Below are 143,224 nucleotides of genomic sequence, written 5' to 3' on the forward strand. Positions count from 1 at the left end.
TGCCTCTGTTTGTAAGCCTTTGTGCAGTTGTAGGATGTAATCTGCCTGATAAAGTTTAAATCAGTAATTGCTGTACATACAGTACTAGCTATCATGATATTTTAGACAAAGTAGCTTGATACTTATTCACAGGTCAGTACTAGTGTTAGAGAGGACAATGCACAGCTTCTTATTATAAACGTGCAAAAGCTTTTAAAAAGTGCTTGAGATGAGTCAGTCTTTAACCTGGTGAGATGTGTGATTTGGTGGCTTCTGTGACATGGAAATGGCAAAAGAACAAGACCAGAATATTTTAAATTCCCCAGTCCTTCCAGGATGGTCTTGTGGGATCTGTCCCATATGGAGCTGTAAGTTCTCATGAGATGATAGGTGCACAGTGCTGCTTCCTGTTTGCTGATTTCCAGAAGTCAACCCTCCCTCCCCTAGCTAGGTCACTGCAATCTGTTTGCTCCCACTTTGAGGCTAGAAAGTAACTTTTTCCTCATAGTCTGATTTGCAATGAGTTTATAGTTTTTGCTACAAAGAAAACAACCCCCTCCACTAAGGGTGGGATTTTGGGCAATTGGGCATACTTGGAGATCATTTAGTTGTCACATTTGGCAGGTGTTCAGGGTGGGCACTCTGATTTAGGCTCCAGATCCAAAAAGGTAACAAAGTGGGCACCCTACTAGCATTTCCTTACAAGATAAGGAATATGAACCAAAATCCTGGGCATGACACTAGGGGACTACCCCAGGACTCCACAACTTCTAAAAGGGTTGTAGATGCAGGCAAGTGGTCATTTCCAGCAACTTTCCAGCTTTGATATTCTTCCTGCAAGTGGGAGCCTACAAAAGTTGGCACGTGTTCAGTGGGGTGCAAGTGATTGCATGGGGCTGTACTGTGTCTTGAACAATCTCACAAGCCCATTTGACCATTAACTAGTACTCAGGAGTGCTTATCAACTGGACTGTATGCAATGTCAGATGTATAAGCATCTCTACTGAAAGCAGCAGAGGGTGGTAAAGAACAAAGGGAGAGATGTGTGAAAGATGTATACCATCCTGATGAAACACACAGCTTCTTCAGCTCCCTCAAATCTGGCACCAAAACATTTGATTGCAAGTCCAAGAAAACCAAACTTAAGTCTGGCAAGGGTCAGTCCAGAATCTCTTTTCTGCAGTCCTGGCTGTAGCAAAATGCAGAAATGTTTCAATGGAACGCAACAGAAGCCATGCCTGTATCTCTCTTCCATGGAACAATGAGATGAACAGACAAAATGAATTTACACTACAAAAATAACTTTGAAGTTGCTTACTTCAAAATAACAGTTTGAAGTTGAGTGTCTACACGTCCTATTTTGAAGTTAAACTTCAAAGTAGCGCACTATTCCATTCCTGGGAATGGAGTCAGGACTTAGAAATTGGGCTCCCTTACTTCAAAGTTAACTCTGAAGTAAGGGAAAGTGTGTGTAGACTCTCTGCAGGCTACTTCAAAGTTAGTTCCTGATGCAGACACACCTTAGAGGTGGCATTGAAGGAGCAATCACTTTTACAACTGTTCTTTAGAATATATTGTTTTAAAATGCAGCTGAAAATATAGGAGTACACCCCACAAAAAAAAAAAACTTGAAAGCAGCTTTACCCAGTGCTAAATTAGTGATAAGAGGGGTTAGCTTCAAAATAAATGTTTAATGAGGAAACAGATTTGGACCTGTTAAGTTACTTACAAGGCTTTTAAATCAAAAACTCCACTCTTCAAATGCTGCCATTGCACACTTAAGATATATTTCTATTGACATTGACCAGAACCGTACACGAAGTGATTTTTCTACTTCAACAAAAAAATTACATTAAAAGGTCCTTAAGGGTAAACATACACTTGTATACAGAAAAAATGAATATTTCAGAAATGCAGATCATAATTTAATTGTAGCTTCCACTGAGCAAATAATTAACTTCAAATTTATTTCGGAGAATGCAGAATGGGCTTATATTTTAATAAGTATCCCCCTGGAGTGTGTTTCTTACAAAGATCCTGATCATTTACTTTGCATCTGGATTGCATAACGATTAATTCATTCAGATCATATTGAAAGATCAGGACCATAAATTTTGCTTTCATAGGTACAAATGACTTTAAGAAACTGGGCAATATTCTTGTTTTCCCTGTTTTAATTTCCCAACTTTATCACAGAATAGGTAATCCCAGGAACCATGAAAAATCCAGTTCAAAATATTCTGGTTCCAACTACTGAAAATTGGTTTAGAAAAAAATCAACAGATTAATTGGTGGTGGTGTTGCTGTGGGTTCTAGTTCTCCAACTGAAATCAACAAAAATACACAAGTAATAGAGTCTACTGGACTTTCCACTACAACAGGAGTGGAGAAACTCAACTCCTAGGGCCAAATCTGGCCTTTTCCTTAATTTGAGCTGACCTACGGTGTGGAGCACGGGTCTGCAACCCTGCAGCGGAATGTGACTCTTTGAGGACTTCTTTGTGGCTCCCAACACTAGAATTAAAAAGTTTTAAAAAAACCAAACCCCACACCTGATTATTTTTGATAAAGAGTGAACATCTAAAAGCCCAAAAATGAGTAAGTCAGACCTAAACAGCAAATAATACGTGATCTTGAAACACTGACTAACTCCCACTGCACTCCAGAGAGAGAGAGAGAAGGTTTGGGAGTGAAAGTCAAGAAGTGTGTTACAAACCCACACATAAAAGTGTGATGAAATAGTTACACAAGTGACAAGTTAGGGTGATGGGGGAAAGTTTGTGAAAGTCCTGCAGTAAACATGTAGAGTATTACAAATTTTGTGTGTGCTGTTCTTACAAAAAGTATGATTTGACAATATTTATTAAGGACTGTCCTGTAATCATGTGCATTGCAGCTCTTGAATTATTTAGTTTTTTTACTGAATTGGAAAAAATAGCTCCTCTTGCTATTTTGGTTACTGACCCCTCCCTGGAGTAGAAGTTTGGTATAGGCTGGAAGCCGAAAGCATCACCACCCCCCTCGTGGGGTTAGAACTGCTGGCTTGCTCCACTGCAGTGAAGGAACAAGATTGTCTCCCTGTAGCCTGTACTGGCAGGAATACCAACAAACGGGGAGGGAACTGGGATGAGGCCACATGCACTGCTCTCACCCTGCATCAGCCAGGAACTGCAGCAAATGGGACCTGCTGGGGTAGGGCGATATGCACAAGTGCCAGGTTGTGGCCCTCGCCACAGCCAGCACTCCTCACCTCCCAAACCAAAACCAGCATCTTGAGCCCTGGCCCACATCCCAGCCCAAAGTCGGAAACTGCTCCAGCACTCTATCCCAGGCTCTGCATCCCCACCCACATCCCCCTTGTCCAAGGGAAGAACCCCCTCCTACCCCAAAGCTTCTCAGTGTACATCCCTTGCCCATCCATGAGCCTGCTCCCACACTCCAAACTCAGTCCTAGTCCTGAGCTCCTCACGCACCTTGAACTTCTCATTCCTGGTACCACCCTGGAGTGTAGGGAAAGCCCCAAGCTTTCATGCTCTCCTACAAGGCTATGCATGACTGACTTTTGTTGTGGGTCAGTGGTCCCCAATAGATGCCTGCAATACAAAATATTTTGAAATATAATTTGGTAATATAAAACCCTTCACTCTGATCAAGGTCTACCATCCATCCTTAATTCTTGAGTTTATATTGATGTTAGCAGAGGTGATTCTATAGCTTACAACTGCTGCTTAGTGGGATAGTTATGGGTCCTGAAATTTTGTTCAGGGAAAAAAGGTGGGTTCTGGTGTAGCAAGATAGGACAGGTTGGGTGGTGTATTCAACTTCTGCATTATATGATATTGCTAATTGTTATAAGTTTAATGTATGGTGCTTTTCTTAAAAGACCCAACTTTTGGAATTGAGAGAGCATGAAAATTGTAGCTTTCTTAAAACAAAAGCAAAACAAAAAAGTCCATTCCTGCAGTTACAAAGACTCAGCAAAAGGCAAAAAGAAGCACCATCTCATCTCATGACTGCTAAGTCGTGATTTTGGGGGCTCTCACTCGCGGTTGGAGCTGGCGGCGCTGGTCTGACTCCCGGGTTACAATGCTGTTTATTACACCTTTGCCACTTCGGGCTGGAGATTTCGTGACATGACAATCGTCACATCAAAGCTCGAGCTTTAATTGCCGAGGAGCCACGCCTGCAGAGCGGGCTCCCCAGCTGCGAGGTCCGGCGACCCTGCCCAAACACAGCATTGCGTGGCTTCCGCGGTTCCACCGCTCTGAGCTAAGCGAGCACAGAAATGAACTACACACGGCCACCAGCCAGGGAAGCCACTGCGGGTCTCAAGGAGCCCAGAAAGGGCGGGTCAGTTTTTCGGCGCAAACTTTGCCCTATTTCAACATGGCTCCTTCCTCCTCTAAGCCTCCCGGACGCCAAGGGGGCTTTACCCTCGCTCAAGATGGCGGGGGGTTGCCTCACTTCAGCGCTTTTTGCCGTGTTCTAAGCCAGCGCTCAGCGGCGCCCGCTTCTAACATGGCGAGATCCCGACTTCAGCCCTTTACGCTTTTGTCCGATTCCAAGATGGCGACTCCTCCCCCCCCCCCCCCCCCCCCCATAACGTTGCGTTTTCGCAGATTCCCCCCATCCACCTCCCCAAGCCCCTCCCCTGCGCTCGGACTTCTGACCTCACTTCCGCTTGTGCAGCAGCCATTTTGTCTTTCCGTTGCTGCTGCCCGAGCTTCTCCCTCCCTCCTGCCGCCGCTGGCCGGGAAACTCCAGTTCCCCCCCCGGGCCCGGCTCCCTCCGGACCCGCTGCCCGGGGGGCAGCTGCTTTCAGCCTCCTTCTTCCAGGGCACGGCTGGCCAGGCTCCCTCGTACCCGCGGCTCGGCGCCTCTCCTCCCACCCCCCCCAAGTGGCGCATGCTCTACCGGGCCCCCGGCCGCGCGGACACCCCGCCAGCCCCCCGCTGCCTTAGGAGGGGTTGGGCCCCCCTCTGAGTCAGCGGCCAAGGGACCCCCCTGCTCTTAAGGAGACATCCAGGGCCTCCTCCAGGCTGAGTGTCTGAGACGCCCCGCAGCTCCCTAGGAGCTGGGTACGGAGCGGCCCCTATCCCGAGGGAGCGGCCGAGGCCCTCCCCTTCCCCCGCCGAGGACGCGGGGCTGGCTCAGCGGGGGTCCCACCGACCCCGGCACCAACAGCAGCGGGGCCCGCCCCGCCCGGCGGCGCCATGTCCAGCGAGGAGAGCTACCTGGCCATCCTGCGCTACCTGACGAACGAGCGGGAGCCCTACGCGCCCGGTACCGAGGGCAACGCCAAGCGCAAGATCCGCAAGGCGGCCGCCTGCTACGTGGTGCGCGATGGGACCCTCTACTACCAGCGGCGGCAACGGGACCAGCAGCGCTTCGCCGAGCTCGAGGTGGTGCTGCAGGCCGAGCGCCGCGCCCGTCTCATCCGCGCCGCCCACCTCGGCCCGGACGGCGCCCACCGCACCCGTCTGCAGACCTGGCAGGGCCTCTCGCAGCGCTACTGGTGGAGAGGTGAGGCGGGGACCCCGGCCGGGAGAGCGGCGTGGCTCAGCCCCACGCCGAGGAGAGGTCGAGTGGGATCGCGCTGGGAGACATCAGGGCGGGGCCGGGCCGGCAACAGCGCGCCGAGCGCGCTCGGCGACAGTGGGGAGGGGCGGTGAGCCCCGACGGGCTGTCCTCAGCGGCTCTGGTGACCGCCGCACGTGGAGCCCCAGTGGGGGAGGTGGGGTGCGACAGGCAGCTACCTCCGGGAACCAATGTAGGTGGGCGGGGCTCCTCTCGGGAGCTCGCCCGACCTTGCCGGCTGTGCGGACCCCAAGGCTTTTCCGTGCCCAAGTGCTTCAGCGTTCTGGTGACCTGGAGCATCTGTCAGTCGTGGGGCTCAGGGACGGGCTGCACCTTTCTGTTTCTGGGTGCTTGTCAAACAATCAGTAGGGCTGCTGGGTTAGTCCGGAAGGAAGACAAGGCCGTTGCTGAGAAGCGAAACGCATTCTTTGCATTAGAGTTCTCATTCTTAGCCAGTCTTTTCAAGTAATTGCTGTAATGTAACACCATTTTTTCAAAATGGTCTAGGGGTGATCTTGGCAGTCACTAGCCAGTAAGTTTAAGGTTGGAACTATAACAAGGAATAGATTTATCAGAAACGTAGATAACATGATACGTTATGAAGAGTCAAGATTTTGTAAAGGGTGATCATGGGAGGGTGGTCAGCAAATGCAAACAAGGGGAAATCCATTGGTTATAGCATACCTGGACTTTCAGAAGGCTTTTAACAAATGCCCTCACCAAAATCTCTTAAGCAAGCCACACCCTGACTGGTAAGAGGGAAGGAGACAAAGGACAGGCATAAATGATTGGTGCTCACAGTGGAGAGAAGTAATGAGCAGGATCCTCCAAGGAGTTTCACTGGGGTTGGTGATGTTCAACTTATTCATAAATGATCTGGAAAAAAGGGGTCAGTTGTAAGAGTGGCGGAGTTTGCAGACTACAGAATTATTCAAAATAATTAAGTTCAAAGTTGGCTGAGCTCATAAACTAGGTAACTAGATAATAAAATGGTAGAGGAAATTCAGTATGGATAAATGCAAAGGGTAATGCACATTAGAAAGCATAATCCCAATTTAACATACAAAAAGGCGTATGCCACTCAGGAACCAGATCTTGGAGTCATTGTGGTAGTACTCTGAAAACATCTGTTCAGTGTTCAGTAGCAGTCACAAAAGCAACACAGGATTACAAATTATGAAGCAAGGTATAAGACGGAAAATATCATACTGCTTTTAAATGATGTCATGATATGCCCATACTTTGAGTAATGTGTACAGTTCTGGTTGCCCCATCTCAAGAAAGATTTGATGGAACTGGGAAATATACAGAGAAGTGCTACAAAAATGATGAGTGGTGTGGAATAGCTTCAGTAGGAATATTTTAAAAATTAGGAATTATTCATTTTAAAAAGAGAAGACTAAGAGCCTATGAGAGAGAGAGAGAGAGAGAGAGTGTGTGTGTGTGTGTGTAGAGTAACAAATGGTAAGGAGAAAGTGAATGAGGATGTATTACTTTTCCATTTACATAAGAGCCAGCATCACCCAATGAAATTAATAGGCAGCACATTTAAAATACACCTAATGAAATACTTCTCAAAACACTCAAACTGTGGAACTTGTTGCTAGGAGGTGTTGTGAAGGTCAAAAATATAACTGAGTTAAATAACAACATTAAAAAATAATTTATGTATAAATATAATGAGGCATGAAGGTACAATACTTTAGGAAGGTTAAAGTTAGACCTGCAAGGTGTTTTGAGGTCTTGGCAATGCACAGCCATGATCGATTTGAGCATACCTATTGAGCTATTGTTCTGTGGCAGTCAGAAGTCTCGTAGTATAACTCAGAGGAGCAACTTGCTGCCGCTATCAACCATAAGACATAGTAATCAACTGTGAATTCAAGTCCTGCCTTTAGCAGATTTCTGACAGAACTTGCTCCATGTAGTCCTCCTCTGTATTTTGCAGGATATTGTGATGTTCTTCTAAAATTTTGCCTGAAGCAAAGGTGCTGTTATCAAGTAAATTCTCCCAAGCAAAACTTATGAATTTTGTGAACCTTTCTGTAAAGTAAAACACATACTCCACTGCTGATTCTCTTTAGGAGCGGTTCACTGCAATCTCTGATGAAGGATATTCATAATGTTGATTCCCTGGTTAAGAAGGACTTTACTGAAAAACCCACTTTGTTGGAAATGATTAACAGCATATTAACCTGTCTGCAGCAATGGAGAACAGAGCCATAATATTTGGTTAGAGTAGCATGGGCTATCTCTATACTAGACAAGGAAAGTCAATCTCAGATATGCAATTTTAGTTATGCCAGTGTTTCCCAAACGGCATTCCATGGAACCCCGGGGTTCTGCAAAGGGAAAATAAGGTATCCACGAGGATATTCCATTACAACAGCTGACTCCTCGGCAGCTCCACGCCCTGTCACACTGAAACAGTAGAACTAAATTTAATTAGTTTAACAGATAGGAGGGATCTGGCTGTTAAACCAACTGAATTCAGTGCCATTATTTCAGAGGTGGCAGGGCAGGAAGCCTCAGGGAGCCCCTCATTTGCCCCGGTACCTGAGTGGCCACAGCCCTCCATGGGGCATGGCTTAATTCGCCCCTGCCAGCAGAACACCTCCATGCCAGCCTTCCTTCTGCTGGGTGTACGCAGCTGGCTGGCATAGGCTCCGCAGCCAGTGCCACGGATGGGTTAGTCCTGGGAACAGGTTAGGGGCTGAGACCAGTTTGGAGCTGAGAGGGGTTAAGCCTGGGGGTGAGGGTCAGATCTGGGGGCAGAGGGCTGAGGTTGGATAAAGCCTGGAAATAGAGGGCAGGTTTGGGGGCTGAGGAGGGTAGAGCCTGGGAATGGAGTTCTGTAAAATTATTTGGAGTTTGAAAGGGTTCCATGGCCAAACAAAATTGGGAAACACTGAGCTACGCCAACTGCATAGCTCAAATCAATGTGTCTGCTTTTGGCTAACTTGTCTGTACAGGGAAGTTTGACAGGAGAGTTTCCCTCTTCAACCTCCTTTACTCCTCACTGTCGCAAGGAGTGCATGGGTTGACTGCCAACCCCTGTGAGTTCGATTTTTGTGCGCCCAGAGTAGATGCGTGAAATTGAATCCCAGAAGATCGACTGCGTAGATCGATCTTCTTCCATGGTTGCGTAAATAAGCACAGAGTCAGCCAGTACTAATTAAAATATCTTGTAGGTTACCAAGGTGTCTTTGTTTGTTTTTAAATAGCTGGGTTTTTTCTGGCTTTAGAAACTGTGGGCTGAGCTAGCCTGGTGGTGTGGCAACAGAGTAGAGCACTGGTGAAGAGAATGATTTGGGAATGATCTTTGTGATTGATTCATCTTCCTGGTTTAATAGAATGTGACTGTGAAGAGGGGATTCAGTATAGTGATGAGGTATGTTTTTAAGATATGCATGTATTTAGTAACTATTAATACAGGCAGTTATACATCTTAGTCTCCTGATAACACCTGGTTAATGGTAGTCCTATATTCTTAGGAAAGACTGAGGTAAATGGGAGCCAGAAAATGAACACGTAGAAAAATAAGTTGCCTTATTTCTCCCAATAAATACACAATAGTATGGATTTAATACATCAGTAAAATGACAGCCCCTTGTTGTGTGTAATGTAAAACAGATGACTAACATAAACTAATGAAGTTTTAATTAATGCTTTTCTTCAGGTATTCTTAAGCAAGTTAAAGATTACATTAAAGAGTGTAGTAAGTGCCAGGAAAAGCTAGATCGTTCTAGATCCCTGTCAGATCCTTCTGAAATGCTGGAAGAGCTAGGACTGGATACAAGATCTCATGAAGACAGTAACGAAACAGACGATGAATTAAGTAACGCTACATCGGTCCCAGCTGCATCACCAAAACCTGTGAAAAAGAAGCCAATAGCAAAACATGAGCTTGTATTTGTAAGTAGCCATCTTGTATATTTGTAAAATTATATGTTAATTTCACAATCATAGACAAATGATCATTTATCATAGCTCTTGCTGTTGCAGTATGCGCCAATACAAAATTACACTGAATGTTCAAGTGAAATAGAGCAGTGTTTCTCAACCAGGGGTATGTGTATCTTTGAGGGGTGCACTGAGGTCTTCTGGGGGTACATCAATTCATGTAGATATTTGCTTAATTAAATTCAGTACAGTCTAAAAGTTCATCAGGCACTGACTTGTTTCTACTATTTTGTAGGCCGTATGCTGAAATGGAAGTACAATATTTCTGTTGCAGTTCATTTATTTAATAAGAGGTTAGAAAGTCAGCAAGTTGTCAGTGGTAGCCTTCTGTGATATTTTTGCATTCTTTTGTAAGTCATTTTTAAGTGAGGTGTAACTTGATGGTACACAAAACAAATCTGACTCCTGAAAAGGCTACGGTAATCTGGAATGGTTGAGTGGTACTGGTTTCAAGACCTCAGATTGCCCTAGGGCCATGTTTTTCAATCAGTGGTCAGGTATGCAAGAGAAGTCTGTGGATACTTAATTTTTTTTTTTTTTTAAACAGGTACTTTATAAAAAAGGTTGAGAATCACTGGAATAGTGTATTGCAGTGCTTAGAAATTGGATCAAATGAGCCACCAAATAGTTGATTTCTGTTATCCTGCTCTCCATTTTTGTTTCTCAAACGATTGTGTATGTAGGAATTTTTAAAAAAGTTCCACAAGTTCTTGATTTTTATATATTTTTCTATTGTGTTTGTCTGTTTTCACATTGTAACAATATAATTTTAAAAAATATCTTAAAGGAGAGCATTAGAAATTGAAACAACTGAAAGAAACATTGCTTTTAATGTTGATGAGCTTCTTTTCTCCAGAAAAGAAGAAATGTTTAGTGTTCCATAGGAATGCTGAAAAAGATAAATGTAAAGCAGTTCTTTATAATGGGTCTGTTTTATGGCAGGTTGATAGTAAAGGCCTTGTGAAGCAGTCTTCTTCAAAACATTCTCTGTCAGTTTTAAATCAATTGAACCAGCAGAGGCTTTCCAATCAATTCTGTGATGTTACTCTGTTGATTGAAGGAGAAGAGTACAAAGCACATAAATCTGTCTTGGCAGCAAATAGTGAGTACTTCCGGGAGCTTTTCATTGAAAAGGGAGCTGTCTCCAGTCATGAAGCCGTAGTGGATCTTTCAGGTAAATGGGCTCTAATTTCAGAAAGTTTTAAGCCGAAAATGTTAAATAAGGTTTTGTGCATATGGTGTTATGGCATCTGAAGATGCAAGAAGATTGAACATTTTGAGCTCACTTCTTGATTTAGAAATATGGGTTTTTGGATTTTTATGCTAGAAGAAACCGTTGTGATCATATAGTATGGCCTTGTGCATCAGACCATGGACTACCACCCGGTAATGCTTGTGTAGCCTTTGAATAACTATTTTTTTATTCAACTTAGTTCATGCTCTGTATTCGTTCACTGGTTTTGAAAGCAAGTAAATGTTCTATATATTTGCTCAGGCAGAAGAACTCTTGAAGAATATAATGATCAGTTCTATATATATAGACCAGATCAAGTGACCAGGTTCTACAGTTACAAGCAGCAGCAAACCAACCAGAGCATCCAAGTCTCTTGAATCCAGGAGAATATAAATGAAATTTCAAAAACTGTGTTGTCATGACAGATTATTATATGTAGTACATGGGTGAATGCTTGCTATGTTGGTCTGCTAGTACTGGCCTTTTTTCTTCTTTACTCTCCAGTTCCTGTCTTTGTGTAGTTCATATGGATAAATAAATTGACTTTAAGCATAATAGTCCAGAAGCTGCCCAAAGGCAAGTTTCAGTGGTTTTCATAGTTGTGGGTGGAAAAAATATGCATTTAAGTTATTCAGTATGAAATTCTTGAACTATTGTCAGATTTTCTCTCTTCTGTCCTCTTCTTCCCACCCTCCAACATACACATTTTTATCTCACTTGTACACTTTTTCCTTAATGCAAGAGATGCAAGAAGACACCACTTAATTTAGACCCAGGATTTATGTGTTGGAAAGGATTAGCAGAACCATGCTTTATTTAGAAGCAGTTTATTTAAAAAACAAAAAAACTTAGTTGAGAAACTCCATGGTGGTCCTAGTGTATTTGAATCTGCAGGCTTCTATGCTGGGAGAACGCTTCCGCTCGTAAATGCGATACTAACTGCAATGGAATGTAGCTGCTGTAACACTGAGGCACAGAGGCCCATCCAAGTTAAAATATGTCTCTTAAGGACTAGATTGAAACAATTTGATGATCTTTTTGCTATCTGTAATCTCACATTTCTTGTATTATTCCATACAGGATTTTGCAAGACAAGTTTCCTCCCTTTACTGGAATTTGCTTATACCTCAGTGCTAACTTTTGACTTCTGTAGCATGGCAGAAGTTGCCATGCTAGCCAGGCATCTCTTCATGTCAGAGGTCTTGGAAATCTGTGAAAATGTACACAAACAGATGGAAGACAAACAAATCACAGTCTACCAAAAGGGAGATATTCACACTGTAGAATCTACGCAGAGTTTGCCGGAGCAGAATTCAGTTGAGAGACAGCCTGTGGAGAACGTTGAACAGCCGTTACCTACGGAAGTGGTAAATAGTGAAGTAGTGGCACCTGTGAATGGAGCGTCTCTCGATACTGGACAAGGGGATGCATTAGCTTCACAATCTGACTCTCAGACTTCAGAGCCTACAGGAGATATAGCTGATAATCTTTCAGAGCCCACAGTACAGTCTGTTTATACTGGAACAAGTGAGAGTGAAATAAAAATAGCAATTGCAGAGAGCATTGCTAATAGCACCGTTTTGGTCATGCAGTCTGAGCCTCCAGTGACAGATGATATGGAAACCCATTCTCCAACAGAAGTTGAGGCTGCTCAAAATGAGAGTAGCGCAGCAAATGTAGAAGTCACTTCAGAAGAGTCTTTAGAATCACTTAAGCAAAAACGTGGCAGGCTATGTAAGTCAGAGGGAACTCTACTGTCAGAACCCGAAAGCCTCATCGGCAATCAAGATGATACTTATAAAAGCAAACTTCGTCAGCGCTCTGTTAGCGAGGGTGGATATATCAGGTTGCACAGGGGAATAGAGAAGAAGCTGCAGAACAGGAAGACAAACCCGAAATCAGCAATACAGCAGGTAAGAGAAATATTTTACTTAGTACCAAAATCTAGTTTTCAGTGGAAGTAAAGCTTTGTTTTTAAAATAATGAAAACAAAATCACTTCCATTTCTCTTCTAAGCAGCACCTTAGACAGATAAATATAATTGCTAATACAGGTGAATAGGTATTTGCATGGACAATGGGTAAAACTAGAGCTGTGGGAGGCAAACCCTCAGCCTTGCTCCTTCAATCCAGGGCTCCTGTGGAAGCCAAGCCTTACCCTCTTCCCCTTCCCCCTCTGCTCACCGGTACAAGTGGAGGAGGAAATGTGGAAGGCACACAGCCCAGCCTGCCCCAGAAGCATGGATGGTACATGGTCCCAGCCTTTTCTTGAGCATGGGGTGGGGATGGGGAGGACAGCCGTCCCTAGCCCTGGAGAGCAGATGGTGTGGGGGCAACCCCTTTGGTCCTGGCACGTGAGTGGCCCCCAGCACCAGCCTGCTGACCCCAGGAGGGGAAGCACTATGGCCCCAACCCCAGATGGGGGGAGCTGCACTGAATGGGAGGCAGGATCAGGTGTCTTATACCTGCTGCCCATGGATATTTGTGTGAAAACAACCAATATCCAAATTTCTTCCAGGCTGGTGATCTTAGATTTACTAGTGCTCCAACACATAGATGTATCTATCTATGTTCAAAAGATTTAGCTCAATTTGAGCAATTTTTGCGCCTTTCTATGCTGTACTTGAAGGTGTGTGCACTCCTTTAAAGGTATTATAATTGAGATATTTTTAGGTGGGGTGGGTGTGGATGGGCAAACCCTGCTATTAAAATACATCTGACAGTTTTACCAGGAAGTCTCCACATTTTGATGTCTTGAAAATAAATTAGAAGGCAAAAAGTCTTGAGACTTAGTCCCCTCACTGTATAGTTTCTTAAACATGGCCCTAAATCAGAACATTGCCAAACCACCATTAAACTTGCATATTGGGACAGTCATACTTGGATTACATAAGAAAGTGTGTGAAGAACATATAAGGTCGCAAAGTTGAGCACTCGTATTAGGAAGTAACAGTTATTTGGGTATTTGGGCAGCCTTAATTAAGGCCCTTTTTATGTATTATGAAATACTTATCCCTAGTCATATAAGCACAATTGGTTCCCAACTGTCTGCTCGTAGGCAAAAACTCATAAGAGGGACACTAAGTTCCCATTAAAATACATGTAAAAGTCTCTGATTGGTTCCAAGCGCTTGTAATTCAGCGAAGGAGTGGCAGCATGGGGTGCTGCTTTTGAAAGGTAAGTGAACTTTGGGTTGGGAGGGGTTGAAGAGGGTAAAAGGTTGGGGGCAGTTTGGGGCCATGAATGGGACAGAGGGTTAAAATCTGGTGGCAGGTTGGGTCTGTGGGGCAGGCATGGGGGTGTTAAGGCTGCGTCAGACTGGGTCCATGGAGAAGCGGAGTGTTAAGGCTGCAGTGGGTTGCGTCCATGGGGTGGAGTAGGGGGGGTTCCAGGCTGCTGCAGGTTGGGTCTGTGCAGCAGGTGTGGGGGAAGCGGGGGTTAAGGCTGTGGCAGGTTGTGTCTGTGAGGCTGGCAGAGTTTCAGGCTGCAGGGGGTTGGGGCCATGGGGCAAGCGGGGGGGTTAAGACTGCAAAAGGTTGGGTCTGCAGGGCCGGCAGAGTTTCAGGCTGTGGCAGGTTGGGTCTGTGGGGCCAGCGGTGGGGGGCAGGCGGTTAGCCTGCCGCGGTTTGGGTCTGCGGGGTGGGAGGTAAGGCTAATATAAGCAGGGGGGAAGTCACTCGACTAGTGACCAAAAGTAGGCGTATGTGTCCCTTGTTTTAGTGAGTTGAGTACTCTTAAGTAAAGTACTCGTTTAACAAAGGGTGAGTTACAGTTACATCACGACACATTTTTCTTCACATCACCCACTGCCTTTCTTTAAGTGCACAGGATGGATGATTTTCACTGAATTCAATATTCCCTTTAATAAAATTTCCATCTCAAGATCCTGTTTACCACACACAAGCTAACTGCTTCATTGGATACAGAATTATTAATTTCCTTTGGGCTTTTCCACAGAAACCATCACTGTGGTATTTAGACTCCTCACAAACACTAATGGCATTATTCCCATCTATTTTTTGGGAACTAAGGTACAATTAAACTTGTCCCCTAATTTTGAATGCCTTGAGACACTGGGATTTTTTTTTCCAGATTTTTCCCTTTGCAAGCATGGGTCCCATTTACTTCAATTGCCACAGTGAATGCTAAGCTCTTTTGCAAATATGGTCCCATTTGCGTCAAGTTAAGCATCCAGAAAACGACACTGTAAACATGAAGCATTTGGTTTGTGTGACTTACCTAACATGCCTAGAAACTGTGGCCAAAGTAGGAGTAGAATCCAGTTACCTGGGGTGACACTGAATAGTCTTAATCATAAAACCAGCCATCCCCTCTCTTCCTTCATTCCGATGCCACATTCACTTTTCAAGCCCTCAGCTTCTACAACAAATGGGGAGTCATACATAGAACAGTTTCATTCATTACACAGCCCTGATAATGTTTTCTGAGCAGTCTGTCCTGTGCACTGATATGGTTCTTTTTGGGGGGGGGGGGGGGAAAAAAAGGGGGTTTATACACAAGGGAGTCAAATGAAGATTGGGCATGTAACTTGAATTCCAGTATTTCCAAACGTGAATGTTTTAGTTTGGAGCTTTTTAATATACAGTAAGGTCTCAGAGTACGTGAACTCAGTGTGCAACCCTGCTCTTACGCATCTGACCCTGATCCCACCCCCAGGCCTGGTTTAAACCACCTGCAAACAGCTCCGGTTCAAGCTGCCCGCACAGCTCCAGTGCAACACCCCCCCCCCGCCCCCGGCCAGCTCACAAACTAACTGCTTGGCTTTGGCATGACCCCCCTGCCAGCTCACAAGACAAGGACAACCCCACCCCCCGTTCCACCCCCAGCACACGGCTCTGTTGCGACCCCCACCTTGCTAGCTCACAAGCTGCCCACCCCTCATGGTTCCAGTGCGACTCCCTCCACAGCTCACAAGCTGTCCGCCTGCCTGTCCGCCCACCCTGTGTGGCTCCAGTGTGATTTTCCCCCCTTGTCAGCTCACAAGCTGCCTGCCTACCCTGCCCGCGCCCCTGACGGACTTACCTTTCTTCTGCTTCCCCAGGTGCAGAACGTGTTCTGACAGGGAAAAAGCCAGACCCCAACTTGCGCGTAATCCTGGTTTACGCAGGGGTGCGTGGAATGGAACCCTCGCGTACTCTGAGACCTTACTGTACTTCTTTTTGTACACGAGTGCCTAAGTGGTTAAAAAGAGCAAACTGAAAAAATAAATTCCTGAAGATGGAACCATAGTCACTTCCACTTGACTCATCAATAGGATTGAAACCTTAAGATCCACAGCCTAGTCTTCTGCCTCTTGAGGAAGTAGAACAACAGTGGTCTTGGCAGTAGGAGCCTGTTACCTTTCTTGTGCAGCAGCCATACTTCGCCGCTGGGTGTTACAGATACTTCTTGATAGCAGAGGTGTATTAAAACTCAAGATTCCTGGTTGTACAGTGGGGTATTCTGTGATGTTTTTGCCTTTGGTTTCTTCTCTATCTCCCCTATAAACCCTCACAAAACTTATCCATAATACCTTTCTACTCCTTTCCTCTGCAAGGCTCTGCCTGGATGCCTCTCTCTTCCCCTGCCCCCATCTACCACCCTTTGGCATTTGAGTCATGCTCTTTTCCTCTGTCATCTTTACGCTGCTGGGTGGTAGCATGGAGGACGTTTTGCGAGCACAGTGCTGGTGTTATAGGAGCAGTTAAACGGAGCAATTTCAGAAAAAAGTCCTTCAGAATTCTGGAGTATACTCGTGGTTGTCATGGAGATGTGTGTCTGAAGAATGTGAAATACAGATGGAATATTTGAAGAACTGTCAAAGTCGTCTACCCAGAGCAAACTGTGTTTTTCATAGTTCACAATTTGGCCAAATTTGAATGCACTTTTACAGGAACAATGAAAGATACATCTTGGAAACATTATGAATTTTAAAGGCACCCCCCACACACACAAAATACGGAAGTGGTTGTAAGAATATTTTAACAGAGGCATAACTGTATTTTTCTTTTTAACATCATTCTTAGAAACATCAAAAACAGTTAGTCTGAAACTTAGTCTATCTTGAGGCAGAAACATAGCGTGCAAAATTTTAGCCTGAAACTTTTAAATTTGCCAGTTAGAAGCACCTGACCATGAGTTTTACAAGGAAAGTGTTACGGTTACACAGCTGCAGGTGTCATTGCCAGCTCTGCCCATAATAGATATGTTCACAAGAAATCTCTAGGAAAGCTGGAAATACTCCTACCTTAAACAAAATAACCTTATTAAAACCAGTAATTTTGAAAAAAAAAACCTAAATTATTCAAAAATCAAACAATCCAAAGTTAAATTTTTAATACAGGTTGAACCTCCCTGATCTGGCACCCTTGGGATCTGACTGGTTCCAAACCAGGGAATTTCCTGGACATGCAATAGTCGGTGTCGGTCCCTCCACTCCCAACTGCTGGCTTCCCTGGGGTACCGACCCTTCTTGTCTTCAGGGGCCCCAGGGCCAGTGTTCACTCTAGTATTGTCCCTCTGTGGCCAAAATAATTTTCATGTGCACCACAGCATATGCAGATGTGCACCACCAAAATAAACACCTCCTGGCACTCTGCTAATCAGCTGGAAAGCACCTGAATCTCTCTTGTGCAGCTACCCAAATGCACAGCTTACGGAGAACACTGACCAGGGCTCCCCAGTCCTCTCCCCAGGCCAGGGCTCTGCTCCCAGCTACCAACACCTACTGCTCGATTCATCCCTGATCTTGCAGCACTCCTAGCCCCAGGTTTTCCCCCACGAGTGCTGCAGACCCAGAACACCCATTCGGCCTACATCTCTTCTGCCATGGAAGATTGTCCCACTCAGGGTCAATCTTCTGGGGTTTTGTTTCATGCATATGCGAAATGGCGCTTTCCTGGGTCACTGTCAACCCCGGAACTCCTTGTGAGCAGCAAGGATTAAGGAAGGTTTGACAGGAGAAACACTCCCGTCAACCTTATTCTGTGACAACAGCTGTAGCAGTCAACAGCAGACAAGCTGATTTAGCTATGCAATTGGCATAGCTAAAGTTGCGTATCAGCAGTTGACTGCCATGTCTAGAGTAGACATAGCCTAAGTCATTGATGAGGCTGGACCAGAGTGTTGCTGGAGTAGGGAAAGAGAAGTTACTCACCGTAGTAACGATGGTTCTTCGAGATGTGTCCCTGTGGGTGCTCCACGATAGGTGTTGGGCTCGCCCCGGCGCCGCAGATGGGATCTTTCCAGCAGTTTCTGCCGGACCACGCATGCGCCGGCGCGCGCCGCTCCCTTGCGCGCTCCTGGCCACGTGCACGAGCCGGTCCCCGCCAGTTCCTTGACCAACCGCTTCGGATGCTCCTGAAAAACACTAAACAGAGATCCAAAGCGGGGAGGATGGGCGGGTGGTGGAGCACCCACGGGGACACATCTCAAAGAACCATCGTTACTACGGTGAGTAACTTCTCTTTCTTCCTCAAGTGTCCCCGTGAGTGCTCCACGAAAGGTGACTACCCAGCAGTAACCCAAGAAAGGAGGTGGGTAATCGGTTTATGTGCAGCTTGCCCCCGAAAGGACCGCTGTCGAGGGGCGGGTATCCTCTTGGAATACCTGGTGTAGGGCATAATGCTTGGCGAAGATGTCATAGGATGACCAGGTCGCCGCTCTGCAGATGTCTTTTAGCGCGATGCCCTTGAAAAAGGCTGTTGATGCCGCCACCGCCCTGGTGGAGTGAGCCCTAGGCAGGGCCAGTAAAGGGGTTTTCCGAAGTTCGTAGCACATCTTTATGCAGGACACAATGTGCTTCGAGATTCTCTGTGAAGAGAGACCCTCTCCTTTTGACCTGGGAGCGAGAGAAACTAAGAGTCTGTCCGTTTTCCGGAAGGACTTAGTCCTGTCTATGTAGAAGGCCAACGCCCTCCTCACGTCCAGGAGATGCAGGCGTGCCTCCTTGCTGGAGCTGTGAGGCTTCGGGTAAAACGAGGGTAAAACTATAGGCTCGTTAAGGTGGAACTCTGAGGAAACTTTCGGAACAAAGGCTGGGTGCAGCCGTAAGGTTACCACCTCCTTTGAGAATACTGTGCAGGGTGGCGTTGCCATAACTGCTGCGAGCTCACTCACCCTGCGAGCTGACGTGATTGCAAGAAGGAAGGTTGTCTTTATCATAAGGAGACGGAGGGAAACTGTGGCTAAGGGTTCAAACGGTGGTCCTGTTAGCGTGCTGAGCACCAGGTCCAAGCTCCACGATGGTGGAGGCGGTTTCCAAGGGGGGTACAGGTTTACCAGCCCCTTCAGGAACCTGGTAACAATAGGATGGGCAAACACTGTGGGCCCTTCCTCTTCATGCCGAAAAGCCGATATAGCGGTGAGGTGAACCTTCAATGCGGATAGGGAGAGCCCTCCTTTCTTGAGGTCCAGTAAGTATTCTAGTATTACAGGTATAGGCACATCAAGGGGAGCTAATTGCTTGGTAGAACACCATGCAGTGAATCGAGTCCATTTCTGCTTGTAGGTCTTGCTGGTGGAGGTCCTTTGGCTACTCTCCAGGACTTCTTGTACTCCCTCCGTACATATACACTCTAGGGAGCTGAGCCATGGATTAACCATGCTTGTAGGTGCAGGCCTCGGGGGTGTGGGTGCACTATGGACCCCTGGGCCTGCGTGAGCAGGTCCGGCGCCACCAGAAGGGGAAGCGGTGGGTGGTCCGACATGCGCAGAAGCAAGGGGAACCATTGCTGTCGATCCCATGTTGGGACTACTAGGATCATGCGGGCTCTCTCCCTCCTGGCTTTCTGCAAGACCTTGTGGATGAGCACTGTGGGGGGAAACGTGTAAAGCAGAGGGCCCTTCCACGAAATCGCGAACGCGTCCCCCAAGGACCCCCACCCCAGTCCTGCCCTGGAGCAGTTCTGGGGGCACTTCTTGTTGTGTTGAGTGGCAAACAGGTCTATCTGGGGAAGCCCCCATGCGTGAAAGATCGGTCGTAGCAGATCGGAGCAGATCTGCCACTCGTGTGTGAGTGCGAAGCGCCTGCTCAGCTGGTCTGCCTTCACGTTGTGAGTGCCTGGTAAGTACGAGGCTTTCAACGTTATATTGTTGGCGATGCACCAGTTCCACAGCCGGACTGCTTCCGCACATAAGGCACAGGATCGAGCTCTTCCTTGTCGATTTATATAAAACATGGTGGAGGTATTGTCTGTATTGATCCCGACTACTTTGCCTTGTGTGTGGTCTCGAAAGTGTTTGCAGGCGTTGAACACTGCTCTGAGCTCCAGTATATTTATATGCAGTGACACTTCCGTAGGGGACCACAGTCCTTGCGTCACCTTTTCGCCAATGTGTGCTTCCCACCCTATGTGGGAGGCGTCGGTGGTGAGAAAAATAGAGATTTGTGGTTGGTGAAAGGGTACCCCTGTTAGCATGTTCTTCGGGTTTACCCACCATTGTAGGGATCTGCGCACCTCTGTCGTGGGCGACACCACCCTGTGGACGGTGTGGGATGCCGGCTTGTAGACGCTCGCCAGCCAATGTTGCAGATTGCGCATATTCAATCTGGTGTTCTGTACCACGAACGTTGCTGCTGCCATGTTGCCTAGCAGCTGCAAGCACGTTAAAACCGGCGCTGTCGGGCTGTATGTAATGACTTGCACTAGGGAGCCGATGGCGTGAAAGCGAGCGTCGGGTAGATAAACCCTTGATGTGATAGAGTTTATGCATGCCCCTATGAACTCTATGTCTTGTGTGGGGTCGATCTTTGACTGCGCATGGTTGATGACCAGGCCCAGCGAAGAAAACGTGTTTGCTGTTACGCGTATCATGCATAGTACCTCTGCCTTCGAGGCCCCTTTCAGTACGCAGTCGTCCAGATATGGGAATATAAATACCCCCTGTCTGTGCAGGTAGGCTGACACCACTGCCAGGGTCTTGGTAAAGACTCTGGGGGCCGAGGAGAGGCCGAACGGCAGAACTTTGTATTGGAAATGTTCTTTGCCGACCATAAACCGGAGAAAACGTCTGTGTGCCGGGTGGATCGTTATATGAAAATACGCATCTTGTAAGTCGAGGGCTGCAAACCAATCTCCATCGTCCAGTGCCGTGAGTATAGAGGCGACTGTGATCATCCGAAAACGTTGTTTGCGCAAGTACCAGTTGAGGCCTCAAAGATCTAAGATGGGCCTCCAGCCTCCTGTTTTCTTCTCTGTGAGGAAGTATCGTGAATAAAACCCTTTCCCCTGGAGTCGCTCTGGCACTCTTTCCACCGCCCCTATGAGCATAAGGTGGTCCACCTCATGCTTGAGTTTTGCCTCGTGGGATGCATCCCTGAGATGAGGCCTGGGCGGAGGTCTTGGCGGTGGGAGCGACTGAAAGGGGATCACATAACCCGTGGCTATGATCTCCAGTACCCATTTGTCTGTGGTGATCTTTTGCCATTGTGAGTGGAACGGTCAGAGGCGATGATGGAACATGAATTGTGGATGACATTGCGCGATGGTAGTAATAGTGCAGCCCTCGACCTGTCTGTCAAACTTGTTGCCTTTGGGCCTGCCCCGAGGATGCACGGCTCTGTTGGGAACGTCGCCTAGGACTTCTATACTGTTGTTTCTGTTGATGCCGCCCTTGGTCGTAGCCCCATTGGTACTGAGCACGCTGAGGTTGGTACAGGTATCGCCTTTGTTGAGGGTAATACTTTTTCTTTCTGTATGGAGGGGTATAAATACCCAGGGTTCTGAGTGTAGCTCTTGAGTCTTTACTGGAATGAAGGACTGAATCAGTTGACTCTGCAAACAACTTCTGCGTGTCGAAAGGGAGATCGACAATTTTTGCCTGCAGATCCCTTGGGATACCCAATGTCTGAAGCCAGGATTCCCTGCGCATGAGCACTGCCGTGTCCGCTACGTCCAGGGTGATCTGGACTCCTGTCCTCGAAGCTGCATGGCCCTCTTGCACGATGGCCTTCAGCACCGGCTTCTTATCTTCTGGAAGTGAATCCATGAGAGAAGTAAGCCTGGAGTAATTGTCGAAATTGTGGTTCGCTAGATGTGCTGCATAATTTGCCATTCTCAGCAGCAGGGTGGAGGAGGAGTGTACCTTTCTGCCGAATAGCTCTAGCTTCTTGGTATCTCTGTCTGTTCCCCACGCTTTGTACTGGGAAGTCTTTGATCTCTGCTGAGATGATTCTACCACCAGTGAATTTGGTTGTGGGTGACTAAACAGGAACTCCATGCCCTTTGCCGGGACAAAGTATTTCTTATCCGCTCTCTTGTTTATAGGTGGAGCGGAAGCCGGGGTCTGCCACATGGTGGTAGCAGACTCCATGATTGCTTTGTCGAGCGGGATAGCGATTTTGGACGAGGCCGGAGGCCTCAGGTTTTTGAGGAGCTTGTGGTGCTTCTCCTGCACCTCTGCTGTTTGGATGCTTTGCGTGAAAGCCACCCTTTTAAACAGCTCCTGAAACTGTTTGAGGTCGTCCGGGGGGGGGCAACATCCCCGGGGGCCGTAGCCTCGTCGGGGGAGGACAAGGAGGAACCACTAGGGTAGGCCTCCCTCAAACTCTTAGGGTCCTGCTGTCGGTGGTACACCTCTCACTGGAGGCTTGCGAGGGAAAATGTCGGGGTTCCAAAACCAACTCCCCCTGAGACAACTGTGTTTCCGTCCCCGTCCGTGAGTGCCCGTGGGGATACTGGACGGTCGAGGGGGACCTGCCCCTGGGTGTATGCCTGTGGTGTCTATGCCCAGCGTGATAAGGACGACCATGGCAACACAGGCACGGTTCCTGGGATGGAGACCTGGACCACTCTTGAGGTGCATACCCCCGATGTCTGGGAGAGCGAGATCGTCTGGATGACTGAGACAGTGGTGAAACTGGTTTGTGATAGTACTCCAGGGGGTGAAATCCCAGAAAGGGCGAGGGTGGCCCGAGCCAAGGTGACGCTGGTTGGAGGAACGGAGAAGGAGGCTCTGGGTAGGCTGGGGGAGACCCATGTCTCCTGGTTGGTGTTCGCAGCATAAGAGGAGGGCTTGTTGAGAGCAGCCCTGCAGCCCTTCCCAGAGAGAGGCTGCGGGTGCCGGGTTTTTGCTGCTGCCTTTCCCCTCCCCTGCGGGGCTGGCTCCGCCCCTTCCCATGCTGGGGATCTTGGCCCCGCTGTCGGCGCTGCGCTCGGCACGCTTATCTGCGGTGCCACGCGGATGGCCTCCTCTGGTGCCTGCAGGCTGCGTGCCTGTTGACCCTGCACCGTTGGCGCCGCGGGGGTCTGTGCTGCCGGTTCCAGTGCTTGCCTGGCCACCGCTCTGAAGGCTGTGCGTGCCAGCTGCTTAGTAATCGGAGGCTCAGCCTCTGCCACGTGCGCTGCCACGCTGCCGCTTGTTTGTGACTGCGGCTGGGGGCTGTGTGCTACGCCCGTCCCACTCGCTGTGGCCGCCGGCAGGGATCGGGCTGGAGAGAGCTTCCTCCGTTTCTGCGCTGAGGGGGTGAGGGACGCCGCCTTCCTTTTATGGAGCCCTGTGGGTCCCTCCGATTGAGGCCTCTCCGGCACGTCTGGCTGGAGGGCCTTATCAAACAGCAGCATTTTCAGCCGCATTTCTCTATCCTTTCTGGCTCTGGCTGTGAGCTTTGCACAAAAGGAGCATTTCTGGGTAACGTGTGATTCCCCCAGGCACCTAATGCATTGACTATGCCCATCAGAGGCTGGCATAGCTTCGCGGCACGACTCACACTTTTTGAATCCTGCAGAGGACATCGCGGTGAGTCTTTGAGCTGTTAATAGGGTACTTAGCACCTTCTCTGTGCCTGTTCCCCTCTCACGGACCCCAGCCTGCCGCGGCAGGAGGCCTACTGGCCTTCACATCCCCGTGTTGCCTCCATTCCTCCTTCTCTTTTACTAAGAACTTTCTACATATATATATATATATATATATATTTTTTTTTTTTTGCAATAAAGAAACAAACAAACAATCTAACTAAGAACTCTGAAACTCTAACAACTCTAAATACGCTGACTCTGGCCGCAGCCTGAGCGGATTCCGTCTGCAGCCAATGACAGTTAAGAAGGAACTGGCGGGGACCGGATCGCGCACGTGGCCGGGAGCGCACAAGGGAGCGGCGCGCGCCGGCTCATGTGCGGTCCGGCAGAAACTGCTGGAAAGATCCGATCTGCGGCTCCGGGGTGAGCCCGACACCTATCGTGGAGCACCCACGGGGACACGCGAGGAAGAAATCTAGGTTAGGGAGGTTCAACATGTAGGACTGTCAAGTGACCACAGAATTAATAGTTATTAATCACATGATTAAAAATAAAGAATTCATATTATTAAGCAATTTTTTTGTTTTCTGCGTTTTCAAATATATTGTATATAGCTATAGATCTAAGTACTTTTACTGCAGCTATGCTATGCGTGAAGTTGAAGTTGTGTAACTTAGATTAATGGCCCACTGTGGTGTAGAGTAGGCCTATGACTTGACATTTTACTACTGCTGGGTGAGGGGTGAGTAAGAATAATTTCAGGGGATGTTTTGTACATATTACTATCTCTCAACCTGAGAACTTTTCTGTAAGAGTTTTTGGTAAAAATAAACTGATTTGCTTGGCTTTTTTTTTTTTTTTTTAAGAAAAGCAAGCAAAAACCCTGAGAAAGGGAACTTTTTTGAATTAAAAACATAACTTAGGCAACTCAGTTTGTAACAGAGGAGACAGTGGTCATTCGAAGTGGAGGAAGTTGTGTTCTATTACTTAGCTTTCTTAAAACAAAGGATCTGTGTTTTGTAATAATCACTGTTTCAAAGCACAGCTGCATGCATTAACAACTTAGATACTGATCCTACTCTCTGGATGCTACTAAGATGGCACGCAGTTTATGGTAAAACATTGTTTTTAACATATGATCTGCAGTACTGTTGTTTGTGCAGTTTCCTTTTTAAGCGGTTACGAAAAACTTAGTGAAATTTGTTAACACTACAGTACTTACAGTCTAATATTTAGATGTAGTAATATGAAAAATAAAATAGTTATGAAGTTGATGCTTAAAAGCAAGCATAACAGAGCATAGTACATTTTATTCCAAACTATCATTCAAAGGTTTATTTTCCAATTAGGTTGCCATGAAATTAGTGCAAAGAGGAAAGAAGATGAAGCAGCCCAAAAGAGATACCACAGAAAACAATGAAGTGGAAGCTCAGATCAAATGCGCTGAATGTGGGATGGTTTTTCAGAGGCGTTATTCACTTATAATGCACACACTGAAACATGAAAGAGCTAAAGAGTACAAATGCCCGGTAAGTTAGTGGAGTTTTTTGTTTTGTTTCTTTAAAAAAGTTCTTCTGAATTTCTCTTAAAGTTGCTGTTAGCACATATATGTATTTTTGTCTTATGGATTTAGAAAAGTTTGAAAGCTATTGGAAACTGATCCAGTATAAAACTGCTTTTGCCAGTAATTGCCTCTGGTACTGTTTTAATATTTACAACTAATAAATCAAGACTTATCTGGAAGTAAATTGAGAGGTAGTGCATATTTATCATTTTCATAACTGGATATGTTGACTAGCTAATCATATTACTGTGATATGTTTGTTTACAAATGTGAAGCTTTTATGCAAGAGTTTCTTTAAAACACAATAATTCAACAGTTTTGAAATAAAGTAAGAAAATAATGCACAGCGGAACTAACTGTATTTTCTTCCCTAGCTATGTAAAAAAGAGTTCCAGTATGGTGCCTCTCTACGTGCCCACCTTGTTCGACATACCCGAAAAAACGAAGTGAGCGCTGCAACTGCCAGTATAGAAGAGACAGGAGCATCAGCAGTGAAAGGCAGAACTAAACGGGAGTTTATATGTGATATATGTGGAAGAACTCTACCCAAGCTGTATGCTCTGAGAATACATATGCTCAAACACACAGGAGTAAAGCCGCATGCTTGCAAGGTGAAGAAAATACATCCTTTCCTGATGTTTTAGAAATTTTTAATGACTTCTTGATACACTAGTAAAGACCCTGCACTTAACAAGTTAGGTTAACTTACTCACTTCACCGTGCTTGTGTGCACTTAAATATAAATTGAGATTGAAGGGGGATTAGAGGGTCCATAATTTCCTAAATTGTTACATGGAGCACTGGAGTTAATTCCCCACCTCCCAAGAAGTTACCTTGGGATCTTTCATTACAAATGGTCAGAATCTCTGTTTTTATGTTGTATCCAAAGATCCTATCTTCAGCGCACAATACACTGCAACCTTAGGCTGGAAGTTGGCTCTGTGTTGACTTAAATGGAGGAGTGCCCACCCAGTGATTAGCACTAACCTAGAGTTTTGATATGTTGTCTGTTTTGGTATTCTAACCCAGCCTGACTGCTTAGAGGGAACAGCATACCATGGTTACAAACATGTTATATGGTATGATGGTGGTTTGAATGACAGTGTTCTGTACTTATATGGAAAAATGGCTTTTGTCCAATTATGCCTATTGCTACCTCTGCAACAAGAAATAAGGCCAAGTAACCACAATTAAGGACAGCTAAAGCTTTCAGTTAAGGACAGAAAAAACTTTGCAGTTTGTACATGGGATCCAGCTGAAAAGAAGCCATAAGCATGCTTAACTAGGTTTCCCAAATAGTGTACTTTTTAACATTATATTTGAAGAAAAGTTAATTTGAGCTCTGAAAAAATCTATCATAAATTGCAATAATGTCTTGTAAATTTTTATTTCATTTGAACTTAAATACTTTATCACATTGATTTTTTTTTTCTTCATAGGTCTGTGGAAAGGCATTTACTTACAAGCATGGGTTAAAAATGCACCTGGCTCTCCATGAGACACAGAAACAGTTCAAATGTGACTTATGTGAAAAGTCTTTTGTCACAAAACGGAGTCTTCAGGAACATATGAGCATTCACACAGGTAAACAGTGGTCAGGGGTGGGACTAATGAGAACCATGGTATGTTGAAAAATACTTTGGCAAATATAAAACCCATTAACTTTGTGGACTTCCATAGATGGGATCCAAGGAATCTGTAAAAATGTTTTTATTTTCATTGGACTGCTATTCAAGAAAGACCATTTAATTTTAAATTTCCATTTGGACACTAAGACAGAATAATAAAATAACAAATTTATTATTTAGGCCCAGAAAGCGTTAGGTTCTTTATGGACAAAGAATAAAACAGATCCTTGCATTAAACACCCCATCTAAATATAAACATTCTGCTTTTTGTATTTATATGTGTAGCCTTTCTGTATTAGAAGATGATGGAATAGGCTTTACACTTAGTATTTATTCTTTTGAGGGAGAAAACTTCAGTTGAATTCCTTGGCTCTTGCATTTCAGCCATCCCCTAGATTTAATATTTTCATAGATTTATTGCATTAAAATGAACTGCAAAATGATAAGGAACTAGGATTTACCATTTGTATCTGCACTAGTTAGGATGGTATTTTTGTAGAGAGATGTTTTTGTTATGCACACTTGGGTTTTACATTAGTTTCCTCAGTGTTGACTGTGTCATACTATATGCTTATGTTCTGGAAGTTGCATGGCTTTTCAGAATCTGTCTTCATTCCACTGGAGTTATGAGGCTTTTGCTCCAATTTAAATGTTCTCTACTGCCTTACTCACCAGGGAGCCACCATATTTCAAGAGCTGTTTCCTTAACTGCGGAATACAGGATTTGTCTACTATCTTGTCTTGTGAAGTTAATGCGTTCTCAAATATTAGAAACCAAGAGGGAGCTTAAGGGTGACAAAGGAAAGTTATATATGATGATGTAATAGTTTAATGTAAACTTCAGGTATTTTAAGGTAGCTTAACATATTGAAGTTCTGTGCATATTAATTTCCTGGAGTACAGTGTATCAATAATTAAGCATAAAAAATTGTTTGCCTTGACAGTGCAGTTTCAAGTTCCAGAAGACAGAAGGATTTCTATGTCTGTTCTGACCCCATCCTTCTGTCAATCTAATATTCAAGAACAGCCTGATAAAATCTGAGAATTTCATATTAAAGTGGCTGCTCTCTGATTTCTCTATCCAGATCCTCCATTCCTGTATGCTAAACTGTTAATAAAATTGCAGGTGCTGGGTAGAATTTATTTAATCAGTAATTGTGTTTGGTTTTAATGCTGTTCAGAGTTAAGGTAAGAAAAAATGGTAAAGTGTGAGATTGTTGTGTAAACTGTTTTAAGGAACTTCTGATACAGAAGTTTAAATCTTCAAATATGTATAGTAGTATTATCCAAGATTACACCTGCATGTAAAGAATATTCTTAAAAATACCAGTTAGATGCCAAGGGTTAGTGTATATAAACAAGCTTCCCTCTCAGTACACTAATAAAGCTCTGAGTATTTCAGATTAATTCTGTGAAAATTATATACTCGCTTTAAAACACTGCAGCAAGTTGGGGCTCAGATGGCAGACATAGCCTTGTGAATTGTTGTTGTTTTTCGGTTTACAGGAGAATCTAAGTATCTTTGCTCCATTTGTGGAAAGTCGTTTCACAGAGCCTCAGGACTTAGTAAGCACATAAAGAAACACCAGCCAAAGCCTGAAATTCGTGGATATCAGTGTACTCAGTGAGTATAAACTGATCCTTAAGTTCCTAACACTTGCTAATGAGCACGGGTGAACTTTGGCCTCCCATAGGATTGTTGCGGAGGGGAGCAGGGATAAGGTGGTCATTAGGGAAATCTGGGGTGTGTCTAACCCAGTATCCCCTTTGCTGACAGTGGCCAGTGTCAGGCGCCCCAGATGAGGTGGACCAAAGACAAAGATCAAGCAACTTGTCTCCTGCCATCCATCTCCAGCCTCTGACAAACAGAGGCCAGGACACCATTCCTACTCCCTGGCTAATAGCCTTTTATAGACCTAACTTCCATGAATTTATCTAGCTCTTTGTTGAACTCTGTTATAGTCCTAGCCTTCACAGCCGCCTCTGGCAAGGAGTTCCACAGGTTGACTGCGCTGTGTGAAAAAGAGCTTTCTATTATAAGTTTTAAATATGCTATCCGTTAATTTCATTTGGTGTCCTCTAGTTCTTATGTTATGGGAACAAGTAAATAACTTCCCTTTATTTGCCCTCTTCACACCACTTGGGATTTTATATACCTCTATCATATCCCCCCTCAGTCTCTTTCCTCAACTGAAAAGTCCCAGTCTCTTTAACCTCATCTCATTTGGGACCCTTTCCAAACCCATAATAATTTTAGTTGCCCTTTTCTGAACCTTTTCTTATGCCAAAATATCTTTTTTGAGGTGAGGAGACCACATCTGTATGTAGTATTCAAGATGTGGTCCTTCCATAGTTTTAATATAGGGGCAGAGTAAGATATTCTTTCTTATTTTCTATCCCTTTTTTTAATAATTGCTAACCTCCTATTTGCTTTTTTGACTGCTCCTGCACACTGCATGGATGTTTTCAGACAACTATCCATGATAACCGCAAGATCTCTTTCCTGATTAGTTGCAGCTATATTAGCCCCCATCATATTGTATGTATGCTCAGACTTATTTTTTCCAATGTGGAGTACTTTACACTTACCCACATTAAACTTCATTTGCCATTTTGTTGCCCAGTCACTCAGTCTGGTTAGATCTTTTTGAAGTTCTTCACAGTCTGCTTTCTTCTTGACTATTTTGAACAGTTTAGTATCATCCGCAAACTTTACCACCTCACTACTTAACCCTTTCTCTCCAGCGGTTCCCAGCCTTTTCCAGATGGGGACTCATTTTGACAGATCAAGATGACTTGGTGACCGAAGGCAATTCAAAAATATAGGGGGGAGGGGCAAGCAGTGCCATCACTAGCTAATTTTGCGCCTGAGACAAGAATATAAAATTGCACCCCCTCATGTTTATATATTCATAGTAATTTCATAGAAAAAGGGGAAACAAGTTAATAACACTGTTTATTATAGTTGTTTATTTTATTATAGTTGATCTGAGTTGGGGTGGGGGAAAGACCCTCATCAGCAAACAGCTCGAACCCCACACACAGGCTGGGAGGGTCATACTCAGAGCCTGGGGGAGTCACATTCAAGCTGTGGGGGGCAAGGGGAGTCGCACTCGGGTTGAGGGGTTGCAGGAGTCACACTCAGGCAGTGGGGGAGATAAAAACAAAGAATGAAAATTGACAGATCAGCTACATAGAACAGAAGGGGGAGCAAAATGGAGGAAGAGAGTCAGGGTGAAAATTACTTACTGAAAGTAATGGCTTGCCTGGGATGGCTATGAATATCAAAGGTGGAGAAGCTGTCTTTGTAATGCATAATTGCTTCTCTATCTATAGAGAGCTTCTGGATGTGGCAGAGTTAAGGAGCTGCAAATGACTTCTGTAAGAGCCACATGCTGCTCCAAGCTGCTGGCAACCCTTAACAAATTTAATTGTGACCCATGTTTGGGTTCCAACCCACAGGTTGGGAATCCCTACTCTAGATATTTATGAATAACTTGAATAGGATTGGTTCTAGGACTGACCCTTGGGGAACACCACTCGTTGCCCTTCTCCATTCAGAAAAATTACTGTGTATTTTTACCCTTTGTTTCCTGTCTTTTAACCAGTTCATGAAAGGATCTTCCCTCATCCCATGACAGCCTAATTTACACAAGAGCCTTTGGTGAGGCACTTTGTCAAAGGCTTTCTGGAAATCTAAGTATACTATATCTATTGGATCCCCCTTTGCCTGCATGTTTGTTAACATCTTCAAAGAATTCTAATAGATTAGTAACATGATTTTCTTTTACAGAAACCATGTTGACTTTTGCCCAACAAATTATGTTCTTCTATGTGTCTAACGATTTTATTCTTTACTGTGGTTTCAATTAATTTGCTCAATACTGACTTTAGACTTACCAGTCTGTAATTGCCAGAGTCTCCTCTAGAGCCCTTTTTAAATATTGGCATTATGTTAGCTGTCTTCCAGTCCTTGAGTCCAGAAGCTGATTGTAAGGATAGTTTACAAATCACAGTTAATAATTCTGCAATTTCACATTTGAGTTCTTTCAGAACCCTGGGATGAGTGCCATCCAGCCCTGGTGATTTGTTACTGTTAAGTTGTTGGTTTTCTCTCTTTTTGGTTCCAAAATATCCTCTAATGACACTTCAATCCAGGACAGTTGCTCAGATTCATCACCCGCAAAGGACAGTGCAGGTTTGGGAATCTCCCTAACATCCTCAGCCATGAAGACAGAAGCAAAGAAATCATTTAGTCTCTTTGCAATGGCTTTATTGTCCTTGATTGCTCCTTGTGTATTTCAATTGTCCAGGATCCCAATTGGGTTTTTAGCAGGCTTCCTGCTTCCAATGTACTTAAAAACATTTTGCTGTTACTTTTTGAGTTGTTTGGCTAGCTGTTCCTCAAAATCTTCTTCGGCTTTTCTTATTACATTTTTACACTTAATTAGGCAGTGTTTGTTCCTTCCTGTTTATCTCACTAGGACTGGACTTCCACTTTTTAAAAGATGCCTCTTTATCTCTCACTACTTTTTTCACATGGTTGTTAAGCCATGGTGGCTCTTTTTTAGGTCTTTTATGATGCTTTTTAATTTGGGGTATACATTTAAGTTGGGTCTCCATTATGGTGTCCTTGAAAAGTTGCCAGGCAGCTTGCTGGGATTTTACTCTAGTCACTTCACCTTTTAATTTCTGTTTAACTAACATCCTTATTTTTGTGTAATTCTCCTTCTTGAAAGTAAATGCCAGAGTACTGGACTGTTGAGGTGGTGGTGTCACCAGGAATGTTAAATGTTGTTATATTACAATCACTATTCCTGAGCATTCCTGTAATAGTTACCTCCTGGACCAGATGCTATGTTCCATTCAGTACTAAATTGAGAATTGCGTCTCCCCTGGTGGGTTCCTGTACCAGTTACTGCAAGAAGCAGTCATTTTAAGGCATCAAGAAATTTTATCTGTGCATCTTGTCCTGAGATGACATGCACACAGTCAGTATGGGGATAATTGAAGTCCCCTAATATTATTGTTTTTTTATTTTTATAGCCTCTCTAATCTCCCTCAGCATTTCAACATCACTATCACTGTCCTGGTCAGGTGGTCCATAATATATCCCGAGTGTTATATTCTTTTTAGAGCATGACATAACTATCCAGAGTGATTCCATGGAATATTTTCATTCATTTAAGATTTTTACTTCATTTGACTCTACATTATCTTTCACATACAGTGTCACTCTGCCACCTCTACGACCTATTCTGTCCTTCTGATATATTTTATATCCCGGTATGACTGAGTCCCACTGATTGTCCTCATTCCACCAGGTTTCTGTGTTGCCTGTCATGTCAATCTCCTCCTTTAATACAAGGTACTTCAGTTCACCCATCTTATAAGTTAGACTTCTAGCATTTGTGTAGAAGCACTTTAAAAAATTGCCACCGCTTATTTGTGTGCTCTTCCCTGATGTATTGTTAAGTTCTTTTATATGTAAGTGTCTCTTGTCTGATCTGGCGCATATTTTATCATCTCCTCTCCTCTCTTTCTGACTAAAACCTAGAGAATCTCTATCAATGGACTCTCCTCTAAGAGGAGTCTCTGTCTGATCCACGTGCTCCTCCGCACCACTGGGCTTTCCCCCATCTCTTAGTTTAAAAACTGCTGCATGACCTTTTTAATGTTTAGTGCCAGCAGTCTGGATCCACCTTGGTTTAGGTGGAGCCCGTCCTTCCTGTATGGGCTCCCCCTCTCCCAAAAGTGCCCCCAGTTCCTAATGAAACTAAATCCCTCCTCTCTACACCATTGTCTCATCCATGCATTGAGACACTGAGGTTTTGCCTGCCTGCCTGCCTGCCTGGCCCTGTGCGTGGAACAGGAAGCATTTCTGAGAATGCCACCTTAGAGGTCCTGGATTTCAGTCTCTTTCCTAGCAGCCTAAAGTTGGCCTTCGGGATATCTCTCCTACCCCTTCCTATGTGATTGGTACCTAGATGTACCATGACCACCGGCTCCCTCTCAGCACTACACATAAGTTTATCTAGATGCCTTGAGAGATCCGTAACCTTCGCACCAGGCAGGCAAATCACCATACGGTTCTCCTGGTCATCACAAACCCATCTGTGTTTCTACTGATATAAACACCCACTATGAACACCTGCCTCTTCCTAATAACTGGTGGTGTTCTTCGAGTGTCCCCGTGGGTGCTCCACAATAGGTGTCGGGCTCGCCTGGCGCCGCAGATCGGATCTTCCAAGCAGTTTCTGCTGGACCGCGCATGCGCCGGCACGCGCCGCTCCCTTGCGCGTTCCTGGCCACGTGCACGATCCGGTCCCCGCCAGTTCCTCTTAACCGCCGTCGGCTGCAGACGGAATCCGAACCAGGCTAAGGCCAAGTTAGCGTATTCAATGGTTTTAACTGTTTTTTCTTTTAAGTTTTCAAGTTCTTAGGCTACTGCAAGTTAGCCAGTTGTTATTTTTCAAAAAAAACAAAAACAAAAAAAACAAGCGGGACGGCATTCAGTCCAGTCCCAGTAACAAGCAGAACACCGGAGGCCAGGAGCCTAGGGCCATCAGCCCTCCTGCCTTGGCAGGCTATCAGAGAAGGGGAAAAACAGCACAGAGAAGGTGCTAAGTACCCATTAACAACTGAAAGACTCACCAACAATGTCCTCTTCAGGATTTAAGAAATGTGAGTGCTGCCGAGAGAGGCAATGCCAGCGTCTGATGGGCACAGTCTCTGCATAAGGTGCCTGGGGGAGTCCCATGTCACGCAGAAATGCTCCTTCTGTGCAAAACTAACAGCCAGAGCAAGGAAGGACAGGGAGATGCGGCTTAAAATGCTGCTCTTCGACAAGGCCCTCCAGCCAGACGTGCCGGAGCGGCCGCAGCAGGAGGGACCCTCCAGGGCCTTTAAAAGGAAAGCCGCCTCCCTCACCCCATCAGCGCAAAAACGGAGGAAAGCCTCCCCAGCCTGATCCCTGCCGGCAGCAACAGCGAGCGGGACGGGGGGAGCGCGCAGCCCCCAGCCACAGCAACAGCTGATCGGCGGCGGCATGGAGAGCCACGTGGAAGCGGCTCAGCCTCCGATAATCCAACAGCCGCCCCGCACGGCAGGCAGGGCGGCGGCTAAACAAGCGCCGGTACCGGCGGCACCGCAAGCAGCGGCACTGACCCCCAGGGAACCGGCGGTGCAGAGTGCGCAGGCACGCAGCCTGCATGCACCGCCCATGAGAATGACGAGCACGGCGCGGACGGGGCCGAGATCCCCTACACGCCAGGGGGCAGAGTTACCTCCTCAAGGGAAGGGGAAGGCTGCACACAAAACAAGGCACCGCAGCCCCCCTCCAGACAGGGCTGCGGAGTTGCTTTCTTTCAGCCCTCCGCTTATGCTGCAGACTCCAACCAGAAGGCAGGGGTCCCCCCTAGCCTACCCGGAGCCCCCGTCTCCATTTTTACAACCAGCCTCGCCCTGGCTGGGACCACCTTCACCCTTCCTGGGGTTTGAGCCGCTGGAATACTATCCAAAATCGCTCTCTCCAGTGTCCCAGATCTCTCAACGATCTCGCTCCCCCAGACGCAGAGGGTATGCACCAAGGGAGTGTTCTAGGTCACCTTCCCAAGAACAGTGCCTATACTGCCATGGTCGCCCCTATCACGCGGGGCATAGACACCACCGGCAATCTACCAGGGAAAGATCCCCACACACGATCTCGTATCCCCGAGGGCAATCGCGAACGGGGACAGAGACTCAAGTATCTCAGGGGGGACTGGTTATGGAACCCCGAGATTTTCCCTCGCAAGCCTCTAGCGAGAGGGTGTACCATCACCAACAGGAACCGGAAGGGTCCAGAGAGGCGTACACCAGTGGTTCCTCGCTCTCCTCCCTGGACGAGGCTACGGCCCCAGGGGACGTCCATCCTCCGGACGATCTCAAACAGTTTCAAGAGCTGTTTAAGAGGGTGGCCTTCACGCAAGGCATCCAGACAGCAGAGGTGCAAGAGAAACACCATAAGCTCCTCAAAAATCTCAGACCTCCGACCTCCTCCAAAATAGCAATACCGCTTGATGAAGCAATCTTGGAGTCCGCCACTACGATATGGCAGACCCCTGCGACTATTCCGCCTGTCCACAAGAGAGCGGATAAGAAATACTTTGTGCCGGCGAAGGGCATGGAGTTCCTGTTCAGCCACCCACAACCAAATTCCTTGGTGGTGGAGTCGTCGCAACAAAGATCAAAGACATCTCAATTCAGGACAGGGGGAACAGACAAAGATGCCAAGAAGCTAGAGCTGTTCGGCAGAAAGGTCTACTCCTCCTCCACTCTACTGTTGCGAATGGCAAATTATGCAGCGCATTTAGCGAACCATAATTTCGACAACTACACTAGGTTAACCTCCCTCATGGACTCGCTTCCAGAGGACAAGAAACCGGTGCTCAAGGCCATCGTGCAAGAAGGCTACGAGGCCTCGAGGACGGGAGTTCAGATCACCCTGGATGTTGCGGACACAGCAGCACGTTCCACAGCTACGGCAGTGGTGATGCGAAGGGAGTCCTGGCTCCAGACTTCGGGTATACCGAGGGATCTGCAGGCAAAGATAGTCGATCTTCCCTTCGACTCGCAGAAGCTGTTTGCTGAATCAACTGACACGGTCCTTCATTCCAGTAAAGATTCAAGAGCCACACTTACAACCCTGGGGATTTACACCCCTCCATACAGAAAGAAAAAGTACTACCCTCAACAAAGACGGTACCAGTACCAGCAACAGCATCCCCAGTACCACAGGGGTTACGAGCAAGGGCGACATCAACAGCACCAGCAGTACAGAACTCCCAGGCGACGTTCACAACAGAGCCGTGCGTCCTCGGGGCAGGGCCAAAGGCCACAAGTTTTTCACACAGATCCAGGGCTGCGCCCTCACTACCATCGCACAAGGTCATCCAAAGCGGCTATTCCACCATCGCCTCCGGCCATTCTACGACCAGTGGCAAAGGATCACCACAGACAAATGGGTGCTGGAGATCATAGCCACGGGGTACGCCATCCCCTTCCAGTCGCTCCCACCGCCACGACCTCCACCCAGGCCCCACCTCCAGGAGGCCTCCCACGTAGCGAGGCTCAAGCAGGAGGTAGACCATCTCATGCTCATAGGGGCAGTGGAAAGACTGCCGGAGCAACTGCAAGGAAAAGGGTTCTACTCGAGGTACTTCCTCACGGAGAAGACGACAGGAGGCTGGAGGCCCATCTTAGATCTTCAAGGCCTCAACCGGTACCTGCGCAAGCAACGCTTTCGGATGATCACAATCGCCTCCATCCTTACGGCACTGGACGATGGAGATTGGTTTGCAGCCCTCGATTTACAAGATGCATATTTTCACATAACTATCCATCCGGCTCACCGGCGATTCCTCCAGTTCATGGTAGGCAAAGAACATTTTCAATACAAGGTCCTACCGTTTGGCCTCTCCTCGGCCCCCAGAGTCTTCACCAAGACCTTGGCAGTGGTGTCAGCCTACCTGCACAGACAGGGGGTATTTATATTCCCGTATCTGGACGACTGCCTATTCAAAGGGGCGTCGAAGGAGGAGGTACTACGCATGATACGCGTCACAGCGGGCATGTTCTCTTCGCTCGGCCTGGTTATCAATCTGGCAAAATCAAAGATAGACCCCACACAGGACATAGAGTTCATAGGGGCATGCATAAATTCTATCACAGCGAGAGTGTATCTACCAGAGACTCGCTTTCGGGCCATCGGCTCCCTCGTGCAGGTCATCACCTTCAGCCCTACGGTGCCGGTCCTGACGTGCTTACAGCTGCTGAGCCACATGGCAGCGGCGACGTTCGTAGTACAGAACGCCAGGTTACACATGCGCAGCATGCAGCACTGGCTGGCAAGCGTATACAAACCGGCAGCACACACCGTTCACAGGGTGGTGTCGCCCACAGCAGAGGTGCGCAAATCCCTGCAATGGTGGGTAAACCCCAAGAACTTGCTAACAGGGGTACCCTTCCACCAACCACAAATATCGGTTTTTCTTACTACAGATGCCTCCCTCATAGGGTGGGGAGCACACATGGGCGAAGAGGTGACTCAAGGGCTGTGGTCCTCCACGGAGCAGTCACTGCACATAAATATACTGGAGCTCAGAGCAGTGTTCAACGCCTGCAGACACTTTCGAGACCATATACAAGGCAAAGTCATCGGGATCAGTACAGACAATACCTCCACCATGTTTTATATAAATCGGCAAGGAGGAGCTCGGTCCCGTGCCTTATGTGCGGAAGCAGTCCGGTTATGGAACTGGTGCATCGCCAGCAATATTATCTTGAAAGCCTCGTACTTACCAGGCGCTCACAATGTGAAGGCAGACCAGCTGAGCAGGTGTTTTGCACTCACGCACGAGTGGCAGATCCGTCCCAATCTGCTACGACCGATTTTCCACGCATAGGGTTTTCCCCAGATAGACCTGTTTGCCACTCAACACAAGAAGTGCCCACGATTCTGCTCCAGGGCAGGACTGAGACGGGGGGTCCCTGGGGGACACGTTCGCGATCTCGTGGAGGGGCCCCCTGCTTTACGCTTTTCCTCCCACAGTGCTGATCCACAAAGTCTTGCAGAAAGCCAGGAGGGAAGGAGCCCGAATGATCCTGATAGTCCCAACGTGGGATCGACAGCAATGGTTCCCCCTACTCCTGCACATGTCGGACCATCCACCGATGCCTCTTCCGGTGGCGCCGGATCTGCTCACGCAAGCCCAGGGGTCCATAGTGCAGCCGCACCCCCAAGGCCTGCGACTACAAGTGTGGTTAATCCATGGCTCAGCTCCCTAGAGAGCACATGCACGGAGGAAGTGCAGCAAGTCTTAGAAAGTAGCAGGAGGACTTCCACCAGGAAGACCTACAAGCAGAAATGGACTCGCTTCACGGCATGGTGTTCTACCAAACAGCTGGCCCCCCTTTCGGTGCCTATACCTGTAATATTAGAGTATTTACTGGACCTCAAGAGAGGAGGACACTCACTATCCTCGTTAAAGGTCCACCTTGCCACCATTTCGGCGTTCAGACACGAGGAGGAAGGGCACACGGTGTTCGCCCATCCCATGATTACCAGGTTCCTCAAAGGGTTGGTAAACCTATACCCCCCTCGGAAACCGCTTCCACCTTCGTGGAACTTGGACCTGGTGCTTAACGTGCTAACGGGACCACCGTTTGAGCCCTTGGCCACGGTTTCCCTCCGCCTCCTTACGATAAAGACGACCTTTCTTCTCACAATTACGTCAGCTCGCAGGGTGAGCGAGCTTGCGGCAGTTACGGCAACGCCACCCTGCACTGTTTTTTTCCAAGGAGGCGGTAACCATACGGCTGCATCCAGCCTTTGTTCCCAAGGTTTCTTCTGAGTTTCACATTAACGAACCCATCGTTTTACCCTCGTTTTATCCAAAGCCTCATAACTCTAACAAAGGCGCGCCTACACCTCCTGGACGTGAGGAGGGCACTAGCCTTCTATGTAGACAGGACCAAGTCCTTCCGGAAAATGGATAGACTCCTAGTCTCTCTCGCTCCCAAATCGAAAGGAGAAGGTCTCTCTTCGCAGAGAATCTCGAAGCACATCGTATCCTGCATAAAAATGTGCTACGAACTCAAAAAGACTCCTTTACTGCCCACTCCCAGGGCTCATTCCACTAGGGCGGTGGCGGCATCAACAGCCGTTTTCAAGGGCGTTGCGCTAAAAGACATTTGCAGAGCGGCGACCTGGTCATCCTATAACACCTTCGCCAAACATTATGCCCTTCAGAGGGTATTCCAAGAGGATACCCGTCTCTCGACAGCGGTCCTCTCGGGGACAAGCTGCACATAATCCGATTACCCACCTCCTATCTTGGGTTACTGGTGGGTAGTCACCTATTGTGGAGCACCCATGGGGACACTCGAAGAAGAAAGACAGGTTACTCACCGTAGTAACGGTGGTTCTTCGAGATGTGTCCCCGTGGGTGCTCCACTACCCGCCCATCCTCCCCGCTTCGGATCTCTGTTTAGTGTTTTGCAGGAGCATCCGAGGCGGTTGGTCAAGGAACCGGCGGGGACCGGATCGCGCACGTGGCCAGGAGTGCGCAAGGGAGTGGCGCGCGCCGGCGCATGCGCGGTCCGGCAGAAACTGCTTGGAAGATCCGATCTGCGGTGCTGGGCGAGCCCGACACCTATTGTGGAGCACCCACGGGGACACATCTCGAAGAACCACCGTTACTACGGTGAGTAACCTGTCTTTCCCTCCCCCAGAGAGGTATCCTTGGTGTGAGAGGATACTAGAACATCCTTTGCAAGAGGGTCCCAACTATGGAATGATTTCCCTCTGCTCCCATTGACTGCTCTCTTCCCCTGAGCCTTTCATCCTCCTTAACAGCATTGAGGCTGTCAGACTGGAGGTGGGACAGTACTGCAGTGTCCCAGAAATCATCATCATCATATCTCTCTGCCTCCCTTAGCTCCTCCAATTCAGCCAGCCTGGCCTCCAAAGCCCAAACTCAGTCTCTGAGGGTCAGGAGCTCCTTGCACTGAGTGCACACACATGCCACCCGCCCACAGGGCAGGTAATCATACATGTTACACTCAACACAATAAACAGGATAGCCCTCATGCTGCTGCTTGGCTTCTGCCTGCATTTTGTCCTAAGAATAAATTTGATTATATATGGAGCTTTTATTTAAATGTTTGGGATATAGTTTTATAAAGTTTTTTACATCTAAAGGTGGTCAGAAGTAACTAGCACCCTCTACGCACCCACTCAAAACTCCCTCCTGTTACCAAGTGCCCTGGTCACTTACCAGCAGGGTTTATAAAGTCTGGCCTTCCTGATAGTCCCTCCCTCTGGCTACAGCTCAACCAATGAGCAGAGAGTTTTAGATTTCAAATCCTAATTAAGGTTCTCAGCTTCCAACTGCCAGCCTGAGCACAGGGCCTTTCAAACAAACAAACAGCTCATCAGTCAAAACTCCAGACAAACACAAGCCCAGAACCCCCACACAAACCCCCATACACTCCAGACAGTCACTTACCCCAAGGTGCTGTAAATTGCCCCCTCCTTCACCAGGAGAGCCCCTTTCACAACTCCCTCCTGTTCGCAAAAAACACAGCTGCAGGACAGGAGCTGCAGGCCAAGCTCTGCACTGTGGCCAACTCCCAGCCCCAGAAAATGTCTGAAGTCCCTAAGATACATTCCAAGTCTTGAAATTAGCTGTTATTCCTTTTCATCTACAGGAATTACTATGTTAAAATAATTGTTGATACTTGTAAACCTTGTCTACTTCATGAAGTCTTCCAGTCTTTAAAAGTACTAATACAGACAACATGTAAATGATAAAAAAGGTACAGTGGCTTTGTGCCATCTAAATCATAGTCCAGGTTTCTCATTTTTTACAGTTTTACTTCCATAGTTATTTTTGTATCCTTACAACCCTGTGTTATGTGGGTGTCTGAAAACTTGATTGTTATAGGTGTGAAAAAAGTTTCTATGAAGCTCGGGATCTCCGTCAGCATATGAACAAGCATCTTGGTGTGAAGCCATTCCAATGTGAGTTCTGTGGGAAATGTTACAGTTGGAAGAAAGATTGGTATTCTCATGTGAAGTCCCATTCTGTCACTGATCCTTACAGGTGAGTGATAGTTCGCAACTGATGTAAGCTGAACACATGTTGTAGATGCACAGCTCTCGTTAGACCAGTGAGGATCTGTTTTGGAATGACATTGCCAAGAGCTAACATTAGTTACAGTTATGTACCTTTCAGCAACAGATGTTTAAAAAAAACTTCATATGATGATCTTAGTCAAAGAAAAGGATCCTGAATGTTTATGGCTCATGGTCCTAATGGACCACTATATGACACTAAAGGCTGCTTAACAGCTAAGGGAGCGGGAAAAGGTGTGCGATCTTGGGGGGGAGATTTCAATCTGAGTGATATGCTGGCGTTTGCCAGTTTAAGGCATCTTTAAAATTTCTAAAACTGGGAAAGGACAAGTTCCCAATTCAACAAATGTTGCTTCTAACATGGGGTGGGGATTGTATATTAGACCTCATCTTGACCGAAAAAGGTATTTATCACAAAACTGAAAATTAGAGGTTGCTGAGTGATATAAGTGATCATGACTGGATTACGTTTCTTACATGCAAACAGAGTGAAGTCCAAGCCAATATTTTACACTTACACAGAGAGAGAGAGAGAATGAGAATCTCATTCTGCTTTACAAGAGTTCGTTTCATAAAGCTGAAAACTATGATTCAAAGCATCCAGGAGACAGTGTTTTTGCCCGCAAAGCAGCAATTCCAGAATTGAGAAAGCAACATTTGTCTGCTTAAAATAAACCTACTGTGATCTAGGCTATGTCTAGATTGCTGAGAAAGACAGGGATGTCAGCAGAACACTCCCAATGCTGCAGACTTCTGCTGAGACACTTCCAGTCTCCCAACAGAAGCCAGTAATTTAGATGTAGCTTCACAGTGGAAGTGAAAGCAGCCAGTGTGCATATCTGCATGTTCTCTCTCTCCCCGGCCCTGGTGTAAGAAGGCTAGCTTTCTCTCTGCTATGGAATTGTTACTCTTGGGGAGAAAGCCTTTCATATCTGATTTGACTTATTGTTTTCACTTTTGTGAAAATGGCTCTTTTAAAGTACCCTGTGTGTTCATTTACTTGCTTGGACTTCATTCTGTTTACATACAACAAAAGTAGTCAAGCCATGGTCATTTGCATCATTAAGCAACCATGCAATTTCATCTGTGATCAATATATAGAGAGGAGGAGGAGGCTTGGAAAGGTTAAATGTAGTGACGCATCTGGTTGCATTTACCATCTGGGACATGACTGATTTATATGTAGGCTTGGAAAGATTTTTTTTAAAATCAGAAGTTAACAGTTTTTTTTTTTTCGATTGGTTTGGTATGCATGTCATTAGAATGATAATGTTATCAGTATGTGTGGATACTGATGACACAAAAAAAATTAATTTTCTGCAGTACACACTCAAACTGGCAAAATATTCTGTTGATGGTAATCAAGATTTACAGATAAACAAAGTTTAAAAAAAAAAGTGAGATCTTACTCGTGTCAAAATCCAGCGATACAGACTTTTGAATTGGACTTGTTACAAATTGACCAGTGAATTAATAGTATAAACAGATGTGATTTGTTTCAGAATATTTAAATTGAATATTTTGACCTGTCATGTTGATGGTTTATGAAGCTTAAACTGTTTGATAACCCTCCCTTAATTCCTCACAATGGTGAACGTTTAAATAGATAAAAATCTAAAACAATGCTGTGGCCTGGTCTACATGTAAAAATTTGATCAGTGAAGCGGTGTTACCCAGGATTGTTGAGTTAAAACTTGTTCCCTGACCACAGTAGTTAGATTGATTTAATCCCCACCATAGACACAGAGAGGTCTATGGATGGATTCTTCTGTCTACTTAGGCTGCGTCTACACTACAAGCTAAAATCGCCTTCATTAAAATTGATTTTTTTAATGCTGGGTTTTATGAATTTGATTTCGAGCATCCTCACCTTCCTACAGGCTCCCCACAAAATCAACTTATTGCTGCCCACACGCAAGTCACCCAAATCGACTGATGCAGCAGTGTATTGTGGGAACCTATCCCACAGTTCACTGAGCCCTGGAGCATTTTGGGTATTTTCACTGGTGCAGAATGGGGAAAAATATGCCCCACAAGTGGCTATGGGTATCTGACAACATCTTCCTACATTTCATTTCCCTCATTCCCCTGCTGTATTAACCAAACGTCCCTTTTTTCCAGGCGGAGTCTGGCTTGCCTGTACAAGAGATGTGCTTTTTATAAGACAGGAGAGAGGAGTGGTAGTAAAACATTTAGGAAAGGTTAGAAAAAAAAAATTCGGGTTTCCCAACAGACAGGTTTTCAAAACAGAATCCAAAAGCACTGGAGTACATGCTTGATGTTAAGTGGGAAGGAAGGGTCACATAAACCAAGGGCACTCTTAACATCAGCAGGGCCAAAAGCCACTGTGGGCCCAAGGGAAAGACTTGGATCTGGATTTAGACCTCTTGGCAAAGATGATCCTCAGAACAAGAAATGTATGTGTAATTAGACATGGGTATTACACTGAAAATGCAATGGATCATTAAATCAGTTATGGTTCCTTTGGTCGCCTGCCGAAACTCTAGGGCAGGACCCACCGCCTGCCCTGTTACCAGCGGGCCCAGGCTTGGATCTGGGCTTAGGCCTCCTGGCAGAGGAGATCCTCTGAACATGAATTTTCATCCTTGCATCCACTCCAAAATCTGGAAATGTATGTGTAAGTAGTAGACACGGGTGTTACACTGAAAATGCAATGGATCATCAAATCAGTTACGGCTCGGTTGGTCGCTGCAAGCCTTACTTCAAGAACTGTGGTAATTGTAGAGCCACAACATTGCCTTCAGTGGCCTTTCAGTCAAGTCCTTACACAAATTTGGTCTCAAAAGACAGTCACCCTACTGACAAAGTTTTCTCTTCTGTTGACTGAAAAGGCCTCCAGGTGCCCCAGGGGACACCCTGTCCACAGTAATCAGTGCTCTATGGCGCCTGCCTCCGGTCCGTCTTAAAGTTGCTGGGAACCCAGGAAATCTTGTGTCAAGAGCCACCACCTGCCCCTATGTCCAGTGGGCCCAGAGGAGAGTCTTGGCTCTGTATTTAGACCTCCTGACAAACAAGATCCTCAGAGAAATAATTTGCGCCCTTGCACCCAATCCATAATCTAGAAACGTACATCTAAGTTACACTACGTGTCCATGTGATTAACTTTTGATGGCACTTCCTGTGCCTGTGGGAAACCATGGGTTAATTACGGAGGAGTCTGACAAACGACTGCCCCGTTGGACTGAGTACACTTTAAATCCTTTAATGATGATCTACTGGAAGACAAGTCTGGTCCCACCCCCCTGCCTCTGGGCATGTAATGCTCTTAAACCAGCCCCTGAATATTAGGTGCCAAGGGAGACTTTTCCCCAGTAGCTGCCAGCACCTGAATATCTCAGCTGCTGGAGACTTCCCCCTTGTGACTGGCAGCCCTCAAAAATCTTTGCTGCTGAGGGAGACTTGCCCCAGATGGCTGCAAGACCCCCCCCCCCCGCCCCCGATAGCTACTAATGTATCAATATCTTAGCCATCGAGGGAGACTTACCCCGGGCAGCTCCAGGACACTCACCATGCATAAGCTGCCTGGCAGCATGTCCAGTGCATCCTTTTATTGGTTCAGGGTCAAGTCACGTGATGCAGCTGGGCGGGGGGAAAGTTCCAGACTGCGTGTTGCCTCTGGGGGAGGAAAGGGAGGGGATGTTGTGGGGCAGGACAAAATGTAAAGTGCTGAAAAGAAGTTTCTTGTCTTATCATACAAGCACGACCCCCACCTACACACTAGCTGCCACGTGGTGCGGGGAGGAGGGCAGCTAGCAGGGGTATCCACAGACCGCACAGCAGCACTGATAGCAAAGAAAGAGAAGATTTTTCAGCCTTTCATACAACCATGACATCACAGCCATGGGCTTCCAGGTGCCGAATTGAAATGGTCTTCTTTTTGCCTAATTCCTGTGCACCTGACAGCAGTGGAAATTATAGATGCCAGAGTGGGGAACTCTGGGGCATATACAGGACATCTCTGGAGGCTAATGACGTGGCGCTTCCTCACTACCCTTCATTCAGAATTTTAGATTCAACCTGACTGCTACAACTGTTTATATATATATGTAGAGAGAGTTTCTTTATATTAACAATGTACAAATAAAACCGTTTGACGTACCCAGTACTTCCAGATTCAAATGCCATCTACAAATAGCATTGAGAAGATTCTGTAGGTATGAAGAGAAGATGGGCAATACAGCAAACTTCATTACTTGGGGTCCCATACCTCTGCGCTCACATCTTCACCGTCCTCCAGCCATGCCTGCATAGTATGGCTATGTCTAGATGGTGCCCTAACCTTGAAATAGGCTATTTCAAAATATCCCTCAACTCGTACAATGAGGTTCACAGGGATGCTGCAATGGTGCGCCCCTTATCTTGAAAACTGTGAGACAGAGGGCACATTGCATAGATATGGACAGCTATTTCTGGATCATTTTGTATCCTGAAATAGAGCCCACCACCTAGATATAGCCTCTGTGTTCTCCAGGATGACAATATGAGCTACAAGTAATAATGCATGTAATACTTCATGGGGATTAAGTATGTCTTGGGCAAAGTGAGAAGTGTTTGGCTATTAATCTGTATACTTTTGCATGTGTAAAATGGTGCGTGGCAGTTTGCATCCGTTGTTAAGAAAGCATGTGGTTGTAGTCTCATGGCATAATATTTTAAAATCTGAAACTTTTCTCTTACATTGAAGCCTCAAAACCTAACACCTTTATAAAACTGGCATTCCTTTAAACTTCCTTATTCCAGTTTAGAGACATTTTAAAAGCTTAAGGTAAAGTAGGCATAGAATTGATAGTTTCAAGCATGTTTTCTGTATCTAACAGGTGTTCTTTTCGCATTTTAGATGTAATGTGTGTGGCAAAGAATTCTATGAGAAAGCTTTGTATAGAAGACATGTAAAGAAAGCCACACATGGGAAGAAAGGGAGAGCCAAGCAAAATCTGGAACGTGTGTGTGAGCACTGTGGAAGAAAATTTACCCAACTGCGAGAATACAGAAGACACATGAACAATCATGAAGGTACACAGAAAATAAATTATTTTGTCCTTTCTATAAAAAGACTAGTATTCTAAAAATATGTTAGGGTCCGCATGAGTGTTGAGCCATCAGTAAGTAGTTCTAGATCATCTAGTCAGCAGAAGGTGGCTTTACATTCATCCTCTTTAACATATGTCTAGCAGCTTCTAAAAGTAGACCTTAGAATCCTTCTAAAACCTTCCAGCACCTATCATGCAGACAGAAAAGATGTGTTCTCAGTATTCTTATTGAAGGATTGTAATAAAAACACATTTTCAGAAGCCTCTGTGAGACTCCGTTAGTTTTGTTTATGTGGCAAGGAGTCAATATTGTGCCACAATTATGAAAATATTCAACTGTGACTGCTTCCCTGCCAAAAAAAAAAAAAAATGATCAAGAGTATGAGAGATTGTAAACTCCCAAAAATACTGTTTCCTTTTTGTGGACTGAAATCTGTCAGTTCATTAGTTTATAGTGGAGACTAAAACCTTTAAGCATATTTGGGAAAATAACACAGTTTTATACAGTTCCAATATAGGTGTAAGCATTTCATAAGTAAGGTTAGACATGCCTGGGAATAACTGACTAATCTATATACTTCTGTATACAAGTTGCTATCTGGAGGGGAAATGCAGAATGGGAGACATGGATGTAAGAGGGAGACTCTGCACCTCAGCACTCTAAGGACACGTGCGCACGCACACACACACACACACAGTATAGAAGTCTTTTCAGCTACTATATAAAGCATTCAAAATATGCAAATTTACTTAATTTCTCCTTTTGCTCTGCTATGACTAGCAATTGTGTTTCATGATTACCTATTAAAACAGTAGTTTTCTACTTTTTTTAACTGCAAGTTCCTAAAATATTTTAAATGCATGTGTGGACCCCTTCGGAAATCTTAGACATAGACTGTGGATCTCTAGGGGTCCACTGACCATAGGTTCTATGGTAACAACTACCATTTGCTGACTCTTTAGGCATACTGTATGGACCCGCAGGTGTACCTCCCCCAGGCGATAGGCTGAAAACTACTGTATTAGAATGTTGTCTGTTCTGGCTGCAATTTCTCATTTTTATTTACACATATACATAAAAGTTATTTTTTTTTCCAGGTGTTAAGCCTTTTGAATGTCTGACTTGCGGAGTAGCCTGGGCTGATGCACGTTCCTTGAAACGTCATGTGAGGACGCATACCGGAGAACGACCGTATGTCTGTCCTGTGTGCAATGAAGCTTACATAGATGCCAGGACGCTACGGAAGCATATGACCAAGTTTCACAGGGATTATGTACCTTGCAAAATTATGCTGGAAAAGGATACCCTGCAATTTCATAACCAGGGGACACAGGTGGAACATGCCATCAGTATTTTAACAGCGGACATGCAAGAACAAGAAGCAGAGATTAGCATTGGCAGTGAGGAGATTGAGACTGTGGTAGTGACTGGAGAAACAATTGAAGCTATTGGAGCTGTGGCAGCTACTGAGGAATGTACATCAGTATCCACCCTTTCTGACCAAAGCATCATGCAGGTGGTGAATTATGTATTGGCACAACAGCAAGGACAGAAAATAGCTGAAGTTTCACAAGCCATTGAAACTGTAAAAGTTGAAGTGGCCCACATTTCAGAAACAGAGTGAACAACATTTCTGATGGAGAGAGCAAGAAGGGTGTACAGTATTGTCATGCAAAAACCTAAGTATTAACTGTGAGTATTTGAGGCTTACAGTAATACTGACTTTCAGATATTGAATCTTCGCTATTGAGTGTCTTGGCTGTAGAATGGTATCGCACAATGTTTTGCAGGGTTGGGGGCAAAGTAAAATTGCAGATACTTTGGTGGAGAGCAAGAATTGAAAGACTGATATCTACACCAGTCATCAATTAGTACAGAAAGGTCTAAAATAAAACATTTCCCATATAATGGCATGAAGTGTCATGTTGTAAATTTTTATAAACTTTTACAATGAAGCTGTGCTAGAACTGTTCAGCTGTTTCAGTAACAATTTTGCTTTTGTATTAATATGTATATTATCAGGGTCCGTGAATGAAGTTCAAATGATAGGTTCTGTCCTTTTTTCTTTCACTCCCCAAATCGGGATGTTGGACTGCTGTGGACTGCGTGTTGCCTTGTGAGGGGCTACAAACCTGTTATGGGATCTTTGGCCTTTTGGAAGACTTGCTAACTGTGTATAAAGCTACAAAGTGTGCTCCAGGAATTTTTCAAAATTAATTTAAACTCCTCAGGACTGTGGCAGGTCAGTGCACTCAAGGATCCTGTAAGCCATTGTGAAATGATTTGCCTAACCATGTAACTGCAACCAGATTTACTTGGTGAGGTCCATTGGGGTCTGGGGAAGAATTGCTGTTACTGGGGAGCAGTTTCTAATAGCATAATGGGATCAATAGGGCTACTGGTGTAAGTAACTGCTCTTCAGTGAAAATAAAGCAGGTTAGTCTGGCCATATATGTGCAACCCTGTGTAATTTATTTTGCTAATTGTTTAGTTGTGCAAGCAAAGCTTTATACTGCTTCGTTGTATTTACCCATGGCAGGCAAACTAATGATGGATGTAGAAATCATTTAATTTTGTATTAAATTTATGTGGAAATTTCCACATGCAGAAAGATGAGTGTAATTGGGTGCAATTCTTTGTGAATGGGATACTGTAGAAATCATCTGGTTTTACAACTACAGAATCACTGAGAATTGGCCTGGAGTATGGTGGGACTTAGTAATTCAAAAACAAAACAGGCAAGGTAGCATTAAGACTGAATAATGTGAACATCATATCATGTTAAAAACTAAATTTGTGAAAACATGCTGGAAATCACCAAAGGCACCACAACTCCATGGAAACACATTTAAGGCAGTGAATGAAGTTAAGTCGCATCTTTGTGGAGGAACTGCTATTTCTGTAGGTTGTGTTAAAATGTAGAAATATTTGCCCTAATATTAAAGAAATCCTTTGCAATGAAGTTACTCATATCTTGTTCAGTGACTGTATAATTCCCCTGGCTTTTGCCGTCTCTCACTCTCTCCCCCAAACTTCACTAATTTTTCATGTTTAATAAAATCATTGCATCATGGCCTTACTCACTCTTCTGTATGAAGTGAGACCTTCCAATCCACTTTTGTGTGTATTAAAGAAACACACTTGTTTAGTATATTTTGAAATTGTCTTTCAGTAAGATACAGCTCTACCATGAAACCAACTGAAGTATAGCAATGAGAGAGAGACAGGGTCATCTAATCAATACACACAACAAAAGAAAAATGAATGACTTAAGTACATGAGGATAACTGAAACCACCTTAGAACTAGTATCCTTTTATTAGTTTCAGCCTGTGATGTTATAATCTACTCTCATTCTGTAACATGCATAATTCAGGCACTTAAACACAGGATGTATATGTAGTTTTGAGTTCATATTCTGACAGCATAACAGCTTGTACTGCGAAAGTATTCACTGGGCACAAGACCACTGGTACCTGTTAGATACACTTAAGAAACTGTAATACAACAATTTTCTTGTGCCATTCTATGAAACTGGCTCATACACATTAACAAAATGTGGGGTGGAGTCCCTGACAAGGTGTCTAGCTCATCTGAGTTAATGTTTTTGTATGTGTTTCATCACTTAGTTGTAAGATCTCAATTTAGTAGGCTGTAAAGCAGACCGTTTCTGTGTATTTTGCATACATATGGCTAAGCTACTGTTGAAAACATTTACCTTTTAAAAAAGCAATAACTTACTAATGACATTGAGCTTCTGCCTTGGGCCCGAACTGAGTGGTAGGTTACAAATGTAGATCAAAAGATCAAAATGTATTCTGGAAGAACCAAAAATGATGGTGATTTCATGTTATTCACCCACATTTTGCAACCCCTTATTATTGTGCTAGTCTCTAAAAATTGCAATGGAGTAAAACTGCACAAAACACACACTTGAAAAAATACTGCTAATTGTATTTTCTGCAACACTCGTATACTCAAGTACTCGGGAGAGATCAGTCCATCATAATATGAACTAAAAACCAGAGGTAAGTGTTAACAGTTCTTATAGCCATTGTGTATAAGAACTTAAAGCCCATTTTAATACAGTTAGGTAAATTTCCAAATTTTTTCAGTAATATTAATTTAGGCATAAGTATATATTGATAAAGTTGTGAGGAAACGTGTTCTGGACAACTATTTGTAAATATTGTTTAGAAAGTCAATTGTATATTCACTGTGCTACCTTACGACACAGTACTTGCTAGCACTTTCATTAATCCTTGAGTACTTACATTTATCCACCTCTTTGGAGACAAAGGAATTTGTTGAATTTAAAACAAGTGTAATGCTTTCAATAAGAATGAAAATGTTTTAATTGGCTTTATGACCTGCCATTCAATGAAATTACAAAAATGTTTCATAGACAAAAAAAAAATTAAGAATATGAAAGTTAGAGGCTATGGCAGCTCTTCCTTATAACACAGTTGTGCCTTATTTTTTCAGAATGGCATACGGTAATTAGGGAGTATCATTTAGCCTTGCTTCTCCTGAATTTGTGAGGTTGCCTTTATTATCTTCTTTTAAATACACCTCTTAAATTACTAGTTTGAGAGGTTATCACCCTACCACAATTTGTGAAGTCAGGCCATAAACATGAGCATGTAAGAGTATTGAAGCTAGATATTTTGTCTGTAATAACTCATGAGAAACTCAGTCCATTTTTGAAGTGTTCCTACTAAATTCCTGGATATAGTGAATTAAACATCTTTGGTTTGTACATTTGGTTGTTTTTTGTGTTAGATGTATACAGTTCTGGTTATTTGTCACTAAATAATTGATCTTTGCCATTAATTCTTTTAAACAACTTTCTTTTCACAAAGAGTGCAACCCAGAATTTTATTATTTTGTGGCTTTTTTTATTCTGTGACTACAGAATTCATGTTTAATTGTAAACTACAGAAGGGCCTCAGATACTGTATTGCAGCGAAATACAGGCAAATGGCAGTTTTTGACTCTCTTCTTCTCTGCCTGTCCTCGACTGCACTGCGACAGGACTTCTCAAATTGCGCTACTCCTCCCTGATTACTTTTCTTCACTGGGCACAGTCTTGGGCAAGGTTCTCCCAAGTGTCGACACTGGTGCTGCACTTTCATGTGTGTCTTCAGTGTGTCCTTATCTCACTTACGCTGGCCCCCCAACATTCCTCTGTCCTTCCTCCAATTCAGAAAACAATCTGTTTTGGGAAGCGCTGATCAGCCATCCGAACCACGTGACCAGTCCAACAAAGTTGTTGATGAATGATAATGGTTTCAATGCTGATCATGGTCGCCTCTTCCAGGATGCTAGTAGTGTTCATGTGCCTATCCTCCCCAGAGATATTTAGGATTCTCCTGAGGCAGCATTGATGATATTGTTGAAGTACCTTCAAATGATGCTTGTATGTTGTCCAGGTTTCACATGCATATAGTAGTGTTGGCGTAACCACTGCACAGTATACAAGGAGCTTAGTCTTGGGAGGAGGGTCCTGGTTCTCGAAGACCATTTGTTTCAGGCAGGTGAAAGCGGAGCTTGCATGGCTGAGATGGTGCTGGATTTCCACATCAATGTTCACTTTAGCAGAAAGATCACTTCCAAGGTCTGGGAGTTGCTCCACTTTTTCCAGCTGTTCTCCATTGACTTCAATAAAAGGTGCATGAGTAGTCCAGTTGGTGGAGCACTGTGGTCTTTCTGTTGTTCAGTGTGAGGCCCAGATTCTCATTATGTTTCAGCAAAGGCACTGAAGATGATCTGAAGGGCTGTGCAAGAGAGAGGAACAACCATGTTGTCATCCACATACTGGAGCTCCATGATTGAGTTCGTGGAAGTGTTGCTTTTAGTCTGCCATCTTCTGTGATTGATTGAAAAGCTTCCCAAGCATTCTATAGGCAATCTTTACACCATCTGGAAGCTTGCCATTAATGAAGTGGAGGGTCATGGCAATAAAGACACAAAACAGTGGTGGGGCAATAACACAGCCTTGCTTGACACCTATTTTGACCTCAAAGGTGACGCTTTGGGCTCTGTTGTTGCTCAGTACTGTGGCAGACATGTTGTCGTGAAGCAGCCTTAAAATGCTAATGAATTTTTTGGGGTTTTGGAGAAGACTACCTTTGAGTGGATGGTCCACAGGGCACTACAACTGATTGAGTTGAATGCTTTGGTCAGGTCGATGAAATTCATATATGACTGGGTTGCGCTCTCAACATTTTTCTTGCAGTTGCTGGGCACTGAAGATTGTCTGCTGTTTCTTGGAATGGTCAGAAGCCGCACTGGGACTCTTGGAAGATTTCTTCTGAGAGTGGCAGGAGTCAGTTTGCAAGGATTGGAGCTAAGATTTTTCCCTGCTGTTGGTTGGAGGTAGATGCCATGGCAGTTTCCACAGTCCGACTTGTCGCCCTTCTCGGAAAGGCTAACTATCAGTGTCTCTGAAATCTTGTGGTATCTGTTCCCTATCCAGACCTGGGCAAGCAGGAGGTGGAGCTGTTTGTAAATCTCTGGCCCACCTTCCTCAAAGACTTCGGTGGGCATTCCATCTAGTCCAGTTGACTTGTTGCATTTCATTGCTTTGATGGCAGCTTGGACCGCACTCAGTGTGGGAAGTGTTCCAAGATCATCGCTAGGTGGTTGCTGAGGGATTTGGTAAAGGGATTCTAAGACCATGGTGGAGGGGTGGTTCAAGAGCTCATTATAGTGCTCCCTCCAACAAGAAGCAATGGCTTCATTGTCTTTCAAGAGCTGGGTACCATCCTTTGATCACAGGGTTTGATTCCATGGTTTCTGGGTCCATAAACAGTTTTGTTAGCACTGTAGAAACCTCTTGTATTGTCTGTGAAATGCTGAAATTCTCATGCCTTCTCAGTCCACCACTTTTTCCAGAGTCCTTGTTTTACATTGCACTTCTACCTTGGAATGCGCTTGTCTTTTTGTGTCATGCAATTGATGTCACTTTGCGAGGCTCTAAAAGCCTTCCTTATTTGCCTCAATCAAGCGTTCAGTTCCCACATTGTTCTCATCAAACTAGGTGCTTCCTGGTCTGGTAGCTAGTGTTTTCTCCACAAGCTCCAATGATGGCATTTTTCAATTGACACCTGTTTTTTTCCACATCTTCAAGGGTGTACTGCTAGCAGCTTCCTTTGGAGAATTATCTGGAAGTCACTTGGTCTGATGGATCCTTCAAGCCTGTACACTGATCTTTTGTCAGATGTCTTTCTTCTGACTTCTCCGTTTGGTGACAATCCTCATTGCCATTGCGGATTGAATAAGGCAGTGATCAGTCCAGTCATCATCAGCACTGGTCATTGCACGTGTGAGAAGGACATCGCACTGATCTCAAGCATATACAACAGTCTGAGGTGCCGATGCTTTGATCAAGAATGTTGCCCTGAGGTCTTAAGTTTGTTTTTCTGGTGGAACAGGGTGTTTGTGATGACTAGTTCATGTTCCACACATGTTGTAAGGAGGAGCACTCCATTGGAGTTGCTTGTGCTGACTACTCCTTTCCCAATGGTTGTCTGACAGAGATCTGTCTCTTCTGACCCTGGCATTGAAATCCCCAAGAGAATAATTTTGTCGTCTTTGGGTATGTTTTTCAGGACCGTCTCTGGTTGGATGTAGAACTTCTCCTTCACATCTTCTATATCTGGAGTTGGTGTGTAAGCACTGATGACAGTTGCCTGTTTGGTTTTTGGCAAGCCTGAACCAGAGTTATGAGATGCTCATTGGTGCCAAAAGGGACTTCATGTAGAATCTTTGTTAGTTTGTTTTTTATGGCAAATCCTATTCCATGAATTTGTTTTTCTACTTTTGGGGCTCCTTTCCACAAAATGTGTACCCTCCGCTGCCGCCTTAGCTGTTCTTCTGGTCTGTGTGCTTCTGCCAGGGCAGCGATATTGATGTTCAATCATGGCAGCTCACGTATGTGAAGGGCCAGAGGTCTTTTTCTGGTCACTCACTGTCTGGGTTGTCTAGTAGTCTGAATATTCCACATTCCAACGTTAAATGTTCAATTTCAACCGCATGGAGGTGAACCCACTGGATGTGGTTATCCAGTCAGGGGGACTGAGGTTGACTGTTTTTATGGCACCTTTAAAGCCCCCCTCAACATGTGAGGTGAGCAAAGTAGATCCTAAATAGGGCTGCTCAATCACGGATGCAGCAGCTGAATTGTTCTACCACCTCAGTACTTGAAACGGAATGACTGATACATACATCCCCTACCTTCCTGCTCGTTCATGACTAAAAGCTTTGATTGCACAGTCCTGCTCCCCTCGCCATTTCCCAGTTGCTGTAGGACCTAAGTTTAGGAGAGTAGTACAGAGGAAGAAGCCTGTGCCAGACTTCTAATGTGGGGTGACTGTTGGACTGCAGCCACCACAAGAACCTGAGTGTTCTAACCATCAAGAACAAAGGGCATGGGAGTCTCCTGTCCGCTACAGCTGTTGTAGCATTGCCTTTCCTATCCTCTGCCTGTTCTGCTGTTGAGGACTTTTAGAATAATTCTTTGTCTGGAGCCTCCCCCCTTGATCTTGCTGCCATGAGTGACCCTGCTGGGAGTACAAGATTCCCTGTAGCATCACACTCAAGTTCACTGGAACACACAAACCCACTCACCATGACAAGGGTGGTATCAAATATGAACCACAGGATAACCCTATCTACAGAATTTAGGGAAGGGAGGAGAGTTCTTCACACATGGTTGGCTGGCTACTATCTGCTGAGGAATTTGCTAGATAAGGGATTTTCAATGAAAGGGGTCTTTCTAGGAAAGCACAGCTAGCTAGACCAAATTTGAGTAAATGTGAATTTCAACTTGTTAAAGGGGGGGGGTGTCTCTTTTTATATATTGTAGGGGGGGAGCATAATTCAAAAGTTGAGAACCCTTCTTTACATAATTTTGCTCCAGTAAAGAATAAAATTGCAAGGCACATAGAAGAGCACGAATTGTTGGGCAAAAGTCAGCATGGTTTCTGCAGAGGGAAGTTGTGTCTAACTAATCTACTAGAATTCTTTGAAGGGGTTAATAAACATGCGGACAAGGGGCACCCAGTGGACATAATATACCTAGATTTCCAGAAAGCCTTTGACACAGTCCCACACCAAAGGCTTTTATGTAAATTAGGCAGTTATGGGATAGGAGGAAAGATCCTTTCATGGATCGGGAATTGGTTAAAAGACAGAAAACAAAGGGTGGGAATAAATGGTAAATTTTCACAATGGAGGGGGGTAACTAGTGGTGTTCCCCAGGGGTCAGTCCTGGGACCGATCCTGTTCAACTTGTTCATCAATGATCTAGAAGATGAGGTAAGCAGTGAGGTGGCAAAGCTTGCAGATGACACCAAGTTGTTCAGGACAGTCAAAACCAAAAAGGATTGTGAAGAACTACAAAAAGATCTCAGCAAACTGAGTGATTGGGCAGCAAAATGGCAAATGAAATTTAATGTGGGTAAGTGTAAGGTAATGCACATTGGGAAAAAGAACCCAAATTACACATACATCATGATGGGGTCAAATTTAACTACGACAGATCAGGAAAGGGATCTTGGAGTTATAGTGGATAGTTCTCTGAAGACATCCACGCAGTGTGCAGCGGCAGTTAGTAAAGCAAATAGGATGTTAGTAATTATTAAAAAAGGGATAGATAAGATGACAAAAGATATCATACTTCCCCTATATAAAACTATGGTATGCCCACATCTTGAGTACTGCATGCAGACATGGTCTCCTCACCTCAAAAAAGATATATTGGCATTAGAAAAGGTTCAGAAAAGGGTGACTAAGATGATTGGGGTTTGGGAATGGGTCCCATATGGGGAGAGGCTAGAGAGACTGGGACTTTTCAGTCTGGAAAAGAGGTGATTGAGGGGCAGTATGATAGAGGTATATAAAATCATAAATGGTGTGGAGAAAGTGAATATAGAAAAATTATTTACTTTTTCCCATAATACAAGAACTAGGGGACACCAAATGAAATTGATGGGTACTAGGTTCAAAACTAACAGCGCACAGTCAACCTGTGGAACTCCTTGCCAGAGGAGGCTGTGAAGGCCAGGACTCTTTTTGGGTTTAAAAAAGAGCTCAATAAATTTTTGTAGGTTAGGTCCATAAATGGCTATTAGCCAGGGGTAAAGCATGGTGCCCTAGCCTTCAGTACAAGGGCAGGAGATAAATCACTTGATCATTGTCTTCTGTTCTCCTTCTCTGGGGCACCTGGCATTGGCCACTGTCAGCAGACAGGATACTGGGCTGGATGGACCTTTGGTCTGACCCAGTATGGCCATTCTTATGTTCTTAGGGAAGTGAAGGGCTTGGGGCCTAGCAAATTCATGGTCCATTTTGGTAAATTTCAGTTTGCTTTAAAATATTAAATGTCATGGTTTGCCTTGCCTGTGAAATGAAAATCTCTCTGAATCTAGCACTCCCCTCATGGATTGCTCTAAGGGCCCCGAACTGTCAGACAAAGCAGTGGGATGTAGCCCTCTCTTTAGAGTTGTCTCTTCCTATTATCGCAAAACAAGAAAGGTTAGTTTCACAGAGAGGTAGCATAGCACAGTAAAGCTTGTCCCACGCTGGTTAGGACCCAACACATCCCAAACATGACTTTGTTGGACAAGGGGAGGTCCTAGCCACTGGCTCCTAAGCCCTCCCTGCTATATCCCAGCCGCCCCTGCACTTGATGAACTACTTGCCCAGCTGCAGAACCTTGGCCCCATACCACCACTGGGCAGCCACTTCCTACCCCACCACACTGCAGAGTTGCCATGGTACTCTGCCCCTCTGCACTTAGGCTTCTGGGCCAGGGGGCATTCATGGCTGGACCAGAGTGCCAGTTTTCAGAGGTGCAACCTGTAGGAAGAATAGGGCAAGTTGGGGGAGAGAAACTTCTGCCATGAAGAGAAGGATTTGGGGACATTTGTATGAAGGGACAAGAAAATCCTAGTAGGTACAGTTATGTTTGCCTTGTGAAGTACACACCACCTTGCTTTTTTTTTAGGACTCCTAGTTAGAGCTATTACCCAAAGGCTAAATCATAATCCTCTATGCTCAAGTCATGCCTATGGTGCAATGCTTTCGCTAATGGGGACACAAGCAACATTTTTGTTTAAGTGTAAGCCACAAGGCAGACCAGGTAAGAATCTGAGCTATGCATGCCAAGAGTTTGAGGGACAGGTGAAGAGAAATGAGAAGGTGGGAATTGAGGAAGGAGCAGAAGGAAGTTCAGAGATAAGCAGAACTGTGCTGAAGAAAAGCTTTTGGATAAAGTGTAACTGGAAAGAGGCTTCCAACGATCAACAAAGAGTCTTGCTTCCCATGTTCTGAGAAACAGGATTTTATATACATTCTTTGTACATGAATAGCATTGTACCAGCCCAAGCCCCTCTCCTGCCCCCCTCCCCACCACCCAAAAAACACAAACCTGTCACTCTCTCAAGACAACACACAAGACCCCAAATATAGGCTAACCCAGTCAGATCAAAAAGTAATCATCAAAAATGTAGCAACTCTATGCACGTTTACATTGCATGAGCAGGAGAATTATTCTAGACAAGTAGAACTGAACTAAATCTATTCAGAGGATAAAGTAGCTGGGTGCAATTTAAGCATCCCCTTGTCTCCATTTCAGTTAACAAGTTTGTCCCTAACTTCAATGAGGGGTAGAAGGCAAGAGAAGTTTGGAAGCTTTTTTTTTTTCTTTTTTTTTTTTGAAGTCCTTACAGTCAGCCTTCAAACACTTTTATAAAACAATTTTTGCTATGAAAAAGTATACTTTTTATGTTACATTTATAACAAAGCTTAAAGAAAATAAGATACATGTATTCAATTGCATCAGATGTCAAATGAAAGACTACACAATACAAAAATTTTAGAATTTACAAACTCAAGAGTCTAAGTGGTCAGTGCTTTTCTAACAACCTATAAAGATGCACTTTAGTGTCTCCTCCAGCTACACTCAGCGTGAGCATATGGAAAGCAATTGAGGGGAAAAGCAGTTAAGGTGGATTCTGTTTACGAATACTGAAGAATAGCTAAGTTTACCAGCAATTGCAAACTTGAAGGATGACTACTAGCAGACACTATCAGGTATTTAGGCTCCAACAATACATGTATTTAGATTTTTTTTTTGTTTTTTTTTTTTAAAGACAAATGGTTTCAGGTATTGAAATCTAAATGAAAATAGTTTAAACAATTTAGACAACCCCCACCATGTTTGAAAACCTAATATTAGAGCACTGAAGTAGTATGTGAGATCCTGACAATGAAGCTCATAAATGTCATTGCTCACAGCAGGTGCAATAACTTAATTCTATCTAGTGAAGTGAAATTTGTTAGAACTATTAAATATCAGTAATGAAGGCAACAAAATATATTTTAAACTCGATGTTCTTCGAAGCCACCAACATTTTAGAATTTAGAATATTCAGAAATGTCAAAATAATGGACGTGCTTCTTACACTTAGAAGTACAAACATTGTTACTGAATTTTTGGTGTGGCTTACATTACTTTTAGGCATAATAAAGGAAGATATTTAAACCAAATAACGTTTAAATACATTACGTATTTCATCTTTTTGGTGGTGGCTTTTCAATATAATCACTTTAGTATGGGCTTGGTCATTTAATTCACAAGGAAATACTAACAAAACTACTTATACTACTGATGGAGGAGCACACTGGAAATACTGATTTACCTTTATAGTAAATATTTTTAGAGACCATATTTAGTATATGGTTAAGACCCCTTCCTTCGGATGAGCTGTCTAGACCACAGACTATCACACACTTTATATAAAGTTTTTCAAAGGAAGCTTAGCGCTAAAGCTACCATAGCCACTCAGAGCAACACCATCCCCACTTTGTGAAGAACAAAAAAGTGACCAGAGGGGAACTTGGGCTGTTAAGATTTCTACTGACTATATTTATGTTGAAATTAGCAATTCAGTAACACTTCCAGCACAAGGCCCTGCTCCCTCTCTACAGCAGTGATCCACAGGATCCTCATGTTCAATCTGCTATAAGAGGGGGCTAGAAGCCAGAGCACAGTAACATCCAACATTAACCTGATTAAAGAGACAGTAACCTTTTTTGTCCATCTTAGTGTTTTAGTTGCCATGACCCCAAAAAATTTAAGAAGTAACACTTCCAATTTCTTTCTTTATTTGTAACCTTTTGGAACTAATCACACAGAACTACAAAATTAGCAAATGCTTTGAAATCTGTATACAAAACATAAATTACCTCTAATTTCAAACTCAGTTATTGTTCCACTCAATCCTTAGAAAAAGTGGCTCCAGAAGTAAGTCTCAGAACATTCTTAAAAAAGGAAACTGTTCCTTTAATATCACACCCAGCCCTCCCCCATTGCCCAAATCTCAACAGATGTTTAGTCATCCTCAGGGACATTTCCAAGATGAGATTTTATGTTCCGTTCCCATAGCTTCTGGTTATCAGAAAACCCATGTTTTCCTTTGTTGAAAGAATTTGGTCCTGCTGAGGTTGGTGTATCTCTGAAAGAAAGTTAGATGTGGACATTAGTTAATAAAACAACTAGTAAGGAGAACTGGATATGAGACTTGAGTTTTTCAGCTTTACTTTGCTATTTCACATCCACCGTGTACCAGGCATGACGAAAAATTACAAGTGATGGAATCACTTTTCAGGGGCTTACAAGAAATTAGTTTAGCTCTCAGTTTGGTTTCCAGTGTAAAGATGTCAGTCACCACAAGTAGCAATGTTGTGAGCTGTACCCAGAACTGACCCCTCCAAAAGCAGCCTGACACACCAAACCAGGGAGGAAAAGGTACAGGGAGGTATAAGCTACACTGTGAAATATGGGGGAGTGGGGGGTTGTCACCTAAGGATGAATTTAAAACAAAAAACAAAAAACCACACACACACAGGATCCAGGCCTGTCAATTATGCATTTTTCAATAGTACACCTCAAACATCCTTAAATAATGTTAAACCACTTTAGAAGTCTGAATCTCAAACTCAGTCCTCATCTGAAGGTGCAACTCAAGTCGTCCCTAATATTTATACTGAAGCCTAACTTGGCCCTCACTCACTCTCAAAGTTGCTGTAGGCAGAAAAATACACAAGTCTAACAAAACATTATAAACGCATATTATTCTAAGAGTTACTTAACTCCTCCCTATAAGCAGAAAATGTGTTATGCAGGAGTCTTAACTATAGCATACCAAACTAATTCTTATGAGGCTATATCTGAAAAAAAACCCTCAGGTTCAACACAAACCCCTTTCTCCATGTGAAAAGAGTTCAAGTCATGTACAGACTACCCCAGGTGGGAATACATTCAGTAAGTCCCCAACTTACACTGTTAATTCATTCTGAAGGTCACAATGTAAATTGAAAACCACTAAATCGGGGAAGGCTTGGGGGGCGGGGCGGGCGCTGGAGCCCTGGGAGGGAGCAGGGGGGTTAAGCCTGGGGTGGATTAGGGCTGCAGGAGGGTGTGGGTGGGCATGTGGTTGGGATGGGGGTTGGAGCTGGGGCCACAGGGGTGGTGGGTAGGGAGGCTGGAGTTAGACCCCTGGGCGCAGGTTGAAGCCGGAGCCCTGTGTTCCAGGGGGTATGAGCTGGGGCCACTGGGGGGGGGGGGTTAGCTGGAGGGGGGAGAGCCTCCTGCACCGGCTAACAGCTGGAGCCCCCATGTGTGCTGGCAGCCCAGCATGTGCTGGGGGGGGGGAAGCTTTGAGCTGGGCAGAGGAAGGACTGAATGGGGTGAACTGGGGCAGGGGTGGGTTGAGCTGGCAGGGGGGTTAAGAGTCGCTGTGCATGCTGCCCCGGGTGGCTGACAGCTGCAGCCCCACATGCTGGGGTCGGGGGGAGGTGAGCTGCAGCCATAGGGGGGAGGGGCTGAATGGGGGTGCACTGGGGTGGGAGGTTTGGAGCCCTGTGTGCACTGAGCCAGCCACATGAGTTTGGATCCAGGTCCGTGGGGGCTGGGCCATGGCGGTTGGAGGTAGGCCCGTGGGTGTTGGAAGGGAGTCCCAGGCATGTGGCTAGAGCTCCTTACTGGAGGAGATGAGCTAGGGTGCGGGGGTCGGGCAGGGAGGCGAGCTGGGGCCACAGAGGCAGGGGAGTTGGAGGTATTGAGACAGCGGGGAAGGTTAAACGGGGTTGAACTGGTGCCGCTGTCAAGCGGCACTGCTCTGGGAAGCAGGGAAATGGGGCTCTTAGCCTGCTTAGCTGCCTGCTGCTGCAGGAAGCCAGGCAGGCTGAGAGCCCAGCCACCTCACATTGTGTGAAACTCATGTTAAAACAATGTTTGTGCAAGGTGATACTGTGTAAAGTGGGTGATTACTGTATGAATCAGGGGTCAGCTGCGTAAGAGTGCAGTTGTGTACTCTGGATTCGCGTACTCCGAGACCTCTATGGATCCATGTAACTCAGATCCAGGTAAACTAGGGACTTACTGTACTGTGAAGGGTAAAACCAGACAATTTAGGACCGGGAAAAATGAGTTCAAAAGTAAAAAAAACAGGAAGCACAGATATTTGCTTCTTGTTCTAGTAACATCCAGAAGCTGCACCTAAATTTCCATCCTAAGTGAGGAAGAAGTAGGACCTCTCTCATTCCATTCTGGCAAAACTAAAAGGGCATTTAAATTGATGCACATCTGCAGTCCTGCTTTTAGCCATGGGTGAAATGTGAGAAATTCCAGTTTGTAACGTCTCTTTTCGGAAGAAAATTACAGTGAAGTTACGCTATCCTGTTCACCCTTCATACATTTCTGGACCATTGGCAAGACAATCTGAGTTGCAGAAAGTCCATCCTTCCCTACATAACCATCTCCTCTCCCACCACCACCTCCTTTGGAATAATGAGGTTAAAGATGATTTACCTTCCGATATTCTTCATGCGCATCTTTGCTTCTGGAGGCATTTCTTCTGGTTCACTCTAGTTACAGAGAGAACATGAATATTAGGTTATCAACAGAGAAGAAAAACATGTTTAATGTTCAGAGACAAAGTGGCGCGACCTTCCTCTGGAAAGTAAGATGTGTTAAAGTACACAGGCTGTGTCTACACTAGAGAGTTTTGTCGACAGACGGGGCGGCCTTCAATTGACATAACTCAGGGAGCGTCCACACACAGTGTTCTGTGGACAGGGTCTTGACAGAACTCTGTATTTGTCTTGACAGTGTGTTATCCCTTGAAAATGCGAGGAATAATGCTTCTGTCAATAGAGTTCTGTCAACAGAAGTGCAGTGTAGACACTTCTGTTGAAAGAGAGGGCTTCCAGTTCACCAGGCAGCCTGTTTGCAGAGCTTCCAGTCAGCCATTCTGTCAGAGGACTGAGCAGTCTGGCTGCTCCGTCGATCTGCTTTTGTGTGTACATGCACTTTGCCAACAGAGTTTCTATTGACACAACTCTGTCAATAGACGGTACTAGTGTAGACATAGCCAGAGTGTGTTCAGTCTGTAAAGCCATGAAGAGTAAAGAAAACTACCTGTGATAAATACATTAATACTGTAGGGAACACTGATGCTCAGATTCAGTAAAATGCCAGCAAATATGCAGTACAACTCCGTACAAACCAGTGGTTACATTTTGGCACCATGAGTTGATCACCTTACACCATTTGTCCTTGATGGCAAATTTGCTGGGCACATCAGCATGTCCTAATACCATCGTGTAATCCCCCAGCAGCTCTCTCTTAACCTTTTAACATTTAGTAAGGTCCCCTCTGTAGGCTTAACATAGTTATAGCCTTGACGTTCACATAATCTACTGTTTGGTGCAAAAATACTTCCATTAGTTTGTTTTAAGCCTACTACCTCTTAATTTCACTTGGTGGCCCCCTAGATCTTGTTATTTATTCCTTGTCATAACACACTTATTTTCTTTCTCCATACCACTCATCATTTTGATGATAGACCTCTATCATATCTCCCCCACCGCCAAGTCATCTTTTCCAAGCTGAAAAGATCCACTTTGATAAATCACTCCTCATAAAGAAGCCATTTCATAACCCTAATAATTTTTGTTTCCTTTTCTGAGCTTTTTCCAATTCCAGTATCACTTTGGAGATGGGGGTGACCAGACTTGCATTCAGTATTCAAGATGTGGGCATACCAGAGATTTATAAAGAGCCAAATATTCTGTCTTTTTCTATCCCTTTATTAATGATTCCCAACACTTTGCTTTTTTGACTGCTGCTGGTCTTCAAATGGATGACCCACTTCCTCAGATTATTGGACTAGAAGTGACAATTAGAATCCGGGGTTTATACAGCTCAGGGGAGGAGGGGGGAAAGGAAGTAAAGAGGAAAAAAAAAAAAAAAAGGTGCTACCAGTCACTAGTAGGACCAACAAACAATGCACATTAAGACTATGTCTACACTAGATATAGCAGTGAACCATGGACACGCAATTTCAGCTATACTAATTGCATAGCCAAAAATCAACTTCATTGGTCGATTTTAATGTCTGTTTACAAGGAAGGTCAATGGGACTGTTTCTCCCATGGACCTTCCTTGAGGAGTTCTGAGGTGAACTCTGCATGTGCAAAACCAAACCAAACCCCCTGAAGACTGACCCTGACCGGGTTGATCTTCAGCAGTAGTACAGACCTAGCCTAAGTTATGTATGATGTGTGCTGTTCCTGCCCTTGTATTGCATAAGATAATTGAGATCTCTGTTAAGGCCTAATTTGAATGTGTCAAATTTGCAAATGAATTCCACCACACATAAACCTATAGGGAAACCATTTTTACCTCCTAGGACATTCAATAATCAATTTAAAAGTAGCCATTCTTCTAGAAAAGGGTTTTACCACAAGATTACAAACGGAGATATATGAATTGAAATTAATTTGCAAATTCAACACACTTAAATCTGATCCAGTGTTTCCCTTAAGCATACAGCTTGTATTTATCTGTAATAATAAAGAGAAAAATTCAACCATAAATTCCATTATTAAATCTAAAGGTTGAATTTTGTTTATAGGGACACTGCAAACATGCCTAACATGACAAAGCAATCATCACACCCATATAATAGTAACACGCAGTTACGAAGAATAATGTTTTAAATTCTAGTACACTGGCATTTTTGTGGAGAAGCTCACAGAGCACCTAACTCACACCGTAACTCTAATCAGCACTACTTATTCCCTCTTTAGTGAATGAAGTCTTCAGGTGGTATTTACTTACATCATCATCTTCATTGAAAACTGCTGCTACAGAAAGAGTTTTTGGAGCAAGGGTGGGAGCAGGCTCTTTCGGTTTCTGAAAGATTGAAAACATATCAAATGAAATGATACAAGTCTGCTTACTTGATTAGGATCCATTTAACCATTCAAAAGACATTTTAAAAATGGAATTCATTCAAACATCTTCACTGAAATTGAAGAATGTTTTTAAAAATTGTACATAAGTTGATTTCTAACTGGCTAAAGTAGAAGTCAAAACAGTTTTCCAGTAGTAGGTCATGGGAACATCTAATCATGTGGGCAAGATGTTTTCTGATGAACTAGCCCAATCCTCCTAGGTTTCACAAATTCCCTTCAAGCAAATATTAGTTTCTTGTAAGCATGCACATTGCAGGAGCATAGGGCCACTGGTGCCTGAGCTGGGAAATTACATCAGAATCTGAGCAGCTTTTTGGCAACTCTGTAAAAACACCCACTCTGGTCACATCCACATCTGTTCTTTATTCCCAAGGCCACACTGGAGTATTTCATCTGTTGACCCTGGGAGGTGGTATATGTTTGTTTTTCTGCACTTTAATAGTTCTTAATATTTTTTCTTGACTGAACAATCAATTGCTGTTTAGAATTCAATTCAGAAGCAGAATGCAGCACCAGACTTTCACATGGGGGTCTTGGTTGACAAAAGTCAAATTTTAAACAAAAAGATTACTACACTGCCCAACAGACAATTTCCCGTATCCATAGCATATCAAGCCATCAAAATCTGAGCTAAAGTAGGGCATATAATGCAAGAGGAATCAAAATGACACCAAAGGAAAATAAGATGAAAAAGTTTAATATGCTGGTAATAACTGATTTACACAGTAATATCCTGCTCTAGTGCATGCTCACTTCTGTAGTCTGATGGTGATATTATGCATTCATTTACACTCTGTGGTCACAAACAGAAGCAGATATTGGGGGAGGTACAAGATTAGGTTCAGTGTGTAGATGCCTTCGCATTTATGCATTATCCTACTTGGAAAGAACTTCACCTTCCCCAGAGCTATCAGCACAAACCACTAGCAGAGGCCAGGGATCAACTGCACCACATTTGGATCCAAAACTAGTTGTAAGATTTAGTAAACACAGACACTAAAATTAACGAGCTAGAAATGCTACAATTCACTTGAACTTGCTAGCGGCTCAAAAGTCATCTGTGTCTACTTTTCAAGGACTGAGTTAACCTTATTGTACATGTTCTAATTTTTTTTTTTTTAAAAGTAAAATGCCTTGGAAAAACATCCCACTGAGCAATCTTTTTACCTTCTGTTGGTTTGCACAATGCAGACATTACAGAGGTCTTCAGGAATAGACGCTGAGCTGAGCCTATAATGCACATTTCCCTAAGGTATCTAAGAACTGTATAAAATTACATTAAGTAAACAAGCAGATGCTTGCCCGTCCCAGAATAGTGAACAATGAAGCAGGTTAGTCAATGGGTAAATCCATCTGACTGATAACTAGAAACTGCTTCAATTTAATTCATCCATATAAACATGCAGGCATTATCAAATCTGACCTGGACAACAGAGGAAAGATTAAAAACTCGTGGAAACGCAGTCTGGCAATAAGCCCCTCTTCCTACACATTCTGCAGATACTGATCTCAGCAGTGACTACGTACCAATAACTTTTATACAAATCCTCTTTGACAGCTTTATTTAATTAAACTAACTGGCCTTCTGAAGGAAGAAGTAAAGGTGAAAGATATTTTTCCAATGCAAAAATAATACCTTGGAAGTTAAAGAACACAAAGAATTACTAGCCCACCCACATGTGCCAGTGCAAGACATAGTGCTTTGTCCAGTGTAGTAGTCAGAAGTGTCCTAAGAATGTGAGTTTTCTAGCACTCCCCACCAGAAGCTATTCTAGGCTCAGATAACAAGAGCATGCAAGGACAATTTATGGTTAATTTTGTCCCACTTCTCTTGCTTTCTCAGCCAATTATACACAACTCTCCTTGGTGTTGTACCCTTCAAATACTTACTAGAACATAAGGATAGGCATAACAACACTTCCCCCATATCAATATATACTTAACCAATCCATATTACATTTCATTAGTTTTTTTCTCCAAGTCAGTGCCTCAGGAATAGAATACTCGCTAGGTCTTATGTTTTACTTCAAAATAAGTCAAAATACTCAAACAACTTACATTTGCTCCAAGTTTGATGGATATTGCAGATGCTTTCTTTGTTGTCTGACTGCCTATGGCAAATCCAAACTTGGACATTTTGGCAGGAGCGGGCTTTGTGGTGAAATCTTCAGCTTCTTCATCAGCTACCCGTTTCTCTGCGCTGCGACTCGAACTTTCCCCTCCATTACTGGAAGAAACAGTCTTAGTTTTCACAGGTTTTTCTGCCTCTTCTTCAGGTCCTGGTGAAGTCGAAACAACTTACCAAGATGAGCTACTTTTACTGAGCAGACTGTTGGGCACAGCAACCTCATAAAGCATTGTTATTGGTAGGGTACTTAGAGTGCCAGCAGTCTCTTCCACTGCTGCACATGCAGCACATAGAGAGAAACAGTGCAAGAAACTGCAAACACTTAACTAATACAGTATAAAAAAATCTTTGTACACACAGAAGTATGAAAAAACAAAGCTTCAGCTGACTATTAATATATGTGACTAAATATATGGAGAGAGTTGCATTTCATTTTATAAAGTCTTCAATAGCCTAGGTTGCACAATTTAACGTTTCACATTTGGCGTTCCAGTTTTAAACATAGTGCACACAATTTAAGATTAGATAATGCATTAGACTTATTTACATTAAAAAACGCCCATGTCAGTCTATAGGTTCCTCTAGCTGATCATTAAGACCATACAAGTAGTTGAGACTGGTAGCTTCAACCTAATTTATAGTCACTGCTTGTCCACAGCCCTCAGTTCAACACAACTAACAGGTACGGGGTCCTCGTTATAAGTCACTTTGCTGTAAGTCGTTTTTAAATCGTTAATTCAGGAAAGCAGATTCACTGCAAGTTGCACTGATCTGCTCTTATGTTGTTTAGGGGATGAGAGACAAAAGCCAAGAACATAGTGGACGTTTGTCGTGGCCATGTGGAAGGCGCTGTAGTGCAGGGGTCCTGGAAGTGAGCCCTGAAGTAATGGGAGACCAGTGGGGAGCTGCAAGGAGCTGGCGGGAGTCAGGGGGCAGCTGGCAGATAGCCAGGGGCCTGGTGGGGAACTGCAGGGACAGGTGGGGAGCCAGTACGGAGCTGGCTTATCTTTTTCAATTTTTCCCATCTCTCATTTTTCTATTTATTTATTTCTATTATACTTCTATTTATTGTTTTTGGGGGTTATAGGTACATTATATGTATCACACGTGTACACTTTGTGCATTGCATGGAGACTACATTATTCCTTATGGATATTAATTCCCCTTTATAAGTCATTTCACTATTATTTGTCATTTATATTATTTAGGAACATAACCTGGACTTATAACAAAGATCCCCTCTTCAGACTATGGGGGCAATTAGCACCAGAAGAGCTAACTGAAGCAAAGTGGTCATCTTCCCTGAGTTTGCACAAAGTGATGAGAAATGCCCTCTTCCTGATTCATGCAGACAAACACTGACATCACATATCTGTGCTCGTAAAAGCTCCCTCAGCTGCACCAAGTGAAAAAAAATCATCACCAGATTATGCTCCTGGAGCTCAGGAAGCAGTACACACAAAGCAGAGCCTGTTCTTTTACTGCTGCAAGACAAAGAGAGAAACTGATGGAGAATGAACAGAAAAGAAGTGAGATTATACTACTGGCCTTAGAACACTAACTTTGGACTGAACTAGGTCCCTTGCTACAAGAGAAACCAGGGCACAGGAACACCATGGAGACATCAAATTCATATCCTGAGCAAAGAGACTGCCTTATACTGCTCACTAGCAACCGTTAGCAACCATGTGGAAAAAACAGCAGCTCAAAACTGCGTATGATTATAAAGACTGTAGACTTAGGGGAAAGAAAAACATCTGGAGAATGAGAAGAAATAAGGAAACAGGGCAATCTACAAAAGGAAATGCAACATTCTAGTTTAGCACGAAACAAGTCTTTAAATGGCATTCATCTTCAGTCCCTACACACGATACCTCCACAATACCGCCCTACTAGCTTTCCTAAGAGCTGATGCGTGGTGTCCTCTCTGCCCATCTTCATCCCCCATCTACGTATAAGTTTCCAGCCATATTTGCCAGGTCATACAAACTGTTTGTCTATTTTTGCTCTCCAGGCAACAAACTATATGCTTAGCTCACTGTTTCAGCAGGCAAAACCAAAAACCACAAGACACATCCAACTTAGATCAATCATTTACCCTTGAGAGCATATCAGACAGTGAACTTGACTAAGAACTCAACGCTAATTAGGTTCACTATGCATAAGTGACATTAGCCTCTGCTGCTCTCCAACTTGACCTAGGAAGAGAGAAATAAAAGTGACACAGATGAGGGCAGGAGCGAAAAGACAGGATAAATTTACAGATAAGGGAGACAGAATCCAGAGGAAGAACACTTGAAAAAAATTACTTGACATCAATGTTTGGTACTTCTAATGCTGGTGTATTCCAGCTGAGATTTCTGAAGACTATTACAGGACAATTTTTCTAAATGAGCCTTAAAGCAACCCTACATCCAAACTAGTCTTTCATATAATCAACCAAAGTTTTCATTCCTAATTTTAGAAAACGGTAGCTTGAGATAGAGCACCCTATATTAGGCAAAAATGTTTCAAGCAGAAAAGCAAAACTGCCATTGGAATATGCTATATTGCCAATAGATCAGGGGTGAGGAACCACAGCCAGAATTTTGGCTTGCCTACATGTGGACCCCAAGCATCAGGGCTCCCTTTCCCAGAATTCGGCCCACTGTGGGTAAAGGGTGTTGAATCCCAAGCCTCTTGGGCCAGATCAGACAAGCTGGGGCCGGATCTTACCCATATGCTCCGCCAGAAGGGGAGGCACAGGGGGGCAGGAAGTGGCTCCCTGCAGTGCCGCTACCACTCGCTGCTGTTCTCCGGACAGGGAAATGGGGTAGGGAACAGCAGTGCTGCCCAGAGGCTTTATGCCACTGCTCTGATTGGCCAGAATTGGCTTAGGTTGAATTATAGTTTTATTAATATTTCAAGATTAACCAGAAGCTACCTGTATTGGAAGTTTAGCCAAGACTGATTAGTTTCCTCTGAATTTGTTCACAAAACAGTACAGAATTTTCACAGACAAGGAACTTACAAATGAACCTGAATATCAACCATTTCACGAGACCTTTCGCAAGTGCTCATTTGTAACATTTCAGGTAACTGACAAATAAGACAATATATATAGGCTTAAAGCTTTGTTTCTGTTCTGAAACTGTGGACATCTCCCTCTTTGTGTATCCGCCATATTCTCCTATTTTCTTTCTCGCCCTTCCCTTTCTGATAATCACTAGCTTTTATCACCCTCATTCTTTGTATTTTGCATTCTCCAGACACTTTGAGTTGAGCAAGATTATATTTAAGAAATTAACATTTCTTTTTTTAAAAGCCCAGATATATTGAATTTTGGATATCTTCTCTTTGTAAGGCTCTCTGAGCACATTCCTAATAAGCTACAAAATGCTAACGTATGTATTTTAAGGCTAAATTTCTAGGACTCCAAGCACTATAAGGAGATATAGTGCATCTATGGAAGAAGGCCTAGAAGTAATGTTTCATGAAATGTATCAGTTCTGCCCTTCTGGAATATGATTTTTATTTATTTATTTATTTATTTATTTATTAAACAAGGAAGATTATCAGATTCATTCAGAAAGAGCAAAAAGGAGGCTTTGCCAAAATTAGATATTTGCTTTTATTGAACTAAATTGTTACCTTTAAAAACCATTAAATTAATAGCTAACCTGGAATACTGATAACCAAAAGCTGAAGTCTAAACACTACATATAAAGAGGAGATGAGTCTCTTCATACTCTTTACTTTTAACATAACTTGATATCAAGTTATCAGAAGACTGTTGAGGTAGTGTGAAGCTCTTCAGCCTGTTGACATAGTGTGAAAGCTACTTCTATTAGCTACATTTAGGACTAGTGGTAGACTGCTAGCAACAAGAGTTTCCCTAAAGAAACTCCACTACATGAAGAGCCGCAAAATGTTTAAAGCAGCACAGTGGAAATTTCCTTCAAATACTACATTTCTGTAGGTAACAAGAAAAATACAGAAGCTAATTTTTCTCATTGAAAAACTCGTCTGGATACAGGTTTAACACCTGCTCTTAAGTGGGTTTTTTAGTCTTTTTCTCTAAATCTCAGAGTGCATTTAGGTTTTGCTGCTTTCTAATATCAGCCAGATTATACTGCAGTTTTTTTCCTACCTCCCACAAGCATCACAGCTATTTTGATAACTGCTCAGACCTGTGCTCTTACAGGTCATAACTAGTTAGAAGAATTACTCACTCGCAAGTCAACAGGGACATATAAATGAGCGGTTTTCATCCTTTTCTATGTAGGTTGTGCATATGACAGGCTGGATAAAAAAATCGTTTTCGATTTTTTTTTAAATAAAGTACAAATTTTCTCATTTAAAAATAACACTTATAATTAAAGCTCATGACTAGCACACCACACATACACTTGAAGTCTCACAAAAATGAATCAACAGCTCTAAATCTGTCCAACCCAACCATCAGCTCTTGCTTCTTCAAGGTTCTGGGCCTTCCATTTCTGTTTTTCAGCAAAATAGACAATAATATGTGCAAAGACAGGCACAAGCTGCATGGGCTTGTTTTTGTTTTGTGCTTATGTGATGGTACACCTGGGCCAAGCACAAAAGAGCAGTTAGATAAGACACTGTCTTAAGACAGAGAATATGTACGGAAGTACAGAAGCAGCAAAGAAAGGAACAGTGGAGTGGACAGGAAAGAAAAAGGGAAGACATTACACAGCTTCCTATATTCTTCCCACAAGAAAAAAAAAACAAAAAACAACTGCCACGACTTCTGGGCATAAAAGAGACCCTATCTGGGAATATTGTGAAGAAATGTGCTCCCTGGGTAAAAAAAGAAAAACGTGTCAAGAAGATAACGCAGGACCTAGCTGCAAGAATAAAACAGCATAAGGAAAAATGCTTTTTGGAAGAAAACGATGCGAATATGGCTGAGTGGTTCAACTGACTAGTAACTTGAATGATTCACTTTGCAATGCTTTATTCTGACTCTATATGCCTTTTAGTAGAGGTGTGATTTGACAAGTAAATTCCCAAAGTTGTCAGGTTAGATGTTGCTAGAAAAAAAAAAGTTTAGTTTCAAGCTAATCCTTATTGCTTGATCAATCACTGAAACAATGTAACACAGAAAGTTGCAGTATGAGAAATCCAGAGTTGTCAGTTGCCGCTGTGTGACATTTTCTCATTTTATATTAAATACATGCCCCTTATTCTGGAACCATTAGGGCCACAAAAACATACATAAGTCTATTCCCTATTTTACTTCAGCATAATTCAACTTTTCAAAGAGAACCACATTCCACATTTTTCTTTTAAAAAAAAAAAAAGCACAACAGAAGTACCAGTGAGTTCAAAGGGGCTTGCTCTAAAATTAAGCACACTCTAAGCACAGTCAGTCTTTGATTTAATTGAAGTTACCATAAAAGCTATCTACCCTGATATCTGGTAAACAGAACTGGCAATAATGCTAATTTTATGTCTTCACAAGTTGCTGCATTGCCTACTGGATAGAGCACTTGCCTCAGGGAAAAGCTGAGAGTTCCCAACCCCAGCGTAAGATTATTACGAGTCATATCAGTATAAAAGCATTTTCCACCTATGTTAATTTTAGAAGGCTCCAGTACTCAGGTGAAATCTTCAACTCTTCACACAAAGAATACAGAATAGCTCCAGAGTCTTTACCAACCTTCCACTTATAATTAAAATAATGTTCTAACATCACAGGATATGTGTGGCCCACTGAAGATTGCATGTCTGCAAAACTATTCAGTCACTGAATTAATAAAATCTAATGTACTGTCTCCTAAAACACTGAGATTTAAGGAGTACCAAAAACAAACAAAACCAAAAGTGTGTGTGCTTATAGCAATCTGTATAAAAAACTAAAAGCATACTATTTATGTGCCTATCTGAATTTATTCTCAGTTGTAGAACCTGTTCTAATTGGTTTAAGGCCTTCTCTTTATTGCCAAAGAGTGGCCCCCTCTGAAGCTCTAATGAGTTTTGTTTAAACCAAAAAGAGGAAGCCATTCGCTTGGCAAAGATACCAATATTACAAGATGGAATACTGGGGAGGGACGAACATGTACCTTTCTAACCCAACTGCAAAAATGACATGCCAGTAGATGTTACTATCAGACTAAAATAAAATTAATCTGATTTTCACTTTACATAAATCTTATAAATTGCTACAAAAAGAGTATAATATCTGAAGGGGTGTGTAAAGAAAATGATAATTTACCAACAACTGAGGAGGTGCCTTATAACTTATTTTTAAAAATGATCTGAGTCTTAAGAGGTAGAGGGATGACGGATCATTTGAAATTACAATACAAATTCCTCAAAATGTACAGTAGGGAAGTTCATTGGGCAATTTGGTTAAAAATGATAGGTACTTGTTCATGCAACTTAATCTCCTAAACAAACTTAAAAAAAACAAAAACCAGGAAATGTGACAAAAACTGACATCCCGTGACAAAGCTAAAGCTAAACCCAACCCTACAGTATTCACCCAAGCAAGATCCGCACTGAACAGCTCTTCCCAATGAAGCAACAGCAGCACTGACTTTAAATATATTTTAACTGCCGTGTGCAACCCACGAAAAGCAGACCACACAGGGTTAATGACTGCACTGCCATCTTTCCTGGGATCCAAGCAGCAAAATAAAACCAAAGGGCTACGCCACAAGACATGCTTTCAAAGACGCGTGTACCACATGCACTGAGGACAGGATCTCCAGCAGGTACTGCAGCGGCCCTGCCGCACCCAAGAAGGATGGCCCCATCCCCTGGTGTCCCTCCGCAGCCCGACGGTCCCGGGTCGCTCCCGGCCAGCCCAGGTGCCACCCCCACGCTGCTGCTGCTGCAGCAGCAGCCCAAGAGCCGCCCAGCCCCGCGCGCCCCCTTCGCTGGGGCAAGGGACGTGGGCACACCCGCCAACCAGGGCGGGTTCACGACTCGCATCGCGGGGCCAATCACCCGCGGGCCGCCCTCAGACTCGGCCCCGGGCCGGGCGCTGAACACGGCAGAGCGCGCCTCGAGGGCTCCCCCGCCCCCCCCCCGGGAGCCTCCCACGCGGGAATGGGGTTAGGATGGGGCGAACGGTGCTGCGTGTTCACCTCCGTCCGCCTGCGGCTGCTTCGCCTTCTCCGCTCCCGCTTTGCTGTCCGCCATTTTCCCCCGCCGCCTCCCCCCGGTCTCCAAGCATGCGCGCTAGCCTCCTTTAGTCCTTCCGCTCCTTCACCAAGGCGCCTCCCCGGGCGCGGCGCGCCCCAGGCGGAAGCGGTCAGCGAGTCACGTGACTCAGGGCTCCGGCGCTTACGCTTCGACAGCCAGTTGTGCCGCGACTCAGGAGGAGCTGACTTCCGACACGCGCGGCGACGCGACAGAGCAAAGATGGCAATCATCCGCTGCGTAATTGGTCGAGGAACGGCTGCCGCCTGACCAATCAGGGGGCCACCTGGCTTGGACAGTTAAAGGGCCAGTGTTAAAGAAATGTCCTTCATCTCCCTCCAGCTAGTAACAGCAGAAATGTAGCACTTTAAAGATTAACGATTTATTCGGTGATGAGCTTTTGTGGGACAGACCCACTTCTTCAGATCTACATTTCCAGGACAAACTGGCATTTATAAGTACAGAAGTCCCCCAAAAATTGTAATAAAAATGGACAAATCAAGTACATAGAACTGAAGGAAGTGTCTTGTGTGAGATATATCTGTCTGTGTCCGTGAGATAATTCCCAGCGTCAGAGGAAGTGAAGCAGTCCTCCTAATGTCATCTTTGCTCACGCCAAGTGCTAATGTGTCGCACACAAGTTCTCACCCCTTTAACAGAATGGCCCACTCCATTCAAGGGTTCAGGAATCTCCATACGTATAAGCGGGTCAGTGAACACTTCAATAAAGTGGGCCATTCGGTTGAAGGCCTAAGAACTTGTGTCTTAGAGCAAAGAAACTTTAAAAACATTACATGAGAAAGTTCTCAGTTGGAATTCATATTAAGTTCGACACATTAATGTGATGTGAACAGACACACCAATTACCTCACACATTACAAGGACTGCTTTCCTTCCTCTGATGCTCCTAATTATCTCAGGCAAGACACTTAACATCCCCCCACCCACCCAAACCCTCTTTTTCAGTCCTATGTATTTGATTTGTCAGTTTTTATTGCAATTTTTTTTAGACCTCTGTCCTTACGTGAGCCTGTATTGGAAATAAGATTTTCTCTCAACATAGCTTTTTCTGCCCCTTAAGGGTAGAAGGTGGGTGAGAGAAAGCAACACACACGGTGCCTCCAGTTAATGGTAGAATAGCAGGCAATAACACATCACAGGGGGAGCCTGCTGAACCATCATGAAGATCCCTGGATTGGAAGCTGCTCTCCACATGGATTTACAGCTGAGTTGTGCAGTGGCTCTACAGTCTGATCCTGGATCCACAGATTGCAATAGGCAGTTACACCAGTGAGCCTGGCCTGACTAGATTCTATTCCAGAGCAAGCTGACCCAAACTCCAGTGAAATCAATGGACAGAGCATGAATTTGAGATCAGACCCCCACATAAGAACGGCCATACTGGGTCAGACCAAAGGTCCATCCAGCCCAGTATCCCGTCTGCCGACAGTGGCCAATGCCAGGTGCCCCAGAGAAGGAGAACAGAAGACAATGATCAAGTGATTTATCTCCTGCCATCTATCTCCTGCCCTTGTACTGAAGGCTAGGGCACCATACTTTACCCCTGGCTCATAGCCATTTATGGACCTAACCTGCAAAAATTTATCGAGCTCTTTTTTAAACCCTAATAGAGCCCTGGCCTTCACAGCCTCCTCCGGCAAGGAGTTCCACAGGTTGACTGTGAGCTGTGTGAAGAAAAATTTCCTTTTATTAGTTTTGAACCTACTAGCCATCAATTTCATTTGGTGTCCCCTAGTTCTTGTATTATGGGAAAAGGTAAATAATTTTTCTATGTTCACTTTCTCCACACCGTTCATGATTTTATATACCTCTATCATATCGCCCCTCAATCACCTCTTTTCCAGACTGAAAAGTCCCAGTCTCTCTAGCCTCTCCCCATATGGGACCCATTCCAAACCCCTAATCATCTTAGTCACCCTTTTCTGTACCTTTTCTAATGCCAATATATCTTTTTTTGAGGTGAGGAGTATGATATCTTTTGTCTTATTATCTATCCCTTTTTTAATAATTGCTAACATCCTATTTGCTTTACTAACTGCCGCTGCACACTGCATAGATGGCTTCAGAGAACTATCCACTATAACTCCAAGATCCCGTTCCTGATCTGTCGTAGCTAAATTTGACCCCATCGTGTTGTACGTGTAATTTGGGTTATTTTTCCCCAATGTGCATTACCTTACACTTACCCACATTAAATTTCATTTGCCATTTTGCTGCCCAATCACTCAGTTTGCTGAGATCTTTTTGTAGTTCTTCACAATCCCTTTTGCTTTTGACTGTCCTGAACAACTTGGTGTCATCTGCAAACTTTGCCACCTCACTGCTTACCTCATTTTCTAGATCATTGATGAACAAGTTGAACAGGATCGGTCCCAGGACTGACCCCTGGGGAACACCACTAGTTACCCCCCTCCATTGTGAAAATTTACCATTTATTCCAACCCTTTGTTTTCTGTCTTTTAACCAATTCCCGATCCATGAAAGGATCTTTCCTCCTATCCCATGACCGCCTAATTTACATAAAAGCCTTTGGTGTGGGACCGTGTCAAAGGCTTTCTGGAAATCTAGGTATATTATGTCCACTGGGTGCCCCTTGTCCGCATGTTTATTAACCCCTTCAAAGAATTCTAATGGATTAGTTAGACACGACTTCCCTCTGCAGAAACCATGCTGACTTTTGCCCAACAATTCGTGCTCTTCTACGTGCCTTGCAATTTTATTCTTTACTAGTGTTTCTACTAATTTGCCTGGTACTGATGTTAGACTTATCGGTCTATAATTGCCAGGGTCTCCTCTGGAGCCTTTTTTAAATATTGGCGTTATATTGGCCGTCTTCCAGTCATTGGGTACTGAAGCGGATTTAAAGGATAGGTTACAAACCACTGTTAATAACTCCGCAATTTCACATTTGAGTTCTTTCAGAACCCTTGGGTGAATACTGTCTGGTCCTGGAGACTTGTTACTATTCAGCTTATCAATTAACTCCAAAACCTCCTCTAATGTCACTTCAATCTGGGAGAGTTCCTCAGATTTGTCACCTAAAAAGGCTGGCTCAGATTTAGGAACCTCTGTAACATCCTCAGCCGTGAAGACTGAAGCAAAGAAATCATTTCATTGCTCCGCCATGGCACTGTCTTCCTTGATCGCTCCTTTTATATCTTTATCGTCCAAGGGCCCCACTGCTTCTTTAGCGGGCTTCCTGCTTCTAATGTATTTAAAAAACATTTTACTATCATTTTTTGAATTTTTGGCTAGCTGTTCCTCAAAATCTTTTTTGGCTTTTCTTACTACGTTATGACACAATGGCTACGTCTACACGTGCCCCAAACTTCGAAATGGCCATGCAAATGGCCATTTCGAAGTTTACTAATGAAGCGCTGACATGCATATTCAGCGCTTCATTAGCATGCGGGCGGCAGCGGCGCTTCGAAATTGACGAGCCTTGCCGCCGCGCGGCGCGTCCAGACGGGGCTCCTTTTCGAAAGGACGCCACCTTCTTCGAAGTCCCCTTATTCCCATGAGCTCATGGGCTCATGAGCTCATGGGAATAAGGGGACTTCGAAGAAGGTGGCGTCCTTTCGAAAAGGAGCCCCGTCTGGCCGCGCCGCGCGGCGGCAAGGCTCGTCAATTTCGAAGCGCCGCTGCCGCCCGCATGCTAATGAAGCGCTGAATATGCATGTCAGCGCTTCATTAGTAAACTTCGAAATGGTCATTTGCATGGCCATTTCGAAGTTTGGGGCACGTGTAGACACAGCCAATTTGGGAGTGTTTATGTTCCTTCCTATTTTCCTCACTAGGATTTGACTTCCGCTTTTTAAAAGCTGCCCTTTTCTCTCTCACTGCCTTTTTAACATGGCTGTTAAGCCATGGTGGTTCTTTGTTAGGTCTCTTAGTGTGTTTTTTTATTTGGGGTATACATTTAAGTTGGGCCTCTAGTATGGTGTCTTTAAACAGTTTCCATGCAGCTTCCAGGGATTTTAGTTTAGTTACTCTACCTGTTAGTTTCTGTTTAACTAGCTTCCTCATTTTAGTGTAATTCCCCTTTTTGAAATTAAATGCCAGAGTGTTTGACCGTTGCGGTGTTCTTCCCAACACAGGAATATTAAAAGTTATTATATTGTGGTCACTATTTCCAAGCGGTCCAGTAACAGTTACCTCTTGGACCAGATCCTGCGTTCCAGTCAGGACTAGATCGAGAATTGACTCTCCCCTTGTGGGTTCCTCTACTAGCTGCTCCAAGAAGCACTCATTTAAGGCATCAAGAAATTTAATCTCTGAATCCCATCCTGAGGTGACATGTACCCAATCAATATGGGGATAATTGAAATTTCCTATTATTACTGTGTTTTTTATTGTGATAGCCTCTTTAATCTCCCTTAACATTTCAGCATCACTATCACTGTCCTGGTTAGGTGGTCGGTAATATAATCCTCATGCCATATTCATGTTAGAGGAATGAATTGTTATCCATAATGATTCTACGGAACATTTTGATTCCTTTAGGATTTTTGTTTCATTTGATTCTATATTATCCTTCACATATAGTACCACTCCGCCACCCGCACGACCTGTTCTGTCTTTCCGATATAATTTATATCCCTGTATGATAGTGTCCCACTGATTGTCCTCATTCCACCATGTTTCTGTGATGCCTATTATGTCAACTTCCTCCTTTGATATGAGGTACTCCAGTTCACCCATCTTATTAGACAGACTCCTAGCATTTGTGTAAAAGCACTTTAAAAAACTACCACTATTTATATGTCCGCCTTTCACAGACGCCTTGGATATTTTTATATGTGATTGTTTCACATCTGATCTTGCCCATATATTATTTCCCACGTTCCCTATCTGACTAACTTCTAGGGCATCCCTATCTATGGAGCCTTGTGTAAGAGAAGTCTCCGTCCGGTCCATGTGCTCCCCCGCACCAATCGGCTTTCCCCCACCTCTTAGTTTAAAAACTGCTCTACGACCTTTTTAATGTTTAATGCCAGCAGTCTGGATCCACCTTGATTTAGGTGGAGCCCATCATTCCTGTATAGGCTCCCCCCTACCCCAAAAGTGTCCCCAGTTCCTAATAAATCTACACCCCTCTTCCCTACACCATCGTCTCATCCACACATTGAGACTCTGAAGTTCTGCCTGTCTATCTGGCCCTGCGCGTGGAACTGGAAGCATTTCAGAGAATGCCACCATAGATGTTCTGGATTTCAGTCTCTTTCCTAGTAACCTAAATTTGGCCTCCAGAACATCTCTTCTACCCTTCCCTATGTCGTTGGTACCAACATGTACCACGACCTCCGGCTCCTCCCCAGCACTGCCCATAAGTCTGTCTAAATGCCTCGAGAGATCCGCAACCTTCGCACCAGGCAGGCAAGTCACCATACGGTTCTCCCGGTCATCACAAACCCAACTATCTATATTTCTAATGATCGAATCCCCCACTACTAAAACCTTCTTCTTCCTAACAGCTGGTGCTCCCTCCCCCGGAGAAGTATCCTCGGCGCGAGAGGATACCATAGCACCCTCTGGAAGGAAGGTCCCAACTATGGGATGGTTTCCCTGTGCTCCCATTGACTGCTCTCCTTCCCTGAGCCCTTCTTCCTCCGTAACAGCATCAGGACTGTCAGATTGGAGATAGGACAGCCCTTCTATGTCCCGGAAAGTCTCATCAACAAACACCTCTGCCTTCCTTAGCTCCTCCAGTTCAGCCACCCTGGCCTCCAAAGCATGCACTTGGTCTCTGAGGGCCAGGAGCTCCTTGCATCGAGCGCACACATACGCCACCCGCCCACAGGGTAGGTAGTCATACATACTGCACTCAACACAATAAACAGGATAGCTCCCACTCTGCTGCTGAGCTTCTGCCTCCATTTCCTACTCTAATTATATATAAGGGTTTAATTAAATGTTTCAGATAGAGGTTGTTATAAAGGATATAAGTTTAAGGGCAATAGAAGTCACTGGCTCCCTCCAAGCTCCCCCTCCAAACTCCCTCCTGTTTGCAAGCACCCACTCGCAAAGCTCTCTGGTCGCTTACTAGCAGGCTTTAAGTGTTCGGCCTCCCTGATAGCTCCTCCCTCTGCTTACAGCTCAGCCAATCAGCACACGGTGTTTCAATTCAAACCTAATCAAGACGCACAGCTTCCAACTGCCCGCCTGAGCACACGGCCTTTCAAACAAACACTCAGCTCAGCACTCCAAACTCCAAACAAACACAAGCCCAGAACCCCCAAACACAAGAAGCCACTTACCCCAAGGTGCTTTAGTTTGCTCCTTCCTTCTCCTCCTCCAGGAGAGCCTCTCAAAACTCCCTCCTGTTCACAAGCACCCGGTCACAAAAAAGCACATTTGGTGCTTAACCTTTGAGGCCCAAAAGAGGGGAGCCCTACAGCTAGACAGACAGGAAGAGCTGGCCACTTTACTACCCAATGGTCCAGCATCAATCCCTGGTACTAATGACAGACAAGAACATGCTGTTATAAGCAGTAGCAAATAGGAACAACTGAACTACAATGGTCTCAGAATATTACAGTCTTCATATTACCTCAACCAGTTTGCCTTTCTGTGAATCTTGATTTTGCATAACTCAGCTGAGCGATCCAAATATTGGTTTACCACGAGCAGCAGGTTTATGTGGAGCAAGGTATCTGTCTACCTCCACTGTGTCCAATATGCTCCCCATTCACCATATGTGAACAGGGAAAAACAGGGGAAAAACAGCTGAGGAGAGTTGGCAGTTTTTCAAAGGGACATTATTAAGGGCCCAAAAGCAAGCTATCCCTCTGTATAGGAAAGATAGAAAATATGGAAAAAGACCGCCTTGGCTGAACCAGGAGATCTTGGATGATCTCAAAATAAAAAAGGAATTGTATAACAAAATGGAAACAAGGAAAAATTACAAAGGATGAATATAGGCAAACAACACAAGAATGCAGGAGAAAGATTAGAAAGGCTAAAGCACAAATGAGCTCAAACTAGCTACAGGCATAAAGGGAAACAAGAAGGCTTTTTATGAATATATTAGAAACAAGAGGAAGACCAGGGACAGGGTAGGGCCATTGCTCAGTGAGGAGGGAGAAACAGTAACAGGGAACTTGGAAATGGCAGAGATGCTTAATGACTTCTTTGTTTCGGTCTTCACTGAGAAGTCTGATGAAGGAATGCCCAACATAGTGAATGCTAGTGGGAAAGGGGTAGGGTTAGAAGATGAAATTAAAAAAAGAGCAAGTTAAAAACAACTTAGGAAAATTAGATGTCTGCAAGTCACCAGGGCCTGATTAAATGCACCCTAGAATACTCAAGGAGCTGATAGAGGAGGTATCTGAGCATTTATCTATCATCTTTGGAAAATCATGGGAGACAGGAGAGATTCCAGAAGACTGGAAAAGGGCAAATATAGTGCCCATCTATAAAAAAGGGAATAACAATAATCCAGGAAACTACAGCCCAGTCAGCTTAACTTCAGTGCCAGGAAAGATAATGGAGCAGGTAATTAAAGAAATCACCTGCAAGCACTCGGAAGGTGGTAAGGTAATAGGAAACAGCCAGCATGGGTTTGTAAAGAATAAATCTTGTCAAACTAATCTGATAGCTTTCTTTGATAGGATAATGAGCCTTGTGGATAGGGGAGAAGCAGTAGATGTGGTATACCTAGACTTTAGTAAAGCATTTGATATGGTCTCTCATGATATTCTTATCAAAAAACTAGGCAAATACAATTTAGATGAGGCTACTATAAGGTGGGTGCATAACTGGCTGGATAACCGTACCCAGAGAGTAGTTCTTAATGGTTCTCAATCCTGCTGGAAAAGTATAACAAGTGGGGTTCCACAGAGGTCTGTGTTAGGACCAGTTCTGTTCAATGTCTTCATCACTGATTTAGATATTGGCATAGAAAGTAAGCTTATTAAGTTTGCAGATGATACCAAGTTGGGAGGGGTTGCAACTGCTTTGGAGGATAGGATCATAATTCACAATGATCTGGATAAATTGGAGAAATGGTCTGAGGTAAACAGAATGAAGTTTAATTAGGACAAATGCAAAATGCTCCACTTGGGAAGGAACAATCAGTTTCACACATACACAATGTGGAGAGACTGTCTAGGAACGACTACAGCAGAAAGGGATCTAGGGATTATAGTGGACCACAAGCTAAATATGAGTCAACAGTGTGATGCTCTTGCAAAAAAAGCAAATGTGATTCTGGGATGCATTAACAGGTGTGTTGTGAACAAGACACGAGAAGTCATTCTTCTGCTCTACTCTGTGCTGGTTAGGCCTCAGCTGGAATATTGTGTCCAGTTCTGGGCACCACAGTTCAGAAAAGATGTGGAGAAACTAGAGAGGGTCCAGAAAAGAGCGACAAGAATTATTAAAGGTCTAGAGAATGTGACCTATGAAAAAAGGTTGAAAGAATTGGGCTTGTTTAGTTTGGAAAAGAGAAGATTGAGGGGAGACATGATAGCAGTTTTCAGGTATCTAAAAGGGAGTCATAAGGAGGAAGGAGAAAACGTTTTCTTCTTGGCCTCTGAGGATCGAACAAGAGGCAATGGGCTTAAACTGCAGCAAGGGAGGTTTAGGTTGGACGTTAGGAAAAAGTTCCTAACTGTCAGGGCAGTCAAACAGTGGAATAAATTGCCAATAGAGGTTGTGGAATCTCCATCGCTGGCCATATATAAGAACAGGTTAGATAGATGTCTATCAGGGATGGTTTAGATAGTACTTAGTCCTGCCATTGGGGCAGGGGGCTGGACTCGGTGGCCTCTCGAGGTCCCTTCCAGTCCTAGTGTTCTAGGATTGTGGCGAATGCGGGTCGGCAGGCTGGTGCGACAGCTCAGGTGGTGGCAGGGGGGCTCCTTGGGCACTGGACCACTGGAGCTGCCCAGCCCCAAGCTGCACAGGCCTGAGAGCCGTGTGGCATGGCACCCAAGGAGCTGCCCCTCCTCGTGGCCCCCAAGCCAGCCCTGTAGCATCCAGCCAACCACTGCATGAGCTCCCGGTGCCACCTCCCCAGCACTCAGGGTCGCACAGCTTGGAGCTGGACAGCTCTGCTCTGGTGAGTCACTGAGGGCAGCAGCAGGGTAGGGTGCCTGGCTGCAGTGGGAAGGGACATGTAGCAAGCAGGTGTCTTCCTTTGAGATACCATTGGTCTAACTCATTCCCTCAAGAAGTTTCACTACCTCCCACACCTCAGTTACTGCTTGTGGATTCCTAAGCTGACACAGGCACCTCTCACAGCGGAGAGGGGATTATACACCATACTACTCACCGTATTTTTGCTAGATTAGGCTTCTGCCCACTCCTCCCATTCATTGTCTAGGAAGCGTAGGTTCTTAAAGCTTTGGGGAATTTGTCTTGTTTGTAATTTTCAGGTCCCTCAGGTGGGAACCACAGTGCTCCTTATTGCAACATTTATGGCCCTTCCTGGCTTCCACACTCAGTAACTTCTCAAAAGGAAGCTAGAGTCTAATTTGTGTTGGAACTGATGAAATTCATTACACTTTTGATTAGCAATATTTTTTCAGTCCTATCTCCCACGATACTGTGTTTAAAATATGAAGGTAAACAGGCCTGACATTAGTCTTGTGTGTAAAATGTATACTTTGTTCCTCCATTCAATATGTAATATTTCTTTTAAAGTGTCTGTAAGTAAGATAGAGAATTTGTTCCATTCTCTCTGCTGTTAGGCAGAGGGTAACTAGAACAGTAATATTTAAAAGACCACAGGTGGGAAATACAGCTAATCAGCAAATTACACAGTAATTTCCACTGCAAATCAGTTGTTTTAAACTTAATGACTGTGTCTACATTACAAAAATAAACTTCCAAGTTGCTTACTTCCAAGTACAACTTCGACATAAGCAACTTCAAAGTTGAGTGTCTACACATACCCTAACACAAGATCTGATGGGAAACTGTTTAACCTTGCAAGGCTGAAAGCTAAGTCTAAGGTGCGGGAAGTCCTCATCAGAGACATGCTGTTCGCAGACGATGCTGCTGTAGTGTCTCACACAGAAGACCAGCTTCAAAAACTGCTGGATCTGTTCTCCAAAGCGTGCAAGGAGTTTGGGCTTACCATCAGCCTAAAGAAGACAAACGTACTCGGTCAGGATGTTGCTGAATCCCCATCAATCAGCATTGACAACTATACGTTAGAGGTCGTCCACGAGTTCGTTTACCTCGGGTCCACCATCACTGACACCCTGTTGTTGGACGCCGAGCTAAATAGGAGGATCGGAAAAGTGGCAACAACTCTGTCCAGACCCAGCAAGAGAGTGTGCAATAACAAGCTGTACACTCACACCAAAATGCAAGTCTACAGAGCCTGCATCCTCAGCACCCTCCTTTATGGCAGCGAGACTTGTTCACCCTCTTTTCCTGGCGGGCATACAGGGTCCATCTTCCACTTGCGCTGCCTCAGGCGCATCCTTGGAATATCATGGAAGGACAGAGCGACCAACACCGCCGTCCTTGAGCAAGCTGGAATCCCAACCATGCACACCCTCCTCAGGCAGCGTCGGCTCCACTGGCTTGGCCACGTCCACAGGATGAATGATGGAAGGATTCCAAAAAGACATCCTGTATGGTGAGCTAGCCTCTGGCAAAAGACCTCCCGGACGCCCCCAGTTGCGCTACAAAGATGTCTGCAAGAGACACCTCAAAGAGGTAGACATTGAGCTGGACAACTGGGAAGAACTAGCAGACGACCGCAGCAGATGGAGGCAAGGGTTACACAAGGGCCTTCAGAAGGGCGAGATGAGGATCAGACAGCTAGCAGAGGAGAAGCAGGCACACAGAAAGCACACTAAGGACTTGCCAGACACCCACCACATCTGCAAGAGATGCAGCAAGGACTGTCACTCTCGTGTGGGTCTTCATAGTCACAGCAGATGCTGTAAATGAAGTCCTCAATTGAAACTATAAAGGGCACGATCCATAGTCTATGCAGACTGAAGGATGCCTACTACTACTACTACTACACATACCCTACTTTGAAGTTAAACTTCATAGTAGGGCACTACTCCACTCCCAGGAATGGAATAAGGACTTTGAAGTTGGGCTCCCTACTTCAAAGTAAGGGAAAATGCATACAGACTCTCTGTTGGCTACTTTGAAGTTAGTTCCTAGTGTAGATATACCCAAGCAGTAACTGAGATATGCTGTATATTTTCAGTAAAGCAACACACAGACTCTCTGCCACAGGAATATTACTAGTTTCAGTGTTTATTTTCAAAAAGCTGTGAGGACTAGAAATATCTATTCAAAATCTTACAGCGGTCCATATTGGTCTCTTCCACAAGGGGAGTAAATTTTAAAAACACAGGTTGTTTTATGCTTACACTGACAAGCATCACATCAAATAGCAAAACACTCAATGAAAAAAAATCATGCAACATCATAGTGAGATCTTAAAAAAAAAAAAAAGTGCCAAAAACCTGACAAAATAAAATAAAACTGAGTGATCAAATCAAGGTTTTTTGTTTGTTTTAGAATTGTAAACTGATAAAATCTGAGGTCTTTAAATATTCACTCAGGGCATTTGTAGTGGATCCACTATGTCTGTATTCCACTAGCCTCTTACAATTCCTATATTTATCTTTCTTCAGTCCATGAACTTATGAAGCACACTACAGTATTTGGTGTTGTGCAATAAGACTTGAAATTAACTTTTATCTGCCAGTTTTATTTCACTTAATTACATTCCCTCTTATGATGCAAGTTGTAAATTTGATTACTATAGCTTTTCCTCGTATGGATCCCCACCCCCCACCTTCACAATCTTTTTAAGCTTGTGTTTAAATAGATGCAATATAAAGGTTATAAAAAGATATCAGGCAGCAGTTCTTCCTAATTACTCTTCTGCCCTTGAGTTTCATCTAATTCCCATTGTAGTCAATGAGACTTTAGCCTATTCAACAGTATAAACTTGTTCTTAAGGTTCTTCAGCTACCCACCATTTTTCTGTTTTTACTTCCTCCAGGAATTCTCTGCAAATGACTTCTTTAACTTTTCCTGACTATTGCTAAATTAAACTACCTTTGTTCTACTCCCCATGCCAGTTTTACCCTTTGAATATATAGATGTATCTGTAAAAGCTTCGTATTTTCTTCTTGGAACAAATTTCAGAGCCTCCATCCAATCACCAGTGTCTTTCAAAGTTAACAAAATACGAATCATTTGGTCTAATGTGAGATTTTTGCCACCACTCTCCCATTTCAAGTAACCCTCCAGTGGAAGACGTTCAGTTGCCAATTTCAAGCGTTTTGCATGTGCAAGAGAGATTCCGGTCTGTATCTGCTTGTCAACCATTGATCCAACTATATAAATTTTATCATGATCAAACGTCTTCATTACGTTCGGAGAGTCAGCAGTCAAGTAGATGAGTTTGTCTCTTGGAAAGACATCTATGTGAGACTGTTCTGTTACAGTCACAAGTAAGTTGTTCCATGCCTCTCCATAGCGCCTGGCAAATTCTTTATGATATGGACCATCTACTTTGAGATTACAGTAATGTAGGTGGAATGGATCCACAGCTCTTCGATTCCAGCCTTCAGTCTCCATTAGCTGGTTCACTGTGTTCTCCATTTCTCTATGTGACATGTACTTCTCATAAGCCATGTCAAATACTAGAGGCTGGCCAAAGAGCATAGCCTGAGCAGTCCTCCAGTTATACAACTTATCAATACACTGGGACTTAATGTACCCTAAGAAAGTATTCTTCAGTTCACCAGTGTCATTTTCTTTAGTCTTTTCCATTCTCGCTCTCTTTTCTTCCTTTCGCCTTTCCTGCTTTACTTTATCAGCTTTTTTCATTCTTTCTTTTAGAGCTAAGTATTTTAAATACTTCTTTCTGGATGACTTAGTAGAATATTCCATAAGGGTCTTTAACTCTGCTTCACTGATATTTTCAGGAACAGTTTTGCCAGCTAGCCTCCACATCTCCACAAGTTCTCTTGTAGCAGCTAATGAGAAATCCTCCTCACTCTCAGAAGTCTCACTGACTTCCTCTTGCATGCCAGATCTCATAACACTTTTCCAACCATCCAAATCTAGCTTCTCAGAGGGATCTTGTGAAATCTGCTTCTTCAAGGCAGGAGATAAAATCAGTGTTCTACAGGAAAATGGCTTCTGGGTGGTTGTTAAAAACAAGTCTTTTTTTCTCCCTTTCTGAATAGTAACTGGAAAAACAGAATGTCTTACAATGTTTCTCAGAAGCTTATTTAAAAACGTCATCTTCCAATGTTGTGTCCAAACAGTTACCTACAAAAAAAAAAAAAAGTGGCAACAAGACAAAAGGAAACACAATATCATGAGGCACAGATGTGAGGAAAACCTCAAGCTGCTTCCCACCATAACTCCTTGGACAAACAGGAAGTAACTTCTTAGAACTTTATATGACATCAGAATTCTGATTTGATTTTGACTTTTTACTGCCTCTAAAAGAAAGTAAAGTTGATACTGCTACTAAAGGGAACAGCAGTTAAGTGTACTGCTTAAATAAGCTATTTGTATAAATCCATGTCAAAAATACTTAAATATGTTTCAGTCCTCCCACTACAAACACTCTTGTATATCTTTTATAGAAAAGAAGCTTTTTGACAGAAGCATGCAATCTGTCACACAAATGCCAAGAATGCTTTCATTGATGCAGATCACAAAAGCACAACACATTCTGCTTGTGGTGTGACAACAAAGATAATGATATTTTTGAGTAGTTTTTCCTATAAATTTGATAGCAATAATGCTTATTTTAAAATGTAGCAGAAAAGCAGGGAAGCATCCTTGACAAACTCCTGCAGGAGTGCTTAATTTTATGCTGAGTGTCAGAAAAGCTAATGGGACTACTCACAACGTGTCAAATTATGCATGTGAGTAAATCAAAGCCTAAAGCTCCAATCCTGTAGACACTAAAGCACACACATAAGCTACGTCTACACGGGGATGCTACATCGAAATAGCTTATTTCGATGTAGCGAAATCGAAATAAGCTATTTCGATGAATAGCGTCTACGCGTCCTCCAGGGCTGGTGCCGTCGACTTTGGGCAGCACTACATCGAAGTAGGCGCTGCAGGGGAGCGTCTACACGCCAAAGCAGCCCACATCGAAATAAGGGTGCCAGGAACAGCTGCAGACAGGGTCACAGGGCAGACTAGCACTTCTGGGGCAACAGCAAGCCGCTCCCTTAAAGGGCCCCTCCCAGACACACTTGTACTAAACAGCACAAGATCCACAGAGCTGACAACTGGTTGCAGACCCTGTGCATGCAGCATGGATCCCCAGCTGCAGCAGCAGCCGCAGCCGCCGTCAGAAGCCCTGGGCTAAGGGCTGCTGCACACCATGACCACAGAGCCCCGCAGGGGCTGGAGAGAGCATCTTTCAATCCCTCAGCTGATGGCCGCCATGGAGGACCCCACTATTTCGATGTTGTGGGATGCGGATCGTCTACACATGCCCTACTTCGACGTTCAACGTCGAAGTAGGGCACCATTCCCATCTCCTGTTGGGGATAGCGACTTCGACGTCTCGCCGCCTTACGTCGATTTCAACTTCGAAATAGCGCTCGCCACGTACAGACGTGGCGGGCGCTATTTCGAAGTTGGCACAGCTACTTCGAAGTTGGCACAGCTACTTCGAAGTAGCCAGCTCGTGTAGACGCGGCTATAGTTTTACACAGGGGTAGACCCCTTTAATTTTAACAAGACTCATCACATAAGCAAAGTTAAGCAAGCCAGATTAAATGTCTGCAGAGGTGGGCCTAAAACAGAGACATAACTAAAGTTGCTTTTCCCTATCTTTTCTTCCTATGGTCAACCTTCCAAAGGAAAGTCAATGAACAAAATTACAGAGTTCAACTCACAATAATCAAACAAATTTAAAAGCAAAAATAAGTTACATATTTTAAAAAGCTCATTCCCCAATCTTTATTTATGCTAACACGTGGTACTTAATGCCTTTATCTGAAATGAAAAATTTAAAATATCACCACTAAAAACCATACAGAATATTTATAAATAAGCCATTTTTGATGCTTTGAGATGCAGAATAAGTTAATTGACTAACAATGAAAGAGAGACTATAAAATTGATAGGACAACTCACAGTAAGCAACTGCTAAGTAAAGCGTCTACACACACCCTACTTCAAAGTCAGGCACTACTCCATTCCCGGGAATGGAATAAGGAGTTTGAAGTTGGGCTCCTTACTTTGAAGTAACTAAGTTAACTTCAAAGTAAGGGAAAATGTGTGTAGACTCTCTCCTGGCTACTCCAACATAGTGCTTAACTTCCACGTTAACTTCAAAGTTAGTTCCTAGTGCAGACACACCCTAAATGTTTCAGACATATTAATGTACTAAAATCCAAAATTCACAAGAGAAAACATATGTTGAAGAAAACACATATGGGGCCCAGCCTCAGGTAATCTAATGGGACATAGAGCCAATGAAGCCAATAGAAATGGGCTCATTTAAAAGTCAGCTAAGGATCTGGCCCAGGTATTCCCAAGAAAGACTCATTACCTCTAGACTTGTCCAATATTGGGGGTGCGTGTGACTGAAAGATATAAAAATCCTTTTAGAAGAACCTAGATATGGAACACAGAAAAATATTTTTTGTTTTAAGAACACCAGACACACAACTGTCCTTTTAAAAGTTTGACTACTAGCAGAACCTAAGCAGTCTTAATTTTACCAATAATCCCATGTTTTCCATAACACAGATACAGAAATTCAAGCTGTAAGCAGCTCTGTAACGAGGTGATCGTTTAAGTTGAACAAGGTACTGTACCTTCTGTTGAAGGTCACAGGAGCTGCTTTTTAAAGGATCTTAAAATCTACCCACAATGCTCAGCCAATATATATAATTTTTACGCTTCAATTAAATGCAAAAGGTTCGTTCACTTTTCAATGGAGGTTACACGTTCCCTGCAGCGCAGAAAAGGGGGTGGCGCTAGCGTGCAGGTACGCAGGACTCAGTGATCCAGACGAGGACCTCTCGCGTCCCGCCGGCAGAACCGGGGTCGGGGTCAGGAACAGGACCACGCTGTAGCTACCTCACAGGCCGCTCCACACCACACAACGAGCAGGGTCGGCGCACGCGCCCATCCCATCCCAACCTGCCCCGCCCTGCCCTGCCCTCGCGGCGCCAAGGGACCGCAGTGAGGAGGAACCTGCCGCTGCCGGTCCCTGGGGAAGCACCTGTCCGCAGACAGCTCCAGCTCTCCTGGAAACTCCGCGCCCCGAGGCCGCACCTAGAGGTTGCGCGTCCCTCGCGCCCTTCCCGGCAGTTTAGTCCTTCCTCGAAAACGCTCCGACTTGCCGCACTTCCACTGCCAACCGGACAGTTCTTGTTGTAGGACCTAGCGTCCCTGCGCTCGGGGCGGGAGGGGGGGGGGCCCCCTGCTTTTCAGCTACTCTGATAGGCTAAGGCTTATGGCCAATCAGAGGGCAGGATTTGCGCCTGCGCGATGTGCAGATCTCAGCCGCCTCACTGGGGCGGGCGCTCAATGCTCGGGTACAGTAGGTCTGTTTTCAGTCACGTGCTCGATGATTTCCTGTCCGGGGCCTTAGGGTTCTGCGGCTGCAGTCTAGGTTCCTACCATCCCGCAGGGTCCTATCGTGCTGTCTGCGCCAAGGGTGCTGCCGCAGGGCAGGAAGCAGCTGGACGCCGGGCGGGTGCCGCAGGAATCGGGGTGGCGGCGGTGGCAGGAGCTGACAGTGGCGTATGGCGGCCAGAAAAAGTCAGTGTGATTGAGGGACGTGCAGGGGCCTCGTGTGTCCCAGGGGCGCGGGAAGCAGCAGGTATCGGTGTGAGAGCTTCTTTCTGTAGCTCCCAGGAGCCCGTAGGCCCAGTTCTCTGCTCAGACGGCTTCACGTTCCACAGGGTAGCAGACAGCCTGGTCTTTTGTTATACCCTTGTGAGCTTTTTTATGTACCTAGCTAGATTAAACTGCAGTGTCGGGACAAACAAATGTAAATGGATTGCTCCACCCCTGTGTTTAGAAACCTGCAAAAACAATGGGAAGTTCTGTGCCACCTTAAAGATCAACTTTTATTTGGGCATAAGGTTTGGTGGGTAAAACCCGGTTAGTCAGATCTGTAAGTCTTTCAGATACCATGGGACTCTTCGCTCCTTTTTGCAGATACAGAATAAATCAGCTATTCCTCAAAGATTCTAGAAACAGGCTTTGTCTCTAGCTGCTCACAACACTATATTTTTTCCTTCTTACATTCATATATCACCTTCTTTGACTTAATTCCATATTTAAAGTTGATACAGTTTTATGTCTTTAAAATTACCTTTACGTTTTTGTGCAGCTCTCTCTGAGGCCCATGGTATAGTAATAGACAGGTATGCAAGTAAACTGCTTTTCCTTTTGAAGAAAACTACTGTGTAGTAATATTTGATCTTTAGTATTTGAAGCAGTATGTTTCTCCTATGTGTCTTATAAAAAAGATATCCTAACAGATCAGACTGCCTTAAGCAAACACTTTGGAGTTGTTTGCTAATTAACTGTATTTTGTTATGGCATCTCAAAGACTTAACAGATTTATTTTGCCATAAGCTTTGGTGGGTAAAACCCACTTTGTAAAATGCTTTGAACAATGCATCTAACAAAGTGGATTTTGTCCACAAAAGCTTATGTCTAAATAAATGTTATCTTATGTCCAAATAAACATGTTGCCACAGGACTTCTCGTTGCTTTTGCAGATACAGTCATTCCCCAAGATACGCCCATTCAGGTTATCAGAATTTGAATTTATGAGGAGTTTCCTTCAGTACCCCTGCTTTGTGTTACGAGGCATTTCCTCAAATTTATGAGGATACACTGCTGTGGCTGGTCTGGGTCTCCGCCTCGGCGCTGCAGCAGCAGCGTGCCCCTGCCCAGCTGGCGGCCGCGGGCTCCCAGGTGCTCCTGCGAGATGTGGGGCCGGGATGGTACTCAGCCCATCCTGGCCCCACTCCTGCCACTTGCCCCCCTGTGCCTGTGCCTGGCTAGCTCCCCATGCGGCCAGCCCATGGCACCACCCCCTCCCTGCTTAACCTAAGCTGTGCTCAGGCGGGCCTGCCTCCCCGTGCCCTGCTCTCCTCCTTGAACCGGCCCCGCTTCTGCAGCCGCGGGCAGCTGCCTGGCTTTGCATCCCCCTCCCAGGTGCTCTTCGATTTCCATTCCTCTCGCAGCCCTGTCTCTGTGCCTGGGACAGCCCCCTGGCTCTGCTCCCCAGGCCACGCTGCCCGGAGGACTTTTCTGAGCTCTGCGTCTCTGCTGAACTCCCACTTCCTACTTCAGCCCAGCCACCGCATCCTGGTGATGATGCAAAACAAGGTGGCATTGGCTTCCTGGCAGATCTCCCTCCCCATTTTTTGTACTGTAATTAATGAAGGGAAAATGCCTTGTTAGGTTCTGTTATGATAACTAATGTTAACTGTTGAAGTAATTGTGTTCATTTTAATGGGATTTGGTGCTGTTTTAGTACAAATGGGTGTAACTTTTGGGGCTCAGGAAGACATAAAATTTTTTGCCATTGAAATTAATGGTAATTACATTTTTGACTTACGAGAATTCGCCCTAAGAGGGATTTTTCAGGAACGAATTACCCTCGGAATGAGGGGGAAGACTGTACAGATTAACTTGGCTACCGCTCTGATACTTCCTGTGTACATGGTATGGAGGTAGGTTTACCAATTTTGACAGTGTCTCTTTTAATAATTTGATACAGTGCTTGGTGTCTGGAATTGTTTTCTATCAAGATGAGCTTCCTGCTGCCCAGCCTGACCAATAAAAAGGAAGTGGATCAGGCAATAAAAAGCGTAGCAGAGAAAGTTTTGGTTCTTCGATTTGGGAAAGAGGATGATCCTGTTTGCCTGCAACTGGATGATATTGTAAGAGCAGTTTTCAAAAACCTTTTATTGATGGTATGCCATTGGTGCCATAGAATAAAATCATGGGATGCTATCAGATTATGTACTATGAACCAGATTACCATTAATTTATTAGTGCACTGGGAATTAAATATAAAATGGAGCAATTACTGCACTCCCTTTGTTAGAGTGTTGTGAAAATTACTCATTGTTTGCAGAGCACTTTGTAACTGAAAAGTGCTCTATGAGCTTTATAGGGTCTATGTATAGTACAGTTTGGGGTGCAGAACATCAAACAGTGAGAATAAAGACATGGGGTGATATTCTCACCCCACTGAAGTCAGTGGGAGATTTGCCATTGACTTTAGTGGACCCAGGATTTCATCCAGATTCCTTCATCTGAGCAGCTAGAATACATAGTAATAAAAATATCTTTACCCTTGCTACAATACAGCTTCTGTCACAGCTGCCAGTGATGGAGGTATACAAGTGGAAAAGTCACAGGATTGATTTTCCCTACGGTAAATGCACCCAAAGGGAAGTTAAATTACTTGTCCATAGCCATACAGCAAGGGGCAGAAGTGACCTTACAAATCCAACATTCCTGTTTCCAGGTCTCAAGTTATGAACACTAATCCATGCTACTTACATCTGAAAAAAAATGGACTAATATATACATTCAAAACTTAGTCATATCCTTTACCTATTCTCAAATATTTCTCCATCTGATAAATGAAATGCCCAGAGAGAGGTCTTTGCTTCCTTATATGTTTGTAAAACCGATTTTTTTTACAGTGATCAAAACATATTGGGGAAAAAAACGTGTTCAAAGCAGTAACCCTATTATGAATTAATTATAGAATAAATTTTTAAAAGATAAAGAACTATTATCTTTATTTTAAAAGCTAGCAGTTTAAACTGTGCTTTTACATTTGATATGTTTTGCCTGTACATGTTAGAAATCTGTTTTATCATGTCTTTCTCCATTTCTAAAGCTTGCAAAGACATCTCATGATTTAAGTAAAATGGCAGCCATTTACTTGGTGGATGTGAGGAAGGTGCCAGTATACACCCAGTATTTTGACATCAGTTATATCCCATCTACTGTCTTTTTCTTCAATGGACAACACATGAAAGTGGATTATGGGTAGGTCAGTTTGCATGAGGTTCTCTTGTTTACCATTATCAGTGTCATCTTTGCCTGTGTTATCTTATGAGCTGGCTTGAAAAAAACTGTATTTTCCTATGTAAATAGTTTCATGAGTATTGAATGAGAGAAGGCCAAGTAATGAGTGGATAGAGTGGCCTTCTGTTTTGAAATACTGTATCATCTTTCATACATTTTACAGATGATGTGCAGTGTAATGTCATACTTGACTCTTGTCCCGTGTTAGATTGTTAGCCACACCAGAGCATTTTTCTAAGTTTTAGAGCTCTGGTCACACTAACTCCTGTATTGTCTTTTCTTTTTACTTCTTGTATATCATACCAGGTTGGTTCAAGTTCTAAGAATGACAATCAACATCTTCCTTTCTGTTGTGTAAGTTTTTGTGTCTTTAAAAAGTTTAACAGATATTTACATTAATACTGTCTTTATCTACTACACAGGTCTCCAGATCACACCAAATTTGTGGGAAGCTTTAAAACAAAGCAAGACTTCATAGATTTGATTGAAGTGATTTACCGTGGAGCAATGCGTGGAAAGCTCATTGTACGAAGTCCTATTGATCCCAAGAATGTTCCCAAATATGACCTTCTCTACCAAGGAATTTAATGATTTGAGATGAGCAATACTTGTGAACTCATCTTGAAGACCACATTGGTCACCCTTTGAAGACAGATGTTCTGTCACTTTCTTGTAACTAAAGCTACATGTTTGCTTGTATGAATCACATAAATGATTATTTTTGAAATGCACACTACCTTATCATTCTAATATGGTGCTTTATGAGTGAAAATCTCACTAATGTGGCAGTGAGTGAGTAAAGAAATCACATTTAAGCATGCATGAATAATGTTTTATGATCACTTAATACCATTCCTAACAGGAACATTATGCAAACACTTGACCTGTTTTTCTTTTTTGATTTTAAAATAACCCTTCCATTTTGCATAGTTCACCAGTTATCACCTTCTAGTCAAGTAAATAATTCTGTCACTTATTACTGAGTAGGAATGTCTAGAAGTGGCAGCAAGGAGTGGTTAAGTCTAACATCGAGCAAGAGGATGGCGGAAAATGGGCATTCTTCAGACACAACTGTACCTTTGAAATATGGTGAAAATAGAAACTCAGGCCACAACCAAACACTAATATTCTGTCATCTTTTAAGGTTCAATCTTGCAAGAACTTTAGCATCCTTAGCTCCCAGTGATGTGAATGGGAGCCAAAAATAACCAGTGTTGTTATATTTGCTGTACGGATAACTGGGTTATTTTAATTTCCAGCATGCTGCCATTCAGTTAGTTTGCACAACCTCACTATGGAGGTGTAAAGCGCTCTTTCTCTGCTACCAACCACAGTTTGAAAGCTGAGGAAAGGGGAGAACAGTAGTGTAATTTTTATATGTGGTAATTTTATATTTACACAGTTCTTTCTATGTCAAGTTTTTATTTTCAAGTTGATCCAAGTAACTGTACCACAATATTTCCATAGCAATCATTCAGGCTGCAAAGGAGATAAATGACACCAAATTAATTACTAGAGTAATCTCTCTGGTTTCATTGAAGTAATATTGAAGATAAATTTGGTGCACTGTATATTATGCTTAAGCTATGTCATCTCTGACTGGAGGAAGGTGGGAAAATTATAGACTAGTGTCCAAAGGGAAGCAATAGAACTTCCATTCCTTGAGACATACAAAACTAGATTGGACAAAACATTGGAGAATATTTAAGGAACTGAGCGCTACCAGATGAATGGACAGGTTAATGTTAGTTTTGTAAGGTCCTTAGCATTAATCTCATATGCCAAATTGCCCTTTATAGTGAAATTTACAGACTTCTTGAAGGCAAAAACCTTAGATAAGATATGCACAAAATCCACAATGTAAGCTTCCAGAATCAACATGGATAAACTCTGGCATTCCTTAACACCTTGACAACGTACCATTTTAAACTGCAGGAGTAACACAAGAGCTCACGTTTAAAGCTGACACACTTTTTTTTTTTTTTTTTTTTCAAACCTCAAGACTTAGCTTCCAAAGTTAAAAAAAACAAACTTCTGTAATGTTTGATAATTTTGTGTCCTTCCTATGGGATTTCTACAACAGTAAGAATCAGAAACCCAGTACCCGCCTTCTAACCAAAAATTACTATGCAATGTGAGGAAACTAAGATGGCTGCTTCAGTTTCAAGTTTCCAGAGAGTGGTTTTGTCCTAAAGTCTTGAAAAATATTTCAGCATTCTTTTTACACGTTGACTCGCTTCTTGCTGCTTCTTGTTACAATAGGAGAACGAGAGAAAGCTATTGCATTCTTAGCTTTCAGGGTGCTCTTGAGGTACTTAAAAATGGCCTGTAAGGCAGAGGATGGTGCTAAACCGTATTTTTGAGTCCCAGCAGAGACTGTAGGACAGTCCACTTTCACAAGGGAACCTGTGGGCCTGTCTAGAGGTTTACTGTTTGTTACCCATTCACGGCAATGTTTCTGTATCCATTCTTGCACCTGTGGATTATTTCTCGCCTGGTGTAATGTATGGTGCATGGAGTCAATAAGTGCCACACAATATACTTTATTCATCACTTCCCATGTTCTTTGCATGAGCAGGTTGATAAAAACCAAACCTCCATAGCCATGGGCAATGAAGGCCACATTCTTGGCTGCACTCTTGAAAATAAAATTATCCCAAATATAAATGGTGTGCTCTTCAGGGCTGCTGCTGCACCTCTTTGGGATCCACCAGGAAGACTTTACAGTGGAAGAGTCTTCCTTTGTAGATAAGCTTAACCACTCCTCTTCTATCTTCAAATCAATGAAATTATCATTGGGATTTAAAACAATCACTCCTCCATAGCACTGAAGGGCCACTTTAATGAATGGTATTTGAGATCCATGGTTCAGGCCCTCGTGTATTATAGTCTTCTGCCCCCACTGACCGGCCCGAAAGACTCCTTGGTCTTGCAGGAGCACAATTAGGCTTGAGGAATTAGTTAATGCTTTCTCACTCATAAAAAAGAAACTCCTGGGTTCATCTTCTGTAGCATCTGTTGGGATGTAGACTTTCTGCAGTTTACAGACTCTTTCCAAGAGTTCATAAACATACTGTGTAATGAGATGTCCCAGAACTTGATAGCGTTTATGGTTACTCTCATGTGCATTTTTGTAATAACTAAAGACAAAGGGCTCATTGGTATCCAGATGCTTCAGTTCACCATTTCTGTTGAAGTCATATTTCAATTGTTCTGGACACTCTGAACTCTCTACTAGTTTCCTGAAGCTTAACTCTTGCTCCATTTGCAACTGCTAAAAAATAAAACAGATTAAGTCATTACAGTGGTAGATTCTCAGGCTACTGATACTCAAATTGTGGCTTGTGGACTGCACATGGAACACAGAACACTTGTTAATCTTCAAGTGATCTTACTCCCTGCCTTCAAGTTGCTAAATCACATTAAAAGATGCTAAAAATACTCTAAATACTTCTCTAACTCTGTTCCACCACAAACAATTGTAATATTTGCCAACAGGAGGTTATGGGATCAAGAATGGAGACAACATGATCCACGAATAATGAACAGCAAGGGATAACTTCCTAAAGAAAATCTGTCTTTTAATATTGAATCTTTTAAGATTTAAAAAAAAAAAAAACTGGAGAAGTTCTTTAGGCAGCGTACTTTTTGATTGCATTCTATTGTAATGGATCATAATTGCAGCAACAAGAGTTTGGCGAATTTTAGGCTTTGTGTACAGTTTAATGTTTTTAAGTTCTGTGCTGGTTAGTCATTCTGTGAGAATAACTTATACGTATATAAAATAAATGAAATAATGAAGTCAATGCTGTGGCTCTTGAGTAACATTGATTGCTAATTTGGTTCCTGCACCACTAGATCTGAGTACTATTGGTGTAGGTGTATTTGGTCCTGTGTCTATATGGAGGGATGACCTAAATGGTCTCTTGATGTCTCTTCCAGCGCTACAATTCTATGATTATATAAATCACCAAAGAGGAATCTTTGATTTAAAAACAATTAATTTTGTTTTGCATTTGTATTTTGTAATTATTTTCCCAAAGAAAGGTTGATTCTCATTGTTTGATAACCATTATAACATGTTGATTTGCACATAAATACAGGCTTTACACTCAGTTTGGTACTTGTTGCTAGTCAGACAGATTCATAGTATCCGGACACATTTGTCTAAGCATTTATGTAGCTTAAGATACATTTATTGAGATTCTTAGCATGTACATTTGTATTATAAGACTAGAAGATTTACCCAGTATTGTTTAGGTTCTTAACTCAATACATTTTGTTCTTCCTTATCTAAATGTAAAGCATGGCTTTCGGTTGGGGCTGGGGATGAGGAGTTCAGTGTGTGAACTTCCCCAAAGAGAGAGGACTCACCGCAGCACTTTGGGCCCAGCTGAGAAGCACCCTTTTCATGGCTTCCCCCTCACTCCCTGACAAAGCGGAACAGCCAGCAATGCCCCTTCCAAATGGGGCGGTGGGGGCATGGCAGACCCACCTCCAAAGGGGGTCTATGACAATCCCAGATAGGGGGAGGGCATGCCCCCATCTAGGCTCTTTCACCTGCCTGCTGTTTCTGTCCCTTTTACATGGTTTTATGTGTCCCTGTATGAACGGGGGAGAGTGCAAAGTTTCAGCCTCCCGCTGCCCACCATAAAGGACGCTCGGGCAGTCCTGGGGCTGGGGCACCCTCAGCCACATACAGACAAACTCTCACACACACAGTAGATAGTTGTCTCCTTCTCTACCCCTGCTGCCCCAATGGGGTTATAGCTATTCCAGTCCTGCATCTCTACCCCTTGCTGTCCCCCTGTGATTATTATGCAGTATAACTGTCCCTGCTAAAAGGGCCCTCCCATTCAGTTCTATGAGAAAGAATCACATTTCAGGCACATCCCATTGTCCTGGCACAACCAAACCTGTACCTTGCTTCAAGTTATGATAAAAGGAAGCTGCATACCAAATTTAATGGTCCTAGTTTTTACCCTTTAGGAGGAGATGTTGAACAAACAGATGGACAGACACACAGCCAAACTTAAATATATAGTATATAGTAAATGACTCATTCAATATTTACTGAACTATAATTTTTACTTATGATTTGTATCTGACCACAGATGGAGGAAAACTGGAATTCAATTAAAATGTACAAGAATAACATTTAAATTTGCTTTTATTAAACAAACCTATGTTAAATATGCTGAACACATAACTGGGAAAAATCAGTTTATGAAAACATACTTTGCATTTAAAACTGAGTAGTTTATTAAACAAAGGAAGTGTTAACTACAGGCAGTCATTTATGATTCTCTCCATCTTTGGGAAAGGGAGTGGAAAGAAGAGAATTTGTATTTCAGGAAGGGAAGTACAGAAGGGCCACAGTTCATTGGATTTCAGCACTGAAGTGACAACAATTCATATAGAGGACAGATTTGTATAGGACGACCTGCGTCTCTGGAAGTCTCTGCCTCAGATGGACACAGTGGGAGGTAGGTGTCAGGATAAGAGTAAGATGATGACAGAATCTGGGAAGAGGAAGAATCTGGAAGGTGGAAGATGTTATTCCCTAGCAAACTGCTACCCAACCAAAATGACCACAGGATCAAAGCGTACAGGCATACAGCACCACACCTCACCTATTCCAGCCTACATTATTATTCTTTACATTTCCACAAAAAGAGCGTTATATGATACCATATTAAATCCCGTAATGTAGAACATATACTTACATCCATGCTTATTTTAGGGCACTGCAAAGTGCTTCTGGTGATTTCATTCAGCTCTGTCTTGGGATTCTGTTGTTATGGATTAAACTAACACATTAATAAGTCATTTTTGTTGTGGTTGCATTTCTCCACAAACCCCTTACTCAAAAAAATAAGTACAATCAGGATGCCAACAATAAAGTTTTGAAGCAATTTATAATTATATCTTAAGACTTTTTAATTACAATACAATTTCAAATTATAAACCTGTTTTATTTTATTGCAGCAGTACCATCTCAAAAGTTAAAAACACAGTGAGTTTACATGGCTGTCAATGCAGTCTCATTATAATAACCCCTGGGTGCTAGCATTAACCTTTATAATTGTGAAGGATGCTCGTCTGTGTTGCATTGTTCTGTGGGTATTAATAAAACAGGGATGCAATATTCAGAGAAGACAATCTATTACCTTTTACAAATACTAATTTCATATCAAAATATACGTTCAAAAGAAAAAGTAACTGTCCCCCACCCCAACGTAAGCAAGTCTCAACTGTAAACTTTGCTGGGCTGAGATCCTGTCTTCTCATAAACAAGAAGTCCTGTGGCACCTTATAGACTAACAGATATTTTGGAGCATAAGCTTTGGTGGGCAAATATCTGTTAGTCTTTAAGGTGCCACAGGACTTCTTGTTGTTTTTGAAGATACAGACTAACTTGTCTACCTATCTGATACTTGTCTTCTCGTACAACACCTAACATGTTTTGAGTACTACTTTAAAAAAAAAACACAACACGCAACCCCCCACAAAACTGTCCTCTATGAGGTTGAAAATCCAAATTTACCTCCATCCTAGCAAACCCCACTTATCTTATTGCTTCATCTCGTAAATTTTGTTGTAATTGGATAAGCAAAATCTCGAATCTGAAGTTGCAGAAAACTTCTGTTAAAGAAAAAAAAACCCTGTTATTTCAAGCTTTCAACTTCACTGATTTGTTATGTCCTTCCAGCGGGACCTGTAAAAGATGTCAAAAAACTATTGTGCTATGTCACACATACAGGGTTTAAAGGTTTTTAATTTATTATATAATATATTTTCTCAGATTTTGACTTTACCACCTGTGTCAAGATTAAAATCTTTTTTAAAATATTGAGTCGAACAATTGCCAGCACGGGTTTTCAGCAAGTACTTCCCCTGACTTGATTCAAAAATGGTTCAAGTGCTACTGAAGACAGGAGAAAACTGTTTTCAATATCACACCAAAGAATACTTGTGCTTTGTTTTCTGTAACAATGTTGAAACATCACTATCTCATCTGTAATAACACAAAGTTCACAGGGTGAGCAACTACTGAAAGCTATAATCAGAAATGCAATTTATTAGGTTCCAGCCATGCACGCTGATCCACAAGATGGGACACCTGTGTCTTCAAGCAGCCCCAGAGTGACTTCAATAGATCTCCATACAGAAGAAGGCATTTGCACTTACTACTCCTATTGGAGGACCAGATAAGTAAGATTTTATGAATTCAAGTACAGTTAAGATTAAATCTCAGCCTCTTAATAACCTCTCTTAATCTTGACCAGGGAGGGGTGTGACAAGCTGTGAGAATTTTTTTATATATTTAGGTGTGTGTTTTGTCATTTCTCCAGGGTCTTACAATTCCCTTCTAGAGGACTTGTTATTGATATTGTGTGCCTCCTCAGCCCACATTTCTATAAATAATTATTTGCTTTTATAAGGAAACCTGTTTGAAACTGGAAGATCCAACTGTCATACTTTAATTTAGTCAATTTCCTCAGGCAATAGGTAGTGTTTATTTTAGGGACCTTTCTGGAAAGCCCATCTATCCCACAGAACTGGAAGGGACCTTCAGAGATCATCAAGTACAGCCCCCTGAACTCACAGCAAGACCTATCACTATCTTTAACTTTTTTTTTTTAAATCTATTTGCCCCAGATCCTTAAATGGCCCTCTCAAGGGCTGAGCGCACAACCCTGTATTTAACAAGCCAATGGGCAAACCACTGACCTATGCCTGAAAACAAACTTTAATTTCTTCAGAGCACCTGTAGTGTTAGGGATTAAAACGAAAAAGGGCCAGAGTCTCACGAAAATAGGGCAGTCAATTGAAAGAGACAGGAACAGAGTACGTGGGCATTGCTGTGACCGTGAAAGAAAGCCCAGAGACACAGAGGTAACGCCTGTGGGTAATGGGGGAGGAATGCTGGGGCTAGAGGAGCAGCGTGAGAGCCCGGGGTGTTCTTGTGGATTATGTGAGGGGTGATGGAGAACAAACTCTGTTCGGGCCACTGACGGCTGAGAGAGTCCAGTGCTTGGGTGGGCTTGTGCGGGGTGAGGGGCTACCAGGCAGTGGGAGCAGACGGAATCAGTGGAGCTCTGGCAGGCACAGCGTGAGCCCCAGCAAGGGAAGGTAGGCCGTGGTGGGGCGGGACCAAGAGCTGGAGTCCTGTGGGGTGGCGACGGAAGGTTTTGGGGGGGCAGGTGGTGCGGTGGGAGCCGGGGGGCGCAGGAGGGGTGGGCTGGGGGGAGTCTCACAAGCAAGAGCCGCAGCAAATCGCGGGCGCCAGGGGTGGTGCCCGGGCCCGGAAGCAGCCGGGGAAGTTGCGCAGGCGCTGAAGGCCGAGGCGGGCGGCGGCGAGCGGAGCTGGGAGGCGGCGCGGCTGGCCCGGGTGAGTGGGGGGTGACCCGGGACCCAGCTAAGGGTTCGGAAGGCGCAGCCCCGCCTCGCCCCGCCCCGCCCGGGCGCTGGGAGGTGGGCGCGGGCCCATCCCTCCCTCCCCGCCTTGGGGCAGAGACGCTGCTGCTGCTGCTCCCCCCCCACCAGCGCCCCGCCCTCAGGCCCGGGGTCCTGCCTGCGGCGGGGCTCGGCCTGGGGGCGGCCCCGAGGGGACGGGGGTTCGGCGCGTCTCGCCCCCGGCGGCAGCGCAGTAGCTGCCCCCCAGCGGCGGGGAAGGGCCGGGACCCGGCCGCGCCGTGTGGACGCGTTGTTCTGGTGCAGCGGGGCCGTTGCGTCCCTCCGGGGTAGGTGGGGCGCCCCTGGCGGCGCACCGGCTTAAAAACCCAGGCGTGCCCGTGTAAACAAACACACACGCCCACGTCGTACCTCTAGAGGGACCTGGGTCGACTGACTGGGGCAAGAGCCAGACCGCCGCGTCGCAAGGGCTCCCTGCGTGGCGGGGCTGTCCGGGCTCAGCGTGCCTGACAGGTGTGTGCGACTTACTCCTAGTGACGCCCCCGGGAGAGCAGGAAGTTTATTTTCCCCACAGCACAATGGGGCTGCTCCCGCCCCCCCGCCCAGGGGAGAGCAGGAGAAGGAAGGTGGGGCCGATCTGACAGCTGGCTATGGTGCTGTGGGAGAAGTTGGAGTGTTTGGGAAGAGAGCCTGGGACAAAGAGCTGGACAGGGGGAGCAATAAGACTAGACCAGGATCTTGAGAATGGAGACTATGACTGGGAGCCTGTGGGGTGGGAGAACATAGACAGAAAAGACAGATCAGACAGGAAAGGGAACGGGGCAAGCCTGGCCTGGATAAAGAGACTTTTACTGAGACTGCAAACTTTAGGACTGGCAATAACATTGTGTAGGTTTATATTGCTGCCCCTAACCCCCTTCTTGAAGACTTTACAATTGTGTTCTTAGCATTGGGCTCAGACTGTAACCAGCCATTCAATATTTAGTTTATATATAACCAGCCAGATAAACATAATTTGCTTGAAAGACAATTGTTTATCTGGCAACAAGTCACAATTCTTAAAACCATAACTTTTAGTATATAACATTTGTTATATAGTATCCATACATACCTTTTGGAAGGATTATTATTGCTGATGTGACACAGACTGTCAGTAGATGTGGTAAACCTTGACAAACTAGTATGACAGTATCAGATCTTTCTGCCTCACAAGGATTAAATGATTAAACTGTCAAATAGTGCTCTGGGAAGCTGGATTCTATCGCTGGTTCTGCGTATCAGATCTTACAATTCTGGGAAAGTCGCTGAAACCAAGTTACCGCTAGAAGTGTGTTACTCTCTCTCTGGGTGCCTGATGAGAGATCCCCTTAGTTAAGCCCCTTTAGCTCTGGGTGTAAACAGTGCTGTATTGATGAAAGAATTCTTCCTTTAACTTAACTACTGCCTTTTGGGGGTGGTGGTTGGCTTGGATTAATTACAATTTTGGGAGAACCCTACCTGTCACTCTAGTGGTAAACTATGTGCTGAAGCACTATAGCTTTGCTTTTGCAGGGTTTTTAGTGAAGACAGCCTGATTTGTCACCCATAATTAATGTATATTTTGACTTTAATTTCTGTGTTCCCATTCCCCATTTTTTTGAGAGATTTCATGCTGGATAGATATCATTAAGGTGTCCTATCAGAGAGGTGCAGAAAATGTGTAAAAGAGATCTTAAGCTATATTCTTTCCCATGAGAAAAGAGTTTTGCAGAAGTAATTTCTGTTAGAAACTCTTGAGTTATAGTCTTCGTTCTGCCCCTCAGCTCTCTCATAATCTGGAGTACGTTGCTAGACACTCCTGCTTACCTTGCTGCCCAGGAGTTTGACTGGCTCCTCCTGGCAAGGCTCTCTCAACTCTGCTCCCCAGTGGGAGTTTGGGGGGTGACTGAAGAGTCTGAGAGGTTGGTTGTGGTCCATGGGTCATAGCTTGCTCCCTCTGCACTAGAAGTTTGTATTTAATGAAATCTCAAGTTCTGGAATAGTATCATTGATTCCTGGTTCCCTCCCACTTCTTAGCGGTTAGGTAGAGCTCTATGTTCATTAGAGACAAGTAGAATATTTTAAGTCATGGGGATGCTTATCTCCATCTGTCCCAAGAGAAAAATTAATTGGTTAATTTTGTAAACTCAGAACAAGTAAAGTACAGATAACTAAACTGATTTTGTATCTCTTTACAGTGGTGACAGTTATGGAAGGCAATGGAAAAACTTCACCGTTAAGTCATCTGAAAGTAAGTTTTGTATTCTTTATAAGAATATTCTGCAGCACTGGCATTATATACTGCAAAAATGCAGAAACTGCAAATACACTCATGAATTCTGCAAGCTTCACTGTATTGGGTTGCTATCTCCAGGGAGCCAGTTTAGTCCTCATTTATGCATATTCCTATCCATAAATATTTGTTGCTTAATGGGGACATATTTGGATAGGGTTAGGAGATGTATAACAAAGTGTTAAATTCAAAGTTCAATGCTAATGTATATTAGTATATAGACAAAATAATAAAGTGCAGATGAGAGTGATTTTTTTTTTTAATTTAATCAGTACATTCTTATATAAGAAGGCCCTGAGCCTACTCATGGCTTCTTTTCGGGGATGGGTCCTGTAACTGTTATGCAAAAGAACAGTTGTATATTCGGAGGAATGGTCCACAAAAGGTGTATGTGTAAAAAGAAACAAAAAAAAAAAAGTCTGTTACCTTTTATTCCCCTATAATTTCTGTTACTACTACTATCATAAGTCATCTAGTAGCAGTAATACTGGATGCATTGCTGAAGGCACAGAACCAAAACAGGCCTACACAGCACAGTGATTTAAAATTTAGCTCCAGCAAACACTGGTTTTCACTAGCTTTCCTGCCTTTGCTACCTTGTCAAATTTTAGGGAAAAAATAGCTTGCAAAGACAAAGCTAAAATGTATGTTCTGCAGTGCATATATGTGCATACCAAGCTCCAGTAAGCTTACATCAATGGGAAACTGAAATGGTACTTTGAATTCTATTCCTGTTAAAATAAAATTTGTGATGAGTTTAACTTTGCTCATTTGCCTTTTTTTCATGTTCATCTTATCATAAGCTCAATTGTGAATGACTGGAGCTCTTTTTTAAATGAGTGTGAGGATTGGAAAATATCCTGCCATGAGTCTGGGAGGGTGGGATAGTGAGGAAGAAGTTCATCTTCATGTCCTGTGCCCTTTCTTATCCCTATATCCACCTTTTTTCCTTTTGAAGTTACTGGTTAAGAAATCCTTTCTCTTTGTCACCATATTTTTGGGAATTGGGAAGAAGGGTGCATTAGAAATTGGGGTTTATTTTTGATGGAACCCAGTCTACATGGCTAGTTTGCAGTTTGAAAGCAGCAGTTTTGATGCTCAGGGTGCTGCCATTATGCAAATGAAACTCTGATTATTCATATTAATTCCTCTTTAGCATTTTTGACCTGCTACATTTACCTGCCCCTTCCAAAAGGGAGGGACGTGTATACAGCCCAGGAGAAGCACAAAAGTTGCTCAACTCAGTTCCAAAACCAAATACATGTAACCAGGAAGAAACTGATTAAAAACTGATTAAAATACAGCTCGCTCAAGAACTCTTCATGTATCCAAGGGAAATATTAATGATAGAAGAAGATGTGCACAGTATGTTGCTGCTTATTGTGGTACTATCAGAACAGGGTAATTGTCTTATTGTTAATGACCTATAATTTGAAGTCTTTTCCCATTAAAACAATTTATTGGTTGTCAACTCAGAAATATTGTTTCAGTACGTAATTTTTCTAAATAGGGGATATTTAAAGTTTTCTTTTGAGCGAATGAAGGTTGATTTCTTTGAAGGTTATAGTCTTTCTGTTTTCCCTTTAATCTTAGCACCCCAATTTAATGGGAAGACAAAATTGGATGTAAGTAACTCAGAAAGAAGCTGAGGAAGTTACATCTGTTTTTATCCTTAAGGCACATACATGGAATAGTTAATAAATCTGGGAATTTTTGTTCCCATCATCTGCAGCCTTCCTAATCTGAGATTTAGAAGTAATTTTCTAGTGCCCAGTATCATAGGAAAGACCAACCAGGGACAGGGTCACAAGGAGTATTATGTTCAAATTCAAGTTACAGTCAGAGTTACTCTTTCCATGTTGGTAACTTGGCCTGAAGGCTAAGAGGGATGTGAATACATGAATTCTCAGTGCAGGCAAGAGTTGAATCATTTTGATTTTAATACACATAATTAATATGAAAGTAATATGCTCTACTTCCAGTTTCGCATACCAAAGAAGAAACCTAACACAAAGTCAGAGGATGTCCATGTTCAGTCCCCTTTGTCAAGGCTTACAGACTCCCCCCAATGGGATTGTCCTTTACAAGAGGTAAATAGAAGCTACTTACAATCTGTTCTCTTTGAAACTTTTCGAAATGAAGTGTGTTAAGAACACACTATACATTTCCTCTTTGTTGTGAAATTGAGCATTTTGTTCCATCTACTGAAAAAAGATCTCAGCTACAGGAGTGAGTCTGAGTCTGACAGCAATGAAGGGTCCTGTGGCACCTTATAGACTAACAGAAAAGTTTTGAGCATGAGCTTTTGTGAGCACAGACTCACTTCATCAGATGCTGGTGGCTTAACAGAGACTCAGGTCTATGCACATACATACAGTTACAGTCTTGGGGCCTGATTGCACTATTGGTAGCCCTACGTGTTCAAAAACTATGAGCCTAGTCTCAAAACAACGCCAGTGAGGTTACATTTAAAATACAGATTGAACCTCTTTAGTCTGGCACACTAGGGATCTGACAGACACTGAACCAAAGAATTTGCCGAACCACAGGATGTGGATGTTGTCTACCAGCATTACCAACACTTCCACTGCATACTGGGCTCTTAAGAGCCATTTAGGGGTAAATTAGAGCTAGATAACAGCACAGAACACTGAGAGCCAGGACTGGTAGCTGTAAACAAACTTCATGGGACTGTGGGAAAATTGGTCACATCCATTATCAGTGGACATGTGGCTAAAATCATGTCAGACCGTGGACTTTGCTGAACTAGAGTATACTGAATGAAAGCATTTCAACCTGTCATGATTTAAAAATATATTTTCGGTTAATTTTGTCCTCTGATTTCTGAGTTTTCAGGTAATACTCCTGTCATGTTTGTCAAGGTTTTCTCTGCAGTCATGTAGGTCAGAAACTTATTTTTTTTAAAAAAATTTAAAACTGGGATTGTTGACTTCCAGAGAAAAGCATATACTGTGAGCATTGTCATAATTATTACAGTGTTGATAACTCTCACAATTTTAACAGGATGCTAAGGGTTATGTTTTCCTACATAGTCTTCTTTTGCCTAAAAGATGCCTTTATTAAAAACAATCTTTTCAGTCATTTGTAGAAACAAATGATTACCAAGTAATCTACTCTGAATTAAATGAGACATAAAGATGCTCAATGTCATGAGTGTATTGTAGTGCTAGTAAGTAGCATTTCAACTCAGCACTGAAACTTTTATTTCTGATCGTGCTCACACTATGTTAGTTGTTGTGTAAATAGAAATGATGGCACAGGTCCTACCCCAAAGAGATTAGGGTGGAGCTTTCAGAAGAATGTAAAGGACTTTTGAGCTCAAGTCCCATTGAAAGTCATGGCTCCTGAATAACTTAGGTGTTTTTTGAAAACTGCCCTTTCCATTTTTTTTTAAGATAAGTGAGGAAAAGACACAGGGAAAACTAGCAAAACAAAAAGCAGTCAAGTAGCACTTTAAAGACTAGCAAACTAATTTATTAGGTGAGCTTTCGTGGGACAGACCCACTTCTTCAGACAATAGCCATACCAGAACAGACTCAATAGTTAAGGCACAGATAACCAAAAACAGTAATCAAGGAGGACAAATCAGAAAAAAATGATCAAGGTGAGCAAATCGGAGAGTGGAGGGGGAGAGGTCAAGAATTGGATAAAGCCAAGTATGCAGACGAGCCCCTATAGTGACTCAGAAAATTCCCATCCCAGTTCAAACCACGTGTTAATGTTCCGAATTTGAATATAAAAGCCAGCTCGTCTGTTTCTCTTTGAATAGTGGTGCGAAATTTTTTTTTCAGTAACACGTATACTCTTAAGTCATTAACAGAATGCCCCATTCCATTAAAATGTAGACTAACTGGTTTGTGGATCTGGAGTGTTTTGGTGTCTGTTTTGTGCCCATTAACCCTTTGTCTAAGGGAGTTAGAAGTCTGTCCAATATACAAAGCATCTGGGCATTGTTGGCACATGATGGCCTATATGATGTTAGTAGAGGAGCATGAGAAAGTGCCCGTAATTCTGTGAGTAACCCCCACCCCTCCACTCTCCGATTTGCTCACCTTGATCATTTTTTTCTGATTTGTCCTCCTTGATTACTGTTTTTGGTTCTCTGTGCCTTAAATATTGAGACTGTTCTGGTCTGGCTACGGTCTGAAGAAGTGGGTCTGTCCCACGAAAGCTCACCTCATAAATTATTTTGCTAGTCTTTAAAGTGCTACTTGACTGCTTTTTGTTTGGATAGTATATAGACTAGCATGGCTCCCTCTCTGTTACTAGGGAAAACTAGGGATGTGAATGGTTAACTGATTAACTGGAAAACATATCCCTTCATGGTTACTACTTACTGGTTCTGGTTAATGGCCCCTGCTGCAGCACTGTGGGGCCTGCCACAGACAGGGATTTCTCTGGCCGCCTGGAGTGGCCCTTGCCTGTTGCGAACTCGGGTGTATTGGTTGACCGGAGCAGCCCCTTGTCCACGGCAAGCATGGGCACACTTCAGGGAGATGCTGCTCTGGCTTCTCGTCCTCCTCCACTTCCCTCCGCCCCCTATTGGTCAAAAATACAGATTTTTTTTCAAATGACCCATAGTTGTGTGGAAACAGCCGCTTGCTCTTTATAAGCTTCATGTCAGAGGAGTACGTTGAGGAGAGATTTATCTGTGAAGCAGGTGGTGGTCTGTGCATCATTTCCATAAGGATGTTTCTTACCCCACTTGTTGAGTATATAAAGTGGGGAATACTGAATCTAACCACCTTCAAATTGCAAACATGTTTATCTAGGTAGTTTAAAAATAAAACTGAAACTCTCTCCTCTCTTTTTTAATCTGTGTTCCTGCACACACCTAGAGTTAGAGTGTTTGGAAGCAACAGGATTTTCACTAGTAAAACTGCTTTGGTATTCTCTTATTAATGTCCTTGGCTCCTTGGTCTCTGTTCTTCCAATGTAATGTTGCATGCTACTGAATCTAAGTTACAGTATATATACACTTACAAGCTTCTGATGACTCTACAAATTTTTAAACATCACTGATTTGTTAGCTTCTTGTTCTTATATATATTTGCAGTTTCTGGGTCTCCATTATCTTCAACTGCTGTAGACACAGTTTCTTCGTTTAGTTGCTGATACGTTTTGACACCCTTGTTACCCATTGAATGGCACTATTTGTACTCTTCTCTGTTAAGATTCAGCATTGATCAGAAGCTAGAAATTAGGCATATGATTGTCTCCAGATGCCTGCTTCTCTCATGGTTCAGCTTCCCAATGAACTCTCACATTCATTCTAGAAAGTAGATGTAACAGGACTTGTTCTTTCATTGTATTTTGGGTGTAGGATTATGTCATTTTGGATGTCCATCTAGCTTCACTTTTAAGAAACATATGAGCTTCTAATCTGAACAGCTTTTAGTTTTCTGCAGCTTCCCCAGGCTCCTTTCATCTGAAAGCTTCATTCTGGGCCTTGCAAGCACTTGGGTTTATACTCCTTGAAAAGGAGAATGTTGGCGTTCAAAAGGAGTTTTTATAGAAAGATCCTGAGACTAGGATGGATGCAGAGGGTCACCAATGAGGAATTATATAGTAAGATACAGCCAAAAGAGAAACTGCTGCAGAATGTTATTAAATGGCAGCTACGACTATTTGGGCATATTTGCAGAATGAACAACGAATGAAAAGTCAAGACCCTGGTATTTGGCATAATGAACAGTTCGAACAGGAGAGGCAGACCCCACAGAGAATGGGTAGATGGTATAGAAGATTCGTGCAGAGCTAGTGTACAGAAACGGAGCCATTCCGCACTGGATAGGGAAAGATGGAAAGGAATGGTGAGAGAGGCATCAGACACCAGGCAGGCGCTGAGCCCATGGTTATTGATGATGATAACGATGATGATTACCTTTAAGAGTGCAATTCACCAGACTAATTCAAAATGTTTTACAAAGATGGATAAGTATCAACTCCATTCTACAGAGAGAAACAGACCCACATTTGTAAAATGGCTTGCCTGATGTTATATGGCAGGGCACAACGGGGGAGCTGGGAATAGAGATCAAGCCTCTTGACCCTCATCTAATATGCTATCAACTGGATCGTGCCTAACACATTAATTCACAGTGGCTATATGATAGCTATATTTTGTGTAGTGAGTAGTCAGTTGAGTTGAAACTTAAGTTATATTAAGGCTTAAGTCAGAGTCTGTTCCCTTTCTGTTAGGGAGACTGGCAGGTCAGTTCCCCACACTTAACAAAATAAATTGTTTGGAATAAGTGTTCTTTAAAATAATTTGTTTGTCTTCCTGCTATTACAGCATCTTTTTCTACCTGCTGTTTATTTACTGAGAGTTCTGTGTTTTAAGTCTCTTATTTTTGTTTGGCCCCTTCTAATCTCTCAGGGTTGCAGGGTGGTTCTCCCCCCCATCCCCCATTTTTAAGTATCTTGTTTCTTATTTTCTTTTATAAAAGTTCAACTTTCATGATTAAACAAGTTTGTTTCATCTGCATGTAGGAGCCAATGTCCATCTTGAAAACATACTTCATAGTTTTTATCGCGCTAGTTTTCTTCTCTTCTGTGTGAAGAGATACCATCCTTGAAGCTTTCAGTGGAATTCCGTTAGACACACCTGTATTACCCTGGCAATAAATAAAGTCCCATTTCTCCTTGAAGGTGGAAGGGACAGAAATACCTGCTGTGGTTGACAGAACCAGTCTTCATATGTTTGGGTGGACCAGCAGAACAGTTTTTTGCTGCCAGCCTTTCATGTTTTCAGGGGCAATCTGCTATGATCTAAACCACTGTGCATAAGGCTAGCCATCAAGATTTTGGAGTGGGGGTGCATACTTTGTTTGGGAAACAATCAAAATTTTAATTCATTAGATATTGTGTTTGCCTGGGAAATCTTCAGATTTCTGTGTCTTCCCACCCAGGCTTCCTGCTTCAGAAGTGAGGAAGGCCTAGTTTGGTTGTATACTTTCAACCGTATTGATCTTTGGCACCAGTTTGTATGTTCAGATAGGTCTCTCTCTGAAAGCTGATATGTGCTGCTTTACATGTTCAGTTCTGCCAAAAATGATATGAAGGGGCATGAAGACTGGCTTTGACTTTGGAGAACTCGTTTAACTCTGGTTCCTTGTTACGATTTACTGGTCAAAAATAAACTGATGGTTTTGAAAATTAGTAACAGTTGTCTCACCATTATGTTGAGAAACAGGGCATGCCACCCATCAGGAAGGCAATCTTAACAGCTTTAGTTTTTGACATTATAGAGCATTTGAATCACTGTCTTGCATAAAAGCATGAATCCAAAGGTGGCAATATGGTTGATTCACTCAGGCTTGGTCTGCACTAGACTGGTAAGTTGATTTCCCGTGTTTATTCTAGCTACGCAATTGCCATAGCTAGAATTGCGTATCTGAAATCGACTTACTGACTGTCCTTGCAGAAGGAGGTTGACGGGAGCGTGTCTCCCGTCAACCTCTTGTACGCCTTGCAATAGTGAGGACTACAGGGGTCAAGTGCCAACCCTAGACAGATCAATTTCTTGTATCTCCATCAGACTCATGAAATTGAACTCCAGAAGATCGACCCTCACCAGGTCGATTTTCCCAGAAGTGTAAACATAGCCTTAGATAAATAATACTCACACCTCAGTAGTTCAGGAGCCAATTTAGCAATCGGCATTATCAAAAAAGAGCCACAGTGACAGGTAAATTTTTAGTTCAGTATAAAATTGTCAGAGCAAATAAGTTAAAAGCTTGGTGGAAGTTGATAACTTGGTTAATTGAATAGTGTAAACATTTCTGATTGGTTAATGGTTAAATCACAGAGGCTGGGTCTATGCTTGCCCCCAACTTCGAAGGGGGCATGTTAATCAAGCTGATGGGAGATTAACGGTGAAGTGCTGCAGTGAATACGCAGCACTTCATTAAGCTAATTCTCCCCCACGGCAACTTTGAAGTGCTGGCATGTGTAGCAAAAAAAAAAAAGCACTTCGCATGCTGACATTCTGAAGTTTACGCGGGGGGAGCATTAGCCTAATGAAGCGCTGGGTATTCACCACGGCACTTCATTGGTAATCTCTGATCGCCCTGATTAACATGTCCCCTTTGGAGTTTGGGCAAGTGTGGACGAGCCCAGAGTGTTTTAGTATGGTGCTGCTATACGCAGCAGGAGACTGGTTTAAGAGCCACTTGTGGCTGTAGGGCCACAGTCTGTATCTCACTGATTTAAATCACATTAAGTCAATTGTTAAGGAAATTAAGCTGGACAGGTGCCTTATCAACTCATGATTAATATTGGAAAAATCCCACTACACAAGTATGTTTTGGGTGCTATTTTGTTAAGTAAAACATCACAATCTGGTTGTTCTGAATAAAGTCAAATTTCTTAGATAAATAGCAGGTTTTAGAAATCATACTGGTTTCAATATTTTATATTCTTTTAATTGAATGTTTAGTTTTCTTTGCTGCTGTAGTGCATAAACAGTTAGGAATATCTTTTCTTCTCACTTCTCCACCTCTCCTTATCTCTTCCCAATTCATTAGCTATAATTTGATTTTAAAAACTTTTTCATTATTAGACTTTTTTTCTTAAAATTCCAGTGGAAATTAAGGAGAAGGAATCAAGATCCTTCTTCAAAGTGGAGAAGACAGAGGGACGTTGACAGACCCAGCTTCATTGGTGAAGGATCAACAATAGGGTAAGATGTCCCACATAAAAACTAGCACATTTTACATTGTAGTGTTTTAAAATATTCTGGGTGTTATAAAGCTTCCTCGAGGAAAAAATATCCTTAATTTCCACACAGTTATGAGGTCAATACAGATGCTATTTTCATAGTAGTTTATGAAGCCCAAATTGAGATTAATGGCTGGGGGTGTTTGTGTTTAATATAGTGGTATTATAAAATCACAAATTGATTGCACTATTTACCTTGTTGTAAGATTTCACACAAGTATGGATGGAAGCGTGAAGCTACAAATAAAAACTGAACAAATAATGAACTCAGGAAGTTCTGTTTCCTGTGTTAGGTAGGAGGTTAGACTAGATGATCACAATGGTTCTTTCTGGCTTTATAATTTGTGTCAGATAAATTCTTTGAGAGTTTGAGCTGAAAATCGTTATTCTATAAGTACAGAAATTATTTCAACACCTGCTGCTCTTGTGGGCTTTTTTCCCCAAATCCATTTCCAGATCATTTTTCAAATATACTCTGACAGATTATAAATAAATTGGTTTTGTCAGCTGTCAACCGAACACAAAGCCAACCAACATGACTAGCAGTAAGAGCCACAAAGTTAGATACCACTATGTTCACACCAACTTATAAGGTCTGAGATGTATGAAATCTTTATACTGATGACCTTTTTTGTTACTGATATAGTTTGATTTGCCATATCAGTTAATGGTGAATTATGTAGAAGACATCTATTCTGTAGCAATTAGATGGTTGTATAAGTTGAAGAACACACCTGGAAAATCACATGCAGAGGGAAAGTAAGAAGAATATATGACAGAACTGTTAGCATTTCTAGATTCAGTGCTAGTGACAGAAGTTAAGTGTTCTGATTTCATGGTAGAGTTAGATCTGCATGATTTCAACTATTAGATCATTCTAGATGTTTCTAGTTTGTGAATTACAGAATCAGGATAATTCTCTATTTCCTGGTTGGTATTTAGAATAAAGGGATTTATAAAGTGGCTCATTGAAAAGAAAACATTCTAGAAGTGCAAATTTTTGAAGAAGCAACAGTTTAAGAAGCTGCTGAATGTCAAAGAATATCAAATATTTTTGCCCTTTGTACTCAGTGTGTAAGTGAGCACAAACGTTTCTTTGGTGGTTAGTTAATTCTGCATTTATGGATTTAATGCTGCATACTCTTACTGATAAGAGGGTATGCTTAACAGAAATTCTAACTTTCCTGCTTATTCAAAGGCATAACTGTTTGCTCTGGCCTTGGTGCCCCAAAATGAATCCTTGTCTAGCATTAGATCCAAGCAAGCAAAGAAGCTTTTCTGTTCCACCATACCCAACTTAAAATTGGACTCTGAGGGATAGCCGTGTTAATCTGTAGCTTCTCAAATAACAAGAAGTCCTGTGGCGTTTTAGAGATTAACACATGTATTAGGTCATGAGCTTCTGTGGATAAAGCCTACTTCAGATAATAATGGAGTGGGAAAAACAGAATCCCGGGGGAGGGGTGAGTTACCTGTCACTAGTAGGACCAGTTAATGAACCATATTAAGTTGGATGTGTCTCATTCCTGTGAATATCTAAGGGGAAATTGCTCTTGTATTGCATAAATGAGTTAAGTTCCTTATTCACACCAAGGTTAAAAGTGTTCAATTTGTAAATTAATTCCAACTCAGATGTTTCCAGCTGTAATTTTGTGGTAAAATGCTTCTGTAGAAGAATGGCTACCTTAAAATCCATTGTTGAATGTCCAAGGAAGTTAAAATAATGCTTACAGTTTGTGTAACCATTCCTGATGTCAGATTTATATTAATTTATCCTTTGGTGCACAGACTATCTGGTTTGTCCAGTATACATGGCAGAAAGGCATTGATGGCACATGATGGCATATATCCCAATAGCAGAGCTTCAGGTGTATGCGCCACTGATGGTGTGGCACCCTTGCTATTCCAGTGAGGGCTACATGTTTGTTTCTGTGATGCCAGATAATATACTTGGTGTGTTGCAGTAAACCTTGAACTGGGAATTGTGACTTTGGGAAACAAAGAAAATAACTACCTTGGAATCCATTACACAAATTACTTTTACTTGATATTTGAGATGGAGGTGCATTTTTTCTCCAGAATCTTTTTTAATATAGGATTTATACAAATAATTGAGAATGAAATTAATCAATGACTATGATAAGAAAAAAATTTTAAATGCTATTTACCAGTGCAAAGAGGCTGGGTAATAAAAGAGAGGAATTAGATTGCTTATTTATGAAGATTATCTTGGTGGTATTTAAACCTGTTGGGAAGATTATTATAATTGAAATGTAGCTTGGCCACATTTTCCTATTCCAAACATGGGACACCTGACAAAATTGCTCAGATTTCATTGAGTCCACTGGAAATCAATCAGACCATTGCAGTACGGATGTTCAAACTAACATTGTTTACTGAGCACCCATTAAAAAGACATACTACATTTTTATAACTAATAGGAAAAAAAGTTAAAAATATATATTTTAACTCAACTGAAGGTAGCCAGAATTTTATAATGGAGAATGCTACATGTGCTCATGGTTTCTAATGCAAAAGCTTTCTTCTTGTTTTGCAATGAGGTGTATGTGAGATTACAAAGTCAACATTTACCAACTGTAACCATGTACGTGTCATGGGAAGCTGGGAACGGGGTTGCGGCCCCATGCATGTGGCTCCTGGATGCCCCATGCCTCGGGGAGCCAGGAAGGGGGGCTGCTGTCTTGCCCTGGGGGGAGAGTGCCACGGCTGCAGAAGGCAGCTGCCCTACGGGAGGTTCCCCAGCTTCATGGATGGCTGCCCCATGGGGGGGGAGGGTGTCCCTGGCTCCACAGGCAGCTGTCCAGCAGTGCAGTGGGGATGGGGCTACCTCTCTGCAGGGGTCTCCCTGTCTGAAGGGGCAGCTGCCCCAAGGAGGGGCACCAGGTCCCCTTAAAATCTTAAAAAAGGAGCAAGAGGCTCTGAGCAAGGGTAGCCACACACCCTCCCTCCATACTCTGCTGCACATAGAGGGCCTGGGCTCCTTCTCCTTTTGCTGCCTGCACACCTGGCTGGTCTGCGCGTGCTCTCTGGTCGGTACCTGGTACCCACAGCTGCAGCTGTGCTAACTTGGGAAGGGCAGCACAGCAGGGGGAGTGCATACGGGACACTTAGCCATTTCATTAAAATAAGTCAGGACACCTTCCTGACTCCTGAAATACGGGACTGTCCCAGCCAAAATGGGCCAAATGGTCACCTTACTGAAATGTCAAAATAAATGGCATTTACGAAGGATGAAGTGAACAAAACAGGAGGCAGAACTAGAACTAGAACTCTGTATCAAAAATGGCATTTACCTGTTTTCCTGTCACTGACAACTTCAGTGCAAATCAATGTGAACATTTATGTATCGGTGTCCTAATAGAAATAAACAGTACCCCATGCTATGATTTATCTGCTATAGACACCAAATCACACCAGAGAACAGGGCCATCTCCTTAAACACTGGTTATAATGTGTAGGAGATATAAGAAGTCAGGATTTCTCAAACTTTATTGTGCCGTGATACCCTTCTGATGACGAAAATTACTCTGCCACTCTGGGAAAGGGAACTGGGGCCCAAATCTGTCACACTGGGGGGCATCACAGCTTTAGAGCTCTCAGCCCAGGGCAGTGGGACTTGGACTTTGGCTTCAGTCAGCCCTGACCCCCAGCAAATCTAGTGCCGGCCCTCACAACCCCATTAAAATGGAGTTATGACCCACTTTGGGGTCCTGAGCCACAGTTGCAGAGCTGCTGACGTAAATGTTATCACAGGGGACTTCAGTCTGAGTGGCGTATCAGACTTTCGGCATGCTAGTGATACTAAAACATCCTTGGCATTTTTCCTAAATCCCACAAGTTGCTACAATCCAGGGGATGCTATCTCAGACCTCATCTTGACAGGCAGACATTGATCACAGAACTGTAAATTGTTGGTTGCTTAGTGATGCAAGTGATTTATGACTTAATTACAGTTGTGTACAAACAGAATAAAGTCGAAGGTGGTAATATGCATTTGGTTCTTTAAAGTCCTAGTTTCACAAAGCTAACGATAATTACATGCCAAATCAGCTGGAGAAAGTAAATAGAAAGTTGTAAATGTCAACAGGATACTGTTTAAGAGCATTTTAGTAGATGCCCAAAATGCCATAATTGAGGAAACAAAAACAACCACCAAGAAAACCCTGCTCGCTCAGCCCCAGCCTGGTGCACCCGTGAGGTCTGTTGCATGCAGAGACTAGTGGCTTCTTTAAAATAGAGGATCCAAGCCCAGTGGACTGTGGCACTTGGAAAGAAGTGGAGCTAAAGAACAGCACTTCCTAGATCCGTGGAGAAGGGACTGCTTGACAGACAGTTGGTGAAAACCCTCTGCATCTGGTCCTCTGGACAGACTTAACTTTGTTTTTTTGTTTCAGTAGACCTGAGGAAGCTCAGTCTGGGCTACTCAGATATTTGAGGGTTAGGAACCTGGCATAGGTGCCAAGGGTGGTGTGATCTGATTTTCATCATAATGCGAGACAGTAGCTTAGCCGTGCCCCCCACGTGCAGCCAGGAGCTTGCTGAAATCCGCGTCTCTTATGATGTGACAAAAATACTGGCTAATGCTACTGACCACCACCTACAAGGTAAAATTCTGCATCTTAATTTATTAACAAAGCTCTTGTAAGTAGGACTATTAGTGACTTTAAAAGGTATTACTGGCACTTTGAGTGTACATAGCGGTCTAAAGGTCAAATTTTGGCACCTTGCCTCGGAAAGGTTGCTGAGCCCTGGTATGGACTATTTGCCTTTTTTCTTGCAAGGAAAAGCCCAGCGTGCTTGTGTAAGATGCAGGATTATTTTGTTTGCTATTCCCTTTGTTTTGGACTGTGGTGATGCCCAGAAGTTGGGAAGCATGCATCCCTCATGTCATACTGGTGCTCCAGTGACATCTACAGCCAAAGAGTGATATCTGGGATGAGAGAGTTGCCAGTCTCTCCCCATGGGGAAACACTAGAGGTACAACCCATGACAGGAAGTGAAAGCAGATTTTATGTAAAAACAAATGGAAGAAAACAGAAGTTGATAGTGAATATAAATCAGAAGCTGGAAATGTGGTAAGGGAAACAGGATGCAAGTAGAAAGATCTGGCTGGCAGAGTTAATGATAGGAAGCAGCTCTAAAAGCCCATTATGAACAGAAGGAATCTCAACAATGGTATAGTCAATAGTTAAATAGAAATGACAGAATCATCAATAATAATGCAGAAAAGGCAGAAATACGCAATAAACATGCTTGTATTGTATTTGGGGGCAAAAAGCCAGAAAATGTTGTCCTGTCTTATGATGATGTCTTTTCCTTCTAGTACTAACTCAGGAGGCTGTTATGCTTTATCTACTAAAGTTAGACATTTTATAGTCAGAAGATCCAGACAACTTGCAACCAAATTTTTTAAAAGCTGATCAAATAGTTTTTGTGGTTGTTAATGTTGATTTTTCTTCAGTAAGTCTTGGAACACTGAGGAAATTCCAGAAGACTGAAAGAAAGCTAATAGGGCTTTAAAAAAAAAGGGTATGTGTGATGACTTGGGTAATTATAGGGTTGTTTGCCTGACAGATCAAAGGTAAAATAATGGAATATTGGTATGGGACTTGATTCTTCAAGAATTCTGAAGGGCAATATAAATAGTGGCAATTACAGTGGGTTTCGGGAAAACTGATTCTGTCAAGCTAACTTAGGAGTCATGGTTTACCGGCATTGAGTACAAAACTAGTAAGTATGTATATGGCATGGCTCAACTGTGTCATTGCTGCCTGTGCCATCACAACTGCCCTGCTGTTTATACTTGTGCTGGGCGCTTGCGGCATGCCATGCTTGTACTGTAGATATAGTCAGAGGGACTATCTTGGAATTGTATAATGTAGGTCAGCAGCTCTCAACCTTTTCAGAAGTCTGATTTGTCTTGTGTTCCCCATGTTTCACCTTGTTGAAGAAGTATTTGATTACAATATCAGATCTAGAAATATGAAAGTGTTACAGCATACTATTACTGAAAAAAGTAGAGCTTGCTTTCTTATTTTTACCATATAATTATAAATCCACTGGCATGTAAACATTGTATTTACTTTTCAGTGTGTCAGTACATATAGGGGTATAAACAAGTCATATGAAATTTTTGGTTTCTACTGACTTTGCTAGTGCTGTTGTAAACTTAGGCAAATACTGAGATGAGCTGATATGCTCCTTGGAAGACCTCTGCATACCGCCAGGGGTACATGTACTCCGGTTGAGAACTGCTAACGTAGGCGAATAAATTAATTCTGCCCTTTCCTAGAAAATCCATTTCACTCATCATTTCCAGTAAACTACTATAAAGAGTCCTATAGCGTACCTCGAAGGGATCAAAATCAGCATTATAACTTTATTGCAGAATCAAATGGGAGGAGCACATGGACTCTGAAGTAGTTGGCATTTGTTTTAAACAGAAGTCTGATGGGGGTAAAAGTGGAGAAGAAAAATACAAAATGTATTGTTGTGCATCTTTCTGAAGCTAAAATTTCCTCTTCTCTCACTTCCAACTGTGAATGTCTGACTTTTATTAGAAAAAATGAAAAATCTTAAAACAGCACTTTTGGAGGGAGAAAGACATTTTAGGGACACGGAAGATTCAACTGAAACTTTAGAATTTGCTTGTAATTTATGCAACATAAATTGTTGACATTTTGGGACATACAATTTGGTTTGAGTGTTTATTAGAATTGTGTTCATATTATACAGGGGGGACTGTGGGGTAGAGGTGCGAGCAGCAGGATGGAACAAAGATTCTTAGCTTTTCTTCTTAGTAAAGGTGTGTGATTCGCTTAACCTCCATGTGCCTCCATTTATTCATCTATAAAATGGTTAAAATAATGATTTAACAAGAGTGCTGTGATTTAACATTTAGAATGCACCACAAGGAAGCAAGTGCATTTTATTCCCATTTTTACTTGATGCTAGAACAAGACTGGATGTGGTCAAGCAACTTGCTGAAGGCCACAGAGGGAGTTTTTGATTTCTAATCTCATATTCAAACCACTTATCTATATTATTTGTTGGTAAACCACTTTAAGATCTTGTGATGAGATACAACAAGAAGTCCTGTGGCACCTTATAGACTAACAGATATTTTTGAGAATATGCCTTTGTGTGCAGACTCACTTCGTTCCTCCTTTGTTCTATCCTTTCTTCAGCTGCTTGATGAAATAACAGTTTAGTACTATTTGTGCTGTAAAATCCATTATGCTATTTGTGTGCCAGAGCACTGAACTTTGAATTTTTCCTGAAAGCATTTGAGGCATTTTTTTAATGGAAGTGGTATAACTCTTTCAGAGGAGGAAAGTATCAGGATGTGCAATCAGACTTCACAGGCATTTATTTAGTAGCACTTGCTATGGAGTACATAGGACAGGAGCTTTTATTGTTCAAGATTTTGATTATCTGCCTACTTTCTCCTTTTGTAGAAGGTTTTGTAGAAATCCCTGGATTTCTTGGGGGGGAAAAAAGGTGTCTGTTCTCTTGTTAGCCTGGCATTGTAAGGATTTCACTAAAATATGGATGAAGTTGTGTGAAGGTTGGATGAAATAGTGACACTGTCACGAAGGTTTAACCCCTGCTGTCTCACAGACAAGCTTATCTGGGAAACGGTTCATTACTCCTGCTCCACAAGATTAGCAGCAAGCGAGCACCCATACTAGTGTAAGAATGCCATGTTGGTTGTCTGCAGCCTCAGCTGGTATATAGGGCATCTGTCTTGGAGCAGACTCTTTTTATATCAGCAGTGCTCACAGTTAACATGCATAGCAGGTTTCCCATTAATTACGAAAAATGCATTGAGTCTCAGTCCTTAGGGATGCAAGGGACTGTCTGATCTCTGCATGTTCTTGAAGAGTACAAGTGGTTGATTAAGAAAACCGGTCAGTGCCTTTTTTTTTTTTTTATGAAGGCCTGCAGTAACGGATAGGTATTCAGTTGTCTCACGTGGCATTGCTGAGGCTTAACATCCTGTGTATCTTGTGCAAAAGTTTGGCTTACTGCTAGGAAGGTGGGCTTGATGGAGCTGGTTGTACAGGTTGATCCCCTCTTGGGACCTGACTGATGCTAGATGAGAGAATTTGCCAGATGACAGGAGGTCAGTATTGTCTAGCTCATTACCAACATTTCCACTGCTTACTGGGCTCTTAGAAGACAGGGGTAAATTACAGTTAAATAACAGCACAAAACACTGAGAGCCAGGACTAGTGGCTGGAAACAAACTTTGTGGGACCACGGGAAACTTGGCCAGAGCAATAAGTGGCCATCCTGCTAACTAAAATCATGCTGGATTATGGAGTTTAGCGGAAAAGAGAGTTCCAGTTTAGAGAGGTTCAACCTGTAATACTTCCCTTTTTTGTAAAACTCTGCAGACCTGATTCTGATATTTGCACCAGTGTCAATTAAAATATACTCAGTTAAATGATTTTAAGTGTGTATAAATAGTGTAGGTGAAGAGAGTTGGATACTGAGGGTGCAACTGTAAAGCTGTCAGTGGACACAGTGAGAATGGGGAAAAACAGCTTTGACTAATGGTTTAAGTAGTAAAATGAGGATCAAGAGATCAGAATTCTGTTCCTGACTTTTGTCCATGGTCATACAAAAAAGCTAACTCATCTCTTTTTTGACGCCCATCCTCTGTAAAATTGGAGTGGTCCTATTCTGTTTTTATCAAGTTCTTTGAGCTGCTTGGATAAACAGTGATATACTGTTCTTGTTAGTTTTTTGGTTTATGTTACAGAACTAGTCATCAACTTTTGTTTATTCTGGGTTATTTTTTCTTGCAAATGGAGACATCTCTGTTTTCCGGGGGTAGCAAGAGACTAGGGGGCTTTTGGGTTGGAACAAAAATATTTAGCTTTGGTTTTCCTTTACTAAGGAGCCTCCAGACTTCCTGTCTCCAGTGTTCCTTTTTCTTGTTTGTCTTGTGGGTTTACTTTTGATGCAGCTGTCGGTCTCTCTTCTGGCAAATTAGCAATTTGTCTTTTAATTGTCTTCTCCTAGACTTGCGTCCTGGAGCGGTGTTTTAACACTGTGTGACTTATTAGGTAAGTAGGAATTCTTGTCCCAAACCCCACAGTTAATAAGAGCAGGCTGGCAAAAGGGGATTGCAGTTAGCTGGAGTTCAGTGTGCTCAGTTTTGGTGGCTTTACTTGCCAAAAAGTGCTCAGTTCCATGGGCTTTGTGAGAACTGGGGACATTAACATCTACATACACCTCAGAAAGTCAGGCCATAAAATAGCTGTTAATGTTAAAATATCTGGTTTTTCAGACTGCCAGCCAAACAAAGGCTTTGGAGTGCCTCATTGCTAAGCCACAGGTTTAAAAATTATTTTTGCTAATCATATAAAACTCAATATGTTTGTGAAATAAGGGTTGTGTTTAAGGTCACCTTTTCAATACTTAGTGGTAATGAAAGAGGTATCTCTAGCCTGTAGAAGCTTTAGTTAGTGTGAATGTGAGTTACTGAGATGAACATTAAAATACAACTTCAGATGTTTTCTGGTGGTTGAGATCGGTAGTAGCCAAATACAATTTACATAGTAAAAAATCTGGGTCTGTAATGACTACTTTATAACAATATATAGTTTGGTAAAATACTGGTTTTCTTCCATTCTCAGGACATGAAATTTGAACTGGTCAATGAGAGGATGATGGGACAACCTGAGAGATGTAAAAAGCCTGAGAGGATGTTACAACAATTAAAACATGTTGATTTTAAAACTAGATAGAGCATTGACATGAGATTTGTTATGTCCTTTTGCTGCCTAGAATGGCCCATCATAACTGTGTGCACTTATTTCAGCAATTACACAGCTTAATATTTTCAGATTCTTATTAATTGTACGCTTTTAGTATGTGCGAAAATGGTGACTGATGAAATCATAAAATATGCATGCTTTCTAAGAACTGAGCCAGTCTGCGCTCAGGAGCAAGAAGCTATATGTTAGGATCTGAAACAACCCAGATGGGATCAGTGGACAGCCCTGCTGGAGTAGATGGTGTCTTCTGGAGTCAGAGGAGGTTCCAAAGTCTGAGCCAGTCTTTTTTTTTTTTTTTTTTTTTTTACTCTGCAGTACAGCCGTTTGGGTCACCCACAGGATCAAGCCCTTAATAGAGTGCGTGACCTGTTTGGCCATATTTATAAAAGTTTAATTTCAGAAGTCAGATGTACTTGACATGGTTCCTTCATGGAGGATAGGTCTATCAATGGCTATTAGCCAGGATAGGCATAGATGGTGTCTCTTGCCTCTGCTAGTCAGAAGCTGGGAATGTCTGATAGAGGGTGGATCAGTTGATGAGCATGTATTCTGTTCCTTGTCTTTGAAGCACCTGGGATTTGCCACTGTCAGAAAACAGGATACTGGGTTAGCCAGACCTTTGGTTTGTCCCAGTATGGCTATTGTTATGTTCATGCCTTTTTGCAGCCTCATATGTGCCTGTCACATTCCCTCACTAACAGAGAGATGGTTCTCCTTGTGTAAAAGGCTTTTTCCTATAGTGTGTATATATAATTCTTCTCCTTTCTCATTTTATGTCTACAATCTCTCTATAGGAAGCATTTTTTCATGTAAGTCTTTGTCTCTCACTCTTGTCAGTATGTGAACTTTACTGTCCTTTCAGGATCAAGCTCTTTGAACAGCCAAGCTTAATTGTTATCACTTCAAAAAAAGTATAGCTCTCCTATTCATGACAAATCATATAGCAAATATAAGGCTAAACAGCTTAAGAGAAGTTGCTCCTTTGTGTTTCTTTCTGCAGAACCAATTCAGTGCAAAAGAGACTTTCATCTCATGTAACATGGCCACGCTGTAGCTTAGTAGCTTGTCTTCTGATAGTGGCTGATACCAGCAGCATCCAAGGACAAGAACAGAACAAGCAATCAGTTTGTCCACTCCCAGTTTCTACTAGAAGCTAGGGACACTCAGAGGATGGTGTTGCATCTCTGACCATCTTGCCTAATAGTATTGAGGTATCAGTTCTCTGTGAACTTATGTAGAGTTTTTGTTTGTTTTCTTTGATGTGTTATAGTTTGGGCTTTCACAACATCCTCTGACAGTGTGTCACAGTTTGACTGCATTGTGTGAAGTAAGACTACCTTTTTTTTTGGTTTTTTTTGAATCTGCTGCCTGTTCATTTAATTGGGTGATCTCCTAGTTTTTGCATTATGTGAAGGAGTAAATACCATTTCCTTATTCACTTTCTCCACACCAGTCAACATTTTATAGGTCTCTATCATATCTCCTTTTCCTAGTCATCCCGTTTCCAAGTTGAAAAATCCTAATTTTTTTAAATCTCTCCTGATACTGAACCTGTTCCGTACCCTTAATCATTTGTGTTGCCCATCTCTCTGTAGCTTTTCCAGTATATCATTTTTGAGGGGGATGTGTTGGGATCTGTACACAGCATTCCAGATGTAAACATACCATTGATTTTATACAGAGGCTATATAATATCTTCTGTCTTATCTCTTTTCTAATGGCTCCTAACATTGTTTATCTTTTGACTGTTGCTGCACATTGAGTGGATGTTTCCAGGGAACTGTTCTTTGTGACTCAAAGATCTTTCCTGAGTGGTAGCAGGGAATTTAGATGTAATCATTTAGTATGTATTGATGAGATTGTTTTCCATTTCGCATTTAAGTTGCATTAATCACTATTGAATTTCATTTGCAATTTTGTTGCCCAGTTATCCACTTTTGTGAAATCTCATTTGAAATTCTTCTCAGTATTCTTTGGGCTTAACTATTTTGAGTAATTTTGTATCATCTGCAGATTTTGCCACCTCATTGTTTACCTCTTTTACCAGATCATTTATGAATATATTGAATAGTACTGGTCCAAATACAGACCCCGGGGGATACCACAATTTAACTCTCTTCCTTGTGGAAACTAGCCATCTATTCCTACTCTTCCCTATCCTTTGTTTCTCATCATTTAAACACTTACTGATCCATTACACTTTCTTCTTACTCCATGGCTGCTTACTTTGCTTTAAAAGCCTTCAATTAGTGACATTGTCCAAAGCTGTCTGAAAGCCTAGGTTGGTTATATCCATTAGATCACCCTTATGCATGTTTTTTGCCTTTGCTCAAAAGTTCTAGTTGATTGTTAAGGCATGATTTCCTTTTATAAATCCATGTTGATCTTTTCCCCAACATATCATATTCATCTATGTGGCTGATAATTCTGTTCTTTTCAAAGTTTGCTCCAGTTTACCTACCGTTCAACTAAAGGCTTACTGGCCTGTAATTGCTTTTGGAGCCTTAAAAGCCCTACTGTTACATTAGCTGTGCACCAATCATCTGTCAAAGTCTGATTCACTGATGGATTACATACCTCCGTTAGTAGTTCTGCAGTTTCTTGTTTCAGTTCCTTCAGAACTCTTGGGTGAATACAGTCTGGTCCTGAAAACTTATCACTGTTAAACTTATCAATATATTTCAAATTCTCCTCTAATGACACTTTAGTCTGGCACAGTCCCTCAGATTTGTCTCCTAAAACGAGTGGCTTAGGTGTGAGAATCTCTCGCGCATGCTCTTGCAGTGAAGGCTGATCCAAAGAATGTAGTTTCTCCACAATGTATTGAGTGCTCCTTTAGCATTCGGCGCTGAAGTCCAGAGACCGTATTGGCTGTTTAGCAGATTCCTTGCTTCTGATGTACTATTTTTTTTTTTTTGGGACATTACTTTGAGTCTTTGGCTAAGTGCTCTTCATTTTCGTTTTTGGTCTTTCTAATTATACTTCTACCCTTGATTTTACCACCCCCAAGGAAGTTTAAATTTAATTGTATTATGGTTGCTATTACAAAGTGTGTCAGCTACATTCATGCATATTCAGATGCATTTAGGACAAAAGAATTGCCTCTTTTCTTGTGGTTTTCAGGACTAGCTGCTCCAAGAAATAGTCATGTAAGATGTCAAAAAAACTTAGTTATGTAGCATAATTCATGAAAGCATCTTAACTGTAACTTGAACTGTAATTTCTCAAACATAGATGACAAACTTTTAATGTTGGGACACAAAAATCTAGGAGAAAATATCACAAAATATTTAGCTAGGGTAATAGCATAATTTTATATAAATTGCTCCATTTTGAATCTGACAAGTCACTAAATGTTTGATTGTCCTTAGTGTTGCTACAGCATGCCTCCCCATTTTTGCTCTTTGGTATGCTCATAGCTACAGTTTCAGTGTGATTTGAGGCTGTGGTAGCACCAGTTCTGTGAATGTTACAGGGTGATTTTGTGGTACTAGAAGTTTATTCCCTGTGCATCTGTGTGTGTTTGGGTTAGTCACTGAAGCCAGAATGCAAAATCCTGAAAGGGATGCTGTGACCCAAGAGAACCAGTTTTGAATCTCCATCAGTACAAAGAGCAGCTTTGCAAATGATCAGCTGAGCAGCTATACCTCTAGCTGAGATGAAAAGTGTTATTACAAAGACTAAAAAGTTCATAGGGAAACGTCATTGATTTCGTGTACCTTCTCTAGACTTCAGCACTATATTTATCATGTCTTATGTCTGTGTGGCAGGCAACCCAAAGTTTTGTTGACGAATGTCTTGAGGACAGAAATAGGAAGAAAATACACACAGAGCCAGCTTAATACTGATGCTAATTTATCTGATGTTGACAAGTTGCAATCAGATCGACCACCCTCTTCATCTGTTGCCAGCCTAGAGATATTGCAAATATTAAATCCTCCTCTCCAAAGCCTTTTTATGCCTGAAAGGTATGTTGTTCAATACTAATTCTTAACATCCTGGACCTTTGCTTCATTTGACTAAACTAATAACCATTTGCTTGCAGTTGTATTTTTTGTGAGAAGGTATTTCATGTTACGCTGTAGATGTTTCCTGTTTTGATCACAAGCCTTTCTCTTGTGACTGTTGCTTCAGATCATATAATTTGAGTGTGCCTATACCAACCACAATCTTGTGGGTTTTCTGATGAGTTAGAAGCTAATAGGTCCTGAATGAGCAAGCTTGATTTAATTCTTGTCCAGCTTATTGGACACTCTTGGATGTTTTTCATTACACCTGTGTAAAGAAAACACATTGACATCTAACTGTCCCCTTAGAAAAAGAAATCTATGGTTCTTTCCTCTTCTGATTGGTCTCCTGGATCTCCTGAATCTTCCAAGCTATACTTCTCGTCACAGACACACCTATGGGCTAATTTGGACAACTGGACAGCTGCTCTGCAAACACCAAGGCTTCCTCAAAAGGACTTTGTACCTCTCAGCAGAACAGGAGTGGAAGAAAGACATTAGACACTGCAAAATGTTATGCTAGAAAGTGACCCATGTGGATCAGTTCATAGAGAGATAATACAGAGGGAGGTGTTTTCAGGGCATAACTAGGATACTGCATCATTCCTATCTAATTCATAAGAGGCTGTGGCAATACATCATTATCTGAAGGAAATGGGAACTCCAGTGCACAATCATCAGAGTTTAAGGAAGAAGCCATTAGCCACGAAAGACAGCAAATTGACTGTGATCACATACATTAAATACTTTGACAATCTTGTATATTAGAACATCTGTTAAACTATGTTGTCACCTCTTGATGTTTTTAATTGAGTTAATTTTCATGTTCATCTCTTCCAACACATGCAGGTGCTTCTCTCAGTCTCCTGACACCTGGCATAGTGACACCTGGGTTTTGTGACAAAGGGCCAGAATTAAATAGTTTGTTACATGCTTTACATATATGCTCATGACTAGAGGCATGAGTGAAGTCTGGCAGTAAGATTTGTTTTACTGGAGATGTCCTATTCCTAGGAGAATTTTTAAGATGACTGTGTAATTCTGTCAGTATTAAGAGTTTGCATGGAAGTTATTCTGGAAAAATTCTATGTGAGCAGAGAATGATAAATCCTAATTTCAGATGTCAGTCAGTCTAAATGCAACAGTATGCTAACATACTGTAGCTGAGCTAACATTGCATCATTTTCACCTTTTTGTCACCTTCTGATTATCAACTTCCTACCTGTCTGTCATTGATCTTTGTGTTAGCTGCCTCACCTAACTTTTAAGTTTCTTGATGGAGATACCTTATGTCTGTAAAGGCACTTGAACAAAATGGTACTTCATTAGCAGTACTGTTTGGTTTATCAAGCCGCTAAGTTACCTGAATTCAATCAAAAGTTTCTTTATCTAGATTTCAGTGGAGCATTTATCATTTATTGTTATATGTATGGCAGGCAACCCAAAGTTATTTTGAAGAATGTCCTGAGGACGAAAATTGGAAGAAAATACATAAAGAGACAGCTTATAACAGATGCTAATTTATCTGATGCTGACAAGTTGCTATCAGATCAACCAACCTCTTCATCTGTTGCCAGCCTGCGGCCATGTCACACATTAAGTCATCCTCACCAAAGCCCTTTTATAACTAAAAGGTACGTTCTTCAGTGTTGATTTTACTAGCCGTGTTCTTTCTGAAACACCGTAACTTGACTTGAAAAGATAACTTCTGTGAAACTGTTGTTATGAGACTCTGACTTGAAGCAATAGTTGAATTTCCCAAGTGCAAATTAATGTTCAACAACCCACCATTTTAACATTCTAATATTTTAATTTGATTCTTGCTACATCTGACGTTGGTCACCATTTGTTAAGATCTTAGATTTGAAATTGATTGTTTTTTGTTTGTAGATATAACTACAAGGTTTAATTTGAGTATGTTAGTTGGAAATTACATACAAAATTAATCAACATGTCACAGTAACAGGAAAGTGGTTCTAGGTTTTTTTTATAATTGCTCAAAGCACTAGTATATTCTAGTCCTGTTCCCCTTCCTGAATCCATGTCTGGTCTCATCACCAGTGTGCAGCAGTTTAAGGCCTGCCTCTCTTTAGCATCTCCGTTCTTCTGATTCCCATATTTACACAGGCTTCAATAGAACAAAAATGCTTTGTGTGTGAAATTAGCTGTAAAAATGAAGCTATCTAGGATTATATTATGTAAGTTTAATTCTGAATTTGCGAAGTGAACTCTTCAATCTCTCTCCCTTCACTCTGGTCTCTTTAAAAAAATAAAACTATATTTGGAACAAGAAGGGTAGGGGAAGACAAGGGGAACATAGTTAAAGATTATGACTACACAGCAGCTAGGAGTTGGAGTTCCCACCTCAGACACACCAATGCCCTAGTTCTGCTAAAGTTAGCATCTGAAAATAGCAGCATAGTGACTGCATCTCAGGCTAGCCAGCAGCATACAGTCTTATATGACCCGTGTATGTACTTGAGTGGCTAGCTCAAGCCTCCACCAGTGCCACTGTAGTTATGCTAACAACCCTCCTCCCGCTCCTTAAAATCCCAATGTGAACATGAACATTTTGCAAGTAAGTGTTTGTACCACAAGCTAAATTTGAGCTGACAGGATATATGGAATGGTAGGAGGCAGATGAATCCCATTATTCCTTTATCTAGGCACTTCTGTTCTTACTTTTCACTGTGTCTTTATGGCCTGGCTCATTTCAAGAAACAATATTAATTGCTGATTCAAAGGACGCTAGTAGTTGGCTCTGAATCCACTATGCTGCTATTTACTGTAGGTGAGACATAAGAAAAATCTGGGTGTGTTGGATAGTGACCACATAGTTTGAAGGTGATATTCTTGGCCATATTAAAAATCTGTTCAGTTTTTGGAATGACAGTTACGGGTGTTCATAGAGTGCATGTTGGATCTGAAATAAGTCCTGCGTCTGGAATAGTGAGCATGGACTCTTTCTATCCACTAATAAATATCTACGGGAGAGGTGTTGTATAGTTTTCACTTTAAGCGGTATATTAGAAGAGGCTGTGCATTTGCTTCTTTGCACTGTGTAACCTGTTCTGACAAATTTTATAGTTCACAGTGTAGGTAAGGCAGCTGCACCTGTATTTTCCCCTCTCATGATCTCCTGGTCTAAAATCTCCTGGGCAGAGATACATGTCTGTTTCACTTCTTCTGACCAGGTTTTTTCCAGACTGCACAATTCCTTACCTACAGTCTGACAGTCTGAGACTGTCAGACTGACTAAGCAGGGCTGCTTTGGCTTCTCTTCAGCGATTATAGACAGTATAGTTGTCCATATATATGTGTTACCATACTGCTTTTCCTAAGTACACTTGTTTATTCTTAGGGCGAAAGCATTACAGTAAACCCTTGATTTAAGACTAATGGGAGGGAGGGTTGTCCATTAAACCTGACAGGCTGTTAAATCGGAGGGTTTACTTGCACCCCCCCCCCCCAAAATGCCCCTGACTCTCAGCCACTGGAGCCAGAACTGTCGCCGCAGTTTGGGGTCACACCAGGGTTGGAGGCTCTTCTGTGGCTGGGAGCTCTGCCATGGCTCCATCAGGAGCTGGTGCAGCTGGTGGCTCTGTTGGGGCCTGGAGAAGCCACCTCCACCATCGGAGCCACCACATGCTCCTCCCACCAGGATGGGGCACGTACACGAGTGCCATCTGCCCACCTATGCACCACACTTCTGGTGAGAGGAGCATGGGGCAGCTCCACTGGGTGGAAGCAACAGACCCTCCAGCTGCAGCAGTGGTAAGTAACCCTGTGTACGTCTTTTTTTTTTTTTTTTTTTTTTTTTTTTTTTTGGTGCAACGGAGGAGGATTTAGGATTTTACAGCCTCTGGTTAAGCAGACTTTAGGAACAATGGGGCCGGCAGACATTTGTTGTTCCCAAAATCCGCTGAATCAGCGTCTGTAAAGTTGATGGGTAGAAAGGCCACAGATGTGCACTGTATGTGGTACTAGAGCCTGATCCTGCACCCCTAGAGAATGTTAACGGGATTTCTCATGAGAATAAGATCCGAGTTTAGGCCCATGTGATGAAACATGCATCAGTGTGTTTGCAGATGTTTGGTATTAGAGAATTACTTGTAGCACTCCATGGGGAAAAGGTAGAAACTGAGATGCTCCTGTTTAAATAATTTCTTGCCTTTGGATTACACTGCCTTTCCCACACTGATACTGTATAACTAATTTACTTTGTCTTCTAATGCTCACCTTGCACAGGTACGCAGGTACAAGACAATGAAGCATTAAGCCCAATGTGCCTAGTGGCTCTGATGATCAGATTAGTGCTCATTTTCACTCTGGTTCAGACATGTAATTTCAACTGCAAAGGATTTAAATTACATGTACAGGATGCTGCATGTAACTATCTGTGTGTTTTATGAGGAAGTTTACGTGTGGTTCATAATATCATCCATCATAACTTACTCCTGCAACCCATTTTTGAAACACAGCATCAGCAGTTCAGTCTGTGGTTGGGAGTCCTTATGAGTGGGCAGTCTTTCTACGAAGAGGGATGAGTTAGGCAGAGCTCCTCACAGCAACCTCCTCTACCTTGTCCTAGCACATGGCTCGACTGGCCCATCCCCATGGGTATCACATAGTGATGAGCAAACCCAGAATGGCTTATTCTGTAGTCAGAATGCGTCAGAGGGGTGTGTGTATGCGTATGTTTGTGTGAAGCTTTAAAATAGGAAACAAAACTCTGAATAGCTGTATTATGACTATGCATGACTATAACAAGGGAATTGTTGATGTAAATTTGAATACAGAGTGCCCTCCATTCTTTTGGACATGTCTGTTTGCATCCTTGAGACTGTATTTTTAATTGGATTTTTCTGATGTGGCCTATTTGTCTGCCACAATGGATGGTCTTCCTCTCTCTAGGAATCCATCTTGAATCTCCCATATTAGTCAGAGGCTTCATTAGTAAGTCGCATATCTGAATTTTTATTTTTATCTGACCTCTGTTAGTTTTGTAAGTTGTACTACTGCAGATATTAACACACACTCACCAGTCTAAAACAGATTTGAAACTCATGAAATTTATACACAGAATATTTACAATAACAAAAAATAAGCTGTTTATAAAAATGCAGTTGACCTTAACAGGCAGATATGGATGAGAATTAAAAGGAAATTACCTAAACCATGTGTTCTGTTATACCTGAATTAGTCTACAATAGTATTACATACACACATGTAGCACTCCACAAAAACATATTTCTTCTAATCTAGTATGATCACTGTTGTCTATCTCGTCTTATTCCCATTTTAGCTAGCTAAGAAACTTGGTTGGGATTTTAAATGTACTAATGTGAGACTAGAGGACAAAAACATTAGTAAGAAGTGCTAGATGTTGAGAGACCAGGTCTAGACTGTAGTCAGAGTTGTGACTACGGTTCTTGAATACATACCCAAGACGTCTTTAATCTAGTCAGTGTGAGTACAAATAGTGCTGAAGTACCAAATGCTTCAGCAATGGCTATACAAGTGTTAGCCGATGGCCGGGTAATGAGTGGTCTGTGAGCCTTATTACATTTGAGAATTTAACTGCTAGGACTGGCAGTCCCTTTGCAGTGGGCAGCCAGGGTGGCTGACGGATGCCCCAAAGGTTGGTGCAGAGAGCTTATTCCACCCACGTGTTTAACTGCTAGGACAGACTGTTCCTTCACAGCGGGCAGCCAGGGTGTCTGACGGATGCCCCAGGAGTCTGTCCTATGGAGGTGACACGACTCAGCGCTCAGCTCTCACTGCATCTTACCACTGACCATGCTAATATAGCCAAACTGGCCAGGGGTTCTTTGTTTGTGTTCAGCCGAGTTACAGTAACTGGAAGGAGTCAGGCTGAAGCTTAAATGATTACTATTTATTAAAAGGTAGAAATAAGAATCTTAATGGTTACAAGGTTATTGCTCTATCATCTTAATTACTAGTAGGATGAAACATATGGCATACCAATTAGATTACAAATGAAAGTTACACATTTGAGGACTAAGCGCCTCCGCCTACAGAGCTCTTACTATTAAATGTCACAAAAGTACATTGCAGGTATAATTCTCACCCCTGCGTCCTCCAACTCCAGCATAGCCAGCATCTTTCACTCAATCTGTCAGGAAGAAGAGTATATGGAGGGTGTCCCCTGGATCCTCGGGAGGCAATGATCTTACCCAACCGGCAGGTGTAGGAAATTGGAGCTCAGTTAGAGTGGGCTGCCGGACCCTTCTTTACACCCTGTGGGTCACATACACTCTTCCTTATCTAAAGGTGCCGATTGTACTGGTTCGCTTTTGTGATGCCAGTTCTTAAAAGGGAGTTGCGACTTAATTTACTCTTGTAAGACAGAGAACTAAATCATTAAGACAGGACATTCTTTTTGTATGGGCATAGGATTCCTCTCCTGGGACGATGTGTGGGTGTATCAAGTATCAGTACCAGCCAAGGGCAGTTTAAGGCCCTGTGGTCATCGGCTGGCCTGTTAGCCCTCTTATCTGTGTTCTTCCATCCAGGGTCATGATGAGGCAGCACATCTGTGCTCTGAGGAATCAGACTGTGCATGAGATTAGCGCATCTGTGCTCCCAGGCATCTAAGACTGTGCTGTTTCCTTTGTCCTTTGTGCTCTGAGGCACCTAAGAGGAATAAGATGGAGTAGAGCAAGGGGATTCTGTCTGGCTACAACAAGCCTTTTGAGAGCCCTGAGGACTTAGGCTGCATCTACCCTGTGAGATAAAATGGAATTTAAAGAAGTTAGCTCTATTAAAACATCACTGTTTCACTGTAAGTACCATTAGCTCAAATTAGTGAGCCCGAATAACGATAACAAGCTGTCAATATTACCAGGTGGGTATAGCATCAATTTCAAATTTAAAATTTCAAATAACAGCTAGTGCGGAAGCACCATGTCTTTAATTTGAATTTATTAGCCTCCTAAAGTGTCCCGTATGTGTATCACAAAGCTACACAGTGACCCTCCATGTATGACCACTTCCTTCTCCGCTGCTCTCCATCCAGGTGCACAGGAAGAAGGCCACAGGAAGGCCACAAAATTTTGATTGAATTAGAATTTGAAATCTGCAGCGACCAGGCCTGCAAATATAAAGGTCCAGATGTTCAGTGGATGGAACCGTCCAGGGGTGGACAGGACTGATAGCACAGCTGCCCACCGCTACCCCAATGTCCGTAGAGGGTACGTGGCACAGGGAACTTGAGTAGGTTTGGGATATGGTTGAAGGCACAGATCCCTGCCACTATGCCAATGTCGACAGCAGATGTGCAGCTGACGGAATTGGGTGGCGGTGGACAGGGCTAATAGCACAGCTGCCCACTGCTGTGGTACAGTCTGCAGAAGATGCACATTACAGGGAACATGGGCAAGTTTGGGGGAGGGCTGAATTCTGTTACTTGGTGCTCTGAATTCTGGGACATTGCTTTGCATTCTGAGAGTCTAACATGAAACACCCATAAGCAACCGGAGTTAAGGCACTGTGGGATAGGTACCCACAATGCACTGCTCACACTGTCGAACATGCATAGGGCAATAGGATGCGGAAACCTGACAGACAAATGGTGGGCCGAATTTTGAGAAGGTTTGTACATACTTAAATTCTCATTCATAAGAATGAGGTTAAAAATCAATTTTTATTAAAAATTGTGTTTATCTCATAGCGTAGATGCAGTATTGGTCAAGTAGCTAGTCTGCACTGAAGTCAGCGACTCATATTAGTACTTGAGCTAGCAGGATCAAATCTATGTTGGATGTGTATATGGGCAAGTCTACATTAGGGGAGAAAGTTGACCTAAGATACACAACTCCTGCTAAGAGAATAGGTTAACTTTATGTCAACTTTTCCTGCTGTCCCCACAGCAGGATGTTGTTGAGAAACTCTCCCAAGGTATACCAGGATTATGGAGATGCCCCAAGCATTCAATGTAGCATATCCCTACTGGATGCACAAAATCAAACCCTGGAAAATTGGCTCCAGAGTGTTGATCTTCCTATAAGTATAGTCCTATAAGTATAGTATAGTATAAGTCCTACATGTGCTTCAGTCTTATCTGTGAGTGAAGTGTAGACATTCCCCTGAATGGCACCCAGAATTCATCAAATCAGAATTCCTTGTGTGAACCACTTGATAACCTGGATTTGAACAATTAAATGTTCCTTCATAATAGCATTGTTGCACAGAAGAGATTGGAGGAGTGAGGAAGGAAGTTTGCCAGCATATTAAGTATCTGAAACTCCCATAAAAGATAGATAATTGCTAATTTGTTGATTTTTTTTTTTGTGTGTTAATTCCTACCCAACACCAGGTTCTTATTTTTGAATTCATTCCACACTTTGAATATTGCTGAATTGCTAACTATAGCTAATCAGATTTCCCAGTTGGTAAACAGGAAAAAGAAGTGGAAGCACTAGGCCCCAAAGCACTCACTAATATGTTTTGAAAATAACTGTGGTTTTTTATTTGTAATTCTAGCACTGTATTAGGAATCTTATTTATTTCCCGTAGCATATAAGACTATTAAAAAAATTCATTGAGACTGTTTGTTATGTATTCAAAAACAAATCCATGAGTCCTCCCATTTTAATTATTTTACACCTTGAGACACTCTCCAGAGGTGACACATCACCATGGTGATCCTGGGTAGATCATAGCTGTATAGAAACCTGGGGAAATAAGTTGTTTGTATTGGAGATCAGCCCTCTTTCCCCTCCCCTCTGTTGTTTGAAAGATTCAGCGCATTTTTACAGTTGTTTGATTATTCATATATCCATGCATGTCACCTTTTAAAGAAACATTCACTATCAGTGCTACAGTGTAAAAATAAAGTGAGCTGAGTTTATCTGTGTGTGTTTTGGGGAAATGTTTGTGTTTGGTATACACTTGTTGGAATGTTTGATGTATGGTATTTTGTCAAAGGTTGTGAGAGGATTAATTAGTAGTACTAAATGTCAGAAACTTGTGCTAGTTTTTGAGAAGTCACTTAAAATGGGAAACTCTGGTTGACAGACTAATCCATTACACATTCACAGAAAGGTCAAAATAACATTATTTAAGGTAGGAAAGTCCAGCACTCAGAAGTTAGGAAATGGCAGAATTAGTTGTCTGTGCAACTTTAGTTTGGCTGCTTTTAATGTATAGTACTTACTTAATAAGCAGCTGTTTAATATTTTATTTCAGTAGTTCATTGCATAACCCTCACATGCTTGCCTTACACTATTCCAAATCTGTTCTGAAAACAAATTTGTTTTCTCCATGGGATATTTTATGGCAGTTATTGGCAAAGGTGGGGAAAGTACCAAAAAGTTACTTGAGTAAAAGTGCATCTGCTTTAATTTCTGGATACTTGAGTACAGTCTAGATGTGATGGGTGCACGTGTACTTTTTGGTGTACTTTTACTCAAGTAGTTTCCCGTCAGAACATCAGTAACTTAAATTTCTTCTTTGAGTGGTCACTGTGGGTGCTCCACAGTAGGTGTCGGGCTTGCCCCAGCGCCTCAGATCGGAGATTTCCAAGCTGTATCTCATCGGATTGCGCATGCGCAGATGTGCTCCAGTCCTTCGTGTGCATTCAGTCACGTGCGTGATCCAGTCTATGCCAGTTCCTCTCTACCGCCAGTGGCTGCAGATGGACTTCGCTTCGGCTCCAATGCCTAGAAAGATAAATCCGTTATTTGTTGCTATTCGGTAGTCCTTTTCTCTTTAAAACTGCTTTTAGGAAGTTGTTAGAAAGTTTACTGTACATAGTTTAAAAAAAAAGGGGGGGGGAAGGAGAGGAGAGCCTGCTTATCAAACCAGAGACTGATTGGTGAATCTTATCTACATTCTAGTAACAGTTTGTTGTTGTTGTTCCTTAGTACCTGTTAAGCGCCCTCGTTAATGTTAGACTTCATTCAGTGCTCAACAAAGAGAGATGTCTCCAGCAGGCTTCAAGAAGTGCGAGTCATGCTGGGAGGCTATGCCGGCCTGGGAGGGCCACAACAAATGTTTTCACTGTCTGGGCGAGACCCATTTTCCTCAGAAATCTCCTCACTGCTCTAAGCTGACTGCTAGAGCAAGGAAGGACAGGGAAATGAGGCTGAAAATGATATTATTTGACAAGGCCTGTCAGCCTGAAGCAACCGAGTCATCCCATCCTGAGGGCCCCTCAGTGCCACAAAAGTGGAAAGCAACCTCTTTGACCTCTTCGGGACATAAGAGGAAGAAATTGTCCCCTACTCGATCCTTGCCAGTTCTACCTATGAGCAGGATGAGTGAGGCACAGAACCCAGATGTACTTGCTGCCAGAGGAAGCGTAAAGCCTGGAGAGCAAAAGGCAGTGCCTAGGTCCCAGCCTTCTAAGGATGCGGCACCGAAAACCTCACAGACGCCTCAGCATCAGGCACCGGAGACTACAGCACCGAGACCCCTGGCACCAAGAGCATCGGAACCAGGCATGTCAGAATGGGGACTGGTGGTGCCGAAGACTTCTGCCCATGCAGAATCGTGGGTTTGAGCACCACGCACGAAACCGCCGGCACTGATACCAGCACTGAAATCTGCGGGAACAACATCCGTATCGGTACCAACCCACCAAGTTCACAAACCTAGGAAGGCGTGATCTAAGAGTCGGCACTGAAGCCCGTCACCTGAACTTCTCATTGTGCCATCACCTCTCTCTCCCAGCTCTCCTCCTGAAAAAAGTATACCGGAATGTCCATTAACACCACCATTCCCTTTCCTGAGACCTCTCTCTCCACTCTTAGGGCCCCCTTCACCCTGGCTTAGGCACCCAGCACCGGTTGTCTGCCACAAGCCGCATGGATACCCCTACAGAGTGTCTCCACCTGGGTCTATGTCATCTAGGAGATCATACTCCTTCCATCACAGGTATAGACATCGATCATGCTCCAGATCCTCGTCCCCAGGACCATGTCCTTGCCATTACATGCATCCACACCACCGTGAGGACCATCATCGACACCAAAGCTACTCAAGGTCCAGGGATAGATCCCCACATCTATGCTCCTCATACAGGCAGTTTTCTCCCTCTCCTATCAGAGGGGACCACGTCTTCCCTCCGAGAGAAGATCCAGAACCAGTTATCGATCCCTCCTTGGGATGTCTGGCAGAACCAGTAATAGAGGTGTCCGAGGAATAGACAGAGGCATATCAGACAGATGCCTCTTCGTTCTCACCAGATGAAGCAGTCGTCCCAGGAGACGTATCTCCTCCAGACGACCTTAAGCAATTTCAGGACTTGTTTAAAAGGGTGGCCCAGTCCCAGGAGATACAGGTGGCAGAGGTGCAAGAGAAGCAACACAAACTCCTTAAAAATCTGAGAACTCCTACGTCATCGAAGATTGCCATCACATTGGATGATGCCATCATGGAAGCTGCCATGAACATCTGGCAAATCCCAGCCTCTATTCCGCCGACTAACAAGCGGGCAGACAAAAAGTATTTCATCACATTGAAGGGAATGGAGTTTCTATTTAACCATCCCCAAACAAACTCCCTTGTGGTTGAGTCCTCTCAACAGAGGTCGAAGGCACTGCAATACAAATCCACAGTGTTGGATAAAGATGCAAAGAGACTGGACTTATTCGGGCCGAAGGTATATTCATTCTCCACCCTACTGCTACGCATGGCCAATTACGCTGCACACCTCTCCAACCAAAATTTCGGTAACTACACAAAGCTCGTATCACTCATGGACTTCCTCCCAGATGACTAGAAGCCAATTCTAAAGGCGATAATTCAGGAAGGGTATACGGCCTCCCGCGCAAGAGTCCAAATTGCGCTAGACATGGCAGACACAGCAGCACATTCCACAGCCACCGCAGTGGCGATACGGTGAGTATCCTGGCTGCAAAATCCGGCATCCATAAGGATTTGCAAACAAAAGTCAAAAACCTTCCCTTTGATAGGGCAAAACTGTTCACCAAATCCACAGACTCAGTCCTCCACTCCAGCAAGGACTCTAGCACTACACTGAGAATGCTGGGTATGTACACTCCTCCTTACAGGAGGAGAAGATATTACTCATACCAGCAACGCTACACATCAATCCCAATGCCTGCAATACCAATGAGGATATGATCAAGGGCGACGACAACATCAAAGGCCGCCTAGACGACGCCCCCAACAAGGCCGTACTTCTGCGCCACAGACAGCGAGGCAGCAAGTTTGGCTATTATGTCGAGGACTACGAAGCCACAACCATCACTCAGTGCCAGCAACCACCTCAACTTCTGTTTCACCATCGTCTCAGACCATTCTACCACCAGCGGGAAAACATCACTACAGACAAATGGGTGCTGGAGATTATTGCTCTGGGATACGCCATTCCACTCCACTCCCTACCTCCACCAAACCCCCCATACCCAGTCCCTCTTCAGGGACCTCTCTCACGAAAATCTTTTGAAACGAGGTAGATCGCCTCATCTCCATAGGAGCGGTAGAGAGAGTTCCAGACGAGTTCCAAAGGAAAGGTTTTTACTCCTGGTACTTCCTCACGGAAAAGAGAACAGGAGGCTGGAGACCAATCCTGGACTTGCGGGCTCTCAATCAGTACCTCCGGAAACAGCGTTTCAAGATGACCACTACCACCTCTGTAGTCACAGCACTGGATTATGGAGATTGGTTTGTAGCCCTCGACTTACAAGCTGTGTACTTTCACGTAACTTTCTCCCTGCTCACAGGCGCTTCCTCTGCTTCATTGTGGGCATGGAGCCTTTCCAGTACAAAGTCCTGCCCTTCGCCCTGTCCTCAGCGCCCAGGGTTTTTACAAAGATGCTCTCTGTAGTGTTGGCTTACCTGCACTGTCAAGATGTATTCATCTTCCCATATCTAGACGACTGCCTTTTGAAAGGCACCTCGCAGACAGACATGTTACGCATGATAAATATTACGGCGAGGACATTTCACTTGCTGGGTCTTGTAATCCACTTCCAAAAGTCAATGACGGAACCCACACAGGACATAGAATTCATAGGAGCGCGCATAAACTCCATCACAGCGAGAGTGTATCTGCCTACTGTACGTTTTCAGGCTATCCAGTCTCTGGTACAGGTGCTGATATGCAGCCCCACAGTACGAGTGCTAAATTGCCTCAGGTCCTGGGGCACATGGCTGCTACCACATTTATGGTGCAGAATGCCAGGCTACATTTTTGCTGCCTGCAGCACTGGCTTGGTGACCCATGTATGTGTCAACGATATACGCCATTCACAAAACAGTATTGCCTCCAGCAGAGGTACAAAAGTCCCTGAAATGGTTGATGGACCCCAAGAACTTATTGTTAGGGGTACCCTTTTGTCAACCGCAAACTGTGGTTTTTCTTACGACAGATGCTTCCCACATAGGCTGGGGAGCACACATGGGAAACAAGTCAACACAAGGGCAATGGTCTCATACAGAGAGGGCAATGCACATAAATATACTGGAGTTGCGGGCAGTGTTCAATGCATGCAAACGCTTCCTCCAATACCTACGATACAAGGTAGTTGGGGTCAATACTGACAACATTTCCACAATGTATTATATCAATCGACAGGGTGGGGCCAGAGCCCACATTATGTGCAAAGGCAGTCCACCTATGGAACTGGTGCACTGCGAACGACATAACCTTAAGAGCCTCATACTTACCAGGCATCAGCAATGCAAAGGCACTTCTTGGCTGCTCCTCCTGTGTTTCTCTCCTGCTTGTTTTAGTCATGACCCCCTCCTCCTGCAACTCTGATGTTTCCAGTTGCCACTGACTCCCAGGCCCAGTCACCATCTCTGGGCTCTCTAGCCAGTCTATCTCCCCCTGTTCCAATCTTCAGCAAATCACAATTCTCTCCATTTCCCACCCACAGCTCCTCATTCAATATGTTGCCCTCCACTTTTTGTGTTCACATTGTGAGCAGCATCTAGATTACATGTACTGTTTGCCAGCGTTCATGAGTATTAATAGAAGTATTGACAGGGAGGCACAGCTTAGATGATTAGCAGAAAGAAATGCCTGAACCCGGGTGTATGTATGCTACACAGCTGTCTGCATACCATGCAGTGCCGCCTCCTCCTCCGTGTCTCACTGCCAGTGCTTTTCTCCAGTGGGTAAAGGCAGAGGGGAGTCAGTGAGGAAAGCTCCTTGCTGGTGTAAGGCGTGGCGGGGGGGAGGTGCTGGTTTTTGGTTTTTTGTCACAGAGGGGAAGACTAATAGCAAGGAGGCAAAAGGAAAAAGTCACTGGCAGCTCCCCACTGCCAGAGATTTTCTCATTGTCATCTTTTGCCAGAGCCACTCTCTGATACGTCTAGCTACATATTGCAGTGGACACAGCCCAGCATATAGAGCTGCACATACTCAGTAGGACACCAGTGGTATACAGTGTGGATGTAGCCGGAAAGATAGTTGCCTTTTTCTTGGTTCAGGTGTCTGGACCCCAATCTGGCACAGTCTTCAGCAGCCCAGAGCAGTTATTATACAGACAGTCCTGCTCAGCCTTGGACTGGGGCGTGCTCAAGGCAAATAAGATTTGAGGAATTTCGATGCTAGAATCTAAGATGTCTACAGAGCACGTGCAAACTATAATTCTTTATGGGATTATAATTTAGCCAGATTTGGATGGATTTTCATAAGGACAGCACAAAACATTTACCTGATCCAGCGACACCTCTTGTTCCAAATTTCAAGCCTCTGCTCTAAAGCAAATGAGTGCTTTTAAAGAAAAGATCTAAGGTTTTTTTAACATCAGTTTCCACTAGTCATCTTACCTCAACCCCGTACATGTCCTTATCAAGACACTTTGTTTGGAATTATCTGTTTAAAACTTGCTCTTTGGAACAAGTGATAATTGGAAATCTTTTGCCCATTAAAGTTTCAAATAATTTGAAATATGCTATTTTGCCCACTACACATGTTAGTAACAAAGGGAAGGAGATAAACGGTTCAACTGACAGTCACTTTTCTTTTTGCAGTGTCAACAGTACTTCACAGGCTGCTCTGACAGAACAGTATTTAGATGACTAACCCTTGCAAGTGCGTCAGAGTCTCATATTGTGCACCTTCTTAGAAGCATTCTTTTTCACTAGTGATCTACACTGCTAGCATCAGTGTATGTAGCAATGTATTTCCTTGGAGGGAACTGAACTAGTCTGCATTGTATTTTTTGTTATGCTTCACAGGACTTACTAGTGAAATGGGATTCTGTAGCCTGGTCCTACTCTGATACCCATGGAGAGGATTAGTCCGTATTATTGCAAGATTAAGGAGAATTCATACATGTTGTTTTTATAGGTATGAATGGCGCCGGAAGAAGACAGATGACTGTCTTCTGAAATTGGCAGAACCGTCTAAAGAACTGGAAAGCAGTACTGCTCTGTTTACTGCAGGAAGATATGACCAGCAGAAGAAGGGTTGGTGATAAAGAGCTCTTCTGTTTCATATTTAAATATTTGGATATTATAGTTGAGTAACTTGATTTACAAGAAGAGTGTAGGAAAAAGGTAATACAAGAGGTTTGCTTTGTAACAGCATGTGCACAAAACTGAGGTAAAATATACATATACATCATATAGGTTAAACTTCTCTAATTCAGAACTCTCTCATCCGGTAGTCTGGCATGATTTTAGTTAGCCAGACAACCACTTACGGGTGTGGCAAAGTTTTCTCTGGTCTCATACAGTTAGTTTCCAGCCACCAGTCATGACTCTGGGTTCTATGCTGTTATGTAGCTGTAATTTGCCCCCAAATGTCTTCTAAGAGAATGCTAAGCAGTGGAAGTGTTGATAATGCTGCTAGACAATAGTGATCTCGTGTGATGCGGCAAACTGTCTTGGTCCGATCGTCAGGTCCTGAGGGTGCCAGATTGGAGAGGTTCTATCAAAAATACAAAGTTAAATTTTAAATAATGTTAAGGTGATAATTTAAGACCACAAACAGAAGGAAATTGAGAGAGAAGCCTTAGTCTCTTCTTTTAGTTTTGATAATTAGGCCGGTCAAACAACTGAATTAGTTAATTGTGGGATTAAAAAGTCACGATTAATCAGTTTTAATGGAACTGTTAATAGACTACCAATTTAAATTTATTATGCTGATGTTTTCTGCATTTTAGAATATATTGCCGTCAGTTACAACACAAAGTGTACAGTGCTTACTTTATATTGTGTTTGATTCCAAATATTTACACTGTTTAAAAAAAGTAGTATTTTTTCAGTTCACCTCATGCAATTGCTGTAGTGCAGTTTTTGCCATGCAAGTGCAATTTACAAATGTAGAATTTTTCATTGCATAACTGCACTCTAAAACAAAACAATATAAAACATTTGTGTGTACTGGTGGAAGCATGAAGGGGCATATGAATTTGTAGTATATCTGACATGTAAATACCTTGCAACATCAGTTAAAACAGTGCCATGTGAATGCCTGTTTTCACTTTCAGGTGACATTGTAAATAAGAAGGAGCAGTGTTATCACCTGTAAATCTAAATGAACTTATTTGTCTTAGTAATTGGGTGAACAAGGAGGTCTAAGTGCACTTGTGTGAAGTGAATTGAAAAAGAATATTTCTTTTGTTGTTTTTACACTGCAAATATTTTTAACAAAAATATCAAGTGAGCTTTGTATACTTCATATTCTGTGTTGTAACTGACATCAGTATATTTGAAAATTGAAAAAGAAATGACAAATATTTATAATCAATGTAATTTGATATTGTTTAACAGTGCAAATAGCTGCAATTAATCAGTTTTAATCTAGTTTGTGTTTATCACATATGTTAACTGATTGACAGTGCTGATCATGCATCTTTATACAAAGCCTTTTGTGTCAAAGGGTGTTAAAATGTTAC

At 43.1% G+C, this 143,224-nt stretch overlaps 6 protein-coding genes across 30 annotated transcripts in view; 3 read left to right on the forward strand and 3 right to left on the reverse strand.

The window, feature by feature from the left end:
* The first annotated feature begins 4,704 nt into the window (after nucleotides 1-4,704).
* ZBTB11 (zinc finger and BTB domain containing 11) lies at nucleotides 4,705-54,661 on the forward strand. Of its 2 annotated transcripts, none has more exons than XM_074999108.1 (11): nucleotides 4,705-5,502; nucleotides 9,236-9,471; nucleotides 10,462-10,693; nucleotides 11,834-12,666; nucleotides 24,839-25,018; nucleotides 25,428-25,664; nucleotides 26,493-26,637; nucleotides 28,188-28,305; nucleotides 40,169-40,327; nucleotides 45,218-45,393; nucleotides 46,509-54,661. In XM_074999108.1, exons 1-11 carry the CDS (start codon nucleotides 5,193-5,195, stop codon nucleotides 47,033-47,035), a joined length of 3,153 nt encoding a protein of 1,050 aa, XP_074855209.1. In that variant the 5' UTR covers nucleotides 4,705-5,192; the 3' UTR covers nucleotides 47,036-54,661. The 2 variants fall into 2 exon arrangements, with proteins under 2 accessions (XP_074855209.1, XP_074855218.1); XM_074999117.1 differs by lacking the exon at nucleotides 4,705-5,502 and adding an exon at nucleotides 8,812-8,947.
* Nucleotides 54,662-54,864: 203 nt separating this feature from the next.
* PCNP (PEST proteolytic signal containing nuclear protein) lies at nucleotides 54,865-73,095 on the reverse strand. 2 transcript variants are annotated; one of them, XM_074999141.1, is made up of 5 exons: nucleotides 72,966-73,095; nucleotides 65,799-65,967; nucleotides 63,604-63,678; nucleotides 61,291-61,346; nucleotides 54,865-58,933 (listed from the first exon to the last, which is right to left on the reverse strand). In XM_074999141.1, the coding sequence occupies exons 1-5, from the start codon at nucleotides 73,052-73,054 to the stop codon at nucleotides 58,810-58,812; spliced, it is 513 nt and encodes a 170-aa protein (XP_074855242.1). In that variant the 5' UTR covers nucleotides 73,055-73,095; the 3' UTR covers nucleotides 54,865-58,809. The 2 variants fall into 2 exon arrangements, with proteins under 2 accessions (XP_074855242.1, XP_074855231.1); XM_074999130.1 differs by having other exon boundaries at nucleotides 56,804-58,933; nucleotides 65,799-66,019; nucleotides 72,966-73,060.
* Nucleotides 73,096-84,254: 11,159 nt separating this feature from the next.
* Nucleotides 84,255-89,347, reverse strand: TRMT10C (tRNA methyltransferase 10C, mitochondrial RNase P subunit). 6 transcript variants are annotated; one of them, XM_074983529.1, is made up of 3 exons: nucleotides 89,243-89,341; nucleotides 88,565-88,629; nucleotides 84,255-86,307 (listed from the first exon to the last, which is right to left on the reverse strand). In XM_074983529.1, exon 3 carries the CDS (start codon nucleotides 86,278-86,280, stop codon nucleotides 85,075-85,077), a length of 1,206 nt encoding a protein of 401 aa, XP_074839630.1. In that variant the 5' UTR covers nucleotides 86,281-86,307; nucleotides 88,565-88,629; nucleotides 89,243-89,341; the 3' UTR covers nucleotides 84,255-85,074. The 6 variants fall into 6 exon arrangements, with proteins under 6 accessions (XP_074839630.1, XP_074839632.1, XP_074839631.1 ...); XM_074983531.1 differs by having other exon boundaries at nucleotides 89,296-89,313; XM_074983530.1 differs by having other exon boundaries at nucleotides 89,215-89,275.
* Nucleotides 89,348-89,539: 192 nt separating this feature from the next.
* Nucleotides 89,540-93,681, forward strand: TXNL4B (thioredoxin like 4B). Of its 7 annotated transcripts, none has more exons than XM_074999158.1 (4): nucleotides 89,540-89,567; nucleotides 91,766-91,928; nucleotides 92,903-93,054; nucleotides 93,516-93,681. In XM_074999158.1, the coding sequence occupies exons 1-4, from the start codon at nucleotides 89,551-89,553 to the stop codon at nucleotides 93,679-93,681; spliced, it is 498 nt and encodes a 165-aa protein (XP_074855259.1). In that variant the 5' UTR covers nucleotides 89,540-89,550. The 7 variants fall into 7 exon arrangements, with proteins under 7 accessions (XP_074855259.1, XP_074855302.1, XP_074855287.1 ...); XM_074999201.1 differs by lacking the exon at nucleotides 91,766-91,928 and adding an exon at nucleotides 91,607-91,718 and having other exon boundaries at nucleotides 89,543-89,567; XM_074999186.1 differs by lacking the exons at nucleotides 89,540-89,567; nucleotides 91,766-91,928 and adding exons at nucleotides 89,600-89,845; nucleotides 91,607-91,718.
* Nucleotides 93,682-95,297: 1,616 nt separating this feature from the next.
* Nucleotides 95,298-99,646, reverse strand: LOC142011488 (putative protein ARB2BP). The gene is made up of 3 exons (XM_074991111.1): nucleotides 99,641-99,646; nucleotides 98,820-98,885; nucleotides 95,298-96,364 (listed from the first exon to the last, which is right to left on the reverse strand). The coding sequence occupies exons 1-3, from the start codon at nucleotides 99,644-99,646 to the stop codon at nucleotides 95,315-95,317; spliced, it is 1,122 nt and encodes a 373-aa protein (XP_074847212.1). The 3' UTR covers nucleotides 95,298-95,314.
* Nucleotides 99,647-101,242: 1,596 nt separating this feature from the next.
* Nucleotides 101,243-143,224, forward strand: part of SENP7 (SUMO specific peptidase 7) — a 78,077-nt gene continuing 36,095 nt past the window's right edge. For 4 of the 12 annotated variants that reach the window (XR_012646205.1, XR_012646203.1, XR_012646204.1 and 1 more), the window contains exons 1-6: nucleotides 105,164-105,223; nucleotides 105,805-105,912; nucleotides 112,429-112,526; nucleotides 126,144-126,341; nucleotides 127,817-128,014; nucleotides 141,673-141,791. Coding sequence is in view for 9 of the 12 variants with exons in the window: in XM_074999262.1 (XP_074855363.1) it covers nucleotides 105,179-105,223; nucleotides 105,805-105,912; nucleotides 112,429-112,526; nucleotides 126,144-126,341; nucleotides 127,817-128,014; nucleotides 141,673-141,791 (766 nt within the window). In the remaining 3 variants the exon portion in view is untranslated. Of the gene's footprint in view, nucleotides 101,489-101,574; nucleotides 102,025-103,727; nucleotides 103,781-105,163; nucleotides 105,224-105,804; nucleotides 105,913-112,428; nucleotides 112,527-126,143; nucleotides 126,342-127,816; nucleotides 128,015-141,672; nucleotides 141,792-143,224 lie in introns of those variants that run through there. The other 8 variants (XM_074999286.1, XM_074999295.1, XM_074999303.1 and 5 more) reach the window with 8 other exon arrangements.

Source organism: Carettochelys insculpta, chromosome 1, assembly GCF_033958435.1.
Source record: "Carettochelys insculpta isolate YL-2023 chromosome 1, ASM3395843v1, whole genome shotgun sequence".
Classification (NCBI taxonomy): domain Eukaryota; kingdom Metazoa; phylum Chordata; order Testudines; family Carettochelyidae; genus Carettochelys; species Carettochelys insculpta.

Coding starts and splice junctions, on each gene's coding strand:
- TRMT10C (XM_074983528.1), bottom strand. CDS start 86,280: ATGACGTTTTTAAATAAGCTTCTGAGAAACATTGTAAGACATTCTGTT.
- LOC142011488 (XM_074991111.1), bottom strand. Junction 96,365..98,819: donor GCCCTAAAATAAGCATGGAT/GTAAGTATATGT, acceptor ATTTTTTAGCAG/TTGCAAATGGAGCAAGAGTT.
- ZBTB11 (XM_074999108.1), top strand. CDS start 5,193: ATGTCCAGCGAGGAGAGCTACCTGGCCATCCTGCGCTACCTGACGAAC. Junction 25,019..25,427: donor CTAAAGAGTACAAATGCCCG/GTAAGTTAGTGG, acceptor TTTCTTCCCTAG/CTATGTAAAAAAGAGTTCCA. Junction 28,306..40,168: donor CGTGGATATCAGTGTACTCA/GTGAGTATAAAC, acceptor TGATTGTTATAG/GTGTGAAAAAAGTTTCTATG.
- PCNP (XM_074999130.1), bottom strand. CDS start 73,020: ATGGCGGACAGCAAAGCGGGAGCGGAGAAGGCGAAGCAGCCGCAGGCG. Junction 66,020..72,965: donor GCAGCCGCAGGCGGACGGAG/GTGAACACGCAG, acceptor CGACTTCACCAG/GACCTGAAGAAGAGGCAGAA. Junction 58,934..61,290: donor CGCATGAAGAATATCGGAAG/GTAAATCATCTT, acceptor ACTTTCTTTCAG/AGATACACCAACCTCAGCAG.
- TXNL4B (XM_074999158.1), top strand. Junction 91,929..92,902: donor GCCTGCAACTGGATGATATT/GTAAGAGCAGTT, acceptor CCATTTCTAAAG/CTTGCAAAGACATCTCATGA. Junction 93,055..93,515: donor CACATGAAAGTGGATTATGG/GTAGGTCAGTTT, acceptor TCTACTACACAG/GTCTCCAGATCACACCAAAT.